A 116776-nucleotide genomic window follows, 5' to 3' on the forward strand; every position below is an offset into this window, starting at 1 on the left:
CCCTGCCAGTGTGACAGACAGCAGCGCTGCAATTTAGTATATCACTTTTGATAATTCAACCTTCTATCAGACTATTACGGTATGTTGGCATTAAAGGACTTCAGGAACATTAAATTAATCTCAGTAGCACTTGTTTGAATCATATAAGTACCAATATTTCTAAACTGTGAAAATACATTTTTGATTGCCTGTATTTTGTAATATGGAACCTGTACTGTACTGTGTAGGTTATGATTAATTACAATGTATAACATAGTTGTCTTTTACAGGTCACCAAACATCAATTGTTGTTGTTGTTGTTGTTGGTTTGTTTGATGTATCAGCTTCCTCCCTGTATAGAAACCAGAGCTTTGGCTTCCTCTGTTCTACAACCTGACTCCATGCTCACGTTCAGGCACACTAACACACACACACACACACACACACACACACACGCACACACAGAGAGACACATATACGGATGCACAGGGTCACTGCATTACCTTTTCAGCATCTTGGCCATGAAACATTCAGCAGCAGTTTTGTCTGATCAGCAGTAGCTGCTGTCGGGTCATGGGGCCCCCTGGTCTCCGATCTCTCTCCACAAAAAACACGCCGAACACACGCACACACACATGGTCAGCGCTCTGTTTTCTGTGTGCAAAAGTACATGTGAGCTGTAGTTTCCATAGTATTTAGTCAGCAGATGAATAATTCTGGGCAGTAAACCAGGCTGGTAACTTCTGGACCTTGTGATCTTTTTTCAATCAGTACTTTTCCATCTGACTACCTTTCCTTCAGTTCACGTGATACTCATTCACATGTGCAGTATTACAGTGTTTCATCTGCATTTCAATGACAAGAAGTTCTTAAAATCCACAAATTTTTAGTTGTATTCAGAGGACAAAATGAGATCTTGAAGCAAGACCGTACATCGTATCCAGATCTTCTTAAGTCAAAAGAAGAGCATTAGCTCGAAAGACTTGGCGGCACAGTGGTGCAGTAGTTAGTACTGTCACCTCACAGCAAGAGGGTTCTAGGTTTGGACCTGCTGGCCGGCTTGGGGCCTTTCTTTGTAGAGTTTGCACGATCTCCCTGTGTTAGCGTGCTTTCTCTGGGCTCTCTGGCTTCCTCCCACAGTCCAAAGACATGCAGGTTAATTGTTGGCTCTATTCTAAGACTTTTGGTTTCTGAGATATAGACTGCTGTAGGGCATGCAGAATAAGAATCTGTATCCTTACAGAAACAACTGGGCTCCAGTATCTGTGGTGCGTTAAATCCTCCAGAAGAAATCAGTATGTTTGGTCTGAAGACAACATTTAAAGGCCCTAAAAATGTATGTTCTCAATCAGCTTCCTACTGTAAGTAATGGTGTCCTAGACAATTACATTATTTTCTACCAAACAGAACAGTTTGGTATTATACAGTCTGTATTAGTGTTTCTGTCAGGGCTCTTGGCTTGTGGCTCAGTTGGAGAAAGGTGATGTCATGTACTTCTGTGCACCAATCAGGTTTCAGCAACATTTGAATCAGAATCTGATGATGTTCGTCATCACTTTCAGGTTAATACTTGTATTTTGGGTTTCTACTGCAACATGTCTACAAGCTTTAATGTTAAAATAACATTATTTTTCTCATACTGTCTGTCTGAATATACCTGTATTCACCCTCTGTCTGAAACACAGTTTTAGTGCCTGTCTCTTTAAGACCCCTTCCTGCAATAGCCCAGTCTGCTCTGATTGGCTTGTGAGAAAAATATGGCGCACCTTTGCAAAGTTAGTTCTCAAGCCACGGGTGGAGATACTCAGATGGGGGTGGTGGTATATTCTAATGATAATAATAGTTCTAATTCGCTTTTTTATTCATGAATATTTAATGTTCAGATTTGAGTGTGCGGTCACAACAATCGGATTTCTTAAAACTTTATTGCACATTTAAGAAACAAATTCACAAAAACAACACTGCATGCAAAGAACAGAGGGAACAGCTGCCATTTCATTAATTTAGACATTAATGTTACTTGAATAGCTTAGTGCTTGTTAATAGATTTTCAGTATGTTACTGGGTGTCACTTTTTTTTATTCATTAAGCAAACAAATGAATTTATCACATAAAATTTGTCTTGGGTTAATCGATAAAAGACATTAAAACACAACAAACAAGATGCATTAAAAAACAAAGTCTTGTGAAGAGGAGGAGGATAAGAGGAGGAGAATAAGAGGAGCAGGCAGCCCGATAGAATTTTACTCCTCAATTCCCTGAGGGAAAAGTGATGTCAGTCCTGGATTTGGACCAAAAAATGAAAAACAAAGAATGACAGCGATCAATAAAAGTTCCACTTTAGTGAAAAACCACAAAAGAACACACAGGGAGCCCCTTAAAAATGGTAGCTTAAGTAATTTTTGTCTTTAAGAAACTCTCATGTCATCCTCTGCTGATGGGCCGCACGTCAAGCCAACATCGTCCTCCAACATCCTCAGTCACACGGCTACCTGTCCAAATTGGAATAATCTGACTGAACTTTTCCACTGGAGGGGTGATGATCTCCCATGTCGCTGTGAAAATTGTAACTGGGTGGGTAGTTTGTGGTCGGCCAGGGCTCTTGGGTCATCCGACGCGCTTTATACTGCGTTTGTGTCTGAGAGAGCTCGGGGCGCATTTGGCGGGCAACGTGGGGGCCGGAGCTGCTGACCCCTGCTTCCTGTGCAGAGAGAGAAACCAGACACAGAGGCAGAGAAATGAGAGGAGGAAGTGTGATTGAGTGTTTGCTCTGGCAGTGACACGAAAGTATTCAATTATTAACCGCAGACTCCTGTGGCCTCTACTGATAGAACCACTGGTGTGATCACAGTCCAGTCTGGGGCAGCCAGGAAGACCAGCACAAACTATTATCCTCCCTCAACGCATCAATAATGTAATAACAGCAATCAGCTTGATGGATGGATACATAACTCTACACGCGCGTCATTACCCCTGAAGAATCCATGCTTGTTAAAACATTAGTATACTGAAATAAACATTACGAGCCAGCTCCCACATCTATACTGATCTCTACTGTGTTTGTTCTATATATAGAAGATATATTAAAGGGGAACTACGCCCATTTTCAAAAATCATACATGTTATTCCTATGGTCTAAGACAGACCAAAAAATATTAGTAAACATGAACAACTCTCTCCCAAATCAAAAACTAAAGTGCTAAAACTCAAACTTGAGCTGATGTCATAGGGTATATAGTCTGGAGCTGCTCCATAGACAATGAATAGGAGAGATGTTCTAGATGACACTGAGAGCAGCCAGGGGAATGATCTGAGTATATGGGAACATTTTCTGTTTCACTACTGAGAACACTACAATAGAATAAAGCTCATTTGGGTATAATACCCCTTTCACACCGAGGACTCAACCAGGTTTGAACCAGGGTTGAATGTGTGTATGAAAGGGTTAACTGACTAAAGGCGTTGGCTGACTTGCCTTTGCGACCCAGGTCGAGAGGTATGAATGGCACGGACCAGGGTCGCTAACAAACGGGGTGGGACGAACTTATTCGGTTGCAAATGAGGAAAGATTATTTACAGACACCGGTAGCGCGCTTTCTCTCTCGCTCTCTACTACCGGTCCTCAGACAAGGAAGTGCAGCAGGGTATCAGACACAGCACGTGTGGACGCCAAACACTATATATTAACATTTGTATGAACTTATAAAAGTACCAGTGTTAATTAGTTATTGGCTACAAGTTGCAGGTTACTGCAGTAGAGTCGTTCCTCACCTGGCGGCAGCAGCAGCAGCAGCAGCAGCAGCAGCCTCTCTGTTCCTGACCTGCTTCATCACCTTCAGCATGCGACAGATCTGTCTCAGGGTCATCTTGGGAGCGTGGCATGCCAGGCGGGGCCGCGGGGTGCAGCGAGGGCCCCGGTATGTGAGGAGCGACAGGTAGTTGCCCCCTCTGGGACTTTTGCCAAACAGCTGCAGGGGTGGAACACTGCCATAGCAGGATGCAAACTGGGAGTCAAGGAGGGAGGAGAGAGAAGTGAAACGTTTGTCACAGTGATCTGCTGCATTGATAGATTAGATATGTACATATATACATACACAGATATATAGTATACTGTACATACATGCATGTACACACACATAGTGTACATAATGTAAATAGGCGATAATAAATGAGGGAGTTGTTTCCATGTGCTTTGTCTTACAGACTGAATTCCCATTCTGTGGAAATGGAAATAGGGTCATGCAAAAATGGCTATTTAATTTTTAGATTAATCTCAATATTTTCAGTAAAAAGTCAAATTTCTGAGATTTTAGTACTAATTTAAATTTTCTTATGACGTTTATTCCCGAATTCTATTTTCTAAAAATTCTAACTTTAAAAGTATCATGCTGTAATTATTTTTCCATGTGGTCCTAACAAACAGTCTCACGGCAGTTCGTAAAATAGTCACGAAATTTAATCTACTTGATTCGTGTATATTTGATTTTGTGTCGCTCAGCACAATTTTAAACAACATATTTTTCGTGCGTTTTCCTACGAATGTCCGGCAACATGTGACGCACGTGTCAATTTCCGCTCAAGGCATAGATCAAATTGGTTAGGTTTAGGCAACAAAGCAACTTAGTTAGGTTTAGGAAAAGATTGCGGTTTGGGGTGAAATAACACCGGATGTAGCATAACTTAAGTAGGGATGCAACATGACAAAATGAGTTGGGTTTAAGAAAAGATCGGGGTTTGGGTTAAAATAACACTGGAAGTGCAGTAACTTAAGTACGCAAGTTACGTGACAAATCAACTTGTGGAGTTGTGGTTTCAAACAGGACAACAATGCCAGTCTTCTGGGTGAAAGTCCTGTGTTTTTTGACCCACCCATCCACCCCAAACTCCTCTCTACTCGGCGTTTGCCACTCTCTCTACTTCCTAGTTCACAATTACGTGGATTACATACGAATTGATTTTGTGCTGACCATCACCAAAAAAAAAATTGAAATTGGTGTCTATGTACTTGAATCAATACATTCAATTTCATGACTATTCACAAACTGCTGTGCGACTGGGCTGAAATAGCACATACTGTATGCATTATATTGTATGTATTATCAATAATGTTCTTACAGTATAAATGCAGTTTGTAATGGTGCACTGAAATAACCCTAAATGCGTACAGTGATTAATGTCTGCCTCTTTACACCAAATGTAAAGTTCTGTTTTAACGCTACACATTTGTTACTTATGAAATCATTTGACAACTGGTGCATCATGGGAAGTACTGACAACTATTTAATTACCGATGACTATTATTGGCCTTCCAACAGTCTCAGCTGTGTGCTGCTGTGTCATTCACACTTCACACATACACACGTTACACAACCATTTTAATTAGTGTATGAGCCACTGTCTTCCTCTTTCAGACTTAATCACCCCCTCCATCAGACACCAAAGACACACACACACACACACACACACACACTCGAAGGAGCGATCACACAAAGACAATTCAGTTGTGCAGATTCATTTACAGGACCGAAACTTGATCATTTGCCTACCAACAGTTGTGTACTCATGCACACACACATTTTTTCACACACTTGGACACAATAGCTGACCCAGTATGTTGAAGTGTCAAGCAAAGAGAAAACAATGCCTTTGATCATATCTACAAATGTATGCACACATAAGCACATTTTTTGGAGTACAACGATGGAAACATGTCATACAGGTGTGTGGAAGTGTTAAAGGTTACACTTTAAGCACTGTAGGTCATCCTAACCCTTACCTTAACCATAACCATGACAACTAAATGCCTTACCCCAACCCTTACCCTAACGCTAACCTTAACCATCACAACAAAATGCTTTAACCCAACCCTTACCCAAACCTTAACCATCACAACTAAATGCTTTAACCTAACCCTTACCCAAACCGTAACCATCACAACTAAATGCCTTACCCCAACCCTTACCCTAACGCTAACCGTAACCATCACAACTAAATGCCTTACCCCAACCCTTATCCTAACCTTAACCATCACAACGAAATGCTTTAACCCAATCCTTACCCTAACCTTAACCATAACCATGACAGCTAAATGCCTTACCCCAACCATTACCCAAACCTTAACCATCACAACTAAATGCTTTAACCTAACCCTTACCCAAATCTTAACCATCACAACTAAATGCTTTAACCTAACCCTTACCCTAACCGTAACCATCACAACTAAATGCTTTAACCTAACCCTTACCCAAACCTTAACCATCACAACTAAATGCTTTAACCTAACCCTTACCCAAACCGTAACCATCACAACTAAATGCCTTACCCCAACCCTTACCCTAACGCTAACCGTAACCATCACAACTAAATGCCTTACCCCAACCCTTATCCTAACCTTAACCATCACAACGAAATGCTTTAACCCAATCCTTACCCTAACCTTAACCATAACCATGACAGCTAAATGCCTTACCCCAACCATTACCCAAACCTTAACCATCACAACTAAATGCTTTAACCTAACCCTTACCCAAATCTTAACCATCACAACTAAATGCTTTAACCTAACCCTTATCCTAACCTTAACCATCACAACGAAATGCTTTAACCCAATCCTTACCCTAACCTTAACCATAACCATGACAGCTAAATGCCTTACCCCAACCATTACCCAAACCTTAACCATCACAACTAAATGCTTTAACCTGACCCTTACCCAAACCTTAACCATCACAACTAAATGCTTTACCCTAACCCTCTTACCCTTCGCCTAACCAAAACACAATTAAAATCTGAACTTTAAAACCAAGTCTGAACCCTCAAACAGGCCTTTGAAGATCTGTCCGAAAATGAGGACCGGCCAAAACGTCCTCATTTTCCAAAAATGTCCTCACTCTCAAGGTCTAAAACTCTAAATGGTTCTCACAAAGACAAATGTACACACACACACACACACACACACACACCACATAAATACTTACAGGGACGACAGTAGCCATGGCGGAGTGTATGTGCCTTGTGGTAAAGAAATAATCATCGGAATAGGAACCGTTGCCTTCTTATACATGCCGACAAGAACAGGCCAGATGATGGGCCAATCATTTTTCAGAAGACAAAATAACCCCGCCTACTTCTGACATCACCACAGTGAGCCTTCCTCCCCACACACATGTTGCTTCAGGTTACACAGACACTGACACGCAGTGTATTATTGAGGACTCTTTTGTTATGCAGGGTATATTTAGAAGCAGCTGTAATTCTGTGAATGAGGGGGAAAAGTAGGGTAGCATGATAACTGAGAGAGGAAGACTTGGCGGAGATACAGATGTCGAGAAAGAAGAGAGAGACGATGAAAGGGTGGAGGAGAAAAAGACAGTGATGGAGAGAGAAAACAGGTAGACAACAAAAGACAGGGCGAGCATTGGAAGCAGGCGTCACACAGTGTAAGGTGACATTTCAGAACAATGTGATGCATCGGTGCGTTACATATCGTCAGTCGGTACAATATTACTCATCAGTGATGGGAAGAGACAATAAAGGTGAGACGCAAACTCTCTGTGATGTGTTTTCTAGTTTGTAAAGAAAAAAAACAGGAGAAGGGTTTAACTGTTGTCACAACACATTATTCAAATACACTGAACTTGGTTTTAAGATGTAATAGAGATACTACACGACAGGCAGGCAAGTATAAAATGATGCACAAGAGTTTTCGACTATAAGACTATTCTTTTAATTTTATATTATATATAAGTTTCCTAGTGAGAACAAGGTCATTTGGTACTAAGTATAGAGGAAATGCTGTATTTCTTGACCCGTAGTAACCAAACTTGTTAGCTCGTAACTTAAAACAAAGCAGTGTCTACTTGTGGTCCCTCAGCCCAGATTAATATGGCTTCAGTGCCGTGAGCAGTTCAAACAGAGTGACTTTTTATTTGAAGACTTTTTAGAGGCCTGAAGAGGTAAAAGTACCCAGTGTTGAACAAGAAAAAAGCTAAAATAAAGAAAAAAATTGTCCTTTCTTATCCCTTTAATCATCCTGTGACCCCTCAAATTAATCTTGGGACCCCTTGATGGGTCCCAAGCCCCATATTGTGAACCACTACTTAAGATCTGTGACAACTGAGTTTGATTAGTTGTGTTGAGTTTAAACATGGTTGTTGATTTCCAAATTAATTTCTTTGAAGGAAAAGCTCCAATTAAACCCAAGTAAATATCTGTAGGGACCTGCCATTTTTGGTGGCAGACACAGTGAACTGTCTCAGGATCCTTACCATTGGTCAGTGGACCAAACTCAGCTCCTCATTGGCTACAGTAACATTTCACCCAGAGGTGTGAAATTTACACAGAACAAAACCAGAGGAATGTCCTTTGTTCCTTCTCTTTCGACTCTTTGCTCTTCACCTCCTGACACAAGCTGACCAGCTGCTGGAGGTGACCCACAGCTCTTTCTTCTCATCTGCTCATCTCTCCTGACGTGTGAGAGGTGAGCTGCTGCGCTCTCTCTGCTCTTCATCTCCTCAACCCAGGCTGACCTGGTTGAGGTGAACGGCTCTCAAGTCCAGAACTTGCAAAACAGTTCTGGTTCTGATCAATGGCCTGTTAGGAAACAGCCATTGCAACCAAGGAACCAAACGGCAGACGACGCGAGTGCTCTGCCCTTTCCACCAGCTAACTTCAAGCTATCAAGCAAAGAAGTTAGCACCAAGCTAACAGCAAAGACGACCTCTTTGACTTGGAACCACAACTTCAACACATGGAATCACAAACCCTTTTCTTCCATGGATTGGTAACGTACTGGGCCTTAGCATTAGCAATCGCACACGGCTGAGCAAGACTGTCCAACTTTGATTTCTAGAAAGTACTTGTATTGATTTGGTTTAATGTTATTCATTGAGTTTGACTGTGTTGATTTATCTGTATTTGATATCTGGGTAACTGGCTTCGCCACATCTGATGTGTTTAGTTTATGCTTCACATAGACAAGGTCTTGCATGCAACTAACCATCTTTTCTAACCCACTGCATATCTAACACACATAAAGATCACATACAGAAACTGTGAATTAGTTAAACATAAACATACAGCTTCAGATAATCTTAACCCCACATCACCCCCCTCTCTGTCCTTCTTCTCAGAAGAACAAAGAGGTCATGTGGTGACATGCTGATGGCCATCTTTGATTCCGCCATCTTTGATTCAGCCATCTTTGTAGTTTTACAGTGCCCGCCATTTTGTTTGTAGGCCATACAGACATTTTGAGACAAGAACCCATCTTGTTTCCCCCCCCCTCTCTCTCTCTCACACACACACACACACACACACACACTGTGTTTGGTTTGTTTAGTTTAGTTATTTAGTTAGATTAATATTGTGTTTTGAACCTTTATTATCTTGTAAATAAATGATTGTGGAATATACATGCTGGTCTCTTTAATGTTGCACAAGAGTGAATAATGCCAACCTCTGCTATGTCAAGAATTCCGATATCCTTCAACCTTTACTATCTATTTTGGTTATAGTTATTAATTTAATTATTAATCAACGTTCCAAACTGATAGTTTAGCATATATAATGAGACTATATTAACGTTTTGGTCATTGGTCCCTGATTCCAGGGTGGTGCCCCGTTTATTATTGATGTTTATTGATAATCTTTATTAATATTAATAATTATATTATTATTTATTAATTATTTTGCTAATAACCAAAACCTACCAAAGTAGAACCCCTACATAATGGTGCCCCGTGTGAGGCATAGTATTCTTGTTGGCAAATGTTCATAATTGTGCAATATTAATTTTCAGCATAATTTTTGGTCAAAAACAAAAATTTCATATTCCACTTCTAAACAAACCAAAAGTGTTTACATTCTACACCACTAGTCTTCCACAGGAGTAGAAGTCCAGTTGTACTTTTAAACAAGTACATGGTGGTTAGAATTGTTTATTTGAGAGATTTTGAGTATTAACACTTTAAACCTTTATGGTGTTCATTTTAAGATTTGCTTTTGCTGCTAATTCAAGTTAACCTATGCTGTAGAACTTGAGAGAATTTTGGTTCAGCATTTGAATACCGAGTATTCAATGCAATCTAGTCTAGTCGTCATATTTTGCTGTTAATCTAAGTGTTCCTTTAATGACACAGCGTGCCACCGGCCCTGTGTAACATAGAGAGCTTGTACCCTGCTGTGTAACTGCCAAGCATTCCACAGCCTGAGTTAAGATAAGAGCCACAGTGTGCTAAACAGCCCTGTGATATAAGTTTGCAACCTAGCTGTTACTTCCACGTGTCCAGCTTGAGTCACCTTTAAGAAACATCATCACAACTGTTACTGCCGTGCATTTCAGTTAGTGCATGTTGTGTGTAAGCAAACTTCTTTTGTAAACCTTGTTTACTTTACTGGCCTTTTGTTTGATGCCCACTAGAGTCACTAGTTGGTCCCCTCCTCCACAGGAGCTACTCCACAGGGAGCTACCCCCCATAGTGTATGCCAGTGTATTGTTGTTAGGCTAGTGTACCTCCCAAACTACACCACAAGGTGTCTGCCAACGCAACACCATAGCCAACAACATTGTTTTGTTTTGTATTAGACATCCTGTTTAGTTTCACCCTCCATTCCAGGTTTAACAATGGAGAACCCCTGTGTTGAGTTTTTTATTTCTTCCCTAGCACAGAGCCTAAACCCTGGCTGCCCTGAACTCATCAGCAGGTTGAGTTTCAGTGAGTGCAGGAAAGAAGTGGAATCGCTCCTCACAGACAGGTGTGATGCGCAGACCGCATCCAAAGATTCATTGTTAAAATGCTTGCTTCTGATTTTCCACAGGCAGACCAGTCTTGCCATTCAGAGTAAAACAGCCCTGGAAAAAGAGGTAGATAACCTAAGAACGCAAAGTGCTAGTCTCCTCCATGAAGTTCAGACAGCTGATAAGAAAGCCATGCGTTACTTAGAAGACCTGCATTCAGCAGAGTTAGCTCTTTTTCAGTACAAAGAAAAATTGTTAGGGCTTAGACTAGAATGTCTTTCCCCACCACAGTCTGTCAGTCACTGTGATTCTGGCTACTCAGATTCACTCTCCTCACGTGATGAGAGTTTAACTCCCTCTCCACTCAGAAGTGAAAGATTTCCAACCGACTCAAAGTCTTTGGGAATAAAGTCAGATCCTCAACCTCCGCTGAGAGAAAGAGTGAACAGCTACCTGACTACTTATTGTTCTGAAACGGACAGTGAAGACACATGTAGTTTATCTTCAAGAAGATATCCTGCCTCATGTTCTTCTCAGCCACAGAGAAATGACACCTTCCTCTGTGCTCCTCCCTCCAAAAGTTCAGCCTGCTTCCCACTCTGTCACAAGGGTGATGACAGCTGTCCAGCCTCTGCCTCTCAGCCAGAGAGGACCCTACAGGGTCCACGCCATGAAGTGCTGGAATTCATAGCTAAGGACATTGAATGTTTTGATCCAGGCAACTGTGATCAACACATTGATGACTATTTTAAGGAATTAGATCACAATCTAATTGACTTAACACACGCCACCCAAAGGGAGAAGGTTAAACTTGTGTGGAAAACCAGCTCTAAAGCTGTGCACAAGTTTATACAGTCACAACCTCCCAGTGTCAGAAATGACTATTGTGAGCTTCGCCATGCACTGATAGAAGAATTCTCTTCCACAGCTGACAAGACCTCAGCGATGTTTGCAGCCCTTCAAATTAAACATTCACGTAGTGAGAATCCTAGAGATTACTACAAACGTTTAAGGCATGCATACTTCCAAGGTAAGAATGCGCCAGGCTTAGAAGAAAACTCTTTCTTCAAGTCCTTATTTCTGCAGAATCTGCATCCCTGTGTACGCACTCACGTCGTACTGAGGACGCATGAGGGTAACCCCTCACTGTGTGAGATAAGGAAGATGACACAGATAGCTTGGGAAACTCTGGTCATTTCCAAAAAGGGGGGTAAATTAACTGAGCCCACCAGCTCAAACACTGACGTGTCAAGCAGATCTGCCACCTCAAAAGACCACCTTCACAACAGGTCGAAGGGGGGTCAGAAGAGGTTGCATAGGGACACTGAGCGTAACCGCCATGTCCCCCATTTGCATAGAGATAGGCATTCACACAACAGAAGTGTTAGAAAGCCATACGCTGAAATTCTGTCCCAGAATTGGCGTGACCGGTCTGACGATGACCACAGCATCTCTGACCACATTTCAGACTCTGAACGAGGTTCAGAACATGGACATAATCTAGCATACAGTGATAGCTACTCTGAGTGCCTCTCTGCCTCTGGCTACCTGGAGCGTTACAGCCCTGAGCCACGAGGTAAGCATCAGAGATCCAGAGCTACCTTCCCACGGTACTAGCTAACACCTAGCTAACAGTGAGACTGACGCTAGATAACGGTGCCTTAATTTTCCTTTCCTCTTTTGCAGATACTAGGGAAAACTTGAGTTTGTTAGCAACAGCAAAAACTCAACTCAGACACCACTGTCCAACTTTACAAGTACACTTGGACCAACTCCTTAGTAGTATCTTGTTTAGAGATCACTAGTACACACTAGCTTAGGACACCACATTATGACTGTACAAAAACAGTCATACACCTGTCCGCATTGTTTTAGGTGACACTCCGCCTCTCACCTTAACAACTTAACACCTCTAACATTCCTGTTCTTCACTAACCTTATAAATAACAGAGAAACATAGTTAGGTATTTTATACAATGCTATTGTTTTTGTTCATCTGGTTTTATTTGTAACTTAGGGACTGTTCTTGCTTAGCCAGGATAGATAGTCTTAACCAATGCCCAATTGGTTAATGAACTGCCCAGACGTTACAAAATGGAATGAACTGTTGAATGAACTTTTTCAATCATGGATTTAACAACTTTTCAGTTGTCCCCAGGGATTGGACTGTACAACCTCCAGGTTGTTTCCAAGGATCTGTGAACTGTTCAACCTTCTGATTTGCTCTTGAAGGATGTTACACATCTTAAAGACCAAATGGGGGGATGTAGGGACCTGCCATTTTTGGTGGCAGACACAGTGAACTGTCTCAGGATCCTTACCATTGGTCAGTGGACCAAACTCAGCTCCTCATTGGCTACAGTAACATTTCACCCAGAGGTGTGAAATTTACACAGAACAAAACCAGAGGAATGTCCTTTGTTCCTTCTCTTTCGACTCTTTGCTCTTCACCTCCTGACACAAGCTGACCAGCTGCTGGAGGTGACCCACAGCTCTTTCTTCTCATCTGCTCATCTCTCCTGACGTGTGAGAGGTGAGCTGCTGCGCTCTCTCTGCTCTTCATCTCCTCAACCCAGGCTGACCTGGTTGAGGTGAACGGCTCTCAAGTCCAGAACTTGCAAAACAGTTCTGGTTCTGATCAATGGCCTGTTAGGAAACAGCCATTGCAACCAAGGAACCAAACGGCAGACGACGCGAGTGCTCTGCCCTTTCCACCAGCTAACTTCAAGCTATCAAGCAAAGAAGTTAGCACCAAGCTAACAGCAAAGACGACCTCTTTGACTTGGAACCACAACTTCAACACATGGAATCACAAACCCTTTTCTTCCATGGATTGGTAACGTACTGGGCCTTAGCATTAGCAATCGCACACGGCTGAGCAAGACTGTCCAACTTTGATTTCTAGAAAGTACTTGTATTGATTTGGTTTAATGTTATTCATTGAGTTTGACTGTGTTGATTTATCTGTATTTGATATCTGGGTAACTGGCTTCGCCACATCTGATGTGTTTAGTTTATGCTTCACATAGACAAGGTCTTGCATGCAACTAACCATCTTTTCTAACCCACTGCATATCTAACACACATAAAGATCACATACAGAAACTGTGAATTAGTTAAACATAAACATACAGCTTCAGATAATCTTAACCCCACATCACCCCCCTCTCTGTCCTTCTTCTCAGAAGAACAAAGAGGTCATGTGGTGACATGCTGATGGCCATCTTTGATTCCGCCATCTTTGATTCAGCCATCTTTGTAGTTTTACAGTGCCCGCCATTTTGTTTGTAGGCCATACAGACATTTTGAGACAAGAACCCATCTTGTTTCCCCCCCCCTCTCTCTCTCTCACACACACACACACACACACACACACTGTGTTTGGTTTGTTTAGTTTAGTTATTTAGTTAGATTAATATTGTGTTTTGAACCTTTATTATCTTGTAAATAAATGATTGTGGAATATACATGCTGGTCTCTTTAATGTTGCACAAGAGTGAATAATGCCAACCTCTGCTATGTCAAGAATTCCGATATCCTTCAACCTTTACTATCTATTTTGGTTATAGTTATTAATTTAATTATTAATCAACGTTCCAAACTGATAGTTTAGCATATATAATGAGACTATATTAACGTTTTGGTCATTGGTCCCTGATTCCAGGGTGGTGCCCCGTTTATTATTGATGTTTATTGATAATCTTTATTAATATTAATAATTATATTATTATTTATTAATTATTTTGCTAATAACCAAAACCTACCAAAGTAGAACCCCTACATATCCATTCATTATTAATTCACAAACACCATTATTTTCCACATATGTTGAATTGTATTGTGACGCTCTCCGTGCTACACAAGCAGTCAATTGGAATGAGGTACTTGGAAGTGTAATTGAACACTATCTTCATTTCCTCTGTACATATAGTACCAAATTCCACTACACAGCAGCCCCTTTCTAAGAAGTGGAAGGAAACAAGGGACCAGCAAAATAAAGTTACATTCTGTAACTTTTGTTCAATAATGCAGCCATATAAATAGCACCTGTTTCACATGGTATAAATGTGATACAACATTATGTGCTAAAACTTTCCTGACTTTCCCTAAACTGGCGAAAATCTAGGACCCTGTTTGTCACCTCATCATGCATCTTGGGTGGATTGGACAGCTATTCAAATCTAAATGCATCTAAGAAGCATTCAAGGAGTATTGATATCCGAATGCTCAAACCACCTCTAAGGTTAACAGCGCATTTATATTGTAACCAAACAAAACAGAAATATGTGTTTCTAGCGTACTGGTAATAATACAAATTACTTTTCTGGTGAAACTGGTTTCTTTTTATTCGTAATTCTCAAGTTAATTATCATACAACAAATCAATAACCTTTCCCTACAAATGTATTGTCCAACTCGAGGACAGTACTCACACAGTACAATGCAATACAATACAAACGTGTACTCATTCTCTGTCTTTGTTTATATAAACTGAGACTCAAAAGTGCTTCGATGTCAAAAATATTTCGTATTGAATAATCTAGATTTTGTCTTCAACTTTTTTGTCCGTTAGCAGCCTAACTTATTAAAATATGACAAGTTACACATGTGATTATCCATGTCTATCTATATCCAGAATCTAGAAATTAATAAGTTGATTTAGTTTTGTTTTCAACATAGTGATGTTTTTTTTTCATTAGTAGCTAATCATAATTTACAATGTGATTAGGCATTTCAAATATATGCATGTTAATTGATATTTTTCAACTGCATGTGTATTTTATTTCTAATTACTTTTTTTCTGTCTGACTTTTCTTTTTTTTTAAATGTGCAAATAAAACATAAAACAGCGGCATTCTCTGCAGGTGTTGTGTTGTTCATGCTGGCTTTCTGATAGGCCTAAATGAAACAGAGCCATCTTTATTTGCTCCACCTGAGTCATAATGCTTGCTATTATTCCAAGGTCTGGATTAGTGTATCAGGGAACGGTGAGACTTTATGACTCACCTGTCTCTACAAATGCAAAGCTAAAATGAGAGGTGCTGTCTTTCATCCTGCCACCTTTCAATCATCAGCTCGTTAGGTTTCATCACCACTTAGGTGTTGAATCAAGTCACTTCATTGTGATACTATGTTGAAAAAAACTTCCAAGATTTGAAATTATGTGATTTGTTTCATGTAATGTTTCAGCAGCTCTCTGCTGCTACTGTCTCTTTCACTTCATCCAACAACCCCATCACCCATTTACCACATGTAGCCTGTACTTTGGTCCTCTTCTGCCCTCTGCTGGTTTCTACACCACCCTACCGCAAACAGATGAAGAAATAATGCATTGTGTTTTATTCACTTGTAAGGTAGTGCTGTTTTATATGCATTCAACTGTTATTTTATTTTCTTATAGCTAGTGATATTATACTTTTTGTTGTGTACTATATATTTAATTATATTCATTATTGAAAGCCTAGTATTTTACTGTTTAAGTATGCAGAGATGTGACAGCATGAATGTCGCTGGCGTTACAGGCTGATGCCGATAGTGTGAGCAGGGCAGTGAATGAGTATAGTGCTTCCTCACTTTCTTTGTTGAGAAGCCCTTGACCACTGAGGCACTTAAAGCCCATAGCACTATCTATGACGCCCATATCTATAATGTATTTTAAACATACTTATGATGCCTTATAATCTGCTTGTGGCACTGTATAATTATAGTTATAATTAGGGCTGCCAATCAATTCATATATTTAATCGCGATTAATCGCATGACTGTACATAGTTAAACATCATTAATCGTAAATCAATCATACATTTTTTATCTGTTCAAAATGTACCTTAAATGGAGATTTGTCGAGTATTTAATACTCTTATCAACATGGGAGTGGGTAGATATGCAAACTTTATGCAAATATATGTATATATTTTTTATTGGAAATCAATTAACAACACAAAACAATGACAAATATTGTCCAGAAACCCTCACAGGTACTGTATTTAGCATAATAAATATGCTTAAATCACAACATGGCAAACTGCAGCAACAACAGCTGTCAGTGTGTCAGTGTGCTGACTTTACTGTGACTTGCCCCAAACTGCATGTGATTATCATAAAGTGGGCATGTCTGTAAAGGGGAGACTCGTGGGTACCCATAGAACCCATTTTCATTCACATATCTGGAGGTCAGAGGTCAAGGGACACCTTTGAAAATGGCCATGCCAGTTTTTCCTTGCCAAATTTTAGTGTAAGTTTGGAGCATTATTTAGCGTCCTTTGAAAAGCTAGTATGACATGGTTGGTACCAATGGACTCATTGGGTTTTTTAGTTTTATATGATACCAGTGTCTTCACTCTAGCTTGGAAACTGAGCCTGCTGCAACTTAAAAACCGCAAGTTGCATTTATGAGTTAAAGAAATTAGTGGTGTTAAAATGAATTTGCATTAATGCGTTATTATCGCGTTCACTTTGACAGCCCTAATTATAAGCATTCATAAAGATTCAAGCATTATAGATATGTATGAGTGCTTATAACTACAATTATACAGTGCTATAAGTAGATTAAACACATTACAAATGTGTTTATAATGCATTATAGACATGGGCATCATAGAAAGTGCTAATCTGTTTGGTATCTAAAAAGACACTGTGTTAGACAGCCATGTGCTGTTGATATTAATGTGTTTAACTGTGTGAGAGTGCATCAATGTGTTGTTGTTTATCGCTAAATAAAGGTCAAATAATATATTATTTAATATATATATATATATTTTTTTTTTTATTGTGTTATAAAGTGATTACAAAGAGAAAGACAAATGACAAAGTACAAAAACAAAACAAAACAAAACAAAAACAACAAAAGGGGATAAAAGCAGGTTGAAGAATGTGTGTGTGTGTGTGTGTGTGTGTGTGTGTGTGTGTGTGTGTAAGTGTATGTGTGATGTGGATAATGTGTGTGTGTTTGGCATTGAATGAGGCTAGATGGTCATATATGACATATATCTACTCTTAAACACATATACTATACACATGCACACATATCTATACACACACATACAGATATCCTTCCTTTTATGAGTAGAGCATAGGGGGAACAAAAACAAAACAAAAAGAAAATAAATGAGTAAAATATATATATTATTCAGTATATATACATACACATATATATTAATAATGTGAATAATAATAAAGATGATGATGATGTCATGATAATAATATCAATAACAATAATAATACCAACACTAACAATAATAAATGAGATAAATAAATAAATAAATAAATAAATAAGTAAATAATAACAATAATAAAGAAAAAAACAATTATTTTAAGAATATGGAAATTAGATGGTAAACTCTTTATATAACTGCAGAGCAACTACAAACTTCTCACTGATATTCTGCTGTTTATTTTTCCAATAGCACCGTTTTACACGTCAGGTCTGTAGTTAATATCTTATTTATGGTAATTTAACTAAACATTTATAATATCCTAATATTACTTTAGCTGCAGACAAAGCTTATACCACCTCGCAAACTTGGGTAATATCGGGTAAAAATCGGCACATTATTGCTATTATTTTCTTTTTTACCGTTTCAGTGTGCTTTATTCTGGGCTCACCTGTTGAAAGGGCGTATTTCCGACATCACTTGAATGCAGCAGCTGAGCTCATCTGTCTGGTCAAGATAAAGCTGAGAGAGATGGTAAACAAACACATGCCCTCTGTTTCAAGAGAACATACAGACACAACTATAGGCTACATTTGATCGAATATCTTCAAAATGTCACCAATTAAGTAGTTTAAAGAGTCAATAAATGAACATTTTGGTTGTGGAGATGATACTTGAACCCCTCATCTAATAAGCGACCAAATATTTCTGGTATTATCTCAAGTGTTGAGTAACGCCTATACAGATGTCAGGTTTACCTTAAGAGCATTTAGATGTATCTGGCTTTCTATTGTAGACGTTAAATGCACACACAGCAGACTGGAGATATTGTGTTTTCACAAACAACAGGTGCGTCTGTATGTAATGCTGCGTTCATGTAACCTGGTATTTATGAAAGTCTTACATAAAAACTCGTCTTCTCTCCAGCTTTAAACCGGATAATAGTGACAGGAGACAACAAGCATTTGTGTATAAAACAAGAACAAGAACATACGATACGATAATACGATAATACTTTATTGTCAGAAGGTCTGAAATTATTTTTGCATCACAGCAGCTCCATTTGCAACATCACAAAAAGGACAAAGACAAGAAACAAAGGATACATACATTTAAACATTACAATCACAGAAGACAATATTCAGGGCCCTTCAACGTACATTTGATCTGGGATTAGGCTCCATATTTAGTTTTAGGACTGACTGGTGTACAAAAGAGTGCTTCAGTCTAACCTTATTACAGTTTTTCTCAATTGTTTACACACAAATACTGGTACTTGACACACAATGACCACAACATGTAACTCATGCACCAACCCCCTGAACCAATTCTGCTAAACTACAAGCACAATTCCTGCTTTACACTCAAATTGCAGTTCTAAAACACACTTTTTTCAAAAGACTACACACAATTCTCTGCATTTGGCACAATTTTCATGAAGAAAATCTCGTTTTCACAAGAAACACACTGTCATTCAAAATTCTAAAGTCAATTGCCCTACTATGCACACTGACTCATCACATGGGCAAACACCTGTCACACAGTGTTACAATTAGCAATCAGAGCTTTAGCATAAAAGGGCAAACATTGCTTGTGATGTGGATGAGGTGCTGTGGCCAGACCGAAACAGAAGAGAGGATGCAGCATAGTTTTTTTTTTGTTTTTTTTTTACTGTAACTGTATACAGTAAATTCTTCTGTTGTTTTGTATGTAGACCACTGTATGTGCAACTTTGTGTTGGTTGGGATGTACACTGTGTACATTGTTTTTGTGGGGAAAATAAAATATATTTGTTACCGTGTATTTGTGTGTTCTGAGTATAAAAACAATATTCTAAAATATTTTACAACACACTTATGTATGTACTGTCTGTAGTAAGTGTAACACTGAACAAAAAAAAGGCCTAAGTCATTATGATGAATGGAGAAGAAGTGTTTTCCATTCATCATAGTGTTTTACATTGAGCACATCAGTGTTCAACTGGTTCTTATAAATGTCTATTCATATGATGGTTTGTGTGTGTCATTTGAAAACAAAATACCATTTTGAGAAGAAATAACATTGTTTTGAATGTAAAGTTTCATTTTGCAGGAGAATTGAGGGGTTTTGCCCATTGTGTGTGTGTTTTTTGATTTGTGTGTAGAGTTCTGAGAGTATGAGGCATGCTTTCAGAAAATGTGTGTAAACAATCGAGAAAAACTGTAAATCGTGGAACCCTGTATCTCCGATTTGATGGTAACAGTTCTTATTCCCTGTTCAAAACATGGTTGGGGTCCATTTAAACCAATGTCACAAAAAGAAAAAAACACATTTAATAAATAAAATTGTGAATGCTTGTGTGTGAGTTGCCAATGCACTGCAGACTTAATTTATGAAAACAATTCATGGCAAGAATGTTAATGATTTCTGTGAAAGAACAGGTAAAAAACACATTTCAGACATCATCATTCAAAAACTGAGAGCATACAGATTGAGATTTGGATAGTGGTGTTTAAAATGTCAGCTCATTTTGGCCACATTGTCAGATCAGGTGAGACATAAGATAGTGTAACAGTTCTATTCATAAGATTATCAAAATGTTGATTATGCAGTAAGTATGGGCTGAACCATTGGGGTCCCTGCAGTGAGGCACATGTAAGATGCTGTAACTGTGCGTAATTACGATGTTTTTTCCGAGTGCTTGAACGCCTCACAGACCCCGCCTCACAGCTGGGTGTCAACAGAGCAGCCTAACTTTCAGTCCAGTAGTGAAACCAGTAGTCAGGTCCAAGTCCTCCGAGGAGGACTCACTCTGCTCCCCCTCCGTGTTGTTCAGCTTTCAGGTCCAGGTGGACACCTCTAGTCTCCACTGTCTCCAGTATGTCTCCATCCACGTCCCCCCGGTTCTTCACGGAGAGGGAGGTGTTGCTGCACCGCTCCAAGGACTCCTGCTGGGTGTTGCTGGACAACAGGGTTTACGACGTGACCTCCTTCTTGCGGATGCACCCGGGCGGTGAGGCGCTCCTCCTCCGGCGGGCAGGCAAGGACGTGAGCCGGGAGATGGAGGGACCTCCACACCGGCACTCTGAGAACGCCCGGCGGTGGATGGAGCAGTACTACATTGGGGAGCTGGACACAGACAGAGACACCGACCAGGCTCAGGTAGAGTAGCACTTCAGTGTGTTTGGCATTCAATGAGGCTCACTGTAAACAATTGCTGTTAATTTACAGCAGGATTTCAACAGTATTAACCTGTTATTGCTAAAAACAGTGCTTTACTGTTAATACAAAAGAAAACCTTTTTTTAACTGAACTATAATGCATTCTTAAAAAACATCACTTTACTGCTGATCAGCTGTCTAAAGTATCATCAGTAACAGTTTCATGCTGTATTGTTTTAATTCTGGGACCTGATCTGCACATGTGAGGCTTGTACATTGTACATGATTGTAAAATCAGTGAATTAGCTTTATTGTTCTTCACTCACATGTTGTTATGGTTTGCATTCTGTGTTTGTAGCCAGCTAGAGACAGACATTTTTGGGAAAAGTGTCAACAAGTCTATTATATCCTTTTTCCTAACAAGTGCCTTTAATTGTATTTAGTGTGACTATTCCTATGTCTGTAACCTGCTAAGTCTATTCATCTAGGAAAAAAATAAAGTTTATTAAAATGTATTTAAAAAATACAACCTAAATAGTGCATTAAAACAAATCAGTAAGATAATGTAAAAGAAAGGTGAAAAACAGCTATATAATGTATCTTTAAACAGTAAATTTACTGTAAAATACTGTGAAATCTACCAGGCTCAGGTAGAGTAGCACTTCAATGGGTTTGGCATTCAATGAGGCTCACTGTAAACAATTGCTGTTAATTTACAGCAGGATTTCAACAGTATTAACATGTTATTGCTAAAAACAGTGCTTTACTGTTAATAAAAAAGAAAACCTGTTGAATTACGCTCATAGGCCGTTTTTTAACTGAACTATAATGCATTCTTAAAAAACAGCACTTTACTGCTGATCAGCTGTCTAAAGTATCATCAGTAACAGTTTCATGCAGTATTGTTTTAATTCTGGGACCTGATGTGCACATGTGAGGCTTGTACATTGTAAATGATTGTAAAATCAGTGAATTAGCTTTATTGTTCTTCACTCACATGTTGTTATGGTTTGCATTCTGTGTTTGTAGCCAGCTAGAGACACACATTTTTGGGAAAAGTGTCAACAAATCTATTATAGCCTTTTTCCTAACAAGTGCCTTTAATTGTATTTAGTGGGACTATTCCTATGTCTGTAACCTGTTAAGTCTATTCATCTAGGAAAAAAATAAAGTTTATTAAAATGTATTTAAAAAATACAACCTAAATAGTGCATTAAAACAAATCAGTAAGATAATGTAAAAGAAAGGTGAAAAACAGCTATATAATGTATCTTTAAACAGTAAATTTACTGTAAAATACTGTGAAATCTACCAGGCTCAGGTAGAGTAGCACTTCAATGGGTTTGGCATTCAATGAGACTCACTGTAAACAATTGCTGTTAATTTACAGCAGGATTTCAACAGTATTAACCTGTTATTGCTAAAAACAGTGCTTTACTGTTAATAAAAAAGAAAACCTGTTGAATTACGCTCATAGGCCGTTTTTTAACTGAACTATAATGCATTCTTAAAAAACAGCACTTTACTGCTGATCAGCTGTCTAAAGTATCATCAGTAACAGTTTCATGCAGTATTGTTTTAATTCTGGGACCTGATGTGCACATGTGAGGCTTGTACATTGTAAATGATTGTAAAATCAGTGAATTAGCTTTATTGTTCTTCACTCACATGTTGTTATGGTTTGCATTCTGTGTTTGTAGCCAGCTATAGACAGACATTTTTGGGAAAAGTGTCAACAAATCTATTATAGCCTTTTTCCTAACAAGTGCCTTTAATTGTATTTAGTGGGACTATTCCTATGTCTGTAACCTGTTAAGTCTATTCATCTAGGAAAAAAATAAAGTTTATTAAAATGTATTTAAAAAATACAACCTAAATAGTGCATTAAAACAAATCAGTAAGATAATGTAAAAGAAAGGTGAAAAACAGCTATATAATGTATCTTTAAACAGTAAATTTACTGTAAAATACTGTGAAATCTACCAGGCTCAGGTAGAGTAGGCTGACATCACTGAACCTCACAGCTACAAACTAGACCAGAGAGGGACCAAAAACCTTTTTGCTATAGGGCTCCACTGCAGGGTGTATAGCCTATGAGTGATTCTATAATTAGGGGTACATGTCATGTCCATGGGCTGTATTTATCAATTTTACTAAATATTCACTTCAAGCAATGGTCAATTTTATATCAGGGAACATTTCTCTTTCATTTAATACAAAAAAAGTCAACAGGTCCCATCATTTATTTTGCAGAAAATGCATATTCTGTACTGGAATTTGCTGTTTTTGTGCGGTCTGATTTGCTAAATGTCAGGGTTTGCTCTTCAGATTAACATTAAAATACATGTTTTTGTATTTAATTTTCATTAGTATTTGTTCAAAATAATCATTCAATCAAACTTTCAACCAAGATAATAAAATGTGTTTAACGTATAGATACTTTAAACACATTTTATTATCTTGGTTGAAAGTTTATCATTGTTTGAATCTTTCCCCTCAGGCTCCAGAGGTAACGTTATAGAAACAAAGGCCTGCAGGCAAGGCTGTTGCGGTTGTTTGTTTTTTTAATATTTTTTATTGAATTTTACATATAAACTTATATACATATATACACATACAGACAGACTAACAATATTAATAAATAAATTATACAATGAAATGTTTAGTCAGAATGTCCACAGTAATCAAAGAAAGAGAGACATGACATTTCATGTATTTCAATTTCAATTCAATACTTTTATTGCCATGTCAACCCACAGTTGATTGGAATTTGTTTCGGTGCAGTGCTCATTAAAAACAGACAAAAGACAAAAGCACACACATATAAAAAAAACATAGTGTACATAGGAGACAACCACCTACATTTATACAATCATTCAGACCAATAAAATCCTAAAATGCTAAAATACTGTGAAGAGCCTTGTGCTATTGCAATTTCCCCTAAAGTGTCTAGTGCAAAACATTCCTAAGTGCGTGTTGGCTGGAGCTCAATTTCCCCTATTTCACATATCTAACAAAGAAAATAAAAGATAAGACAAAACAAAGAAATACCTCAAAGAAGAAGAACAAAAAGAAAACACACAACAATTTCAACAACAGCAGTTTCGATTTGACTGTGCTTCCTTGACGTCCAAGAAACTCCAACAAAGCTTTCCACACTTTTTCAAATTCTGCTGCTTTTCCTCTGATTATGTATGTAAGTCTCTCCAGTACAACACAAGAGTCCACAGACCTGGCTTATTAATGGATAATCATCACACTCTACTAACATCTCTTAAATAGTCAAACCAGAGGAAAAAGCCCTCTGACCTGTGCCTGCATGGGGAACTAAATATTCCTGCACTGAGCCAACATCCCGACAGCCATGACATGCTCTAAGCAGGGTTTGTAAATGTTTATTGGATGCATGTGATGCCAGATAACAACACTAACAGGCCTGTTTGGCTCTATGGGTAACAACAGGTGTATAGTTGTCTCTCACTTGACTTTACTGGGTGTTTCTGTGGGGCAGAGAGAAGAAGAGGAACTCCCTCCTCCTCCTCCTCCTCCTCTTCCTCCTGGAGTATTGATTGTAGGGGAGGGAATGAGGAGTTAGTGGAAAAAGACATACAGGGAGGGATTTGGCTCGATGTTTGTGTAATTTCTGCGGGGAGGAGATGAACAGAGCAGGGAGGGGCGTGCAGGTGATATGATAGAGTAGAGTAGGGTGGGGGGGTCAGTGGTGTTAATGAATGATTCAAGAGGTGTGTGTGTGTGTGTGGGAGATAGAGAGAGAGAAACTGGTTTGTCTTGTCCCAGTAAGGATAGAGGGGAGAACAAACACGGCAATTTTGAGAGAAACCGGAAACTTCCCATCACTTGTTGTTAGATGAATCCACACCCAATTGAGCTCCCTCTATCCCTGTATTTGTCTGTGTGTGAGGAGGGAGAAACGGACAGTATTTGCATAAGTCTCTTGCCGACAGAGTTGACATTTACTCTACATGGCTTTCCCGCGGTCATGTATGTCAGTGTGTGTGTGTGTTCCTGCTTGTTGGTTGCATCTTAGTATGCAAAGTTTACACAATTACAGTAACAAAAAGCCATTTTTCTTCGCTTCTTCTTTTTTCCTTCTGGAGCTTTCAGGGTTTCTGACAGAAAAGTTGTTTTGACCAGCGGTGGGGTAATAGTTCTGGTCCACCTTTAAGGTCAGCCCACCTTAAGCGACGGCGCCTGAGTCGCTGTTGTCGCTAACTTCGAGCATGGATGTATTAAAGTGGCAGTAGGCAGTATATTTTAGGCATCATTGTGCAAAAAATCCATAATAACCTCTCAGCATATTGTAATTCAAGTGTTCTGAGAGATAACTAGACTTCTGCACCTCCTCACGGCTCTGTTTTCAGGCTTTCAAAAAATCTAGCCCGTGACGGGAGACTTTGACCAATCACAGGTCATTTCAGAGAGAGAGCATTCCTATTGGCTGTGCTCCGGTCATGTGACCAGAACTTGGCATTCCTTCACCGGATTTCACAATGATGGCAGCGTCTCAAACATTCTCATTTTACAGCTAAACCGTGCACTACAAGATGATTCTGAAAACATTTGAGAAGAGAAATAGGCATTAACGTATCATAATATTGATTCATATTTGATCAGCGCTGCCTAGTTTGACCGATGACCGTCTGATCGGAGTTCGCGAGTGATTGACAGCCGGCTCTCATCAACAGCAGACCTCAGGTCAGCTCTTACTGCTTGTTTTCCTCCGCTCTGTGAAATCTTGCAGATGCCGTTAGGAGCACCGGAGGACACAGAGGCACATGATTTTTTTCAGGTTACCTGTTTCATGTACTACTGTTACGATATAGCGACCGTTTTATAAAAATAACTTTTTTTAATCATATTTGCTCCAATCTCGCCTACTTCAGCTTTAAAAGAACTGGATACAGTGTTGGAGGCGGGGCCCCGTTCATTCCTATGAAAGTTGCTCAGTGGCATGACGCCAAAATGGCTCAACTTTCGACGGGAAAAGTACCCGAATCTTCCGGCAATCTCTGCATCCATTGGTCCCATGGAACATGCGAAGTAGCGTCCGCTCGGTCACGGGGTCCCAATGTCGCGCTGTCGTCACGGCTTGTGCTGTCATCACGGCTTGTGCTGTCGTCACGGTCTGGGTCTCATTCACATGAACGGAGGAAGGGAAATAACTCTGGATTCAGCTATTAGTGCGTTTTACAACTTTTAGGACCTAATGATTTGAATAAGGACTATTAGTGTTCGTACTAGGAAGTTGATTCACTCGAGCAAAACTGTCTCTCTCCCTCTGTCTCTCTCTCTCTCTTCCGACCGCACATCGGCACTCGCTAACATTAAGCACACAACCTACGCACTGATTTATTCCTGAAAGGAGTTCACTACTTGTATAACACATTTTAGTTTAAAAAACATTTTAAAAATACATAATTCCCGAATGCTTAGGCCGGGCGAGGAGTCAGCTTAGATCTGAATGCTTCAGTCACTGATAAGTCATAAATATAAAAAAGATGGACTTTTGGACTCCTTTTTTGTCTGTCAGCTATTATATTTGAGCACAGCACACAGCACATAGTGTGTCTGTATGGGCTGGATGGAGGATGTGTGTGGCAGTCATGCTGGTAATGTTGTAAAGAAGGATGCCGGAAGTAGGGAGTCCAAGGGGCCATTACAAATTACATATATGGAAATAAGATTGATTGAATTATTTTGCATTCACCAGAAGTATAAAACATGTCCCTTATAAATGAAAAAGAAAATACCACTAATTTGTGAGGGAAATGTCTTTATTCTTTGATTTTTGGGTTGCTGGATAAAAACTAACTGAATAATTCCTGACAATGACTGATATATTTGACCTTGGGGACACTTGAAACTGAAACATTTGTATTGTATTTAGATATTTTCCAAAGTAAAAGTCCATAGAAGTGTATGATTCAACTTTCCCCCACGATCTAGTGTTAAAAAAGTTAACATAAATCACAATAAATCGTAATATTGAATCACAATACTTAAAAATTGCACCCATGTATCGTGATAGTATCGAATCGGGAGACAGATGTATCGTCCCAGCCCTAAAATTAAAGCAGGCCAACATAAAACAGCAAGAATATTCACATTTTAATCCAATCAAAGAGGACATTGTCACACCAATCGAATGCATACTGGCCACAATTGCGTACATGCTGTCAGCACGGAGACGAGGCACACAATCCCTCCACAAAGGTTAATCACACATTTTCATTTTTTTTATTTCAACTGCAACTTGTTTGGGCATGATTCAGCACTGAGGTCAGTGTTTTGCACAAGTCCAACTCAGGGTGTATAGACTCAGGGTGTATAGACTCAGGGTGTATGGAGAGAGCTTCGAGGCAAAAATATGTGGAAAAAATTGCCATTGACATCCTAACGTCACTCTGTGATTCTGTTGAATGCCTGGTCAAATGTGACTATGGAGGTCATGAGACAGATTTCTGCCCACTGACTGAGTCACAAGGACATTCCAGTTGTTAATGAAATATCGCCCCTACATGACTTGTCCTTCAGGTATGGCTGGTGAACAAATAGTGCTCACTTTCTCCGCTCCTTCTGCAGTCACTTAGGCACCTTGGTTTAACTGCAAATGTTAAACCTGCCCAACATTTTTGTTCTTTAATGATTGGCTTGATGGCTTTAAAGAAACGGGATGGATTAACTTTCGGTCTCACAGTGTGCCTTGAAAAGGGTTTGAATTGTGTTTGGATTGCATCCAACAGAAAGGTCAATAGCCGAGGTGATATCATCATGTTAAATATTGTAGAAATAATTGGGCTGGGACAATACACCTATTTCCGGATTCGATACTATCATGATATTTAGATGCTGATTCAATATGTATTGCGATTTTTAAGTATTGCGATTCAACAAGTATTGCGATTCAATGTTATGATTTTTGTTAACTTTTTTTTAACCCTAGACCATGGGAAAAAGATGAATCATACACTTCTAGGGACATTTAATCTGGAAAAGCAGTCAGGCATTGTTTATTGCATTTTTTCCAGCAACCCAAAAATCAAAGAATAAAGACATTTCCCTAACAAATTAGTGGTATTTACTTTTTGATTTATAAGGGACATATTGTTTTATACTTCTTGTGAATATAATCAAATCAACCTTATTCCCATATATGTATTTTGTATATACAGTTCCTTTTGTTAACACCTTATTTTTTATTTAACATAAATGTCAGTATATGGGTGCTCTACAGTTGTAGCGTTGGCCCATTTGACCACGGAGATGAGAGTGACGGCTTGCTTGACCGCATGTTACCCCAATACGATAACGTTACCTATACATGACAGAGTTAGCATGCAGCTTCAGCCGTGATGTCTAGCTCTACTTTTCTTGCCAATGTAAGCGTTTTTGCTTGAAAAATCACTGAAGCGATTCATTGATTATCAAAATAGTTGATCCTTGCGTTGCAACTAATGATTTGGCCTCCTTAGCAGTATGTTTTCCTCTTCAGTTACAGATATCGCAGATACCATTGTTAAAATGGGTTAATAAAGTTGTAGTGTCATATTATATATATATTATATATACCTTGAGATTCTCAGCCCTAGACATTGCTCCTAATTGCCACAACAAATCATTTTTAAATGGGCAATACACTTGCATCCTAATTTGACTTTATTCAGTCTCCATTTTGGCACAATCGAGCAAAGTCTGATGTTGTCTTCTGCAGACAGCAGGTGCCAGAGTATTCTATAATGATGAAGCGCCCGACCTACTCCCGTTCTTTAAGGGAAGACCTGTCCCCCAAAGGGTTAAGCCCTGCTAAGCAGTGGGGATACAGCCAGCACTTGTCTGTGTTTCAGGGCAGACTTCTCTGCTTGCACCCTGCCTCAGAGGACAAAGTGTTTGAACAGACTATAAGCTAATGATCCAACTTGGTAGACATTGTATTGGACTTGTATAACATTCTGTTTGAGGTTGCTCATAGTACAAACAGAAGGAGATTAAAGGGGAGATTAGATGAGATGGTATCATTCTTGTTTGTGTAAATAGTCAGCATAACCATATTCTTTGGTAAGTAGGGGCATTTTCATGTCCATTATATCCTTGTTTGAAAGTTTGTTCTGGCTTCTGATTTGCCTGATCTCCTGAACTGGATCTCAGAATCAAAGACCCCAAATGCATCAGTCCAGAGACGTCACAAAGCTTTCCACCGATGCTCAACAATTTATTTACAATTTGTAATGTCTTTTTGGACTACATTTGAGGTGCTATTTCAATCTATCAATGCCTCAGATTTTGTATGTATTCTCATTGTGCTGCATTATAGTCATAGCATCCGGACCCCTGAACATTGTGTTTTCTTAAAGTGGACATACAGTATCATAAAAAAACTGTCTTTTTCAGTGATTGTCACATACATTTGGGTATCTGCAATCAACCCACAAATTTTTCTCGCAAGCCAAGCAGAGCAGACTGGGCTTTTTTGCGAGGGGTTCTTAAAGAGACAGGTGCTAAAATGGAACATTTCAGACAGAGGGTTAAAAAGGTATATTCAGATAGACAGTATGAGAAAAATAATGCAATGCATATTGTCCAGTTGCCCTCACACCTGTGATAATGAAGTGCATTGAATGACTGGTCCTCTCACTCATCAAAGCCACCATCCCCGCCTCTCTGGACCCACACCAGTTTGCCTATAGGCCTAACAAATCCACAGAGGATGCCATCTCTCTGACCCTTCACACGGCCCTGACTCACCTGGAGAAACCAGGCACATACGTGAGGATATTGTTTATCGATTACAGCTCCGCCTTCAATACTGTTATCCCCAGCAAGCTCACATCCAAACTCCAGCGGCTAGGCTTCAGCTCTCCACGTTGCAACTGGATTCTGAACGTTCTCTCATAGCGACCTCAGGCGGCGAGACTGGGCCCCCATCTGTCCTCCACCATATCCACAGTGATTAGGTTGATCTCCAAGAACGATGAAACTGCCTACAGAGCTGAAGTGACACATCTGGTGAGTTGGTGCTCAGAGAGCAACCTGCACCTCAACAGTGCAAAGACCAAAGAGCTGATTGTGGGTTTCAGGAGGTCCCAAGCTGACGAGTACCCTCCAATCTACATCAACGGAGACAGAGTGGAAAGAGTGTCGAGCTTCAGGTTCCTCGGTATTCACATCTCAGAAGACCTCACTTGGTCCATTAACACCACTGCACTTGTTAAGAAAGCACAACAAAGACTGTTTTTCTTGAGGACGCTGAGGAAAGCTGGTCTGCCCAACAACTGCTAGTCCCTTTCTATCATTGCACCATGGAGAGCATCATCACAAACTGTATCTCTGTGTGGTATATCAGCTACACAGCAGCCGACAGGAAAGCGGGACACAGCTCCCAGCCCTGGAGGATGTCTACAACTCACGCTGCCAAAAGAAAGCGGTCAACATCTGCAAGGACGTCACACAACCACACCATCATCTGTTTGAGCCTCTACCATCCGGCGGCCTTCTCCGCCCGCACCTCCGGGTTGAGGAACAGCTTCATCCCCAGAGCCATAGCTGCTCTGAACCAGTCCTCTAAAGGCATCAGTTATGGAGTTGTGGCAGCTTAGAAAGGCCCCCCCTTCCATAACTACATGGACTAGATGCACTTTATTTTACCATTCACTTTAACCTGCATAATTGCACTTTGAACTACATTATTTGTTTTATGATATTATGATATTGACTGTATCTATTTATTATGTATTTAATTATTATTTATTATAATGATTGTCTTTATATTATTTGATGTGGTCTACTTACTTTTTACTGCCCTTTATGACAGTTTGCATAATACAACACTCGTCACTAACCTAATAGCTTTCGCTTTGTATATTACCCTACATTTATAGACTGTTTTATTAATGTATCGTGTATGTGATGGGGAGTTGCAAACTCAATTTCGTTTTACCTGTACAATGACAATAAAGGAAATCTAAAATAATCTAATGTTCTAGACAGGGGACTGTAGCTTCTAGTGTGTGTGTGTGTGTGTGTGTGTGTGTGTGTGTGTGCGTGTGTGTGTGTGTGCGTGTGTGCGTGTGTGTGTGTGTTTGTGTGTGTGTTTGATTTTGTGCGTGTGCGTTTGCATGTTTGGGAGTAGGTTTACAATCAAACAGAGGTGCTGTTTATATGTCAACAAATTAAACTGGTTTGTTATAGAAGCTGATTTCCATTCAGAATCTGTGTCACCGTGTCAACTGTGGAGTTGTTGGAACTACAGAAACACTCGTGACTGTAGAGCGGTGTTACAGAGTGATGCTTCTATTACCTCATAAACAATCTTTGGCAGAGTACACCGACTTTGACGCTGACTGAAGAGGAAAAAACTCTGATATTCTCTGAGATTAAAGCAGTAATTTATGAAAAAAAAACTCACAAATTTATGACCAAAAAAAACAAAATCAGTAGCCCATGTTGTTTTTTTCTGAATAGGCCCAATTCACGGCAATGTCTCTTCAAAGTCCTTATGATAATATGGTGATTCTGGGCTAAAATCGCGAGTATTTCCTTATTGCTTAATTTGAATGCACAGTATAATTTTGATTCAAGTTTTTTTTCTTTTATGATAGAGAATTTCAGATTTCTTTCTCGCAAATTTATGATTTAATAATCTCTGGGAATATTTTACTTTTTTTCTTGTAATTGTTTGAGGTTTTTTCTCGTAAATTTACCACTTTAATCTCAGAGAATATCCAAGTTATGTTTCTTGAAAATTAACCACTTTAATCTTAGAAATTCTGAGTTTTTAGGGTTAGGCTAAAATCATGAATATTTCCTTTTTGCTAAATACAATTGCAAAGTATAATTTGATCCACTGCAGGCTTAATACGGCAAGCGACAGTGTCTGTGGTGTGATGAGGTTGATCCAACCTTGCAAAGGGAAGCGATGTGGTTCCTTGACAGAAAACACAATTTTTCCAATTTGTTTTCTCCTAAATTTGTGACTTAATATTAAAGTTTTTTTCTCGGAATATAACCTCCTTCCCCGGCTCCGTATTTTTTTTTCTGCCCTAATTTGCCACCGTACATTACAATACCTGAGCTATTGAGTTATTTTGGCGAGATGGGCCCCAAAGAATAAATTTGTGTAGCAGCAATTTGTGTTGCAGCAATTTGTATAGCAGCGATCCCCCGCAAGTCCAAGCACCAGTGTAGTGGTATGTTGCATTGTGTGCATTTTTCATTACAGGCTGAGCAAAGACAGACCTGCTTATCCCCTTAATCAGTGTGTCAGTCACAGGTACACCTTTGTTTGCTCTGTGCTCCTGTCGCTTTGTCTTGAAGGAATCGAGCCAGCAAGGCCTATCTACCTCTGGACAGGATGTGGAAATACACGGCTCAATAACCCATGACCCATTCTTTCAATTTAGTTTCACTTGGTCTGTTTGTCTCACTGCCTCTTTCTATACATGGAAATGTAAAAAAAATTGAAAGGGGTCAAAGAGTCAGAGGTCGTATTTAAGCCTTATGTACGGGAGAATGTAGCTCTGTGGCCATGAACTTGGGAGGATAGTACACGTATTGTTAAATGAGTGGAATCACAAATGAGTGTGTGAATGAATGATTGAATGAACAACGGAGCTCCTATGGAAGAGCTCAGCAGAATGAGAACATATGCGGAGAATGAGACTGGAAGTGAGTCGAATTGAATAGAGTTAATGCCGGGTATACACTATACGAGAAGCCGATTTTGGGCCCGATTAACCCCTCCCGACAATCGCCAGCAAAGCCCCGATTTTTTGATGGTTCTAAATATTATCTTTACCTGTCGTGTGTGCGTTTCATAATCTGTTAAGATTTGAAAAATCGTTTAATGTGGGCCAGCCTTAAGTGAAACTCTGAGAGGAAAGGCCAAAATTAAGATGAAAATGAAGCCCAGCAGAGATAGAGAATAGAACAGAGATAGAGAAATAGAGAATAACAGTGCGTAATCAGGTAGAAACTATGAGGTTACAGTGCAGAGTCGAGCATCGAGGTCTTGATGGTGGGTGTTGATAAGTTTTGTGGATGGAATGCTGGAGGGCGACAGGGTCGGACTGGTGCAGCGCTGGTATGCAGACTTTCATCTACATGGATCTTTTTTTGCTCAATGATGTGATTGTCTTTCATCAGAGAGCAAGCGGAGGAAGGCGGGGTTGGGGAGGGACTTAGTACAATGTTAACGTTTAGCTCAATATTAACACCTGCTAAGTGCCAAGTGTTGGTGCAATATATTTTTGGCAGCGTACTCGATTAATAGACTTTGTCCCTGCAGGCCATTATAGACTTTCACTTAATATGAGCCAAAGCAAATCAATAACAGTATGAACTAGTATCCTGGTTTGTTGTTACATTCAGCTCTACTCTAGTCTACAGTTTTTCCACTTCCCCAATGAGATAAACTCTTTTACAACTCTTAATAGCTGCTCTGAGTTTATTACCATGGTGATACATTACCCGGCACATTGTTTACCTTTGCTACCATAGAGACTGCCGACACGGCAATTAGCACTCAGGTACACACCTCAGGTGGCTCGCGTCATCGCTACGGTAACACCTGGAAAAGAGAGAGAGAGAGAGGATGAGGGAAGCTGGATGGACGGTCAGATGGGATGGAGATGAACATATGCTTGAAATTGATTTGGGCAAAGGTCTCACAGGAGTGACACTGAAGCCGTTTATACTGAGCTGAGTTTTTACCTATAAATAATTTTCCTGATGGTATTGTTCATTCTCATTGGTCTTTTGTGATCCCACGATGGGATCTGATTGGCTTGAGAGGGTATTAGGCCCTGCTAATGTTTGCCAGTTTACATAAAGAAAAGGACAGGGGAGGATATGCAACACTGGAGCTGAATTTCAGCTTTACTTTCCTAAAATATTATGATGTATTTTGTATATCCCGCATCACTATAACAACATTTTATGACTCATTTTGTGAATTTTATTTTCCCATTACATTTTGATTTTTAATGCTTTTATACCAAACAGGGAGAGAGGGAGCATTTGTTGTGTACAAAATGAATACTAAAACTAAATGGAAAAGAAGAAAATAGTGTTTAGATTAAAACTATGTGTAAAAGAAGCATATTGTAAATTGAGTGGTTGAGGGCTGTTTACTAGGGATGTCACGAGAACCGATTCTTTGGCACCAAGTTGATGCCAAAATTCTGAAAACGTGAAGGTACTTGTTTTTCTACAGTACTGCAGGTACCGGGGATCAGGCCTCAAGACTAACGGCGTCCCGTCATCCCGGGGACGAAAGAAAAATTCCCTGGTAATGCTGAATTGTGAATAACAAATCTGTGTTGAAATCAGCAGGAGGGGAGCTCGTTAACGTTAGCTGTTAGCAGCTGGTCGGCAGCAAAGTCCTGCTTGGCTAAATAACGGACCTAATGTACAGAAGTTGCATTGAGTTACATTATGATGCTTTATGATGCGTTCAAGCTCTATTCCGTAAAAAGGAGTATTGAGCAAAGGTAAATTATAACGCTATCATGATGTGTCATCTTGTAAAATGTAGTTTTTGGCGAGAAACCTGAGGCGGATCATCGGGAATTAATATTAAATTAAGAAAACAAAAACAGTATGCAAATGGTAATAAAGGAGTTTATGTTGAGGTACATGGGATTTATTGTTTTGTTTTTGTTTTTTTCCGTGGTATCAAATTGGGTATCAAGAATCGTGGAATTTTACTGGTATTGGTATCGACTGTGTACAACTGATGATGTAGTATTAGTTTGGAAATTCCTCCCTTCTTTCATTTGTTCCTTCCCCCTCAACTCTTTCTTTATCCTGCTATGCATCTGTCCATCTTGACAACTCAACATAATGATAGAAAAGTGCTCTTTGCAGCAGGCAGGCCTTGGCGGGGCTGTGTGTGTATACAGTATTTGTGAATGGGACTGGTTGGCCCATAGGCCTGGGGAGGGAAAGCAAACGGTAGGAAGGTGTGGGAGAAACAGACAGTGGAGTCTACTGGTGGAGAGGATAGGGTCGGTGTTTCTGCCATGGATAGTTTGCATAGAGTACTGGTCAGACTGGCAGTTGGTAAGAGTCAGATTAAAGTCTTTGGATTAACTGTTGTCACTGTGGAACAGAATGAGCTCTTCTGGTGAAACACCTCAGTGTCAGGTGGAAAGAGTCAGCTGACAGCGGTACACAGTGGGAATAAGAAATAAATTAGTGTGTCTGCTACCTTTTGCTCCGTGCCGGCCCTGCTCTTTCCTGTTAGGGGTGGGAAAAAATATCGATTCACCTATGTGTCGTCTGGTTTTCAATATAAGATGTTAACAAAGGAACTGTATGTACAAAATACATTTATGGAAATAAGATTGATTGATTTATCTCCACCAGAAGTATAAAATATTTCATGTCCCTTATAAATTAAAAAGAAAATACCACTAATTTGCAAGGGAAATGTCTTTATTCTTTGATTTTTGGGTTGCTTGAAAAAAAAAAAAAAAATCCTGACAATGACTGATATATTTGACTTCAGGACATCTCTGACTACATACATGCTGAATATCAAACATTTGTACTATATCAATTAGTCCCCAGAAGTGTTTGATTCAACTTTTTTCCCATGGTCTAGTGTCAGAATTACATGTCTGTATTGGATTGTATGGTATTCATTTTGACATCACATCAATATTTGCTGTGATAAATGCCTAAAGTCACTTTCGATTGCGAGAGATTTCACAAGATTACCGGTTTTGATAGTCAGGTATCTTGTTGTTCATGAATGAAATCTGTTAGTGTGTGTTGTGGTGTTTTAGCCAAATTGTTCACCACACACTATAGGAACAAAACTGTTTAACACAACATGTCATTATGTGTGGGGTCTCTCACATTTGAAAAAATCTTTTAGTGAGGGCCAGCCGTAATGTGGGCATGTGTCACGGTGTGATTTGTATTGATTACCAAAGACGTCACCACAGTTCTCTCATGATTGTTAACTTTCGTCCGGGACACCCCAATATCACACAGTTCATGTATTTGTGTATGTCACTTACTGGCCACCGTACCTAAAGGGGACATGGGCAAGCTGTTGAGCAGACCTATGTACATAGATGAAACAGTTTTGTCTGTGTTGGATCCCTACTGGTGTACAAGGAGTTCAATAAGGTTGATTAATTATTTATTGCCCCATTACATTAAGACTTGATTGATATCTTTAAAATGAAAGGTCAATTTGCTGCAAATCTTGCTTTATGCCAGTTATTCTTAAAACTACAACATGTTATATACACAGAACAGGGCAGCATGGTGAGGCTGGTTGCAGTGTTTATATGGCGTTTAGCTCACTAGTTACTGTCTGTATGGTAACATGACACCTTCTGCACAAACTGGCTGGCTACACAGAGCCTCTGATTATGGCACACACACACACACACACACGCATGCACACACACACACACGCACACAACAGGTACACAAAGCGAGCAAGGATGGAATCTTGAGTCCTGGTCATTCAGGTCTGACTGGTTCTTTTAGTTTGAGGGAGACGAGTGATCTTGTTAGCAACACACACACACACACACACACACACACATACATGCGTCAACACCCTCACTGTAATAACTTACGCACACCTAAGTCGGATGTAAGTTTGCCCTGGAAATAATCCTGCATAAATGTATAAAACGTTACTGAAAAGGAGAACATTACGGAGGCTTTCTTCATCCTGCTTCATGCTGCTGTCTTCACTTTCAACAGCCTCTAGCTTTTTACCAGCCAAAAATAATAAATTTCTTTTGCAATTTGCAATTATTACTATTTAGCATGTCATCTTGGTGTCATATGCGGTTCTCAATCAATATTATAGTTGTGTGCAGTAATAATAACAGTATCCATAACTGTATGCGGACATATTATTTAAACTGTTTCAACTGTGAGAAGTGTAACACATTTGAATTTATAAATTCAGTCGTATTCGCCTTTAAGTGCAAGAAGGTTTATTTATTAAGGAGTTTGAGAATATGGTAAATGGATTTGCATTTATATAGCGCTTTTCTTCACCTCCTTCTTGTCTCCCGCGATGAAGTGACGCTCAAAACACGTTGTCCATGGTTTTACAGCCGCAACAGAGCCCTGTCCTGGATCACGCAAGCTCTACACCTCGAATGACAGACTCACTGAAAGGGTCGGTAGAGAGACAGACAGGGCTGGACGGCCGATAAAAGCCGGCCCATCGATGCGGTGGCCCACCGAGATTTGTCCCGGTCAAACAGATGGCCAGTAGGCTACGGCGGAGCCCAGTCCCGGAGCACGCATGCTCTCATGTGCACCCCGAATGACAGGCACACAGAGAGGGTCGGTAGAGAGACAGACAGGGCCCGGATGACCAGTAAAAACGTAATAGATTTTTTGACGGTTCACCGGCCCATCGATGCGTTTCGTCGTATGCCAGATGGACTGTAGGCTACACCATTTTACTGAAGTGACAGCAAACCAGCAGCTAGGTAGGAAATTCATGTGGTGGTCTCCATAGTCTTACTCGCCAAAGACTAAATCTACACACACTCCTCAGAGCGGCCCGTACATTAGGCCATATTTATCCTAATCCAGATGTGTGGTTGTCAAATTTGGGAGCGGTGAAATATTTCAGCATTGGACGAATGCTGTTTTGTAACGATATGACTAATAGGTGAAGGTGTGATTGTGTCTGAGGCTGATAACAGGTGAGGTGTGTGTTACTATCTCTCCCTCATCAGGCCAAGTGTGAGCCACGAGAGGGTTCAACTATGGCACAGTCTTGTGATCTTTCTGCTGATGTCATTGTTATAAATCTGAATAGCAGAGCAAGGCACTGGCACTGACTGTAAACAACGTGATCCCATTTTTTAAAGCTTGTGCTACAATTGATTTTTTCACACCCTGTAATTGATACCTGGAACTGCTTAATGAAGTAAATCTTGATGTCCGTCACCACTGTGTTTTAGTAAGATGTTTTAAAAGACTGAACACAGACAGGTGTAGAGACTGGTTACAGGTTTTACCCTGGTTCCCTGATCATGAATAAGACTTAGATGAGATAATGAAGCCTTCTTTGTGTATTGAGTCATGGTTTAAGGATTTGATAATGTGTGAAATAGAGTTATAAAGGACAACAGTCTTTGGTTAGTCACTACTGTTGGATTTGTAAATATACCGTCTTCTCTTACATTTGCTGTAATCTGTTTGACCGATCGATGAACCACACAAGTGGTCAGTGTTATCGAACTTTCCACAGTGTTACTGAACTTCAACCCTGCTCTTTCCACATGCGTCCTAGCAGGGAACTGCTGTTGACACACCCTCAGAAACACACACACTCACAGTTGTCACAACGCCCAGTCCCAGGTAGGATGCAATGTGCAGGATAACACGTTTCACACCCCTGTCCTCTCCTTACACATTTCATCCCATGTTGGCCATGTAAAGTCAATCATCCATCTGTCAAATACCCTCTAATCACACAACAAAGAAAAATACTCACATTTGATTGTGGATGTTTTTGGCACACATGAAACAAGAGCAGCAAATAAGAAACTTGAAACAAGTGAAAGTAAAGCCAGGATCCACCTGCTGATTGCACATGTTTTGAATACCTGACCTCGAATCAGGTAAGGGCAAAGTAAGAGTGAATGAATATGAAATATTTTGTGTGTGAGACCAAATGTTGAGCTCTGGGTGTTACCAGTATGTAACCACACTCATCTGCTATGTAACCGGAGACCGGGAGTTATGAAAGCTGTTTCTAGCACTAAGGTCACCTGCAGAGCTGCTGCCTTTGATGCTCTGCTGTATCTTTGCTGTTATTTATTTACTAAAATCCAGGAGAGATCCTCAACTATGTGGTGTGTGTTATTGATATACAAAAGGTAGCAAAGAGTCACACTTCAGGGGGAAGTAGATAGGTAACATTGCCTTCAGGAAGGAACTGAATTCACAACTATGCCAAAATCAGTATCAATATTTGAGATGTTGAGATGAGATTATCACAAACAGCATTTCACCGTTTGGCCTAAGGGAAGTAAAGACCAAAGTGAAAGGGTAACTTCGGTATTTTTCAACCTGGACCCTATGTTGTCAAGTTTTTGTTAAAGATGTTTTGATACCATTTTTTCGTGGCGAAGAAGAATTGATTTCCGGTTAAAAAGTTGATTTTTTTCTGGGTTAATAAATTATGGTATCTGATTGGTGCAGAGACTGGTGTACTTGTCTATACCCGATACCGAATTTTGGGCAGTATAGGACACATTTCCGATACTGGTATCGATATCGGAACAACTGTAGTATTTTTCATGCGTTTTCCTATGAATGTCCAGCAACACGTGACACACGTGTCAATTTCTGATCCAGTCTTTTCAAAATAAAACGACTTAGTTAGGCTTAGGAAAAGATCAACTTGGTTAGGCTTAGTCAACAGAACTACTTAGTTAGGTTTAGGAAGAGATCGCGGATTGGGTTAAAATAACTCCGGAAGTACTGTAACTTAAATAACACCGGTCTTCTGAGCAAAACTCTAGTCTTTTTTGACCCACCCATCCAACCCGACCTCCTCCCTACGCGGCGTTCGCTGCTCTCTTTACTCCCAGTTCATAATTACGTGGATTACCATCACAAAACACATGTGAAATTGGTGTCTATGTACACAAATCAATACATTCAATTTTGTGACTATTTCACAAACTGCTGTGCGACTGGGCTGAAATAATATTCAACCGTTTGACCTTCGGGAAATAAAGACCAGAGTGAAAGGGCAACTTTGGTATTTTTCAACCTGGAACTTTCAACCTAACCGTATTTTCCCATGTTTATGTGTGTAACTGACTAATAGCAACAACAGTTTTCGGCAATTGGCAAAATCAAGCACTTATAGTGGACGTAACGTTACATTGACGCCGCTCACTTGCCCTCACAGCGGCTGCCGGTTACAGCGTTCTCCCTCAATAATGGACCAGTTTCAAAAAAATGGTTGTCCCCATTAGTCACTTAAACACAAAAACATGAGGAAATAGGATCCAGGTTGAAAAATACCAAAGTTACCCTTTAGGTAACTGCCTGGCTTCAGAGTGCTGCCTACGTGTCGCTGTCATCATCCTTTGATCACAAAATCTGGACTTCACAAACCAACCATGACCAAGTGTGCTTACATAGTGGCTGCCCAGAGGGCAACACCAACTCGGCCTTTGCCCTACAAATAACTCCTCCACCTTTAGTCCCAACACTATCCCTATCACAGGTCATAAAACATATAGTGATAAAATGCAAAGATAGAAACCCACACCCACTCTGAAGAAATTAATACAAATAGGCTTCATGCACAAAGTGAAATTGGACAGACACCTAAATCCACATTATACTTCACATTGTTCAGGGAAGAGATTGATTTACACTGTAGTTAGATATTATCAGTGTGTGATGTTGTCAGTAAGATAAATGCTAGTTGTGTTCTTGATAATATTATACAATTGCTTTATTTTTAGATTGTTTTGCCATGACAATGGTGAAATATTAATTTTGCCGTTGAAAAAGTTCATTGGTGTTTTTATTTGGTTTATTGGTTTAATCTTTAAGCCTTGAGGGACAAGGGAAGGGATTCTGGATGATGAGCAAGCTTAGAAATGAAAATTAGGGCTCTCAAAGTTAACGTTATAATAACATGTTAACTCAAATTTGTTTTAACGCCACTAATTTCTTTAACACATTAACGCAACTTGTGATTTTCAAGTTGTAGCGGGCTCAGTTTTAAAGCTAGAGTGAAGATACTGGTATCATATGAAACTAGAAAACCTAAAGAATTCATCGGTACAAACCATGTCATACTAGCTTGTTGTGAAGGAGGCTAAATAATGCTCCAAATTGCTAAATTATGTCGAAGAAAAACTGTCATGGCCATTTTCAAAGGGGTCCCTTGACCACTGACCTCAAGATACGTGAATGAAAATGGGTTCTCTGGGTACCCACGAGTCTCCCGTTTACAGACATGCCCACTTTATGATAATCACATGCAGTTTCAAGTCATAGTCAAGTCAGCACACTGACACACTGACAGCTGTTGTTGCCTGTTGGGCTGCAGTTTGCTATTTTTTATGCTAAATGCAGTACCTGTGAGGGTTTCTGGACAATATTTGTCATTGTTTATTGTTGTTAATTAATTTCTAATAATAAATATATACATATATTTGCATAAAGCAAGCATATTTGCCCACTCCCATGTTGCTATTAAATATTTAACAAATCTTCCTTTAAGGTACATTTTGAACAGATAAGAGATGTGTGATTAATTTGTGATCAATCACAATTAACTGTGAACACTTATGCAATTAATCATGATTAAATAATTCAATCGATTGACAGCCCTACTTAAAATAGCTTATCTGACATGTCCTCTGTGTTATATGTAAGCAGTGTTGTGTCAGTGTGGCACACCCATCCAGCCCCTCTATCCTTCACCTTTGCCTCACCCCACCCACTAGTTATTTCCATATCTGTCCTGCTCAGCCCTTCAACCCTGGGTTTAACCCTCTTTTACATCAGATCAGCCCACAACCCCATGATGCCATAAAATGTCAACCCAATTCCAGCTTTTGGTTTTCTTCCTCCCCACCAGCTTAACTTTGGGATCACAACAAATAGTAACAAAATGCAACAGGCTCAAACTGCAGTCTGGTCTACTGTACTATTGTTCAGTATTGTGTTTTTAATTGTTGAAGCATCCTGGTAACTGGTTATCCATCATGCCAACTTCAATTGTCACAGATTTGAGACAAATTTTCTCTTACAGTAATCACAACCAAACTCAGTCCCCCTGTTGCCCTCAAAATCTATTTTATTCCTCTTCACCACATTCATTTAAATCATCCACCCACATTGTCCTCCCTCCTCCTCCTCTACCAGCGGAGACTGACTATAGTTTCTGTGTTGTGATGGTACCAGGCCACATCGCCACCCCACTCTAAACATCTCCTTTGTTTATTTTTTTGTGTCTCATTCTTTTGTTTTTCGTCCTAGTGGGACAGAACACTCCTTATGTTTTCCTCCTTGACCCTGATCTCCTCTGTAAAACAGGATCAAAGGATTAAAAAAAATCGGCATGTATATAAAATTAGGTTTTAAAATGGTGAAAAAATTAAGCAGTATTTTCTGGAAAGCTGCGGGCGTGTCCTGCTGAAGGCGCTGAAACCACGGCCAATCACGTGTGAGGGCTGATTACATTATGTACAGTTACTATATATACAACACTTGTTGTTGGCCATCTCACTGCTTCGTGCTACTTTTGCAGATGAGAGTTGAGACTTCAGCCGGCTAACCGGTTTAGCCCTATGCTAACTTGAATGGGGAGGCGTGTCCTATGTGAAAGGCCCTTTAGGGTTCTAGATGAAACCTTTGGAATATGAAAGGGGTTCTTGTTAGCACCTTGAGAAGGTGGAAAGGTTCTGGGTGAAACCATTACACCATAGAAGAGTTCTTTATACAACCTTGCATAGGGGGGTTCTGGGTGGAACCTTTCACAGATGGTTATGGGTATAACCCTTTACGTTGGGTTCTAGGTAGAACCCTCTTAAAGGGTTCCAGGTGGAACCGTTATAAAAGGATCTACCAGGAACCAAAAATGGGTTTTCCTATGAGGATAAGCCAAAGGACCCTATATGGTTCTAGTTATCCCTTTTATTTCTAAGAGTGTAGCTGTAACTGGCGTTTGAGTGGGAGAACCACTGACGCTATGCGCTGTAGTTTGTATATAGTCTTAGGGGAGGGGCAATGTAAGGATGGCTCCAGTGCGTCATCGAGTCAGACTTTAAGATGTTGTGAATGAATGTTGTGTAAGCTCGTTGAATGCTTTTAATCACACTATACTGTCAGCTGGAGCAGTATAACAAAAAGTCTTTATCATTATCCCTCCTCATACTGCTGTCAATAGGTGTCATTCCCGACATGACAATGGCTCGACGTAAGGTGAGAGTAATGTCCACAGCACAGGCATACCACCCATTGTCTCGGCTTAGGCCTGAAGTGTGTACACAGGCACTCCTAAATCAACAGAAACACAGATGAAAGCCAACAATTAGTTACCGAACTCCCTGCGTTCAGTGTTTACTTAACAACTAGAAAATTACCCTGCTAGTCATTTATTCTTTAGCTTTCTGGCTTTTACATTCAGGCTATAACGTAATGTGTCAAAGCAGGTGACTGATCTGAAAGAAAAAGATGGTGAGATGGAGAGGAGTGTGAGTCAGAGAGGAAAGGAGTATGTGGGTTTAACTAAGACCTCACCTCCCTTGGATGCTGTTGATTGTTGCCATGGCAAAGAGGAACTCCCATAGTGTACCTGTGACTGCTGTTCCTCTGTCATGTTTAGCAAATGTCATCAAGAGTGTTGTTAGATGTTTTGATACGATGGCTCAGTGCAGCAGGTTTTTATATGTAGCTGTTATTCTGCTACGTAAGGTGTATGTTCTGTAGTAAACTGTTTGTCTACATCCTGAAGATTACAGTTGAATACATCTGCACAGATAACACAAGTTGCTTTTGCTATATCAGTGCGCATGTTTTCAAATATGCGACAGAATATGTGACATTCACTCTGGTTCATTTACCTCCATATAAGATGCTGGCTGGGTGAAACGTTAATACTAAAAGAAGAAAATTGTTTTCTTCAATTACCACAACATTTTTCAGAAATTCACAATTTTTATCCATCAATAATCCTTTGTTGCAAAGGAAGCTAAATAACGCTCCAAACGTATGCAAAATTTTAAATGCAGTACCTATGATGGTTTGCGATTAATCGCAATTAAATATTTTAATCGATTGACAGCCCTAATTCAAACCTACATCAAACTGAGGTGAGAATAAGTGTTGTGGTGTCAGTGTGCTACTTCTATGGTGTTTCACACCAGAAACAAGCTGGTCACCCATCAGGAGGATGTGGTTTTGTTTGTTTGTTTCAGGTAAATAACATATATATGGTTCCATACCAATAAAACCCCATTGCCCGTTGGGGTTTTGTGGACAGGTTATAAACCACTAGATCTGGCAGCGTGACACGTTTCTAGTGCCTTCCTCAGATGTAGAAAATTAACTGTGATCTTTGTCAACCTGCCACATTAAATAATGGATAAACATGTTGTGTTCGCTGCAACTGTGTCAATGTAGGAAAGGATACATTTCTCTCCGTAGTTTGTATTTTAATTAATCTCCACTGGCACAATATACATGTTTTAGAGGGTGAGAGGGGCAATATTATTATAATATATTATATATATATATTAAGTAATCTGTCTTTTTATTCTCTGAAACCAAACAGTGCCCTTCATTGTTTTTGTTCGAAGGTCATAAAGTAATATAACTATAAAAGAAAGCACACCAAGGCCATTGCTGACCTACTACCTGTCTTGGTTATTCCTAGTCAGGTATGTGAGTACAACAAAACTTTGCTGTCCCACTGGATGAACAGGTGGAGGAACACCGCCTACCCATGGTGCTGTGGCTTTGAATTTCCCTAATGAGCTTTGTTTCTTTTTCAGCCACTTGCCTTTCCTGCTCCACTACAAGCTGAAATGAATCCCTGTCTACATAATATGTAAAACCTTACAAGTTGCTCCAAGTTCACCAGCAGCTCCTTGTTTTACCTTTCCTTTTATATGCAGAGATATATTTCATCTCCTGTACTTTTGCATATGCTACAGAGATGGCCTCTGTCAGCTGCCATGTGATACATTCAAAGGTGACTGCTGACACATTTTTAGTGTCTGTTATCTTAGAATGTGAATATTACAACCGCTTCAGTTAACATGTAGTTAACATTTAGCCCCATTTAAACCCTTAAGCAGTCACATTTTTACAGAACTAGAAAACTCGAGACTCGAGACGGCAAACAAGATATCTTTAGGTTCGCGAAGCAAAAGTTTCCCTTAGGCTCTGAAGGGTGGTTCAATAGCAGAAACCACCTTGTTTGAATATCTCATACATCTAACTGTAAAGCGAGGAATCTCTGTCTGACGCGACACGTGCAATAAATGTTAAATAAACAATCACACGGCGCTCTGTGCAGCAGCGTGGGGCAGGGCTTCAGGGCTCTGACTTGCGGCTCTGCAGTTCACTTTTGCTGCTGGATCCTTGATATAGCCTGCTAACGCTACATGGATGCTGGATAACGTTACGACCGAACTTTTCTTCACTACCCTGGAGTCAATGTGCACGAGCGGATAGCCAACACGTTGTCATCCCAATTCGTCACATACTGACGCTTTGTCAGACGGCTCGGCGTCGCTTTTTGATCACAGAAAACGCATGCTTAATGTGGTGAATTAAACAAAAACACTTGCTTAGGTTTAGGCAAAAAAAAACACTTAGTTAGGAAGTTAGTTTAGGAAAAAACATCATGGTTGGGCTCGAAATTACTACGTTTGTACAGTGAAAATGTGACTTGACCTTGTGAACGCGGGACACGAACGATCAGCTGATTGTAAAGTGAAAGTGAAACTTAACGCACGGGACACAAACAGCGACCTTCTGGATGAAAGCTGTGATGCCGGACCCATATTTATGTAACACCGTCAAAGCCTCGTAGAGTCAGCAGATTACTTTGGTAAAACAGATGTTTCCTAGTTAAGTTCTGCTTTCAAAATTACATTTTAAGTAACTTTACCTCCATTTCTAAGAATTGCAACGAAAGAACTTGTGCCCTCAAATCTCTGATCTGGCTCAATAATCCACATGACAGACATCTGATCAACCCTTTCTGTTTCTGCTTGCACTTAATGTTCCTCTTCTCAGAACCTGCTGACACCTTGTTCCCTTTAGCTAAATCACACAATGTTACTAACAAACAAACAAAATCACAAACACACATGCACAGGCAAATATCTGTAGATGTACTTGATAAATTATCAACTATAATCAACTAATTGTTTCACCACTACCAACTATTACCGTTAATAAGGCATACACAGATTGATGCAAAGCAGGCAATATTCATTACAGATGACGTGACTGGAACAGAGAAACCAACAGTGAAATGGGCGAGGCAAATTAACAAACACCAGTCAGTGTTTTCACTGCTTGATCCATCATGGCTGCCAGGTCTTCACCACACCACAGATGGACTATGATGGCATTTTATAAGCTAACGGAGAATTCAAGTTTTTTTTTTTATGTAAATGGGCTTTTGGAGAAAACCTATTTGGAAATATGAGACTAACATGTGCACTCAGTGTAATCCAGTGTATTAGAATCTGATTTTATCTACCTATGTTTTCTATGTGTTTGAAAGACTTTTAAAAATAGCAACTCTGAGCTGTGTATAATTACATGTCATGAATAAAAAAAGGAACAAGAACCGATCGTTGATCAGTATTGGTCCTACACTATTCATATTACAACTAACCTATAACTTAGGTTAATAATAGGTAATAGGTACTAAATTAACAAGACTGATACTGATTTTTTTCGTAGTTTTATTGTAAAATTAACCCTAGCACTGTACCACATTTACTCTTCTTACATATAAGGTCAGAAAAAGCTCATTTTAAGGACTGAAGAAACTAAAATAGTGTGTTCTGATGGGTTGATGTATGTGGAGCCCCCCTTATTTGCATAATGAGGCAGAAATGCATAAAGAAATGTAAAAAGAAATGTGAAAAGAAATGTATAAAGAAAATAATACAGAAATAAATAAGTCTGGGGAAGTAAATAAGAGGTGAAATGCAAAGAAAAAATTGTAAATAAATACATACATTTAAAATATATATAAAATAAATAAAAAATAAAAAATAAATGCAAAAATAAATAAAAGGGAAAATTTACAAAGAGTAAATAAATAAGGGAATTAATACAAAGATAAATAAATAAAGAAGCAAATAAAAATATATATTTATATTACATTTGATCAATTATTAATGGCTACATTTTTTTAAATATTATTCTTGCCACAGTTAATGACATATTTATTTATTTATCGAGTCATTTATTTTAGATTTTGGCAGGTTCCGTCCTCCATGGATGTGAGCCATGTGATTGCAGTTTCCTTTTTAAATGTTTGTTTCTTGCCAATGTTTGAGCTTGTCAGCTCCTTGGAGAGTAAGCCTCTGTGTTGTGTGTTGTGTATCAGAGCGTTATGCAGTAGAGGGTGCTTATGTGGGGCGTGTGTACTGTCTGCATTCAAGAAAATGTACTTCAAAGTGGTGCGTTGAGATTTGCACATATTTACAGATGCAGAATTGTGAGGTGTGTGTTTGCAACACCTGTGAATAAAGGTGTGAATATATGTCGGCAGATATTGACACATTTATAGCGAAGCTTTGCTGTGTAATCACAGTGAGTGAAACTGAGGTGGAGGATATTCACATTCCCAATACTGGCCACACCCCCCGAACGCACCACACCTGCAGAGTTCCTTGATGGCTCAGAGGTCCAGTGACCTTTTGTTAAGCCAGTACAGTATGTATATAGTGGGACGAGCTTATTAAATATCAGAATCACACAATAGTCACAGCCTCACTCACGTAGCCCATGGCTGCTGCTGCTGCTGCTACTGATACAGAGGGTGTGTCAGCGTATTACTTTCACCACCACAAAGCTATCACACTGCTTGTTTTGGTGTGTGTGTGTGTGTGTGTGTGTGTGTGTGTGTGTGAGTACTTGCGTGAGTATGTGAGATGCAGAGAAACAGGAAGTGTGTGTGTGTGTGTATGTGCTGGTAGCTTTTGCTGTGCTGCCCTGTGTGATTGTTTGGTATCAGTTCTGTATCACCATGTGCAGTATCACCTATAACAACACTAAACAAATGACTGAATGTACACTGTGCTCATAACCTTTGTGATACTGGTATTGATTTATTCTGCTCTTAAGCTACATTTGTTGTAGTTTGTTAATAGGTAATGTTATTGTAGCTTTAGGTCCTTTATTGAACTTGATGAACATTTTCCCAAAGATTTTGTAAAGTCAAATTTAGGGGTGTCATGATTTCAATTTTAAATAGAAAATCGATCAAAATGAGCTTTTGATTTCAACCTTCAAAGTCAAAAACAGGATTGGCTATTCTCCCTTTTTTTCCGAAGGAAAACAAAAAAAGCAACACTTCAAAGACGACGCAGCGTAGTTCACCGGGAGCCTGCAGCTCAGCACTTTGAGAGACACTCTGTCGGAGTTGGAGATGACAGGGCAACAACAGAAGTTATGTAAACAACAAACGCATTGTTGCCAAAAAAACTAGTTTGTTGGCTGCAGAAGATTTAGAGACTGCAGCAACCAGTGGAGCCCTACTTAAATCGAAAATCAAATCGAATCATGAGCTTAAAATCTAAAGTCAAAGTGAAGCGTGGATTGGAGAATTGTGACACCCCTAATCAAATTTATACTAGGGCTGTCAATCAATTAAAATATTTAATCGTGATTCAATTTTTTATCTGTTCAAAATGTACCTTAAAGGGAGTATTTCATACTCTTATCAACATGGGAGTGGGTAAATATGCTTGCTTTATGTAAATGTCTGTATATATTTATTATTGGAAATCAATTAACAACATAAAACTATGACAAATATTGTCCAGAAACCCTCACAGGTACTGCATTTAGCATAAAACATATGCTCAAATCATAACATGGCAAACTGCAGCCCAACAGGCAACAACAGCTGTCAGTGTGTCAGTGTGCTGACTTGACTATGACTTGCCCCAAGCTGCATGTGATTATCATAAAGTGGGCATGTCTGTAAAGGGGAGACTCGTGGGTACCCATAGAACCCATTTTCATTCACATATCTTGAGGTCAGAGGTCAAGGGACCTTTTTCCTCACCAAAATTGAGCGTAAGTTTGGAGCGTTATTTAACCTCCTTCATAACAAGCTATAGCCCATTACAACCTAAAAATAGCAAGTTGCATTAATGCGTTAAAGAAATCAGTGCCATTAAATTGAATTGGCGTTAAGGCGTCATTATCACGTTAACTTTGACAGCCTATATTATTATTATTATTATTATTATTACTATTATTAATATTATTAATATTATTAATATTATTATTATTACTATTTTTAATATTGTTAATATTATTATTATTATTATTATCTGTATAGACAATGTTCTACTGTCGATACCATAGAGAAAGAAGAAGATTAAAGTAAAGTATCGATCTCATATTACTAGACAGAGTGAGTTTCAACGTATTCTTCTTCCAAGAAGGACGAGACAGTTTAATGGTCCCTTTGTTTATTTCTTTTGTTTTTAGTGCAGTGTGATAATGGGGGGGGGGGGTGTAACGTTGCCTCTGTAGGTGTTAAATTGCCCAGGTGATGTTAGAAACAAACCATAGGGGAACTATGAATGTGTGTAAGTGTGTGTGTTGCGTTTCATGTTCGTGTGTGCTTGTGCATGTGTCTGAAAGCAACCAGCTGATAAATATTTCACTTGACTGACGGGAACTGACAGCCAGTGGCAGAGACAAAGGATGAACAGAGGCAGCCGATTGCAGATGAGAGAAGGGAGATGATAATGTTTCATTGTCACAGATGAGAGAGAAACAGATATAGAAATATTTCACTGTTTCCTGTACCGCAGTGTGAATCTAGTTTCTCTGTGTGGTCATTAGCATAATGAGGTAGAAATGTGTAAAGAAATGTATAAAGAAAAGAATACAGAAATAAATAAGTTTGGGGAAATAAATGCAAAGGGAAAGTCGTGCATAAATAAATAAATAAATACACATATTTAAAAATAAATATTAAATAAAGGCAAAAAAATTAATAAAAATACATGCAAAAATAAATAAACAAATTAAAAAATTCGTGAAAATAAATACATACAGTAAATACATAAAAGGGAAAATTGAACAGAAGAGTAAATAAATAAGGAAACTAATACAAAGATAAATAAGCAAATTAAAACAGAAATATCAATTTATGTCAAATTTTATCAATTAATTAATTGTTACACTTATTTTTAATATTATTTTAGCTGAAGTTAATGACATATTCACTTATCGAGTCATTTATTTTTATTTTGGCAGGTTCCGTCCTACTATTCATATTAGTTTCATGGCAAAAAGTACCTAAATGTCCACTTTTCAAACTTTTCCTGCAGTATAATCCACTCCTCCGCTGTCTGTCTGCCCATACAGTATGCTCATTATATTTCGTTATGTATCTATAACAATCATATCTTCTCCAACATATGGTTAGATTCACTGCTTCCATTTGTAACTGGAGCATTGAGCTGCTTATATCTTGCCTGACCAGTGTAAACAGTTAACCACAAATGGACAACAGGAAACTGTGTCATAGCCATATATTGGTGAACTGCTGAGTGGAATAGGCGTGTTTTCTGGGTGAAACTGGGTAAACCACAGGTAACCATTGTCATTAACACGCTTTGCTTCAAATTGTAAAATGCAACTCAACAGAAATGCTTTGGTTTTGGCTAATTTAATTTGGAGATTGTCAGTTCAACAAAGTTCAGGTAGTCTGTTATCTATAATTTTTGTTCTTTTTTTCTTTACATGAATACAGATCTGCTTTCCAGAAGCATTTACATCCTCTTATAACTAATTATTTGCATCAAGATTTTGAGATCTGTGAGGCTGTGCCCTTATAAATCTACAGCAGGGTGTGTGTGAGGCAGCCACAGTTGCCACTTCCTTTAGTTGTCAGGGTAAGTGACTGTGTAAAAGCCACTAATGATTCATTCAAATAGACCCACAGCACCCTTCCAGTCAGTGGAAAGATTTGATTAGGAAAACAGTCTCAATAAAGCACCTGTTGCATTTTCCCACATAGTGATGGAGAGGCGATGGACGGCACATTTTTTTCGTCAGCTGTTACATCGCGGCCCACATGGCCTTCTTTCCAGCTGCAGCCCATGTTGCTGAGTGCCTTTTTAATGAGGATCATGAAGAACTAGTGTATGGGTCACCGTTGCAGTGTGGACCAAGTGTATTCTGTCACTTCTTCTCTAAACCAATCAGAGACTCATTATATAGTGGACTATAAAGTGAGTTTGCCATTTTGTAGTGCTGTCCGAATGTATAGTGAGATTTATTATACCCTATAGAGTTGACTCAGAGTATCCCACAATGCATCATGAAAGGTAGTGGACAACAATGGCCACTAACCGAGCACTATATACCATCATGCATTGCGCTGAAGGAAAAATGGCAGACGGACGTGAGATGAAAGAGCAGCACGATTGAAAGATTGAGTTGCAGAGTAAAAATGTTATATTTAATGTGAGCAGAGCAGCACACATGACCACAAAGTACTTTGTATTTATTAATTTGTGAAAATATGCTTATTGCCCCCACATTCACAACGGCCGTTAATTCTTACCTTTCACAATAAAAGCCCTAGACATATACGCTGCGTTACTGCTTACCAAGGGGAACTTAAATTCACTCAGAGCATTTCGCTAAGAGACAACTCAACAAAATAGCTTACAATATGTATTTATCACACACAAAAATACATGTCGGTACCCAGTATTTATTATGGATGGTCTACCAGCAATGACGTAATGAGAAAATGACCTGAGTAGTGTCCGAAAGTGTTTTTGCATTTTGCAGCTGAGCTCACTATATAGTCCTCTACATAGAACTCCCTAGATAGTGAGTAGGGAGTAGGGCATGTGTGAATGATTTCAGACATAGGCATAGATTGGGTTATTTAGATGTATTCTAGACACTAACTAACATGCACACACACACGTGCACACATACACACATCTGCACACACACACACTAAGGTCTCATTTGGGCCCTCACTGCATTATAAAATTAAAGCACAACATAATAAAAGCACAACATCAACATAATCACTTCCTGTATTAGATTGTTTTGTCCATCTTTACACCGTCACTGTGTGTGCTCCCTCCACCTTGAGTGATGGAGATGCTTTCCAGCTCTCTCACAGTCACTTGTTGACCTGGTAAACTCACCTGAACCTGTCTGCAGAATGTGGATAGCCGTCCTCCACATTTATAGGCTTATTGAATGAACTAATGTATGAGTTCTCTTTACACTTAAAAACACACGTCCCCTTAAAATAACCTCATTTATTGTCATTGAATAAGAGTGCATTTATGTTTCTAGTAAAACAATACACCATCATTGTGATATGTCTTGATACACCTTACAGTGAAGGTGTCAGTAAATAAATATATAAACATGATAAATAAGGTTTAATGATCTTTAATTACAACAGTTCTGATCGGTCAGGAATAGACGTGGTTTTAAATATTAATAGCTATTTCCAGCTTTTTTTGAGCTAATACAGACAAGAAACCTGATTCTCCTTTACAATAATTCTCTACATGTTTACAGTCAGGCAGGTAAACTCATTAAAATTAGCAATAATTAAGATCAGTGTAGATGATGGAAGAGAGAGCGCAAAACACACTTTTCTTTATACTTTATTTTTGCACTTTATAAAAATTCACTGTATCAGCAGAACTTCAGTCTGAGTTGAATATTTACAGCAAATGATGAAAGAAATAAGAAGAAATGAATGAATATTATTTATTTATATTATTATTTATTGTATTTGTATATTGCATAATGTTCATTATTATGCACTGATTGTGGGAGAACTGGATCACCCAGATCGAACCCGTGCATTCCACAACAGTAGACAACACTGACTACTGAGGTGGCGCTGAGAGCTCAAGCTCTCGCATTCATTCAGAAGGAAAAAGTCAATTTTTCCATCAAGATGAATGACACATTGAAGACGTTTTTTATCTATAGAATAAGTCCAATTATTCACTATATGTGGGATAAACCGGAGCTCCCGGAGAAAACCCATAAACCACTTTACCACCTCGTCATGGCGGTGAGCATAGAAGAGAAGCACCTGCATACCATGCAGCACCTCTGTCTCGGTGGTGCCATCAGGTGACCTTTGACGGCGTAGGCGATACGCTCTCCGACTGCCGTTTGACCCCCTTTCAAGGACACCAGCACCCACATCGCATTGCCCCACGTCTTAATCAGGTCCCGGTAAATGGCCTTTTCAATGTTTTCCAATGCTTCTGGGCTGGAATCGAAATCGAGACCCTCGACTTCGCCCCACGTTTGATCAAAAAGGCGCTGGATGATGTCCTGGACGTTTGAAAGGGTCCAGGTCACTTTTGCCTTCTTGAAGAACCGCGTGACCAGCCTCTCCAAGATCACCTCGACGCAGTTTTTCTTTTGTTCGTTCTGCGCTCGCCGTGCAGAGTCATCACGACTCTTCGTCACGGATACCAGGGCAGACGGAGAAGCGATTGCCAAAGGTTTCTTGGCCCTGGGCTTAGTCCCCAGTATGGCGTGTCTCATGTTGTCGACGAGGTCGTCGGACTGAAAGATCTGCCACCATCTGGCCAGACACAGGAAACCGAGCACCTTCCGCTGCAAGTCGGCGCGCATGTTGGCACGTATCACCGGCTCGGGGATGATCTCTGGCCCATGTGTGATGTGTGTGTAGAGGAGATCACTTAAGACCTTTGTGAACTTCAAGACTCGACCGGGGGGAATGTTTATGAGTGGAGCGCCGAGTCCCAGAAGATCGCGGTTCTCTGGTTGTTTCATCAGATCGGTAATCTTCTTTGTGAGAGACTTTGCCGACTCTCAGCTGTGAACTTTGGAGCCCCGGTGGAATCTTTTCCTCATCTGTGCCACAATGCGATGGAGGCACGTTTTGGCAAAGCACTTTGCCAAAAGCTTCTTAATTTTGCTTCTGATGCTTTTCTTGGAGCGTTTGCTCTTCTGCGCCGACGGAGTCTGTCTTACAGCATCTTCGGCGATACTCCGAGCGATTTCTTCCGCGACGTCTTCAATCTCCCGAGAGTTTTGAGACTGCAGCAACGTGTACTCGGAGTCCGGCACGTCAACCAAGAGAGGTTCGGTGATGTCGTTCAACTGCTTTTTGATGATGATTGTGACATTCATGATGTCTTTCATCGAAATCACGACGTCCGACGAAGGCGTCGCCGCATGGCGGTCTTCGGCGTCTGAGGGTTCCGGTTCCACATCTGATTGTTCGCAGATGGTCCTCTGCTTGCGCGGTCGAGCCAAGAACATCGATTTCATCTTGCCGATGAACGCCTGGCACATTTTGCAGGCGTGCAGAATCATGTTGTTGAGTCTGCTGGGAGGAGTGAGGCGCTGGACTATGCCCTCGGTGCTGGAGAGGGCACTTCGGACGTTCTCCGAAACCTCTTCAGAGATCAATGTCGTCAAGCTTTTGGAGCTCGGACACTGAACCGAGACGTCGACGCCCAGAGCTTCGGCAAAACCCTGAGAGATTGCGTTTCCCAGATTGATTTGGACGTCGTCCTCAGACGCCAGGTTCCTGCTCCCGAGAGATTTCAGGAAAGCTTTTGTCAAGGCCGCTGTCATGTCCAACAGCAGCTCTCCCATCATGGTCATAGTGGCGTCGTCGGGGCTGCCGGATTTCAAAAGTCCCCACTGATCCGCCGTCATCCCCTTAAAGAAGGAGTTGAGCAGCTTGGAAACAACGCGCCGGACGTTGAACTCGGGCATGATGGCTTCTGGCTGGGAAGTTCTTGATGATACCATAATGCTGATTTATGGTCAATTCTTGTCGATGCTTCGTGGTTTTTGGAGAGAAATTCACTGCTTCTCTCAGTAGGTAGTCTGATGAGTGAAAATAATCGTTAGTTGCAGCCCTAATTATTATTAACTAACATGTAAGCTGCATTTAAATGTTGAGGCTCATTTTAACTGCTTCATATACTGTTGGGAGGTTTAATCTAAAGCAATGCATTCATAAAATTCATTTTAGCACTTCCGGTTCCCTCGTCTGGAAGTCAGTGGGTTTTTAGTTAGATGCCTGAAATAAGGTCTGTGGTTAAAACAAGCTGAAGAGATTTTAACGTTTTGTTGTATGACATAAAATACATCAATAAATATCCCACTCGTGAATTTTGAAGCCTTTATGTGTCTTAAAAAAGGCGGTTGCTAACAAGTGGCTAAATAAGACTACTAAACGTCATCACACCGACTCATCCGCCTTTACAGCCTTGTTGTGTATACTCACGTTTATGCGACTGTGGTGTAGTTCGTTTATAGCCTAACGTTAGCTTTTTACTTCTGGTGATTGCATTCACTCTTCTAAAAGTGGTGTTCATTTGTGGAGATTATCTTGCTGAACAAAAAGTGTAAGTATCAAAAATGTGTGTTTGCCACAGAGTTTATTTTCTGCAACAATCCAAAATCCAATGAAACAATCCCATTGGCTCTTTGTCGAGGGAACCAGGGCCATGCCAACTTCCTGGTTGCCCTACAAAAATACGTCATCTCTGCACCACTCTGTATAACCGGTCGTCGACCTGTCTATCTATGACTTTTCTAAAATGACATGAAATTGGAAAAGGCTCAAGAGTCTCGATACCTCTTTAACCACCTGTCAGTCTAGGAGAAACAAAAGAGACAGCCCACTTGTCCATTTTGTCACAGCTCTGATCACAAGTCTCTGTTTCTGTCTTGCTTGTCTTTAGACTCTGAGAGAGAGGAGGAAGGCCAGCGAGCAGACAGAAGGACAGATGGCAGAAAAGACGACAGACAATAAGGTGAAAGAGGAGGACGAGGAGGACGAGAATGATGCGTATAACCGCTGCAGCTCTGTGGACCTGGACAAGGTATGTGTGTGTGTGTGTGTGTGTGTGTGTGGGTGTGTTCACTGATCACATGGAGAGAGTGCGTTCCTTCATACAGTATCTCTTTTTGTGTATCAGGGCTGCAGACAAAACGTGACCATTTTTGGAGACAGTGCTCCTAAATTTTGTAACAAGGAGTACCAGTGCGACTTGCAAATATTATTAGTTATTATTATTAGTGTGTCCCGTCCACACTGACACGCCCCTTGGCGTCACTTTATTTTCGGCATTAGAACCACTCTAGTTACCCTTGGCGTCACTTTTGGATTAGGCAACAAAACCACTATAGTTAGGTTTAGCAAAGAACTACATGGTTGGGCTTAAAACTACTACGTTTGTACAGTGAAAATTAAACTGAACGTTGTGAACACGTGACACGAACAGCGGTCTCCTGGATAAAAGCCTTGTGTTTGTTGGACCCATCCCCTTCCCCTCCCGCCCGCCCGGTGTCTCTCTTTTGGCTCTTTAAACTACGTCATCACACTCCCGACGTACTTTCTCAGAGCGTTTACCGTTGCCGCAGACGGGTTTACATTGTAACGCCTGGTGCGTTTCTTACTGACGCTAAAGGGTGCGTTGTGTGGTGGTAACATACGCCAACGTCCGTGACAAAGCCTCAGTAGTTGAAGTGCTGGGAATGAAGTACCTTTAAAGGAGTAGCCCACAAGACTCATGCGCACAATTTATCATGTGGTGTCTATATTTAAAAAGCACTATTTCACTTAATGATTTTTTTTTTCGCTAAAAGCACTGATTTAATAATAAATAATAAAACTTCCCTTTGTGACTGTTATTTTAAATAAAACAGCACATTATTTCTGTAAATTGTAACTAGTAATACAGTCAAGATGGAAAAAATATGGATGTGTTGCATGCCGATTGAGTGCTCCTGGTGGGAAAAGTTAGTGTGGAGCGGCGCCCTGTTTATGTGTGTTTGTTGAAATTGTTCACAGTTACATCATGGTCTTGACTGGAATGAGAGTGACCAAACAAGAGAAGACCGAGCATGTGTGTGTGCTGGTGATGTGGGGGGGGGAGAAGAAGAGTGAACAGTCATCAGGTTAATCACCCTGCCTCGTTCCAAAACTGTCCCTGTTTGTTAGCAGACTCTAAAGCTCCCACACTGCCAGACAAGAGCATGTACAAACACCTAACCATAACTTAAACCTTAAAGGGAGTCAATGGAAGAATCATAAATTGCTCGTTAACAGTGACACCTCTGGCCGCTAAGTCGACAGTCAGCGTCCTGTTGCTCGCACTCGTGCTTGTGTTCGCACTACATAGATGTGAGCGAGCATCAGTCAAAACAGTGAGGCGACGTTTGTTGGGGTTAGCGGACTCCATTTCTATCCATTAGCTGTGGTTGCACACTGTTAGCCCTGTAGCAGAGCTGAAAATAAAGGCACTCGCGAACGCGCGCAACGTCAGATCCATTGGATTTCCCCGCATTCTTCACATTAAAAGCAGGCTACAGGCTGAGAGAGGAAACCCAGAAAGTCGTGGAAGGTCTCATCTTTTTGGTTTGGTTACACCCTAATCACACATTGGCAATAAAAAACAAATAAAACATGTATATGCATGTAAAAACTTACATACAGTCCCTTTATTACTAAACCCATTACCACCCTAAAGTCATTTCCCCTTATATGAATGTTTCCTGTCTATTCTTGTGTGAACAGTTCATCTTTGTTAGTATAAAACCCACATAATAGTCATGCACATATTCATGTGATTGAGCATTTTGACAAGCATTGTTCTACTCTGCAGCTGTATCAGCATACCAGGTCCACAGCACATTGTGATGACAGATTCAACCAGTCCGTCTTGCTCACTCTGTTGCCAGGCATCAGTGTGTTGAGTAAAACGCACCTCTCTTGCCCGTAAACAAGACATTGACTGGTCCTTGTAAACGCTTCACAGTGTTTCTGTCTTTACAGCTACGCCGAATCGTTCAGTTGTTCCAATAACACTGACGATCATATCCCCAGTCTGAGTGTTATGCTGTAAAATAAATGATGCGCCTCCGACACTCCCATCACAAGGCTCCACTGTGGTTTGATTTCAAATAAATCGATGTGTCAGATACATGAGGCGTTTGTTTTAGTCTGGCTGCAGTGCTGGGAGTGTCACTACTCCTGTCATGTGCTGTCCTGCCTGGTAATTAAAAAAAACAGACATGAACTACTGCACATCATAAAAATGTTTTGATAAACTTATATAATGTGATGTATGTGTGTATAGTATATATATATATTTATATTCACACCAACTGTTTGGATGTGATCCGGCTCTCACTGAAGTAGTTGCCTTGTTCAGTTACACCTTAAGGTTTTATAACACTGTCTTGTTGACACAGTCCACTTGGTGTAGACACACAGTGCAGAGATGAACTGGTAAAGCAGGAATCTCACATTATTTAGATACTCACCTGTCCTTTTGAATCGAGCATCAGGCCAGTTGAGTGTGTGTGTGTGTGTCTTAACCACATTTTCTTGGAGCCGTCTAACACTCAGGAATGTGAGGCACGGGTCATAAATGCATGTGGCCCAGTTTCTTTTGTATATTCAGTCAACTGTTCATTTTAGATGCAAGCATTCTTATCTTTGTTCTAATGAGCAAACTTCACCTGTTACGATACGATACAACTTTATTATCAGTTTGCTATGAAATTCATTTTGCATCCATAGGCAGCTCAATTTGAGAAAAAGTACACATACAATAGACATGCTGTTACCATAAACAAACAGACAAGTAAGACCCATCAGATAAAAAACAAAACACATCACAATTATTCATTCATAACCCATTACAAAATTACCATCTGTCCTCTGGATTTACATCTCCTTAGCAGCACATTTATTATTATTTAGTAACAAGATGGACTGATGAACAAAAGCGTTCTTTAGCCGTTGGCCACCAGCCTGCTGGCCACACAGCTGGTTACTTAGCTAGCTTGTTAATTCCGCCATGCCGTCATACAACACTGGTTACAGGATTTTCCACAATGTTTTCTTCAACATAGCTAACAGTGTGAATTAATACAGAATTAGTTAACACTTCATAATAACCATCATTTATAACTGGTAAATCGATAGTTAAACTCAGTCAAAAGTTATTTTACTGTTAACAAACAAGGAAATGATAATTAATAATGTTTACTTATTATTAGTAATGCTATAATTAATTAATTAGATGATTATAATGTTATTTTAACAGTTTATTTTTGCACACATTATAACATTTTATACACTAAGTATTTGTTAATGATTACTAAATGATTTGTAAACCTTAAAGAAATTGTTTATAAGCATTATATAGATAGATGGACCAGATATTTGTAACACTTCGTTAATGTTTCATAATTGGTTTGTAAACCGTCTATAAACATTATTTGGATGGCTATTATAAAGTTGTAACTGGGGATTATAATATCTTGTTAAATGGTTAATAGATACTTTGTAAAGCATCTATAAACATTATTTAGATAGATGGTTAACAGTTTATCAATGGATAATATTTGGTTTCTGGTCCATCTATTTATGTAATGTTTATAGATGTTTTACAAACAATTTCTTAAATGTTTACAAATCATTTGGTAATTATTAACAAATTCTTAATGTGGTATATAAAATGTTATAATGTGTGCAACAAAAAAACTGATAATAAATATTTTTCTAATTTAATCAGAATATAATTGTTTATCGTCTCTTATCAGCTATTATATAATATAATTTATAAACTAATTATTTCATATTACACTAACTAATGATAAATAATAACATTACTAATAATTACTAAGCAATATTAATTATCATTTCATTGTTTGTTAACAGTAAAATAATTATTAACTAAGTTTAATTAACTATCAATTTACCATTTATAAATGATGGTTATTAGAAAGTGTTACTTAGAAATAATAATAGAATATTTAGTAAGCTACAGTATAAATGACATTATATCCATGTGGTGTTTGTCATGTGACCTGCCAGTGAGTTTCAATTTAAGAGTCATTTTCTTGATGATGGTGGAATTAACTTACTTCTTCCACCTTGTTTCAAACTACTTGTTTGTGGGAAGTAACCTTGTCACAAGTCTGCTTATCGTCACCATGTGACAGGCGGTTTCACTTCTTCTTCTTTTTTTGGAATATACCAGACGTCTTGTAAAGATGAACGTTTTCTCTCAGTCCAATAACAGATGGAGTACAGACAAGTTATCTAGCAGCTAATAAACATAGATTTCCCTCTCGACAAATTTTGACATGAAACCCAGAGTTCCCCAGCATGAACATCTGGCAGCTTACAGCTTGTAAGGTACCAACAACAAAATTTTAGCTCAGGGAGTAGCAGTGATTTACATTACACCACCATACTACACCTACAGGTATTAGTCTCAAATACTCATCACTAAAAATGAGTCAATGTACTTTATTTAACGTGACCTCTGACCTCAAGATATGTGAATGAAAATGGGTTCTATGGGTACCCACAAGTCTCCCCTTTACAGACATGCCCACTTTATGATAATCACATGCAGTTTGCGGTAAGTCATAGTCAAGTCAGCAGACTGACACACTGACAGCTGTTGTTGCCTGTTGGGCTGCAGTTTGCCATGTTATGATTTGAGCATATTTTTTATGCTAAATGCAGTACCTGTGAGGGTTTCTGGAGAATATTTGTCATTGTTTTTGTGTTGTTAATTGATTTCCAGTAATAAATATATACAGACATTTGCTTAAAGCAGCATATTTACACGCTTGCATTTTTGATAAGAGTATTAAATACTTGACAAATCTCCCTTTAAGGTACATTTTGAACAGATAAAAAAATGTGAAATTAATTTGCGATTTATTGCAATTAAATATTTTAATCGATTGACAGCCCTAATTACAATATGACTTTGATTGTACAGACAACAAAGCTTTAGCTCAGGGAGTAGCAGTGCTACATATTACGCTACCATACAACACCTGCAGCTATTAGTGTCAAATTCTCATCACTTAAAATGAAAATCAGTGTACTTTATTTATGATGATACATACTATATACACATTCACTGAGCTCTGTACTTACGCATAAAATTTGAGAAAGTAGTTTTGTGTGCAAAGCTGCAAAATACGTTTGTTTATTTTAGCTTTTGTGCAAAATATGAATTAAGTTTATTTCACATTTTAAGTATTTTTTTTTATTTATTTATTTAGTTTTTTTGCAGACTGGTTATTTTTGTTCTAGCCTTATATGTGTACTGCAATGCATTACTTACCATCCACACAAAAACACAATAAGATCCATTTATGATATGATTTTGTCCTGAGTGAACGGAGGTAATAAAGGACAGAGGTGGGTGTTACGAGGCAATTCTCTGATGTTGATAACTTGTAAACCTTAAAGTGATGTGACGGGTGGCTGACCAGTCAGTGCCAGCAAAAGGGCCACCGCATGCTAAACTGTCAGTCTGAGTGAATGTATTTATGATTGGTGTGGAAGTGAAGATGTCAGATACAGTCGTGTGGTAGATTTCACAGCTGAGGAGAGTACATCTTTGGATTTGTTTATGTCTAAATGAGGGTATGAGATAAACACGTTATCATTTAGGAGCCGGCGGTAACCTGCAATTACTTTTAATGAACCTGATACTAGGTAATTAAACTGAGGTAACTGTGTCAGTCCGTGCCTGATATGAATTTTTATTATCTTATGTGTCATAAGAGGGACAACATCACCTCTGCAACAATCATCATTTCCCAAATAATAAATAATAAACACTATTTAGAAGGGCAAGAGTTGGAATCATATGATGCTTCAGAGGTTTAAAGTGTCGACTGTCTGCTTTAATGTGATCTCTTCTACCCTGGTCATGGTTTTACTGTACTCCACTATCCTATGGATGTTACAAAACTGACCACAGATCAGTGTGGAACTTTACTCTACTACAGTATCTTCATTGTTCATCCACACCAGAGCTGCATGTCTCTCACATGTGGCTGTAAGCACGAGGAGCTTGTAAAAAGCTTATGAAGGTAGCTCACTCTCTGGTCTTTGGACTCAGAACCTTCCATCATTACTGATACAAACACCAAACATACAAGCAGTCACTTCCTGGTTTGACAAGTCTTCCAGCAGGTCATCAGCTTTTAACTCTCTGCTGCCAGCTGCTGGAGGCAACGGCGTTTCTGTTAAAACACACTGGTCTGGGAGCTTTCTCCAGCACAGTCACATTTACCTGTATAGAACATGTTTGACTCATTTCTCATTGGTTGTATCTCTGCAGGATTTGGTGGACTGGCGGAAGCCCCTTGCATGGCAGGTTGGCCACCTCGGAGAGAAATATGATGCGTGGGTTCACCAGCCGGTCGACAGACCGATCAGACTGTTTGGAAACCCCTTCATGGAGGCCAGCACCAAGACTTCCTGGTAAGAAACCCTCACAGGTACTGCATTTAGCATAAAGAATATGCTCAAACCATAACATGACAAACTGCAGCCCAACAGGCAACAACAGCTGTCAGTGTGTCAGTGTGCTGACTTGACTATGACTTGCCCAAAACTGCATGTGATTATCATAAAGTGGACAAGTCTGTAAAAACTTTTGCACAAGTTTTGAGCATTATTTAGCCTCCTTCCTTTTCTAGTTTCATATGATGCCAGTATCTTCACTCTAGCTTTAAAACTGAGCCTGCTTCAACCTAAAAATTGCAAGTTGCATATAAGAGTATTGTACTGATATCCACTCCTAGATAATTAACAGTGTACATGAAGGGTGGTCTCAAAGAAGGGGTACTTGAGCTCATCTGAATGGGCTGTGGGGGGTACGTCTGATAAAAAAGTTTGGGTACAAACGGTTGTCGTCAGTGATTCCTAAGCCTGTTTTAAGTTCAACAAGCAGCTACACTGGAGCAGCTAGTGGTTTCAAGAGCAGCTTCAGATAGACGTTCCTGCTCCTCTGATCATTAGGCTGCATGTCCCTCAATATGGACTATGGACTTGCATTTATATAGCTCTTTTCTAGTCTTACGATCATTCAAAGCGCTTTAAATATGATATGATATATGATAGAAAATAGAAAACAAATGTGGCAGAAAGGACATTTCTTCATTAAAAAGGATTGAGAGTACAACCATAATGCTATATGCTCTCTTGCTACAGGTACTGGGTACCAGTGGTGTGGCTTCCTATCGTCTTCTATTACAGTTGGTACTGCTACACCACCCTGGCAAAGGGCACCACCAGGCTAGACCTCACTTCAGGTAACACACACACACACATGCTTGCCTGCACACACAGCCATATCATGCATGCTGACATTATGAACACATAGGCACCAAAGACTTTTGCATACTTTCATTTTCATTTGCAAGTCCACATTCAACCATACAATACAACATGTTTGTCGTCATCATTTTCATGTCCAGTTAATGTGTGTATGTCTATGTCAATATCTGTGTGTGTTCCCAGACTTCTCTATCCCGATCCATAAGTACATTTTCCCACTGCTCTTTCTGACGGGCTGGTTCTTGTGGTCGTTCATCGAGTACTGCATCCATCGCTTTGTCTTTCACATGAAACCACCAGCCCATAACTACTACCTCATCATGATACACTTCCTCCTGCACGGACAGCACCACAAGGTACACACACACTGCCACCGACGGACGGGGCAGATCTCAGGATCATAAAACTGGTTTAATCATAAACTGTTGTTTGTTTATTATGTCTACTTTATGGCATAATTAATAAATAATTCTTTATTGCTGGTAATGAATACCTTTCTCTCTTTTCCACATAGTTTTCGAGTGTTATCAATTTTTATAATTGACATTGATCATTTATGATTCCCTTAAAGAGGACCTATTGTGCTTATTTTTAGATACATACAGGTTTCTACTAGAACATGTTTAAATGCTTTAATGTTAAAGAAACAACAACTTTACTTTCCTCATAGCGGCTGTGCTACAGCCCCTCTTTTCACCCTCTGTCTGAAACGCTCTGTTTGAGCTCCTTTGACATGCGCAAAAAAACGATATAATGCACTAAAGGAAAGGGAAAAAACATAATAAGTTCTCTTTAAAATAAACATGCTTTTTTGCTTTTGAAAAACTACATACAGTATTGTCAACTTCTGTTAATGAATTCCTCCTTTTAACCTTTTTTTCTTTGCTAGTTTCTATCTGTTGCTTCTACAGCATCATGTCTGAGTGTATGATGTCTGTCTCCACAGTCTCCGTTTGACGGCTCTCGGCTGGTCTTCCCCCCCGGCTTGGCCTCCTTAGTGGTGGGAAGTTTCTACCTGACCCTCTGCAGCACGCTCCCAGAGATCCTCGGGACATCCGTGTTTGTCGGAGGACTGTGCGGCTACGTCGTGTATGACATGATCCACTACTACCTTCACTACGGTTCGCCAAAGAGAGGCTCGTATATGTACAGCCTGAAGGCCTACCACGTGAAACACCACTTTGAGCACCAGAGAGCAGGTGAGCACTGGAAACCTGACATTTGATATACTAAAGCCTTGTTTCCACCGCAGGAACGTTAACCCGGAACTAAGAACCTTTTTAGGAACTCATTGCGTTTCGACCGTAGGGACCAGGGTCTAAGTTAAGTACCGGGGACATTTTATGAGGCCTTTTTACCCCCCAAAAAGGCCCTGCTTGGGGGAACCTTTTAGTTCCTGGAAAAGTAGTTCTAGGGACTAAAAGTCCTGGGAACTTTTGGTGGAAACCCGGCTATACAGGGTGTAGACCAATCAATCAATCAACATTTATTTGTATAGCCCTTTACAATAGCCAAAAGGTACCCATAGTGCTTCACATTAACATAAAAAAATAACAGGAATAAAAAACAACATATCGTAAAATCATAAAAAGGTACATAAAAAGCACAGGGAAAATGTCACAGCGCTACTAGGTATTAAAAGCCAATCTAAATAAAAAAGGCTTGAGCTTAGATTTAAAAAGTACTAGGTCAGTGATAATGCATATATCAGGGGGTAACTTGTTCCATAGTTTAGGAGCAGCGAGAGCAAAAGCACGATCACCCCACAGCTTATACCTCGACGTCGGGACTTCTAAAAAAAGTTGACCCGATGACCGCAAAGCCCTGTTCTGCTCGCGGAGAGTTAACATCTCTGACAAATAAGGTGGGGCAAGGCCGTTAACGGCTTTAAAAACAAACATCAAGAGCTTAAAACCAATTCTAAAGCAAACTGGAAGCCACTGGAGGGAGTAAAGTACGGGGGTAATGGGTTCTCGTCTGGAAGTGTTAGTTAAAAAGCGAGCAGCAGCATTTTGCACAAGTTGGAGGCGCGCGAGGGAAGACTGGTTGAGACCAACATACAGTGCATTACAATAGTTAAGTCTCCAGCTAATAAAGGTGTGAATTCCCTTCTCAAGATCGTGCCGATTGAGGAAGGGCTTAACTTTAGTCAGAAGACAAAGCTGGAAAAAGCTCATTCGAACAACAGAGTTAATCTGTTTATCAAATTTCAAACAGCTGTGAAATGTCACCCCCAGGTTTTTTACAGTTGGTTTGAAATAAGAAGCCAGAGCATGAAAGCTTGAGACTGCAACATTAGTCATGCACGAAGTACCAAACATAATGCATTCAGTTTTACCTTCATTTAAATGAAGGAAATGTTGTGACAGCCACTGCTTTATATCACTTATACAGTTCAACAGACAGTTCAGTGCATCACTTCCATTAGGCTTCAGAGGTAGATAGATGAAGACCCAGAAAGATCCTATTAGATTTTTAGGTTTGAGTCTCCTTGCTTCTGTTTTTGTCTGATCTATCTAATGTAATATTTATTTCTCCTTCCAGGTTTTGGAATCACCTCCACGTTCTGGGATCACCCCTTCAACACAGTCATCCCTGATGAGAAGTTCTAACACAAAAACGGCTCTCCTGAAGGGCCACAGGACTAATCAACCACCCTCCCTAGCAACCAGCCCACATGCTATAACCACCCTGACACCCGTAGTTCAATCTCTGCAGCCATAGCTTTCACAGCCAAGGAGGAAGTTCCACTTCTGAGGTCTCCTGGGCCACTGCAACTAATCCATACTCTATCAGCCATGCTTTTTGATTCCAGCCAGCAACACAGTCTTTGCCTGACCTCAGTCATGTGGGTGTGTGCGTGTGTGTGCGTGTGTGTGTGTGTATGTGTGTGTGTGTGTGTTGACCAGTCCACACTGTAATCATTCCTGCACTGTTATTAGCCATTTTTTAAATAACCAACATCTACTACTACGGTCCACTTTACCGCACTGACATCCCCAGCCAAGTCATCGGAGGTGGGCCACGGAGAGAAAGAGACACACGCATATGAACAGACACACATACAGTACAAGCATGTGCACAGTATATATTTTGATTGATGTGGTTTAATTCAATTTGAAGGAATTACAGAATTCTTCTATAGCTGTATAATACTGTAGAGCACATTCAAAATTACACTGAAGAAACTCAAAAAATACAAACGAAAATACGAAATGCACGCTCTTTTCCTGGTTTCTGGTACTAGGACTACCGACTGAATGAACTATAAGAAACAACATCATAGGAAAATGTAAACATATTAATACTTTTCAAAACATTATTAGTTATATACTTAATGTCACCTGAAGAAAAACAACAGATTATTATTATTTTAGGAAAGTTACAGTTAATATGCGTATAAGTTTGAGAACCACTGATTTAGACCCACATTGACCAATGGAATTGTGCACACACTAGGGCTGACCCGAATGCTTCGAAGCTTCAACTGTTGCCATGGTATTCAACCTCCAAATCACTATTCGAATGCTTCGTTTTTTAAATTTAAAAAAAAAAAAAAAAAAAAAAAAAATGATATATAAGTATGTAATAATAATGTATGCTTCCCGAAAAACAGTATTCTGGACAGCCCTAGCACACACACACACACACACACACACACACACACACACACACATATTTTGTCCCAGCTTCCCTCAGAGGATGACAGAGGGAAAAGGAAGTGATAGGTGGTCAGTGAATGCGGAAGACAGAGAAGGACGGGGATGTGATGTGTGATGGAGAGAGAGAGTGTGTGTAGAGACTGAGTGAGAGAGAGAGAGAGCCCACAAACTGACCAGGAAAGAAACTTTACCTTTATCCTCCCTCCGCACTATCTGAAGCTTGAACATTCCTCATCACTACTTCTTTTTTTGCCGTCGGCCACTAAGCTACCCTGCTATGCTGCTACCCTTTCTTACACTGCAGGTTTGTAACAGTCAACACGAGTTCCCTCCACCATGTTTGGCCTCACATTGTAGTTTTTGGAAACAGCTGTGAACAGAGAGCGTTCGGTTTCAGATATTTGAACATGCTGAGATCCATTTGGCAGTTTAGATCTAATTTATTAATTATCAGCAAAGCTGCAGAAGTGAAATCATACTGTAGGGCACTAATGCAATGTATTGTTAATGTCCTAAATGTTTGAAACCACTGTGGAGATATATTTTTGCAAGTCGTTTGTAATATTTCCTCCGTTTTCTTTTCGCCATTATTGATACAACATAGATGTAGAAAACATATTTTGTAAGATGTTTTGTACAGAAGAGGAAACTCTTTAATCGCGGCAGCTTTATGTTGTCAGAGTGAGCAGATGTTTTCTTATTGGTCAGACATTAAGGAAACATTTGGATGTAAAGATAGATGGATGTAGAGTGTTGTCATGGTTTCAGAGGGACAGAGCTGAAGGCATGAGGCCAGCCTGTCAGACTTCCTGCTGTGGGAATCTCGGGGTTAAAGGTCACAGGAGGGACAAGAGTGGGTTTATTTTCTCCAAGAAAAAATATTTTCAAAATGTATTTCAACAAAGACGAAGCAGATCTCGAAGTCTTTGGAAGACGAAGGTGAAAAATGTTTCACTCCATCCATTTAAAGCCACTGTTTTTAGTTTTTAGTGGCCCTGCAGATCCCAGCAGGATGACGATGGATGATCCATCTGACTGGACAGCAGCAGGTCTTGATAGCGACTGGCGGATCCTCAAAATGTCTCCTCTGAACAACAACACTGACAACTAAAGCAGAACAAACTTAATTATGATTAAAACCCTTTACATAAATAGGTAGTGAGAATTTACTACAACTGCAGAAAATCATTTTTTATCCACTTTTCTAGTTTGAAGAAAGACTCCCACTTACATAATAAATATGTACATATTCTTACTTGTGTAAAATAACATGCAAAATCTATTTCAGACTATTCTAATATTTTTTGAAGAAGAGTAAAATGATAATAATGAAGTGAAATAATTCCATTTGCATTGCTTTTTTTCTTAATACTCAGTGCAGCAATAATAATTAAATCTTCAGGTAAACCTTGACCTTGGCTGTGTCACCAAAACCATTTATATAAAACCATAACACTGTCTGTCTCACGCTGCACACAGTCCACTTGATAATGAATGTTAACGGCATCATGAAGGAAGAATTCTGACTTTGATATAATGACTATGTATCACAAAAACATTGCTTCAGAGAGAACCAAAGATTATTTTTCATCTCGTTATGATGGAGAAAGTGACGTCAATAATATTAATGATGATGATGATGAGCGTAATAATGCATACTGATTGTGACGTCTGCTCGGCAAAGTGAAACGATTGCACCTGTTGGAATGAAGTACATACAGATCTTATTTATGTATATTTATATGATAGAGATGAAAGACAACAGCTCGTACGCCTTGATTCTGACAAGTGAACTTTTTCCTTGTGCTAAATTATGCAGCATAAAATAATATTTCCTAAATCTGTTTACTATAATATCTTATAACTTTTATTTTGGAATTTTAAATTGTCTATGCAAATGCAAACGTATTTGTAAATAAATGTCTGTATATTTCTGACGTTGGTCTGTCTTGTACTTTTTGTTTGAACACTGTTTATTATTCATTTAAGGAGCACTCTAACTGGTTTACATTGATTTGGTTTCAAGGGGAAGTTCTACTCAACATCTGAAAGCAGTTATATAATGTCTTCTGTGGGTCTGGAGGAAGAAATGTGATGATGTCAGAGTGACGCTACCTCCATCTCAGCTTGGGCTTTTAGAGACTTTTTTTTAATTTTTTTTTACAGAAAGCCTGTTCTACACACTGGGCATGGAGTTACTGCTACAGCAGGGCCATCTAGTGGCTGTTGTCAAAAAAAAACACAGGAGTTTCGCCTCTTTGCTTCTACGCTTTGAGTAGGAGCCAGCATTTTTGGGTCTTGATACACATGGGAGAAGTTAGGGGTCTCGATAAGAAAAGGCCCTTTGGCCTGCTGACTTATTTTTCCCTCTGGGGACAGACAGGAGCCCTCTACTCTGAGAGCAGAATCCTGATTGCAGTAGAAGGTTTCAGACAAGTAGAAAGGAGCATGTCCATTTACAATTTTATAGGTCATCAGACATACACATGTGTGTGTATATACATATATATGTGTGTGTGTGTGTGTGTGTGTGTGTGTGTGTGGTGTGTGTATATATATACTGTATATATATATATATATATATATATATATACAGTATATACTGTATATACTGTATATGTGTGTGTGTGTGTGTGTGTGTATATATATATATATATATTGTATATATTGTATATATATATATAATACTTTCCTACAAAAGTTTAATACAGTAGATTAATATACATGTTCAGATTTTTCATTACAATTTTGAAAATATATTTTACAGTATAAAAATAATATAAAAAATAAAATAAATTATACAACAAATAAAATGTAAGGAAAGGAAAAGATGAAAAACTGTTTATCATTATGGAGGCATGAGGTGTGTCGTTCCTGATAGATCTGATCTGATCATGTCTATAATGCACAGCTACACATCAACATTGGACACAAAACTTGGACAACAGACATCATCTGTTGGTCTACTTGATCTCTCCTGAACTCTCTCTCTTTCTTTCTATGTCCTTTTCAATATAAAATTCAGATTTGTTGCATTACCATGAGTAGGATATTATAGAAACAGGTTTACAAACCCAGGATTTAAGAAAAAATTTAAATAAAATAGTGAAATAAGATAAAACTAGAAAAGCAATTTCTGAAGAAATTGCGGTGTGAATGCTGGTTGCTGAAGATCTGACGCTACACTGTAATGCTGGCTTTAATATGTATGAAGAAGGAAACAGGTTTACAACCCAGGATTTAAGAAAAAATGAAAATAAAATAGTAAAATAAGATAAAATGAATAAAAACTTCCTGTCTGTGAGTCTTGTGTGTCACTGATTGCCATGGCAACAGAGTGATGAGCTGTCAGGTATAAAAGGGCTGCAGATCATTCTGACCGTCTCTTTGCATTTGGACTTTGGCACTTTGGAGTTGAAAACCTTTTGTGAAGAAAACTCTTGGAGTTTGAAGATGGCCCTCAGCAGACCACTGATGGAGGAGCAGCAGCTGATGGGAGTCGCCTGTGAGTTGGACAACAACAGGCCAGGTAAGACAACTTTTACATCCATTTGATCCTTTTATTTATTGATTCACCCACTTAAAACCCCTTAAAAGCTTTCTCAGTGTAGAAATCAGTGTAACTTTGTGAGTTTATGGGTGAACAGTTCACACCATGTTATTAGGCCTGTTAGAAAAAAACATTTGGTTATTATTATTTGGTGAAAACAGACACTCATTGGACGATTTCTCTGAGTAAAATGATTATTTTAATGGACAGAATATGTTAAATAGCTGTGGAATGGGTTAATAATCAGTATAGTGGTTTGAAAACACTGTTATTTAGGTTTGAGGGCATCAAATCTTCCTCAAATTACAGAAAATACAGAAAAAAAAGATGGCCAAATTTCATAAAATGCTAAAAATCCATTTTAGTTGCTCACCATGGAAACGATGGAACTATTAGGAGCTGACGTCATGACGTCCAGGTGTGATCAAACTAGGCACGTTCTTCTGTGTGGATGCAGCCTGAGTCAGTTTGTTTTGACTTGTTGTAGAAAAGATCTGCTCCTTTTAGTTCATCACATTAACTCATAAAGTGGGACAATAATAAACTAAAGAGGTTACTGTGCTCATTTTGGATGCATGTACTGTACAGCCATGGTTCACTGTGCGTAATGACGCATGCAGCTTGCTGTTTTGGTCTAAAGAAGGCTGGAATATGAATCCAGATCAGAAAAGTGGAAAGAGACGTGCGTAAAAGCGCTCAGCGAGCTCCTCCTCTCCTCCTCCAACAATTATGAAGCCTTGTTCATGTTCACCCTATGATTAAAAGCTTTTTATTATCAACCCTACACTGTTTCTGACATATATAGAAATAGTAGTAATAATATTATTAATATAATAACAAAAACTGGGTAATGGAGTTACTAGTTGTTATTATTATTATTATTATTATTATTATTATCATTATTATTATTGTCATTATTATTAGTATTATTAGTATTATTATTAATAAGATAAGATAAGATAAGATAAGATGAACCTTTATTAATCCTCGGAGGGAAATTCAGGTGTCAAAGCAGCAACATCAGCAAACAAAGTGAAACATAGGAGAGGTAAAGGTATACAAACATTATAAAAACAATAATAGAGATATAAAAGATACAGAGTGAATGGGTGAACATAGTGTGTACAGTCCGTCAATAAATAAATGTAGTATGTACAATAAATAAATGTAATATGTACATATGTGCAGTCTATAAAGTTAAATTATTATCATTATTATTATTGGCATTATTGTTGTTATAATAATATTAATAATAATAATAATAATGTCGCTGTTGATTTATGTGTTCTCTGTTTATATTTCCAATCACAAAATAGTTGCTTTTAATCTCCAGAATGAGTCAAACTCTTCAACTACATATTTGAATATACTTAGAATATATATCGTCAAAATGTTCTTCTTTGTGAAAAAGGACTTTTTTTCCAACATTAACAAATAATAATAAAGATAATGTTGATCATGAAGTGTCGCATGATGGCAGCATTAACTGACTCTCTCTTCCTCAGCTGTTCAGACTAACAGAGGCAGAGCTGCACAGTGTTTGATATTACTGTTAAAAGGCGGAGCCCCGTGTGTGTTGGTGGCTTCGTCTTTTTTCTAATTTTCTTTTTATTTGATTATTGCGAACTTAATCAATATTGTTTCATGTTATTTTTAATTTTTCCCCTCAGGTGGTGTGAACTACATCATCGAGCGTCCTGCACAAGATGGCCTCCCTGAAGTCATCAGGAACGTCGACGACGATGACGGTAATCTCCCTATCCTCATCTCTCCTTATGAGGAAGAGGTAGGTGAGGTTGAGATTGCTGTTGATGAAGGTGAGGTTGAGCTTTCTGCTTTTCTTGAGGACGTAGCTCAGTTACTGCTCCTCGCTGACAGTGAGGGCGACAAGGAGGAGGAAGAGGAAGGTCAAGTTGAGGTTGATGTTCTGGATGAAGGTGAGTTCATTTCCCAATTCCCCTTTGAGGATTCGGATTCGGATTCGGATTCGGATTCGGATGATGATGAGGATGAGGATGAGGATGAGGATGAGGATGAGGACGAGGATGAGGATGAGGACGAGGATGAGGACGAGGATGAGGACGACGAAGACGAAGACGCCTGGTCTAACTGGGAGAGCAGCGATTCCGGGTACAGCTCCATGTGCGAGGAAGATGAGGAAGATGAGGAAGAAGAGGAAGAAGAGGAAGTAGAGGAAGAAGAGGAAGAAGAGGATGAAGAGGACTCTGAAGATGATGATGATGATGGCAACATCAGACCTCGCTCCCCTCTCGCCCAGCAGCTCCCACCTCAGAGCGCTTGGCAGGGATTTCGACAGAGATTGGATTTCTCCCTCTCTCCTCTTCCTTTCGGTATTCTTCCTGCGCAGCAAGTGGAACGTCCCGAAGAAGGTCGACCCTCCGTCTGTCCAAGGTCACAAGAGTCTGCTTCCTCGACCTCAGGCCTCAGCTGCTCCACAAAGAGGAGCTGGGAAGAGGGCTGCACAGAGAAGGGAGATGTGAAGAGGCAGCGCCAGTGTGAGGACACTTCAGGCCTCGGAACCTCTACTACCCGGAGCAGGGAAGAGGACTACAGGTACGGCTTCAGGAGATACTGGCAGCCCTCGCCTGATGACAGCGACTCAGATTCAGACTGAGTCCTGTTTGCTGCAGGATGTTAAAACCTTTGCCTCTGGCAGGACTGATAAAGCCCCAAGGCAGCCTTCCCACATGTCTGGCGGGGTTGGCCATAGGTTGCATCTTGCAGAGCTTTTTTATATTGATTTTCATTTTGAGTAACAGTTGGTGATGCTGGATACTGATACCAGAGGTGAGTTAACTTCTGGTTAATGGTTGTTATTCTGTTATGTATTTTTCTTTTTAACGTATAAGTGGCTGTACCAGACAAAGGTAAGTCAACACTTAATGACAGCATTAACACAAGTCTCCTGAAAGTCTCAGCAGTAATTCAAAGATTGTTTATTTTACTAACTCTCTATCTTTTTGTTTTTTAATTAGGTGTCAGGTGGCGGTACCAGACAGACGTAAAGTAGTAACTACTAACAATGAGTAAAGTCTTCAAGTCTCTTTCAGGACCAGATGAGAAGGATGGAGGACTACAGGACCAGATGAGAAGGATGGAAGACTACAGGACCAGATGAGAAGGATGGAGGAAAACAGGACCAGATGAGAAGGAAGGAAGACTACAGGACCAGATGAGAAGGATGGAGGAATACAGGACCAGATGGAGAGCGGCGTCGCCTTTATTTCAGTGAACTCAGTAAGTAATCCCCTCACTGAGATTACAGAGGTACCAGTAGAGACATCAAGTTAACTTTATGTGTGTGGATTCTTGAATATTATCCATTGTTTATAATACCGCTCCATCATTGGAGGCCACATTCGACACAACAATGTAAAGGTTGTATAGTTGAGTTCAGAAGAATTCATGACTTGTGTTTGCGTTTCAGAGGGCAGGACTCCTCTGTGTTTTTGGCCTCCTGGGGCAGCTGAGAGTGGACGACAACCAACCAATCAGACCCCAGGAAGACCGAGCAGCACCACAGCGGACCACTGAACCACTCTCAGCACCCTAATGAGTCCCCCCCCCCGCCCAACCGCCGACACCACCCGCTCCACCCACCAGCCAGGACGATGAGGACCGTCCCCTCCCGACCAGCACAGAGGACGTGTTGTTTCTATATGCTTCTTCTGTGCTGATGGGCTGGGGGAGCTCCTCACAAGCGTGCAACCTAAATCAGAAATCTGACAATGTATGACATCTTAAAAAACAAAAAAAAATATTATAATCAGTATGATTTAGTGTGTTTTGGATTTTAACCTCATTTGACTCATAGGCATTACTGTTATTAATAATGTTGTTAGTAATACTCATATGTATATGTACATATTACATGTTGATTTAAATAAAAAGGAGCGCTATCGCAGGTCCTTCCTTCCTGCAGCTGTCAGACTCCACAACCAGCACTGCTCCCAGTAGACCACTTACACCACATACACACCAAAAACTGACAATAACTGCACTTTACTGTACACTGACTGTGCAATATCATTACTACTCAGGTGTAATTCATTCATACTGTGCAATATTTTCAGGTGGAATTTCATTTCATTCTCACTGTGCAATATCATTTTTCCACTTGTGCAATTTTGTTAATAGTCTGTTTATTGTCATACTGTATATACTGCTCCTATTTTTATATGTCCTTATAGTTAATTGTCCATATTTTGTTTCACTTTGTTTAGCTCTTTTTTACTGTGTTAGCTGATGCATCTTGTTTTTTGCACTATCCCCTTTGCTGCTGTACACTGCAAATTCCCCCACTGCGGGACTAATAGGAAGTCCCAGAGGGTCTTTAAGGACAACACACCCCCACAACAGCCTGTTCTCCCTCCTGCCCTCTGGTAGAAGATACCAAGCAGGACTCTCACCAGCAGACTGAGGAACAGTTTTTCCCCCAGGCCATCAGACTTTTAAATAGATAATTCATACGACACCTTCTCACACAAAAATATCTTATACTGTATATACTGTATATGTTCTTAATATACCCTTGTACAAGGTATTTCCTTTTATAATTGTAATATAACTTATTATTTAAATGGAGCTTCCCAGCAAAAAGCATTTCACACGATTGTACTTGTATAACCGGCGTGACAATAAACATCTGGAATCTTGAATCTTGAATCTTGAATAAAGGAATATCTTATCTTATCTTATCTTATCTTATCTTGCTGTGTTGTTGGGTGCCAGAATCCAGATATCATATACAAGGTATGCCAATAACATTTATGTGTGTTCCTGTGAGGAAAACTCCACCAAAGTAGGTTCAAGCAACACACCTCGACGTCCAGCAGAGGGCCCTAATGCGACAGAGAAGCGCCTCCGAGTCCTCCAGTAGAAGAAGAAGAGTAAGCCGGACGTAGGCGGAACCTGGGTTCCGTAGAAGACGAAGAAGAAGAAGCTAGCCGCTAGCCTCTCGGTGCTGCAGGTTCTGTCTCTGGTTCTGGTTGTGTGTCTCTAGCCGTCAAACATGGTCCAGTTGGTGGGTCCCCTCCGTAAAGAGCTGTCTGCCTCGCTCTCCAGCTGCTCGGTGCTGGTGGTCGGAGCTGGAGGGATCGGCTGCGAGCTGCTGAAGAACCTCGTCCTCACCGGCTTCCACAACATCCAACTGGTCCGGCATTACTCTCCTCTCTCCTCTCTGTTAGCTGCAGCTAGCTCTATGATGCTAGGGCTTTGTGCTGCCCGGCGCAGGCTAATTCCTGGGACGAGGCATTCAATGAAGTAAACTAGTGTTGGTGGTTTCCTCACACCCTCCTCCGTCCTCTGGTGTATAGTTAGGAGCACAGGCCCGGACATTAAGATGTAATAATATGAACTCTGTCATAGCAACTGGAGCTGGAGCGTTTGGCGCCATTAACACTGCTCAGTTAGCCAGACTACTTGTTGTGTGATGAACATAACTAGACGGTCTGTTGGCTAAATACCAACACAGACACACTTACACACCCCTTTGTTTAGCTGTGTCAGGTTGTAAATGTTTAACATATGTGTCTGTTTGTGCAGCACTTGTGCACATGTTATTAACTTGTGCACATGTTACTAACTTGTGCACATGTTACTAACTTGTGCACATGTTACTAACTTGTGCACATGTTATTAACTTGTACACATGTTATTAACTTGTACACATGTTATTAACTGTTACTAACTTGTGCACATGTTATTAACTTGTACACATGTTATTAACTTGTACACATGTTATTAACTTGTACACATGTTACTAACATGTTATTAACTTGTGCACATGTTATTAACTTGTACACATGTTACTAACTTGTGCACATGTTATTAACTTGTACACATGTTACTAACATGTTATTAATTTGTACACATGTTAACTTGTGCACATGTTATTAACTTGTACACATGTTACTAACGTGTTATTAATTTGTACACATGTTATTAACTTGTGCACATGTTATTAACTTGTACACATGTTATTAACTTGTACACATGTTACTAACATGTTATTAATTTGTGCACATGTTACTAACTTGTGCACATGTTATTAACTTGTGCACATGTTATTAACTTGTACACATGTTACTAACTTGTGCACATGTTATTAACTTGTACACATGTTACTAACTTGTGCACATGTTATTAACTTGTACACATGTTACTAACATGTTATTAATTTGTACACATGTTATTAACTTGTACACATGTTACTAACTTGTGCACATGTTATTAACTTGTACACATGTTACTAACATGTTATTAACTTGTGCACATGTTATTAACTTGTACACATGTTATTAACTTGTACACATGTTACTAACATGTTATTAATTTGTACACATGTTATTAACTTGTACACATGTTACTAACATGTTATTAATTTGTACACATGTTATTAACTTGTGCACATGTTATTAACTTGTACACATGTTACTAACTTGTGCACATGTTATTAACTTGTACACATGTTACTAACATGTTATTAACCTGTGCACATGTTATTAACCTGTGCACATGTTATTAACTTGTGCACATGTTATTAACTTGTACACTTGTTATTAGTTGTGGCTGTCTGTGTTTGGGGGGTCAACCCAGATGTTTGTAGCTGAGTGTTTATGATAACCACCACTGAATCCCAGTGAATGCTTTTTTTCATTTTGGATATCTGAAATGAAAATGATGACTAGTAACAGTTAGATTGTAGATATCTGAAATGTGAGTTCTTCCTATTAATAATTATATTGCAGATATTCAGATTGTTCATTCTAGATGTGCAAAGTGCAACTGTGGATATATCAAACTGAAAGTCCTATAAGATAAGATAAGCTATTCTTTTATTAGTCCCGCAGTGGGGACATTTGCAGTGGACAGCAGCAAAGGGGATAGTGCAAAAAACGAGATGCATCAGCTAACACAGTAAAAAAAGAGCTAAACAAAGTGTAACAAAATATGAACCATTTAAATAGAAGGAAGTATAAAAATAGGAGCAGTATATACAGTATTGACAATAAACAGACTATTAACAAAATTGCACAAGTGGAAAATGATATTGCACAGTGTGAATGAGATGAAATTCCACCAGAAAATATCAGTTTATGACAAAAGTGATGTAATTTGTCCTAGAAAGAATGTCATTGTGGATATCTCAAAGGAAGAATTGAATTACAGATATCTGCAATACATATCCAGTCTAGCTATTAAATGTTAAAAGAGCTTTGCCATAGTAGCTGGAGGGTGGTTTTAAGAGCACAGGCCCGGGCATAAAGATGTAATAATATAAACTCTGTCATACTGTTGTAGCTGGAGCGTTTGGCGCCAATAACACTGCTCAGTTAGCCAGACAACTTCTGGTGTGATGAACTAAACTAGACGGTCGGTTGGATAAATACCAACACAGACACACTTGGACACTCCTTTGTTTGAACATCAGAGTTTATTTCACCAGGTTGTAAATTAAACATTTACAACCTGGTGAAATAAACTCTGATGTTTATTTCACCAGGTTGTAAATGTTTAAACATATGTGTCTGTTTATGCAGCACTTGTTGGTACATGTTTGGAGCTGAGTATTCATCATAGATAGATAGAATAGAAAGCTTTATTGTCATTGTATTAAATACAACGAGATTCACAGTTGCCACTTCTGGTCAGTGCTTCAAAACAAATACTTGTCAAAACATATAACAGGTAAAACACACACAGTTATAAAGCAAATATATATATAAAAAAGTTAGTAGTGCAAAGTACAAAAAAAAATATACCAGATATAAAAATACAAGGAGATGAAGAAAAGTGAATATAGTGCAGGGTAACAGCTGTGATAAAAAGTGAATATAGTGCAGAAGAGATTGTTAAAAATTAATATAGTGCAGGGTAACTCCAGGAGCTTAGTCTATGAAAGTGCGCTGAGTGCATTATTATCTGTCCTGCAGACCGTCCTCCTCTGTCCTTTGTCCCCCCCCCCCTCCCTAGAGAGGTGTTGTACAGTTTGATGGCTTGGGGGACAAAGGATTTCCTGAGTCTGTCTGTGGAGCATCATGACTATCACTGGATCCCAGATTTTCATTTTGGAAATCTTAAATGAAAATTATGACTAGTAACAATTTGATTGTAGATTCAGTCTTGTGAAGGGCTCATCGCATGGGTGGAAAAAAAGTACAAAATGCAAGTCTCCCTCAAAAATAATCCAAAGCACACTGTAGTGTTTGAACAAAATTAAAATGCCTACATGGCAATAACTGTTTAAAATGACCAACATAGGTCTTCATCAGGGTCACTGTGAGCATTCAGCAGTAGCTTGCACACCTATATTGTGTTATAGGTTATAGGTGTTTTCCTCCGGTCTGTGAAATCTTGCAGATGCCATTAGGAGCACTGGAGGCACATTTCCAGATTACTTGTCTCATGCCCACCCCAGCTTTAATCCTTAAAGATTCAATGGTGAAGAATGTAGGTTACAGTAAAGGAAGGCCTGTTACCACAGAAGCTTTTACAAGTACAACTGAGGGAGATCCTATCAGTATTTGTACGGAGAATACCCTACTTATGTAGTGGATTTGTTCCTAATGTCGTCATGCATACAGGCAGATGTTTTTATCCAAATTGTAATATAAGCTTAACAAATTGCTATGTCAAAAGTTGCTTGTGTGAGCGGTTGATTATAGTTAGCTGTCATATCACGTCTCATGTATACATGACTGACATTACAACTCTATTGATTTCGGCAGATTGACTTGGACACAATTGATGTGAGCAACCTGAACCGCCAGTTCCTCTTTCAGAAGAAGCATGTTGGCAAGTCTAAAGCACAGGTATGTAAACATCAGGGAATCAACCTCTGTCACTGTAGTGGTGTTGTTAATCTAGTTTGAGCTGACCATTTGTTATGTTGAACACCCTGCAATATGCATGCTTTCTGTAACACCGTAGACTGAATCATTTTCCGTGTGCTGTTTGTACATTTCTGGCTCAGTCGGTTGCTTTGTTCCTGTTGTCTTGCAGGTGGCCAAGGAGAGCGCCTTGCAGTTTTGTCCCACTGCAAATATCACTGCCTACCATGACAGCATCATGAAGTGAGTTTCTTTCTGTTTATTGTTCCTTTGATTCGTTAGGTAAATGAGTGTTTTATCAGACTGAGATGCAGACTTTGTCAGTAGGGTAAGTAAAGGAAAAAACTGACTGCTTGGTTGATGTTTGTACTTTTGATTTGGAACTGATGGTGTATTTCTTTTTCAACAGCCCCGACTATAACGTGGAGTTCTTCAGAAAGTTCATGCTGGTGATGAATGCGCTGGATAACCGAGGTATTCTCACGTGACCTCACTATTCAGACATTTTGTGTGAGGGCACGGTCACACATGCGCAAAATTAATATTCACCTCACGTTCATTTCCATTCTATGCTGGCGAAGGGGCAAATAAACAATTGCTTCCGGTTGTGAAGCAAATTCGCATCTTGGTATTTGCCTGGAGTTCAACTTTGATGAACATTCACGCATGTGTGACCGTGCCTTTACTCCTAACCACCAACACATTCAAATGATGAGGAAACTGAAACCCTTTCTGTCTCCGTAGCGGCCCGTAACCATGTGAACAGGATGTGTTTGGCAGCAGACATCCCTCTGATAGAGAGTGGCACTGCTGGATACCTGGGACAAGTCACAGTGATCAAGAAGGTAGAACATGCACATCATTGTATTACACGTTATAACATCCATTGCATAGATTTCCAGTGACTATACCGTCTCTCACTGTGTCTCTGGCGCCCTTTTGTCCTTCTTTTATTCCTTCCTTTCCCCTCTCTCCTCAATCCCCAGGGAATGACTGAGTGCTACGAGTGCCAACCTAAGCCCACCCAGAAGACCTTCCCAGGATGCACCATCAGAAACACACCGTCCGAGCCCATTCACTGCATTGTCTGGGCCAAGTATCTCTTCAAGTAAGGCTCATTATCGTTAGGGGGGGGGGAAATGGATTCACCAATGTTTTTTTTTTCTACGATTTTGAAATAGATTTTTAATGCCAGAATCGATATATTTGCTTCATTTGAGTCTATGTGGAGGTAGAAGGAAATTACCACTTTTATTGTTGTAGTCTGAGTAACGTGACGCAAAGTTAGCGGAAGTATACACTTGTAACGACGTCTGGTTTTCAAAATAAGGTGTTAACAAAGGGAACTGTATAAACAAAACACTTATATGGAAATAAGATAGATTGGATTATATTCACCAGAAGAATAAAACATTACCTGTCCCTTATAAATTAAAAAGAAAATATCACTAATTTGTGAGGGAAATTACTTCAATCTTAGATTTTTCGGTTGCTATAAAAAATGGAATAAATAATGCCTGACAATGACTGATATATTTGACTTCAAGACATCTCAGACTACATAAATGCTGAAAATCAACAATTTTACTGTATCAATTTAGATATTTTCCAAAGTATTCAACTTTTTCCCATGATCTAGTGTTAAAAAAGTTAACAAAAATCTTAGTAAATCGTAATTTTGAACCACAATACTGAATACATATTGAATCGGAATCCAAGTATCGTAATAGTATCGAATCGGGAGATAGGCGTATCGTCCCAGCCCTAATTATCATCATAACTAAGTAAGAGCAACATTCAAGTTGACTACAATTCAAACATAGGCATAGGCCCTGAACAATATGCTGTGTTCTAATGGTCATCTTTCATTGTCTGTCTGTTGCCACTATAGTCAACTATTTGGAGAAGAGGATGCAGATCAGGAGGTGTCACCCGACACAGCGGACCCAGAGGCTGCATGTGAGTGAGAGCGTGCCATTGCATTTGTTTCACAATATCTCATGAGTTTATTTTTCTTTGGCTCTTATAATTTCTCCATTTGGGGCAGCAGTTTGTAATTGCTAGTTTGTTTGTTCACACAACAGAATGGAAAATGTGTATATGTTCTGTAAACAGGGAAACCCGAAGACACAGCAACTCGCGCCACGGCCTCAGAAAAGGACGGGGACATAAAGCGAGTCTCCACTAAAGAATGGGCCCGCTCCACCGGATACGACTCTGTCAAACTATTCAACAAGGTACCAGTCAGACAAATCGAACTTGTAGGACTGTTGCATTCAAATGCAGACTTTGTAAGTGGTGTTGTCACAATACCAACATTCTGACTAATAGATGGCAGAACATGGAACTTTAAATTATTATTGGCTGGACCGCAGAGGACCAGTCCTACAAACGCAAAAGTCTGTCACTGAGTGACTGACTGAGTGATGAAGTTACAGGATTGTTCGGCCAAGTGTTGGACTTTCCTCATTGGCCGTTCAAACCGGAACCAACATGAGTGATCTAATCAGTACCATGTTAGTATGTTATCACCATAAGACATACAGTAACAAGCTCTGTTCTGATTGGCTCTTCTCTCCAGCTTTTCAAAGATGACATCATGTACCTGCTGACCATGGACAAGCTGTGGAAGAAGAGGAAAGCTCCCACACCTCTGGACTGGCAGCAGCTAGAGAACATTGGTATGTCTCTTTCTTTAAATATTCATGACAGAGACAACTTTAGCTTTTCATTAAATGAGTGGGGACTCGTTGCTTGTTTGCTGCTTGCTCATCCTACCTTAAGAAATGTGGAATGGCATTGCAGCTATAGGTGTGACCATTTTTGCGTTACAATAGCCAAAAATGCAATACAATTTAGCTTTAGGACGAGCCGAAGGTGTAGTCCCTTTATGTCCTCACAAACAGGTGTGAACCAGGTGTGTAACTACATTTATAAGCACAGAAAAAAGATGAGTACGACATGACATGGGAGACGAGATGTGAGAGAAAATGTAATCTTCTGAATTAATTCACAAATGATGTTAGCATTGCTATGATGGTGAAGAAGATCAGCTCTGTTGCAAGAACACAAAGAAATCAAGTGTAACACAACATATTTTAGCAAGTTGGATTTTCAATGAAGTGCTTGGATACATTTTGGATTTAATAATCTCCAGGGTAAGACATAGCTTCACATGACTCCTACAATAAATAGCAGGTTGTAGAGCAGCTGTTTTCAGCTGGTTACTGCAGTGAACGGCATGCTATCAATGTGGTTTGGAGTTTAGTTTCACTCCTGTGTTCCTGTTTGTACTTTCAGATATTACCCACCTTATTTTACTGTTAACTGATCGGGGAGCTGTGTTAAAGGTATAATATGCAAGAATTAATTTGAAAAACAATGTATAGGCTGATACAAAAAGAATCCCTCTCACTCATCACTATGCCTCACTAGAAGTGTGTGGTGGTGTCTGTTTCTGCAGAGACCCTGCAGCCCTCTGCCTGGATTTTGTCTTTTCTTCTTATTTTGCTTTACTCTTGATGATTCTGGGTGTCTGCAAACAGCCCTTAGGCCACACATGGGGGTGTAACCCCCAGCCAATAACAGCGCACAGGTTGTGCAGCCCGTTCAGGTGGTCATATGCCGCTGCTTTTTCACGCCCCTCGGCTTCTGATACCGAGGCAGAAGTCTCCATATACAAAGCGGCCATATTTCAGGAATGAGAACGGGTTGTATTATGTGTACCAGTGATCCCCTTCTCCTCTCTGTGCTGTGGGTGAAGCTACGATCGGTGTGTGTGTCTGTAGTTTGACTAGAGCAGTGCTGAGCCACAGTCAGCAGACAGGAAGTCTGCATTCATTCAAAATCCGGCAACTCGCTTTTATTGTAGAGATGCTCCGATACAATTTTTTCCTTCCCGATACCGATTCCGATACCTGAACTTGTGGTATCGGCCAATACCGAGAACCGATCTGACACCAGTGTGATTTTTAAAAAAATAAATTATTATTTAACCGCTGTTTACTACTGACCATGTATGGATGTGATATGATTGCTGTCTTTGTTGTATGGCCTGGTTCAGGTTAAACCCTTTGTAAAACGTGAACAAATACATACAGAGAATAAATGCAATAGTACTTCTTTTTTTAAATTCAGTTTGTCAATGAGAAACAAGAACATAAATAAATGAAGCTAGGAATAAATAACAATTCTGTATTCTCTTAGCTGTCTCCTCAGTGGACAGCCTGAGTGCTAAATTGTCCTGCAGGGTGCAATATTCACTTAACCTACTGGGGTACTGCCACCCCTCCAAACAGAAAGCTTACATACTGTACATATCGCCATTTTCCATCGTGACATTTTCCTCGCTCTGACTACCGTTACACTCTCCACTAGCACCGCACTGTTGTTGTTTGCTATCGTCATGTGACAAACTACCTGCAATCAGTTCTTCTTCGCTGCTCTAGAACAGTAGTTGCCAGTGGCAACCATGATACATCCAGGGTGACTGCACAGTGAAGGCTATTGTTTTGGAGCGGCAAAGAAGAATTGATTTCCGGTTAAAGAAGTTGACTTTTTTTCTGAGTTAATAAATCATTGTATCGGATTAGTGCAGACTGGCGTACTCGCTGATACCCGATCCCAGATTTTGGGCAGTATTGGACGCATTTCCGATACTGGTATCGGAACAACTCTATTTTATTGTAAAAAAGTTATAGGAAATGCAGTGAGTTTGGCACAAAGTTAGCAGAGCTTTATTAGGTGCTGTTTATCAATAAGAACAAGTCTAATCAACCAGATATAGACATTTTCTGCGCTATTTGGTCGGCGGAAATATAGCAGGGAGGAATAGTACAAACAGCAACAGCCACAGTTAGCTGAAAAACGGCAGGCGACAGGCTCTTACTGTGGTTTGTGTTTATTTGTTTGTCTTTATGTTCATCCATACTTGTTTGTGTGTCCCAGCATGTCCTCAGGAGGAGTCTGTGGGTTCAGGTTTGAAGGACCAGCAGGTTCTGGGTGTTTGGGGTCTCTGCAAGCTGTTCCAGCACAGCGTGGAGACTCTCCGCTCACAGCTGCAGGAGAAGGGAGAAGGAGCCGAGCTGGTGTGGGACAAGGTAACCCACAAACTAAGGGAGGGAATGTTTCACACTTGCCATAAAAGTCTGAGAAGAATAAAAATATCTTCCAGGAAAACACTGAGAGATACATACTGAATATGTTTTTAACTGTAAAAACTCAAAGCTTCAAGTCTGAGTTTGTTGACCATCTTGTTAGAGAATGCACAGCCATAGTGAAATGTTAGTGACACACAGATGCATGCACTGTGTATTTAATGCCTTCACCGCCTCCTCTTGTTCTCAGGATGACACCCCAGCCATGGACTTCGTTACTGCAGCATCCAACCTACGTATGCACATCTTTAGCATGAACATGAAGAGTCGCTTTGATGTAAAATGTAAGTTGGATGTCTCACATCTTTTCAACAGGAAAATGGTTACACAGGAAACCAGCTATCATGTCGAGTTTGCTGCGTTTCGTTTAATGAACATATTGTACATGATGTAAATTAGTTCTGGATATCTTAATTTCATTATACAGTTGTAGTGCACATTCAGATTAATGCCCCGTAATTAAGATTCTAAACTGGTCCATTTGTTTTGTTTGTTTCAGCCATGGCTGGTAACATCATTCCAGCTATCGCTACAACCAATGCTGTCATCGCTGGACTCATTGTGCTGGAGGGGTTGAAGATCCTGTCTGGGGAAATGGAATCCTGTCGCACGGTTAGTAGGGCTGTGTGTTGGCAAGAATCTGGCAATACGATACGTATCATGATACAGGGGGTAACGATTCAATATGTCACGATACTGTGAACAAGGTGATATATTGCAATGTCTCTCAAATCTAATTTTAGGAAAACTGTCATCATATAAAGACACACCACCGTATGTATAAAATCAGAGTTAAAAAAAAGTCACAGCGTGAAATGACTACTATGAGGACTGACATCATCACACGTGAATACAATTGGGCTCATTTGATCCACAGTCTCAGCTTGACAGTCGTACCCAATTCATGTCATTCCAAGACATAATGTTTAGGGACCCCAGTATGCAGAAATATTCAAATACACCATTTCAGAATAAGCAAAAATAACACATTTGTACTGCATGCAAAAAAAACCTGCATGGTTTTTGCCACAAACTGCACGGGATTATCATAAAGTGGGCATGTCTGTAAAGGGGAGACTCCTGGGTACCCATAGAACCCATTTTCATTCATATATCTTGAGATCAGAGGTCAAGGGACACCTTTGAAAATAACCATGGCAGTTTTACCTCACCAAAATTTAGCATAACTTTGGAGCGTTATTTAGCCTCCTTCTCAAGCTAACATGACATGGTTGGTACCAAAGGATTCCTTAGGTTATCTAGTTTCAAATGATAGTCAGTACCTTGACTCTGGCTTTAAAACTGATCCCATTACAACATCCGAAAGACAGACTAGCGGATGGGTCTGCTGGTGGACATACAAACTTGTCAAAATTACAATCCAAACACAAGTCAAACTGCATTGATATCTATGGGATCTCCGGTTTCCTATCCCCCAAAAGGAGGGTGCAGCCTTGACGTTTTGTGAAGTACCTGTACGTGCCGGTCTGATGTATGTTGTTTGCTGACACAGTATGGCCCCATGTTGTTTCTGGTTTGTGCAAAGGATTTAAAGATTTTGATATATTTTGCTATTCTCAGTTGGGAATAAACCAAGCTTCTGAATTGGGCTTGTTAATATTGTTGCTTACATGCTTTGACCCAAAACCAGCATCACATGAGAAACTGGAATCCTTTCTGCCACCTCTGCCTGTTTTTCCACATTTCATGTTGATCTGTGTTTGCCTCTTCTCCAGATCTTCCTGAACAAGTGTCCCAACGTCAGGAAGAAGCTGCTGGTCCCATGTATCCTGGACCCGCCCAGCGCCAACTGCTACGTCTGCGTCAGCAAACCTGAAGTCACGGTCAAACTCAACGTCCACAAAACCACGGTCCTCACTCTGCAGGACAGGGTAATATGACAAGCTTGTTTTTCGCACATACACCAACCTGCCTTAATGAAAGTGATGTTGGTGTCATTCATTCACAAACATTTTGAACACCATTATTAAAACTGTCCTAATGAGCCTCCATCGCTTCAGTTAAAACAGAACATTTTTCCTGGTCATAGCTCCCACACTGCATGTTTGTTCAATCTGAAAATATGGTTTGCACCCAGATACTGTATTGTTAGATGGTAGTCCATTTCATCCGTCTTTCACCTGGCAACACCGAATATGATGCATAGCCTAATCAGCTTGAGAAAAGCCTGTATTTCATGTGCCACAGGGGTGTCACGATTTCAATTCTAAATCGTAAATTGATTGAAATCAAAAGCAGGATCGGCGATTATTTTTCATCACCCCTGCAACTTGTGTGCTTCTAAAGGTCAAATACAGCTGGACTCAAGAAATGTAACCGCCACCTCACTCATGGTTGAATTGTAAATGTTGCTGTGGACTCGAATCATGTCATGTGGGGGTGAGATGTTTACGACTTTCTTACTTACTTGTTGTTGACCTGATGTTCTTGTATGTTGTGATCAGATCCTGAAGGAGAGATTTGGCATGGTGGCTCCAGATGTTCAGATAGAGGATGGAAAAGGGACCATCCTCATCTCCTCAGAGGAAGGAGAGACAGAAAGTAAGGAGGAAGGGGAAAATGGAAAGCAATGCATCACACGCAGTGATTCTTCATTCAGACAGAGGAGGACGCTGTGGCAGCATCTGTCAGTTAGTCCTAAAACTAAAACACATTCTGGGCAGGCAGGAGGAGATTATAAATGAATGGATTGTCTATTGACTAGAGCAGTGCTTTACACACATACTTGTTATTAGGTGTATGTAACTTCTATCCTGTCTGTCGTCCCTCCACAGCTAACAACAGCAAATTCCTTGCTGATTTTGGGATCCGTAACGGCAGCCGTCTCCAAGTTGATGACTTCCTCCAAGACTACACACTCCTCGTTAATGTCCTGCACACGTACGTACCTCTGTGCATATGATTGTATATAAAATGCATTGTGCACAGTTGAATGCGCTTATGTTTTAATTTCTCGTGTTTTGTTTTTATGGTGACTCTCAAGTGAACAAAACAGGTGTGTGTGTGTGTGTGTGTGTGTGTGTGTGTGTGTGTGTGTGTGTGTGTGTGTGTGTGTGTGTGTGTGTGTGTGTGTGTGTGTGTGTGTGTGTGTGTGTGTGTGTGTGTGTGTGTGTGTGTGTGTGTGTGTGTGTGTGTGTGTGTGTGTGTGTGTGTGTGTGTGTGTGTGTGTGTGTGTGTGTGTGTGTGTGTGTGTGTGTGTGTGTGTGTGTGTGTGTGTGTGTGTGTGTGTGTGTGTGTGTGTGTGTGTGTCTTTATTGGCAGTGAGGAACTAGAGCGGGATGTGGAGTTTGAGGTAGTAGGCGAGGCCCCAGACAAAGCTCCGCCCCCTCAGGCTAACCAGGAAGAGGCTAACAGCATCACCAACGGCAACAAGGACTCCGCCCAGCCATCCACCTCTTCTAAAGGTCAGCAGGAGAGCAAACTTTTTTCTTTTTTCTTAGTTCACATCACAGTTAGTTTTGCACGGTATACCGATACTAGAAAGGTATCGTGATACCCTGCTGTTAAAAATGGTGCGATACCCAGTTTTATTAGTACCGATACTTTAAGAATGACAGTGTTTTAATACCAGCCGTGAGTTGCGTCAATGTGCGACATCAGGGCCGTGTGTGTGTGCAGCGCTCTGCTTCAGAGGACGCCATTAGGACTGGGACCCTGCAGGAGCAGGCACTTATAACTTTGCTGCTGTTGGGAGCAAGCGGACAAAAAGAAGGATGGAGTCAATATCAAAATATCGGTACTTGCTCTGGATGAAGGGAAAGCTGAAGCACGTAGGGAGAGAGGACGGACCCGCCGGTCTATGAGTTTTCATTTCTCAGATCTAGACTGACCCTTTGAACTTTATAAAGACTGCAATCATTTGTTTGTTTTGAGTGTTAGTGTTCTTGTATTTTGTGGAAACAAATTTGTATCTGCTTCTTTTTCATCTGTTAACGGTGTTGTCCGCCACCTTTCAGCTGCAGCAGGGGACGATGACGTCATGATCGTTGACTCTGATGAGGAGGAAGGGGCGTCGTCTGGCTCTGCAACAGCAGCAGCAGCGACCAGCGGCAGCAAGAGGAAGCACCCAGACGCAGAAACTGGCGAGACCTCCACCAAGCGCCCACGGACGGACCAATCAAGCGCTTCAGCTGACGATGACAATGATGACGATGACATCATCGCTCTGGACTAACCCCTCCTCCCTGGTTTCCCGAAGGACGCTTTGAACGATTATCATTTTGACTCAAGACTGACAGTAGGTTTGAATAAAACGCCTCTTTTATGAAGAACAATTTACTGCCCCGGTTCGTCTATCGTCACTTCCTCCCCCCAACTCCGTGTTTGTGCTTTCATACTCCCTCTGCTCCGACATGATGCTGTAAATAGATTCTACATTTTAAAAAGTTTTGAAAAATACACACAACTTTTTTTTGTTATTGTTATTCATTTCTGGTCCCTATAAGATGCTTCTCTTCATGGTAAAAAAAAAAAAAAAAAAATGTTTTTTTTTGTATTTTTTATAATGTATTTCTCATGCTACACAAGTCAGGGTGTTTTTGTGCTTTGTGGTCAGGTAACAAAAGATTTAAAAACCAAAACATTTTCTTTGGGTTGTAATATAGATCTCAGTCGTTGTGACGGTAACTGACAGACCCAGGAGTCTGCAGCTTGTGGTACTCTAACCAGCGTGTCTGTTGATGTCTGTGATCGGGTTGGTAAAGCACAGAGGAACTGATGGAGAGTCTGGCCACGTTGTGCCACGGGGGGGGGATGTTAGTTTGCTACCTCTTTTCTAGAACTAATTGCTTATTGGTAACCATGCCCTCCATAACACCGCCACAGCGAGGCATCCAGCTCTTAGAGGATGGAAAAAAGTGAATCAGAAACAGCCATGGAGCAGCACAGTGACGCTAATATACATCAGACCGGCACGTATGGGTACTTCGCAAACCGTCATGGCCAGCCCCCTTTTGGGGGATAAAAACCCAAAGATCCCATAGACTTCAATGCAATTTGACATGTTTGGATGTAATTTTGATAAGTTTGTACGCATTAATCTCTTTATACAAACGTTTGTTTTATACACGTCTAATAATTATTTTGCAATAGACAACTGTTTGATCTATGGGCTGAGATTTAGTTCACAACAACTCTTCGGCATTAACTAGGGATGTCCTGAATACCATTTGTTTGGGCTTCAAAGCTTCCGTGAGAAATATTCGAAGGTATTCGAAGCTTCGCAGAGCAGCGCGGAGTGGCAGACTGACATGTTCTTCTGTCTCCATCTCCCCTGTTTCAGTGCAGCTGCTGCACTACTGCACACACACACACCTCTACACGCAACAAACAGCGATATCCATCTGAGATTAACTGATGATAATTAATGTTGTATATGAATAATGTTGGATTATTCCTTATTTCATGGGCTATTTGGGGATTTATACATTACTATTAAATACTTAAATATATATAAAAAACAAATAAAAAAACAAAGCATTCGAATACTGATTTTGAACTTGAATACCATGGCAACAATCAAAGCTTCGAAGCATTCGAGTCAGCCCTAGACATAACGTTATTACTATTACTAGTTTGTTTAAAGGGAAAGTTTGGATACATGTTTCAATTTCTTCTGTTCGGTCATGCGAGCCTACTCTGGATGACATATTGCCGGTCTGATGTATGACTCCCTGTGAAACTGCCCTGTATCCTAAAGGCTCTGGCTAAGCACAAGCGGCTTAGATCCAGGGTGGTAGTAGTTTAATGTTAACATGTTACAGTCGTCTTTTATTAGCATGACTTGGTTGTGTTTGAAGTTAATTTGTTTAGACGACTAAAGACAGAACCAGAGATGGAGTAGAGGTTTGACCAGAACCAGTCATTGTTTTTCGTACTGCAGAGGTTAATCTGATGGCAGTGGAGTCCTGCACTGAAATAACGTAAGAGCCTCTTGCACAAAGTGTACTGTAGCGGTTGAGCTCCTGCTGTCTTCTCCGGTGTAACTCCTGTGTCAGTGTCCATAGTTTCATATTTCATTGTGATCTGACTTGTAGTTGAGAGGCTATGGGAGCCCTTTGGACCAATTTGGTGAAGACAATAAACTCAACAAATGCTGAGCTTCTTGCGTTGTCCTGTTTATTTGTCTGTTGTTGATACAAATAAAAATACAAATAAATACAATCATTTTGCATGTTTGTAATATTACATATCCATCCCATTTTGATAAAGACTGTAGAGGGGAGATGTTTTCTGTATATGGCCAGTTTATATAGATTTTGACATTTATGGTCTTGTTTATCTCAACTATCTGAAGGTTCAGCAGCTTATCTAAAGTAAACACTAAAATCGCACACAGACGTCTGTGAGTGTCTGTTTTTGCCAGTGTGACGTCATCAGCACATGAAACTGTGTCAGTTCAGGGATTAAAGTCTGACAGTCATGTGTTCAGCTCTGTACGCAGTGTGACATTCTTGAGAAGAGTAACCATGATGCAACACTACACCCCACCACTCATACACTCACAAACACAAACACACAGACAGACAGACAGCACTTTACTATAAACAAGCTTGATGTCAAAATGTTTTTGATCAGATGAAACATACAGGCTAAACATGGGCGATGGAAACAAAAAATGAATATAATGAAAACAAACTAGGGCTGTCAAAGTTAACGTGATAATTAAAGCATTAACGCAAATTGGTTTTAAAATTGGAAGAAAAACTGACATGGCCATTTTCAAAGGGGTCCTTTGACCTCCGACCTCAGTATATATAGTAATCGAGCACATGTACCAAAGTACAGTAAAAAAAAATAAGTATTTTTAATGTGCATTATTCTTTTTTATGTTTTAAAGAAGATCTTAATCTATAATTATAAATATTTGACACATTTTAAAGAAAATATGAGGAAGTAATTCATGGGTACAGAAATGTTGCTGTATAACAAGAATGACCTGGCTACGATTGTAGAGTATATAGCTATATACAAATATGATTTAAAAAATAGCCCACCTGTCTGTCAGTACTGTATTTTTTTATAATGCTTTCTTTATTGAACTCATGCGCATTAACAGAGGGAAAAGATACATAGACAGTTGAACAACAACAAAAAACAAGACAAAAAGAAGACAAAACAAAAATAATTACATATACATTTCATAATGCCAGAGTTTGTGTTTATGTTATATACATCATATTATAATCAATAAATAATTTAAAAGTCTTAATGGTGTTTTTGTTTTCAATATTGGGTACGATGGGTTTTATAATTACTATGATTTTATAGTATTTTTAGTTGCTTTTAACTTCAGGAAGTAATTTGTCTTTAATTTTGTATTGTGATTTCGTTGTATTGTGATTATTTTGCCCGTGTTGTGAAGCACCTTGAGATTTCGCTGTATTTTAAAGTGTGCTATATAAATTAAATTAAATTATTATTATTATTATAATTATTATTATGGTGCTATACTGTTTGAATTCATTAATAAAGTGCATGAAAGTTGACTTGGTTCTTGACATCTTATGAATATGAAATTTTCCAAAAATAATTAATAATTGCATTATATACAGCATGTGATTTCCAATCTTATCTTGACTAAAATATATCATTACATTAAACATATTTATTTCAACACTTATCTTAAAGGTCCCATATTATAAATTGTTTTTATTATAAAGCAGGTTTAAGTCTTATAGAAATACTCTGAAAGTATCAAAACACTCAATCCACAGGGACACTCCGCCTGTATTCAGAACCTGTGAATTTGAAACAAGCTGTCAGGTTTTCTTCCCATTTGTGATGTCACAAATCTGAAATATTTAGACAATTTCTCAGTTTTAAACATAAACATTCTAAATGTGTCCCAGTTTATTTCCTGTTGCAGTGTGTGTGAACGACATCAGCTGACAGGAAGTAAACATGGACCCAAGCTGTTGCCTAGCAACGCAATTCCGTTGAAATGCACTAAAACGGAGCGTTTCAGACAGAGGAACGATACAGGTATATTCAGGCAGACAATATGAGGAAAATAAAGTGAATTTTTTATAACATTACAGCATGTAAACATTTTCTAGTAGAAACACAAAATAAAAGTATGAACCTGAAAATGTGCATGATATGGGACCTTTAAGTTTCTTGGGTAGAAAGTTGGCAACATCCATCCAGAACATTCTTGTATATATACAGTGATAGAATAGTTGGGAAATAGTTTATTTTTCAAGTCCACATAAATCACACGTGTAATCAATATCCAGCTTGAATTGTACCCTGGTAAATTCTTTATGTAATATCTTGTTATTGTTCTGTATTTAATCTGTCTCCATCATCACCATCCTCATCATCACTAACGCCCCTCAGTGGAGCCCTCTGATTGGTCAACACTGCAGCCCCCCCTACTCCCCCTCTGTGCTGCCGAGCTATGGTTCTCCTACATCGGGCTCTATCTTATCGTTTACCGGGAGTTTGGGCCGTGGTAAAGGCTCCATTTAACTGGGTTAAATCGACGCTACCGCCTTAGGGGAAACGGCTGTTGTTTTTGCGGTCTCACTTTGAATGTGTGTAAAGCTAAAGCCAGCCTCTTCTCCGCCTCCAGGCCAACGGTAGGAGAGGAGGGCACTAGTGATGGGAATTCCGGCTCTTTTTAGTGAGCCAGATCATTTGGCTCAGCTCACCAAGAAGAGTCGACTCTTTCGGCTCCCAAACGGCTCTTCATTTTACCACTTCTGCCTTTTATAATTCAGCCAAATTTAGCTTGAGCTAGTTTGACCTATGATTAGTATGTGTGCAGATATATCACTTTAATTATTCAATATAATTATACTAAATCTTCAAATTTCCAGAATATCATAATATTACATTCTGCTTCGTTTCCGACTGTCACTCATCTTGTCTGCTATTCGCGCACCGCACTCCTTTCTCTCCTCCTCTCCGTCCTGCTCTGTACCTGTAGACCGTCAGCGTGCCGCGCACCCCCGCCCTCCCTGCTTGATGGTATGATTCTTGTCTGTCATCACCTGATTGGTCGCACGGATGTCATTAACACAACATTCAGTTATGGTACCTGTCCACAGGGGCCTTCCACGCGCCGCTTCCCAACATTGGACGCTTGTTGGGCTGTCACTAGACACAGGCTGTCCCCACCTGTTTGGATGAGCGCTTTCCCTCCGCTGGCTGCTGCTCCCAGCTTTCAAACCGGAAACAGTATGGAGGCTCGTTTGGAAACTTTCTTATCTTATTTCCCAAAAATAGTTCAGCGAAATGTGTTTCTGAGAATATCTGAGGCGAGAAATAAGCCATGCAGTTGCTGAATCTGTCTTTATTTTGGATCGACAACATTTATTTTAAAAGATTCTCGGGAGTTTCGAGAGGCGGCGAGTTGCGTCGGACGCCCGTGATTTGCATAAAGTAGACGAGCCCTCAACTTTATGCAAATGAGTGACGCTCCGTTTCTCGAATCGCGACGCCATGCTAACAGAATGCATTGCGCGGCTGCTTACATAGACAGTGAATGGGGAGCTCGGAAAGCATGGAGCCTGTGGACACGTACCATGAGTCACAGTCAGTGCACGGAGTGCCCGTGGTGTGGAGAAGATTGTCCTATCATTCTGCCTTGAATTAATTAACGAAAGAAAAAAAAAACGGCTCTCGCATGGGAGCCGGCTCTTTATTGTTCACCTAAAAGAGCCGGCTCTTTGAACCGGTTCGTTCGCGACCAACACATCCCTGGTAGGAGGGCAGCAGCTAGCAGACAGTTTGTTGTGAGCAGACTCCGCGCTGACAGCTCACTTTAGAGGAGTTAAACACAGTTAGATAACCGATAGATCCAAGTTAAACACTGTTTAGACGCGTTAAAGTGCTTCTTGTAGCCTAAGCAAACGTTATCTTAATCAACATGGTGACTTTGTCCTCGTTAATCAGACCTCTCGCCTCGCAGCTCCACCGACAGCTCGTCAGACGAGCCAACCGTCACCGGATCACACCCGTCCGGAGATGCAACCTCTCGGCGTGCTCCAGCAAATATGTGCTGTCGCAGAGTGAGTACTTGTGTTAAAGCTGCTGCGTGTCCACACAGCTGCTCATTAACATGTACTGCTTCAAAGGGAACATTTTAATCTCAGACATTACTACCACCAGCAGCGTGTGTGTGTCAGCATGCTAGTGGTCTGGTTTTGGGGCTCATTAAAGGCTCAGAGGCCTCTGTCACTCTGTCATTGTGTCATTGTGTCATTGTGTCATTGTGGGTAACAACAGCATCACTTAATGGTCACTTTTGTTGTCATCCTAAAACGTGCACGGAGGAGCGTTGTAAAGCCCGGACTGGACTTCATCCTCATCACTGGACTGGACTGGGATCAAACCACTCTGTTGTTGACCCAGTGGTGTTTGAGACAGAGAGTCCAGGCTCCACGTTTTTACAAACTAGTATTGATGTCCCCCTGTAGGGACCATTTGAGGCCCTTTGGCCTACATATAGGAGCTTGCACTACATTATAGTGTGCCATCTCAAAATAATACCTTACTCTTTTATTATGATGTGCCATCACATATCCACTGTATATATCCTTATTGAGGTTTGTAAAATCCTTTGTCCCCTGAGCCATCAAACTGTACAACACCTCTCTAGGGAGGGAAGGGGGACGAAGGAGGACGGTCTGCAGGACAGATAATAATGCAGTGCACTTTCATAGACTAAGCTACTAGAGTTACCATACAGTCTCTTCTGCACTATATTCACTTTTAACAGTTTTCTTCCTCTCTTGGTATTTTTATATCTGGTATATTTTTTTGTACTTTGCACTACTAACTTTTTTACTGCCTTTTTACTAACATGTTTTGCACTATGGATCTGTGATGCTGGAAACTTGAATTTCCCTCGGGATCAATGAAGATAGTATCTATCTATCTATCTATCTATCTATCTATCTAATCAGGGTTGGAAATTAGCACCAGCCACCAGCCAAATAGTGATACAATATGCAGGTGGCTGCTAGATTTGCTTCATTTACCAGCCCAAAGCAATGGTAATCTATTGAGTGGCTGGTAGATTTTGGAATCCACCAGCCGCAGAGGCAGGTGGACAAAAACGTTAACGTTCAATCCTCTTTGTAATCCATATAGATAGATAGATAGATAGATAGATAGATAGATAGTGACTTTATTGATCCCGAGGGAAATTCAAGTTTCCAGCATCACAGTTCCATAGGGCAAAACATGTCAGTAAAAAGGCAGTAATAAAGTTAGTAGTGCAAATTACAAAAAAATATACCAGATATAAAAATACAAGGAGATGAAGAAAACTGTTAAAACTGAATATAGTGCAGGGTAACAGCTGTGATACAGGACTATTAAAAAAGTGAATATAGTGCAGAAGACACTGTTAAAAGTGAGAATAGTGCATTTATATGTCTTCAGCTATAGCAGCACCTAGACAGAGCATGTGATAGATGTAACATCAAATGTTAAAATAAAAAAATTAGGGCTGTCAATCGATTTAAAATATTTAATTGTGATTAGTCGCATGATTTTCTTTAGTTAATTGTGATTAATCGCAAATTATTTGCACATTTTTTATCCGTTCAAAATGTACCTTAAAGGGAGATTTGTTAAGTATTTAATACTCTTATCAACATGGGAGTGGGCAAATATGCTTGCTTTATGCAAGAATGTATGTAATTAATATTGGAAATCAATTAACAACCCAAAACAATGACAAATATTATTCACATATCTTGATGTCAGAGGTCAAGGGACCCATTTGACAATGGCCATGCCAGTTTTTCCTCACCCAAATTTAGTGCTAGTTTAGAGCGTTATATAGCCTCCTTCGCAAACTAGTATGACATGGTTGGTACCAATGGATGCATTAGGTTTTCTAGTTTCATATTACACTAGTCTTCACTCTAGCTTTAAAACTGAGCCTGCTATAACCTAAAAATCACAAGTTGCAGAAACCCTACTTTACGTAGTTCAGTACATTTCAAATAACTAACTTGATATATATAACGATGTATTAATACAGTTATGCTATAGGATGCAGAACATTTATGTCCTTTACATGTTAGACCTGTAGTATGAGTCATTTCCCTTACTTTAGATGTGACCACAGCATATTCAGAACAACCAGACTTGTCTGATGAGTCCCAACAACTTCCTCACCACCACACCCAAAAACATGAACATGAACATGAACATCTCATGCCAACTCCAACCTCAGAGTCAACGTGCAGGAAAAACAGTTGAAAGTGGAAAAATAGGCCGGTGCGGCAGAGCTTTTATGTTCAACCAAGATAATAAACAGAGTTCATATTTAACTTTAACAAGCTTGTTGTAATGGGCACTGTCTGTGCAAAGCTTTATGGACCTGCTCTTGGTTTGGCTTTGAGGTGGCCCGCTAGAAATTAGGTTTCTTGTCCATTGGCTTGACCTTTGATCTGTCCTCATGCTATTTCTCTTTGTAAAGAGACATTTCTGATTTACCCACTTCCCAGGTAAAAAAAATCAGTCTCACAGGAGAGTTACACAGTTTACAGTTGAACTGGGTGGTCCTTCAGTGGGTTTATCAGACCTCATCCTTAACCTTAATCGATAACTAGAAACTCTAAGTAGAACTTATCAACTTGTGGCACACACCCTGCAAGGAAGTGCTGCCAGAAAACCTTAACTCAGGGAACAAAAGTCCCTTAACCACTTATTTCCACTCTAACGCCTCGTTTCCACAGGATTTTATTTTGTGTCCATAAATCCATAAAGTATATGGGAGAGAAGTTACTACATAGATATGAAACAGTGTTTTTATATCTATGATTTACGTCTGTTTTTCGCCGTCCAGATTAACGTTTGACAAGTCACATTTATACGTTTTTTCTAAGTGAAAAGTTCAACAACATATTTAGCTAACATTGGTAGCTTGCTCTGTAAAGAGTGCATATACTTTTCACTTTGAAAAACTGTAAAAATCGAGCTGAATTGCATTCATAAATCAGTTTATGAATTCGCTGTTATGCTAACTTCCTGTGGCACACATTGCAGACGGTCTGTCTGGCGTTCACCCTAGACAGATCGCTAGTCTATCACAGGGCTGACGCATATTTCACATTCACACATACAAGCAATTTAGAGCCGCCAGTTAACCTAACCTGCCTGTCTTTGGTCTACTGGAGGAAATAAGAGCATCCAGACTATAAGGTACGCAAATGAACTGTGCAGTCTCACAGTGGACATCTTGTTTGCTTTTATTATACTAGTGCAGTGCCCGTTCAAAACATGCCTGTTCAGAACGGGCTGAATGCTCTTACTCAACACTGCGCTTCCAGGGGTCCTCAGCAGCAATACACCTGCCATGACATAGTTGCGTCACACACCCAAGTCGCGGCTACTCATGGTCAGCAATATCGGTGAAATACACTCTGGTTGTTCTGCTAGTTGATTTTCACACTATGCAGTATGACTGGGCAATATTATATTGATATCGTGTAATGAGACTATCGTCGGAGATTTTGGATATAGTAATATGGCATAAGAGTTGTGTTTTCCTGGTTTTAAAGGCTGCTTTACAGTGAAGTGATGTCAATTTCTGAATTTACCAGAATGTTCTAGCTGTTCTATTATTTGCCTTTACCCACTTAGTCATTATCTCCATATTGCTCATGATTAAATGTGATAAAAATCACATTGTGTAATTATTTTATGAATAGTCAACCCTTAAATATTGTTGCATTATTGATATTGAGGTATTTGATCAAAAATATTGTGATATTTAATTTTCTTCATAACGCCCAGCCAGACTATACAGATATTATTGGAAACCTGTGGCTGCCTGGAATGTAGAAAAAAACACATTTAGGAATTATAAAAAAAAAAAGGCTTTGGGAAACAGTGTAAAGTAATGGAATTACTCCTCTGTCAAACCAAAGCTGTGTCTTGTGCTAAACTAACTGGCTCAACAACATGTGTGGCTGTGCTTGCAGTGAGACAAAGAGATCTTTTTTTAAAAGTCTCTCTGTGTTTAACTCTCAGTACTGCTGTATCTTTTGAGTGAATCTCTGTGTTTTCACACAGTATGTTCATGCTCATAATTTCAGATATTATCCTTATTACCTCCGCTTTCCTACAGCCATACCAAAGCTGTGTTCATTTACTTCAAATGCAAACCAACATTTCCTGCTGATGTTGCTTCACATTAAAATTCTTCCACCTCAGAGGGTGTTTATTGTGAAGCAGTGAATGAACATTCAATGATGCTATTTAAAAAAAAAAAAAAAAAGGTCAACACAATAGCGAGGCGAAGTCCCGCCCCTTCCGGTGGACCACCATGGGACCTTATTTCAGAAGAAATATGAACAGTAGTCAACGGCGAGAGACAAATATTTTTTGATCCTGTTTGAATTGCGCCATGAATCACACGTATGTTTGTCAATTTAAAAGATAATTTTGCAAGTCAAGAAAGTCTCAGTTGGTCGTAGTATCATTTAGTTTTGTGTGAAACCGCTCACTGAACTACATCTCTCGTCTCGCACGCTAAACGTCATCAACACTAGCCAGCTAGCTAACCTAGCTATGTTCCACGCACAAATGTAACGTTATCTTACCTGATGTGTTTTATCCAGCCAGAAAGAACGAGAGAGACCCTTTGCTGGTGCGAGTACATCCCAGTACGCAACACACAGACATCGCAGCTTCGGCAAGACAGATGTCACTTATGCGCCTTTTGGCTGTGTAGTCTTTCAAATTAGACTTTTAGTCTTAGACTTTAACAGTTTTACAACAAACTGTGACTTTCTTGACTTGCAAAATGATCTTTTAAATTGACAAACATCATATGTGTGATTCATGTCGCAATTCAAACAGGATAAAAAAATGATATGTCCCTCCCTGATAACTACCGTTCATATTTTTTCAGAAATAAGGTCCCATGGTGGTCCACCGGACGGGGAGGGACTGTGGCTGTTTATTTTTTGTGCCACAGGCTCTTACAGTGGTTTGTGCTTACCAGCAGAGCTCCAACATGTCGTCAAGATCATCAAGGTCTTTCATCTTGCTTTGTTGTCCTGCGGAAAACAATTTGCACCTTGCCAACATAGCTTGAGTGGTTGTTGTTGCTCGTGTCTTTTAGTTTTTTTATCTGTCATCCTGACTAACAAGCATCTTGCTCCAGGGCACACCAGCAGGACTATTGTATATTGCAGGAATCCAACTTATTTCAGGTTCTTGTGGCTGTTGATGCAGAAGACTCAGTTGTCGTTTCAGAACTTTCATACACACTTGTCATTTTCTGATTCGAAACATCTGGCTAACACGTGACACTTTCAGGAGCACCACAGAGTGACACAGTGGCACTGACATGCCACGAATCAGAACAACTTCACAGCTGACAATTAACCAGTGAATGAGCATGAACGGCTGTGCAAGCAGTTATTTCGTGTCCGTGCGATAACAGGCTTCAGGCGGCCAACTCCCGCAGGAGGAGCCGCTGAAATCTGATGAAGATGAAGGTCATCTCCCAGTCAGACCTGTTCAGCTTGACTCTCAGTGGAAACCTTAAGCCCCGTGCTGGATGAATGGAGAGGAAAACAATAGACTGCGCTGCTTTTGTGCCCTTTGACAACAGCATTTGACAGATTTATTTTGCTGTAGATATAGGTCAGGAGAGGGAGAGAAACTTTATAAGTGGAGTTAATGTTTTTTGGATGGATTTCAAAGGTAAAGGAAAATAAGAAGGAGGGAGGTTGGGGAAAGTGAGCGGAGTTTCGGGTAATGAGAAGTCAGGTCCGTTGACAGACATTGGCCTGAGTTGGCGTGTTGACCTGCTTGAGGTCCTGGTCAGATTTCCCTGCTGTGGAGGGGAGCTGGGGGCGTGCCAGGACATTCCGTGTGTCACTTTCTGTACAGCCAGCCCACTTCTCTCTTATTTAGTAATATCCTTTCAGGAAAAAAAGAGTAAGAGGACTAGAAGGAAGTACTATTACTCACTTGCTCCTTTTTCATTCAGTTCCTTGTGACGGCTCAAGGAAGAAGAAGAAGGCTTGTGTGAGTCCTCTTTAGCCCTCACACTGTGTAGTTTTTGTATTCATTTTTTTTGAGGCAACTTTGGTTGTTTTTGTTTCAAAATGGACTGTCTTAAAATGCAGGAAGCAGCAGAGTACAACATGAAAAGTAGGTGTCAGCATTTTTGTGTCCAGTTTTTTTGTGTAATCAGCAGGAACTGTACGTTCTGTCTGTTTTAAATTTCTCTGACTTTTCTCTTTGATTTACTTCCACTCCTTCTTCTTCTTCTCCTCTTCCTCCTCCTCCCTTCTCTCCTCCAGTGCATCCCATGTGGCAGGGACCCCTCGCGGTACCAGGAGGCGATCGTCAGTCTCCTATCGACATCGTTGTGCGGAAGAGCGTCTTTGATTCGGAGCTGAAGCCTCTGGTCACTGATTACGACCCACAGACCTGCCAACAGATCTGGAACAACGGCTACTCCTTTCTGGTCGAGTATGATGACACTACAGACAAGTCCAGTAAGTACTCTTTCTATATCTATATTGTCTTTAAAAAAAAATTATTTGAATCTACTCAATTTTGCCTTTTATTGCGCTATAGAAATCTAGAAAGTAAAAAAAAAAGTATAAGTTCCTCATTATTAACTACTGGATCGGAAGCAAGTCAGTAGTTTCCCTTTAAAAATGAATGGATTTAAAGGAAATCTCAGCAAGAGGAATGTTTTGATCTACACAAGAGGATTATCTCCTTCTTCACCCCCCCTTAAGAGCCCTCTGTCTGTAGGAAAGTCCTGTAATCAATGCTACACTTAAAGCTGCTGATGAAAACCACAACCTTCACGTGGCTCTGATGACTGTCATGTGACTCGCGTGTCTCTCCTGACCTCAACAGCTACTATGTAGTTTAGTGTCCTTTAAGTCTTTAAAATTACAAATGTTTTAAAGCTGCAAAATGAGCCACTTTATAGGCGTCACATGCCCTCAGAGCTTAGTCTGATACTGAGAGAACAAAAACAGGTTTATAACAGTGAAATGCTGAGAACAGTATTTTGTTACGAGTAAAATAAACAAAGAAACAATGGAGAGATCCCGGCTGTGGAGGACTGAATCTGCCAAAATCAAAATAATAAATAAATAAATGACTCGATAAATAAATAAATAAGTCCTTAAATGTAGCAAAAATTATATTTAAAATAAATATAGCCATTAATTAATTGATAAAATGTGACAAATTTATATTTCTGTTTTTATTTGCTTCTTCATTTATTTATCTTTGTATTAATTCCCTTATTTATTTACTCTCCTGTTTTTCCCTTTTATTTATTTATGTATCTATTTTAATGAATTTTTATATTTATTTATTTAGTTAGTTAGTTAGTTATTTTTGATTTTGGCAGATTCTGTCCTCCATACTAGGCATGACTTCAGGTACTTTATCTACAGATTCTAGGTCTTCAAATTAAGGTTTTTGACTGCAACAACAAGTTGTGCAGCAGTATCTCCTTTTTATCTGTCGGTAGTGTTTCTGCCGTTGATTCACAGTTTACAGGCGTAGTAAAAAGTCATTGCTGCATAGGTGATTGTTGTCTCTGCTATACATTATTTCCTGGATGTTTCTAGGTCAGTGTCACTGCCTGAACAACCTGTTCCTTAGCATACGCTCTGCGTGGGATCATTTCCTCTTTCTGGAGGAGGAAACAAATACTAGACAGAGATATGGTCAGATTCTTTTGGAGGATTGTGAAATCTGTAAAGTCTTAGTATGATGCACTGAACTATACGTCCTTGTACTACAGCGCTGAAAGGAGGCCCCCTGCAAGACAAGTTCAGGTTGTGCCAGTTCCACTTCCACTGGGGGGAGAGCAATGCCTGGGGGTCAGAGCACACGGTGGACAGGAGGCTGTTCCCTGCTGAGGTACCGAGCTGTAACATGCATACACTAGACACACAGCAGGTAGTAAGCATGAAGCTTTAATCATTCCTGCAGGGACATTGGGAGGCTGCATATTTCTGTAATATTGTCAAGAACATTAATGAGGTAGAAAATACATTTTGTTGTAAAACATATTGATTTAAAAAAAAAAAAACAGACAGGAAGAAAGATACGTCTTTCTCTTTACAATATTATAATAATAATATCATATACCCTTTGGGCAATGCTTTTATCTGCCTCACAATATTATGAGCATGTAAAGGGGTTTTAAAAATGAATATGAATTCAATGGTCTTATTACTAGGGCTGTCAAAGATAACGCGTTAATGCAAATCTGTTTTAACGCCACTAATTTCTTTAAAGCATTAACGCAACTTGCGATTTTTAGGTTGTAGTGGGTTTTAAAGCTAGAGTGAAGATACTGGTATCATATGAAACTAGAAAACCTAATGAATCCATTGGTACCAACCATCATACTAGCTTGTTGTGAAGAAGGCTAAAAAACACTCAAAACGTTTAGCGAGGAAAAACTGTCATGGCCATCTTTAAAGGGGTCCCTTGACCTCTGACCTCAAGATATGTGAATGTAAATGGGTTCTATGGGTACCCACGAGTCTCCCCTTTACAGACATGCCCACTTTATGATAATCACATGCAGTTTGGGGCAAGTCTTAGTCAAGTCAGCACACTGACACACTGACAGCTGTTGTTGCCTGTTGGGCTGCATTTTGACATGTTATGATTTGAGCATATTTTTTAGGCTAAATGCAGTACCTGTGAGGGTTTCAGGACAATATTTGTCATTGTTTTGTGTTGTTAATTGATTTCCAATAATAAATATATACATACATTTGCATAAAGCAGCATATTTGCCGACTCCCATGTTGATAAGAGTATTAAATACTTTAATACAAATCTCCCTTTAAGGTACATTTTGAACAGATAAAAAATATGCGATTAATTTGTGATTAATCTTATTTACTTATTAATTAAATAAAGGAATTGGTTGTTCCTCGTCACATGACATGTGGTGCAGGGTTCCCAAAATTGAACTATTTTTATCTTGAGGCGAAGCCATTGCGGCCTGAAAAATAGGCACTTGAGAACGCTTGCGCGTCGCAACAGCGTCTCTCGCGCGTTTGAGCGTGCCTCTCGCACGTCTACATTGACAACAATGGATTTGAGCATGCAAACGATGCAGCATGTGTACGGCTTAATACAGTCCTATAAAACATCGCCCAAACATCCAGCCGACGTCACTCTGGTACATATAAAGCATTTTAAGCTTCACTTTTTTTACCTTTTATTTTTTTTGTGAGTAGTCCTCTCCCATGGCTTGACCTCTGCAGATAAAATCATTTCAATAAACACAAACCGTGTTCCTTTGGTCGATGATGTTAGATCCACTAGAGCCTGCTGGTCATCCTCGGTGACAACAGTCCTGTAAATTACAGTGTGTGTGCATAGACTGCTGTAGAGCTAGACCAATAAATGGGCCAGGCCAGTATATCAGCCGATATTAGCTTATTGCAGATATATCGTGTGTATATGACGGCCGATAAGTAACAAGAAATTGCAGTACAGAATTCCCAAACTAGGTTTGAAGTTATTTAAAAACATTGTGCTCCATTGTATAGTTTGTCCACCAGACAGCCTTGACAAAAACCAAAAGTTTGAATTCCTATGATTGTTTCGATATATTGCTGAGCTCAATCCAGGTAGTTATCCCTTCAATAAATCTGGTTGTAATACCTACAAATACAATACAACAAAAATATACATACAAATAAAGTATTGAAATAACATTTGCCATTCAAAAATATGTATCCATATTGCCCACACATATACAAGCAGGGTCACATAGGAACAACATTGTGCTAAGCCACACAAGCACCTCATCACATGTAACGGCCGTATCTTGGCATTTTTAGCTTTGCTGTACGCACTACACACCCTCTGTTGTTAATCTAAAACAAACCTGATGCTCCTGCTGCTGGGTTAATGTAGCATGTTAAGTACAGAGGCGCTGCAGTCACATGCATGGCAGGTATGTGTTTGTGACCATGTGACCAGGCCATTGAATGGAAAAAGTCAGATATGTAGTGCTCAAGAAAGCCGGTAATGATAAAATAGAGATAGAGAAAGAGAGAGATTAAATTCACAGTTAGTCTGCTGCAATTCATTTCCACATGACCAAAATGGTCTGTTAAGGGTTAAAAGAAGAAAGGAGACATGGAAGAAAGCTAATGTAACACTGCACTGTTTAAACATTGTAAATGTTGACTTACTTTGGAGTCCCATTTACTTTCTGATCACATGTCCTTCTTGAAACGCCTGGAAAAATACTGAGAGTATTGTATCCATGGCATATTTGGAGTAGAGCATTCTTTATCATGCTATGTCTATATTGTGCTGCTTGTATAGCTGGTATCAGGCGTGCTGCCAGGCTCTTTGATCCAGCAGTATTTCTCTTTATATCAGTAGAGCCAAATTCAAACACAGGCAGAGTATTTGTCTCTCAGCGGGTGGTACTTTGAAACTGGTACTGTTGTCCGGTCTCACGTTTGAATAGAGAACATCTATTTTCATGTTGTTCCATTAACTTATGTAACAGCAGGTTCCACTGACTGCATATGCATGGGTGTTTGTGTCCTCTGCCAAGCCCTTGTTGGTGGTGTTGGAAATGTGTCCATGTCATTGCTGTCATCACTCAGCAGTTGTTGTATGTATGTGTGTGTGTGTGTGTGTGTGTGTGTGTGTGTGTGTGTGTGTGTGTGTGTGTGTGCAGAGGATCAAGTTACAGACCCGGCTGACAACTTTGTCAGGGCTTTCCACAAGCATATGAAGTAGCCAGCCAGTGGAAAAAAGTAGCCAGCTAGCAAAATCAAAATGTCGGCCGTAAAAGCCTCTTCTGGCACATTTTAATGCCATTATTCCATCATATTTACTGATCTTAATTATTGCGTATTCTAAAGAGTTTGCCTGCTAGATTGTAAACATGTAGTGAATTATTGTAAGAGAGAATTAGGCCTGTTGTGCGTTTTAGCCCACACAGTCTATAACAATGATGTCACGCTCAGTCATGATAACCAGGACCTCAAAATATTCAGACCAAGTTTAAAATTCCAAATCTATATTTAAACTGGTCATATACAGTGTTTGGGTTATTATATCCCCTCTACAGTATTTATCATAATGGGAGGGATATGTAATATTAAAAACCTGCAAATTATTGTATTTATTTTAGGTCTGTCAAAGTTAATGTGATAATAACACGTCAAAGCAATTTCATTTTTAATTTCTTTAACGCATTAACTCAACTTGCAATTTTTAGTTTGTGGCAACACTTGCATCATATGAAACTACAAAACCTAAGGAATACATCGGTACGAACCATGTCATACTAGCTTGTTACGAAGGAGGATAAATAGCGCTCCAAACTTGCGCTAAATTTTGGCGGAGAAAAACTGGCATGACCATTTTCAAAGGGGTTCCTTGACCTCTGATCTCAAGATATGTGAATGAAAATGGGTTCTATGGGTACCCACGAGTCTCCCCTTTACAGACATGCCCACTTTATGATAATCACATGCAGTTTGCGAATTTCCAATAATTAATATTTACATACATTTGCATAAAGCAAGCATATTTGCCCACTCACATGTTGATAAGAGTATTAAATACTTGACAAATATCCCTTTAAGGTACATTTTGAACAGATAAAAAATGTAAGATTAATTTGCGATTAATCATGATTAACTATGGACAATCATGTGATTATTCGCGATTTAAATATTTGAATCGATTAACAGCCCTAAAATGGATATTTTCAGTTTTCCAGCCACAGTTGGCTGGTAGTATGGTGTAGGTGAGTTTGGGTCTGGGTCTAAAAATACAAGACTACAGATAAAGGTCAATTATCACCATGTAAAGCCCCACAAGTAATATACAATAGCTATCCGTTTCTTCATCTACAACACTGCCATTCTCCATTTATTTTTCTTTCTTAGTAAACAATACATTTTATGTCATATACAAAAGACAAAACACATTCAAAATTAGTCAGCCACAACAATAAACTCTTATTTTGAGGGGTTAAAAAGATCAAGGTTATGGATTATAATCACTCACATACACACTCACACACAGACTCTTGATGTGTTTGTATTATCAGCTCCACTTGGTCCACTGGAACTCTGACAAGTACAGTTTGTTCGAGGAGGCAGTGATGGAGGATAACGGACTGGCTGTTATCGGAGTCTTTCTTAAGGTACAACACACACGCGTGCACACACACACACACACACACACACACACTAACACTTTGAAATGCCTGCAGTAATTACAGAAGAAACAATGATTGATGTACACAGACATGTTTCAGTCTACATGTCTGTGTTGCCTTGTTGACACCAGACATATGCACATTCTGCAGTTGGTTGACCTGTGATTGTGAGGCAATGCTGTATACGTCACGTGTTATGTGTAAATTTAAACTGTGACTAATCCAGATTAATGTCTAATCCTTGTGTAGGTGGGAAAGAGACACGAGGGGCTGCAGAAACTGGTAGACGCTCTGCCTGCTATCAGACACAAGGTAAATCTACACACACTCTCACACTCACACAGACACACACACAAACACACACACACACGCACACACACAGACACCCACACCGACCACATTTTTGTTTATTTAAGATGACATGCTGATCTCTGAAATGTATTCAATAGTCCAGTGACCAAATACACTCACCGGCCACTTTATTAGGCACACATGTTCAATTGCTTGTTAACACAAATAGCTAATCAGCCAATCACATGACAGCAACTCAATGCATTTAGGCATCTAGAGGTGGTGAAGACGACTTGCTGAAGTTCAAACCGAGCATCAGAATGGGGAAGAAAGGGGATTTAAGTGACTTCGAACGTGGCATGGTTGTTGGTGCCAGACGGGCTGGTCTGAGTATTTAAAAAACTGCTGATCTACTGGGATTTTCACGCACAACCATCTCTAGGGTTTACAGAGAATGGTCCGAAAAAGAGAAAATATCCAGTGAGCGGCAGTTGTGTGGACGAAAATGCCTTGTTGTGATGTCAGAGGTCAGAGGAGAATGGGCAGAGTGGTTTGAGATGATAGAAAGGCAACAGTAACTCAAATAACCACTCGTTACAACCAAGGTATGCAGAATACCATCTCTGAACCCACAAAACGTCGAACCTTGAAACAGATGGGCTACAGCAGCAGAAGACCACCCGGTACTAGCACCGGCCACTTTATTAGGTACACCTTGTACCTAATAATTTTAGGACGAGGAGAGAGCATTTCTCTTTGTTTGATAACATTAAAAGTAAAGTCACTAGTTCTCCCGTCAGCTTCATTCTCTTTTTACATCCATGGTCAGCTCCATCGGGGCCGTTTGAATGCATTTGCTATAAATGTCAGTATATGGGTGCTCTACAGTTGTAGCGTCGACCGATTTGACCACGGAAATGAGAGTGACAGCTGGCTTGACGGCACGTTACCGCAATACGATATCATTACCTGTCCATGAGAAAGTTAGCATGCAGCTTTAGCCATCATGTCTAGCTCTGCTTTTCCTGCAATGTGTGAAACCCAAAGTGTTTCCATACTTTACTGTATGTGTAGTGTTTACCACTTTGGATTTAAAATGTGAGAGTGCAGGTCGTATCCGTGTAGACCCTCCGCCGTTTTCTACTTTCTGCTTATTGTTTTGGTTGATAGATACAGAACAGATATGACGTCACGTTACTCAGACTACAACAATAAAAGCGGTAATTTCCTTCTACCTCCACATAGACTCAAATGAAGCAAATATATCGATTCTGGCCTTAAAAAAACAATTTCAAAATATAAAAAAAAAATCATGATACATAGGTGAATAAATTTTTTTTTTCTCACCCCTAATTTTTATATACTGGTGGTTGTACATGTTTGCGGTGACTGACTGGAGGTCATAGTTTGTCCTTCTTTCAGTTCACTGCTACTACAATGCTTATCGCTAATAACGTCTGATAAGGTTGGTGTTTGTCCAATAAGAGGAAATGCAACAGTTGTATAACACTCATTGTGTTGTACTGATATGATGTTATATTGGATAATAATTAGATAACGATGATTGTAGTATTTAGATAATCGCTTCAGTCTTCTATCATTATGTTAGTTTGTGCTGTAATGATACTGACGTTTTTCACAGATTGTGATTTTAGCATATTTGTTATGATTTCATGAATATTTTAAATACCTTAATAATTGTATAATATTTTAAATATTAGAACCTTTTGTGTGAACAGTGTAAAACATTTCAGCTATGGTCGTGCTTGTCTGTTGACCTGAACATTAAAATGATTCAACATAATTGACCGTGTGTTCTCTTCCCTGTGTGTCTGTCTCTGTCTGTCTGTAGGACAGTGTAGTGGAGTTCAACAGGTTCGACCCTGCCTGTCTGCTACCCACCAACACTGACAACTACTGGACCTACCACGGCTCTCTGACAACACCCCCTCTGACAGAGTCCGTCAGCTGGATCATTATGAAGCAGCATATAGAAGTCAGCCATGACCAGGTATGTGTGTGTGTGTGTGTGTGTGTTTTCACCAAATATTTCTTCACATGGATTATAGAGTGCTCCAGGGATTAAATATCTTTGTAGGCCAACCAGGAAGTTAGCATCACCCTGGTTCCCTCAACAAAAAGCCATTGGGTTTTGGATTATTGCAGAAAATAACCTCTGTGGCAAACAAACGTTTCTGATACTAACACGTTTCGTTCAGCAAGATAATCTTCACAAATGAACACCACTTTTATGAGTTTTGAAGTGTGAACGCAATCGCCAGAAGTAAAAGCTAACGTTAGACTATAAACGAACTACACCACGGTCGCATGAACGTGAGTATACACAACGAGACTGTAAAGGCGGACGAGTCGGCGTGATGACGTTTAGTAGTCTCATCTAGCCACTTGTTAGCAACCGCTGTTTTTAAGACACATAAAGGCTTCAAAATTCACGAGTTGGATATTTATTGATTTATTTTATATCATAGAACAAAACGTTAAAATCTCTTCAGCTTGTGTTAACCGCAGACCTGATTTCAGGCATCTAACTAAAAACCCATTGACTTCCAGACGAGGGAACCGGAAGTGCTAAAATGCTAACTCATTTCCGGGTTTTAGGACGAATTCCTGTAGCGCTTTATTGTCAAGGTCAAGGAGCTACATCCTAAATCTGACTGGTTTAGTTCATCTTAAAAGTGGGGTCGGTAATCTTGAGTACACTCGATTTTAAAATTTATCCAACTGAAAAACGCAGCCCAGTGTTGCCATCTCTCTTCCTATGACACTAGCTCGCAGCACTAGCTCCAAAAGTCCCTAAATCTAGCGAGACGGTCGCCAAATCGGCAAAAAACCCTGATAAACAAGGAGGACGGCACATGGGTGTTCAGCCAGGTATATTTAAATTTACACAGAAACATTAAGGGATTTAAGATGGTACATAAAAAACACATGCAATCAGAGGAATGCAGCATTACACTATATTACACACCTGGTTTATTCATCAACCATTTCTTTCATTTCTGTTTGACAGATTTGACAGATTTATTTTTTGACAGTTACCTTAAGTCTCGTAAGGTAAGAGCCTGGAAGACGTTCAAATAAGCAGTAAAAAACCCACAATTGGTGTCGTCAAGGTAACGTGATCTGTCGCAGCAAAGTGCTGTCCCATTAATATTTATACCAGTTCAAGCCCTTGCAGCTTCTCACACTCAACCATTTATCAGGTGACATCAGTCAAGTCCCTGACGGTTCAGGGCTTAAGGCCTGAGGCCTGGGACACACGGGGACAACAGCAGCGCGCAGCGGCTGCGGAACCTGTTTTTAATTCGGCGCCCATGTTAACAGGTTAGAGCAGCCACACTGCCTGCGTGAGACGCGCTTGGCTGCATGTCAGCTGCGTCTCCTCCTAATCTTTTGACAGTATATTGTACATCATACCAGCAACATTACTACAGTTTCAATGTCTGTATCTGTAGAATATGTCACACACATGAAAAAGAGTACAGATTTATTTTTAACTCAATACTTCCTGCTTCTGTTTCAAAATCAAAGCCCTCAAGTATTTTTTTCTGTGGACAGAATTCCTTCATTTGTTAAAGGGACTATTTGTAACTTTCAGAAATGCTTGTTAACAGCGACACCTGTGTCCGTGAAGTCAACGAAAGTCATAGTCGGGCTCGCGCTTGCTCGCTCTAAATATACATTAACGAGCATCGCTCAAAATAGTGAGGCGACACACGTCAGCTAAAACCACAATATCACTCTATATTTCAGCTGCTTGGCAGTAATGTTAGCCGACCAGACGAAGGTCTCTCCATGAATCACTGCTGATCCTAGTGTTGGCTTTTCCTGCCTCAGCGCAGGCTGAGGCAGCGGGGCTGGGGTGACGGGGCTCTGCAGCGAGCATCTTTATCGCCTCTGCCCGCAGCCGGAGTGAGCAGGAAGACACCGGCACCCGGTCGGTAACCAGACGATATTGTGTCTCCCCTGCGGAACCCCGTCACTTCACAAGACACGGATAACCTCTGTTGGTCTGGAGGAGCTGCAGCAGTTATTTCTGCACAAACGTCCACTGTACATTCACTAGATATTCTCAGAGCTACGAAGTATTCTGTAGTGTGGAGTGAGCGCTCGTTCACGCCTAGAGGTGGAGCGAGTACGCAGGAACGCGCGCTCTGTCTGAGTGAAGGCCAGCAGGCAGAGGAGACAAGACAGTCCCTTTAACGGCTTTTATTCTGAAATATTTTGTAGAAAATACAGTGACTCGCAGGAATCCATGAATGAATAATATACTGGCTTTTAAATTGTGGATCACTACTATTAATTACAAATGAGCACACACTTCTTAACCTTTTTTCTGTCTAAAATAAATATAAATGACAGTTATAATGAAATTAAATGGTCATTATGAAAGGCAAACTCAACGTAGAAAGAAACAGCTGGCAGCAGCAGCGGTGTGGACACCACATGCGTGAGAGACGCAGCAGGGGTTTGGGGGGTCATTATGATTGGGCCCAGATGTTGTTCTGCTGCCTCCAAGTGGCCCAAAAAAATAGTTAATGTAGCTTTAAGCTGAGCTGAACTCACCAAACACTAGAGGGCTCCTGTTGTCTTTAAAGTAAAAGTCAGCCTATTTTTTAAGTGTTTCTTTGAGTAGCAATTATGCTTTCAAGGTGACAGTTCCAGGGTAATCCTTCTCAGTAAAACGGGCAAATTGCAACAATCCTAATCATGTTGGGGTGTGTCCAACTATTTGAACAATGAAGGACGTTACGCTGAACCGAACCAACCTGCATGTCAGCTTTTTGTGCCTCTATTAGTATTACACAGAGGAACAAATGAAGAAGTGAACAGGCCTGTGTGTGTTTTAGATAAGCCTGTTTAAGACTCTTTTTCCTGACTGTCTCCTTTGCCCCCTTTTAGCTGGCGGTCTTCCGGAGCCTTCTTTTCACCTCAGCTGAGGAGGAGGTACAGAAGGGCATGGTGAACAACTTCCGAGTGCAGCAATCTCTCTGCGGGCGCACCGTCCGCTCTTCCTTCACTCCTTTCCTACAGGAGCCAGCGCCGTCGGCCGAAGGCGACAAGCACACCCACTGACGCCGCTGAACCCTGTACACACAGTAACACACACACACACCATGACCACAGTTATACACAGTGACCATACCAAAAGTACCTTTATTCTTCGGACGTTTTCCTAAGTCACAACAAAATGTTTATCATCACATTTAAAGCAAAAAACTAATTTTTAAGTAAGTTTCCTCAGAGGATCTTCAGTTATACTTATAGCTGTTTTTCTTTCATGGGGTGAACAGAATTAATTTATTTTTTATTATTACAAACCATAACCCGTTTTACATGGAGGATGTAGGGATACTTCTGTTTCTGGGTAGTTGAGATTTTAATTTTCTTTGGAGTGTTGCAGACCAATAACCGACATTGGGTGGTTGCTGTGTGGGGAATATGTAGTTTTACTAACATTATTAACTGGAATTGTATTTATTGTACCTTTACAGTTCATTCAGTTACTGTTCATGGGGTTTATACCTGTAGCTCAGTGCAGAGAACAGCTGAGCTGAGGTAAAAACTCAACAGCACCGTGTGCTGGCCACAGTCGGTACTACAGCAGTCTGCCTGTCTGATGTTTTTATCCATATAAGGAGGCAGCTTCTAGTTTACAACAGAAAGCCCAGGAGATTTTAACAGACTAGATATACATATCTATATATATATATATACATACACACAATACATTATATATCATACATCTAATATCATCAAGGGCTTTTTTTAACCCCGGATGGTGGGTTGTTGGGTTTATCAATGATTTTGTCATTTAAAATGTGATTAGAATATATGTTTTCTTAATCTGTTACAAAGAGATTATACTGTATACAGTATATCTGACATTCAGAGGAGTTTTAAAGGAACTCCATGGAGCCTTGAGTCTTCTACTCAGAACTGTTAACATGTTACTAATACACACAAACATGCCAGATGACTGTAGCACAAACATGCATTTTAAGAATATTCTCATTGAAAGAAGCAGGACTCTTTTTTTAACCGTAGTTTCAAACACCATAACCACAGTGCCTTAAATATTCTCTGAGTGAACGTTTGAGTCAGACCGACACAAACGTCTGAAACGAGTCACAAACACACGTTTGACCATGAAAAGTATCCTCCGTTCCACAACTGTTCCCATAAGCTGTGGTTCAAGTACAGTGGTTGGTGGTTGCCCACGGTAACAGTCAAGGCTCAGCTGACACGTACTATTAGGGGTGGGGAAAAAATGGATTCATTGATTCACATTTGTATCGTGATTTTTATTTTTACTTTATTTTTTTAATGCCAGAATCAATATATTTGCTTCATTTGAGTCTATGCAGAGGTAGAAGGAAGTTACTGCTTTTATTGTTGTAGTCTGAGTAATGTGACTCCATATCCGTTTCAAACAAAACCAATACAAAACGAAACAACTAACGGCGGAGGGTCTGCTTGGATACGACCTGCACCCTCACATTTTTAATCCTACGTGGTAAACACTACACATACAGTAAAGTATGGAAACACTTTGGGTTTCACACATTACCAGGAAAAGCAGAGCTAGACATGATGGCTAAAGCTGCATGCTAACTCTGTCGTGGACAGGAAACGTTATCGTATTACGGTAACGTGTGGTCAAGCCAGACGTCACTCTCATCTCCGTGGTCAAATCGGCCGACGTTACAACTGAAGAGCACCCACATACTGACATTTATGTTAAATGCATTCAAACGCCCCCGATGGAGCTGACCATGGAGGTATAAAGAGAACGGAGCTGACGGGAGAGCTAGCGACGGACTTGGCGAAGTTAGCGGAAGTATACACATGTGACTATGTCCGGTTTTAAAAATAAGATGTTAACAAAGGGAACCGTATATACAAAATACTGTACATATATGGCGATAAGATTAATTGGATTATATTCACATTCCTAACAATGACTGATATATTTGACTTCAAGACATCTCTGACTACACACATGAAGCAAAATCAAACATTTTTACTGTTTCAATTTAGATATTTTCCAAAGTAAAAGTCCCTATAAGTGAAACATTCAACTTTTTCCCCATGGTCTAGTGTTAACAAAAGTTAACAAAAATTGCAATAAATCGTGAAATTGAATCGCAATACTTAAAAATCGCAATACATATCGAATCGGCACCCAAGTATGGTGATAGTATCGAATCGGGAGATAGGCGTATCATCCTAGCCCTACTTACTATGGTCCTCACCTCATTTATCTCTTTGAATGAAAGTCTGAGTCAGCAGAGCTTCCACATCATACCGCTGTAGTTCAGTCGAGTTCAGGAACATAGTAGAGGAAGTCGGTAAATCCGGTAAGTGACTAGACTTTCAGGTTGACTGATTGATTGAAATGTATATCTGGAGGGAACTGCTGTGTTCATTAGTCCGTCTGATTCAGTTTAGTTTTTAGTTTTCTGTTGTCTCACATTTGTCTTTTAATTGTTTGTGGCTGAAGGCTAAGATTAATCAAAGTAGCATGACAAGACAAATCGAGTTTTACTGCTTTGGGAAAGGGCTTAAAGACTTACAGATATTGTACTGTAATGTAGAATCTCTGAACTAAACTACTACTACTGTACTGTTTTAAACAAATTAAATCATTTCATAACACAAAGGATACTACCATGAATAACTGTGGCAGGCTCACATGATATTATGGACCAACTGCAACGGCCTTGTGATGCATCACCTCGCCAGTCTAGCTAGTTTCTAAAAATATATTTATATTATCTATCATTACAGAGAGCTGAAGTCATGACGTCATGCCCGGGCTAGCCTGATTTCCACTAGCTTCTGTAACTCGATGCAGTCTCTCATTCAGGATTTCTTTCCATATTCTGAGTCAAGTTGTCATCCTCTACAGCAGCTGCTATTAGAAACTGAAGCCTTGGTGATTTTAATAAAGCTAAACAACTTTGTTAGCACAGAAAAAACTACAGCTAGCTCAAGTCCTTACTTCATCGCAAGTAAACTTGGTTTCATCCATCTCAAAACGTTCTACTTAAAGTCATTTTTTCCCGATTTTATAGCTGTAATCTCTGCTGTCTTGTGCTACAGCGTTCACCCCTCTTCACTGGTATTACAGACATGTTTGAGCTACGGGCTAATTAAAGATAATTAACAGTGATATTAGGTTGTTTTTGAAAAAATAAATACTGTGCAGTACTATAGCGGCCAAGTCGCATAGCAGTTTGTGAAATAGTCACGAAATTTAATGTATTGATTTGTGTACATAGACACATATAATTCATAATTGCTTCGTGATGGTCAGCACAAAATCATTTCGTATGTAATCCACGTAATTGTGAACTGGGAAGTATAGAGAGCGCCGAACGCCACGTAGGGAGGAGGTCTGGGTGGGTCAAAAAACACAGGACTTTCGGTGTTTATGTGAAACCACAAGTCAAAGTTGATATATTTGTCACGTAACTTGCGTACTTAAATTACGGCACTTCCGGAGTTATTTTAACCCAAACACTATTAGTTATTTTAACCCAAAAACTACCTAAGTAGTTTTTTTCACTTAACTTATTTACTTAAATTACGGCACTTCCGGTGTTATTTGAACCCAAACAGTTCAGTGATCAGTTTCGTTGCTTAAGCCTAACCAAGTCGATCTATTCCTAAACCTAACTAAGTAGTTTTGTTTTGAAAAGACTGGAGCGGAAATTGACACGTGCGTCACTTGTTGCTGGAAATTCGTAGGAAAAAGCACGAAAAATGTGTTGTTGAAAGTCGTGTTGAGTTTCACGAAAAATTTGTGTGTATATCAAATAGATTAAATTTCGTGACTATTTCACGATCTACCGTGTGACTGTGTTGACTATAGAGAGAGGCTCGGTTCCAAAGCTGGATTTTTAGTTATTAGAACATTTACAAATGTCAATGGGACTGGAGCAGAAACCCGGAAGTTCTGCTTTCACTGCGGCTCTGTTTGATGTACCTTATCCAGAGCTTCAGCAGCTCTACACTAAAGTAAATCAAGCACTCCTCTGTGTGTTTCCACAAGCTCATGCAACCTTGCATCATATAAAGAAGTCTGGCAGTCCGGTTGCTTTGGCTCACGTCCAGTAGTTGCGGTGCGCTCGATGAGTTTTACTATGCAGCACTATAAGAAAGAGAAGGAGAGGTTTGAGGATAAGACGGGGAAGAGATAAAAAGTTAGGAGGAGGGAGAATGAAAGTTCTGATTCGTCTGATTAGTTTCTCAGACATGTCGGATTTCAAATCTTTTACTTTAGGACAGGAAACTATAATTGCACTACAAAGCTAAAAAGCACATGCATCTGGCTGCTTCTAAGAGGAATCATATGTGAGTGTTTCCTCGTTGAGGCAGGGGTGAGAGGTCACGGCTGTCTATATAATCCCAGAGGAACAATGCAACTGTCCAAACTGGTCCTCCACCTCCTTTAGAAATAGCCGTTCCTCCCCTCCTGCACGGACGCTCACATGAGGCATACACACCCTGCTCCATCTCCCCAGCAGCTCCCAGCATGACGCCACACTCTGAATAGACCAACTTAATATGTATTGAAAAGATGCGACGCCATGCGAAGACGTGCTCTGAGCGACGTTAACTCGTCGTGACGGCTGCAGATTTGCTAGATAGGCGCTGAAGGAGTGTACACGGTTGGAAGTTGACGATGTGCTATACTGCTTTTGGGAATGTTGCCCGGTTCCTTTTTCTTTTCTTTGCAGATGATGCAATACAGAATCTATGTTCAATGTATTCTACTAACATGGAGACAAGGGACCCAGTACGGCCTTCATCTTGTACAACCGTATGTTATTGATGTATTTGAATTGTGCACCATGATCTGCCTTCATGTTTCATGGCATTTTCCTCATGTCATCATACTTTTTGCCTTTCTTTTTTTTTCTTTTTTTTTTTAAAGAAACTGAATACAATGAATATCAATATGTTCCTATACAGCTGTTCAATCTGTGGAAAATGTTTGTCTAGGTTGCCTTTTCTGTCAAAGCTGGAGTCAGTGATATGGCATCAGAATCGATTTAAGATGATTTGTTCAAAGATGTGGTGTTTTTTGCA

General features: G+C 39.8%; 4 protein-coding genes across 10 annotated transcripts; all 4 read left to right on the forward strand.

Annotated features, from left to right (window-relative positions):
- The first annotated feature begins 20606 nt into the window (after nucleotides 1–20606).
- On the forward strand, nucleotides 20607–87265 carry fa2h (fatty acid 2-hydroxylase). Of its 2 annotated transcripts, XR_005206620.1 has the most exons (8): nucleotides 20607–21011; nucleotides 55513–55653; nucleotides 61942–62084; nucleotides 62817–62917; nucleotides 63126–63298; nucleotides 63889–64141; nucleotides 65487–65808; nucleotides 87179–87265. XR_005206620.1 is itself a non-coding variant. In XM_037767497.1 (7 exons), exons 1-7 carry the CDS (start codon nucleotides 20730–20732, stop codon nucleotides 65552–65554), a joined length of 1161 nt encoding a protein of 386 aa, XP_037623425.1. In that variant the 5' UTR covers nucleotides 20607–20729; the 3' UTR covers nucleotides 65555–66580. The 2 variants fall into 2 exon arrangements, 1 of the variants encoding a protein (XP_037623425.1); XM_037767497.1 differs by lacking the exon at nucleotides 87179–87265 and having other exon boundaries at nucleotides 65487–66580.
- On the forward strand, nucleotides 69979–74116 carry LOC119486940 (cilia- and flagella-associated protein 251-like). Of its 5 annotated transcripts, none has more exons than XM_037767500.1 (4): nucleotides 69979–70133; nucleotides 71825–73042; nucleotides 73151–73412; nucleotides 73603–74116. In XM_037767500.1, exons 1-2 carry the CDS (start codon nucleotides 70058–70060, stop codon nucleotides 72787–72789), a joined length of 1041 nt encoding a protein of 346 aa, XP_037623428.1. In that variant the 5' UTR covers nucleotides 69979–70057; the 3' UTR covers nucleotides 72790–73042; nucleotides 73151–73412; nucleotides 73603–74116. The 5 variants fall into 5 exon arrangements, with proteins under 5 accessions (XP_037623428.1, XP_037623430.1, XP_037623429.1 ...); XM_037767502.1 differs by having other exon boundaries at nucleotides 73226–73412; XM_037767501.1 differs by having other exon boundaries at nucleotides 71825–72962.
- On the forward strand, nucleotides 75002–90287 carry uba2 (ubiquitin-like modifier activating enzyme 2). Its single transcript, XM_037767496.1, has 17 exons — nucleotides 75002–75327; nucleotides 78905–78988; nucleotides 79179–79249; nucleotides 79416–79480; nucleotides 79751–79851; nucleotides 79993–80114; nucleotides 80898–80965; nucleotides 81122–81243; nucleotides 81588–81687; nucleotides 83954–84105; nucleotides 84353–84446; nucleotides 84662–84774; nucleotides 85899–86054; nucleotides 86628–86724; nucleotides 86958–87063; nucleotides 87445–87587; nucleotides 88140–90287. Exons 1-17 carry the CDS (start codon nucleotides 75187–75189, stop codon nucleotides 88355–88357), a joined length of 1953 nt encoding a protein of 650 aa, XP_037623424.1. The 5' UTR covers nucleotides 75002–75186; the 3' UTR covers nucleotides 88358–90287.
- Nucleotides 90288–93710: 3423 nt separating this feature from the next.
- Nucleotides 93711–112699, forward strand: ca5a (carbonic anhydrase Va). Of its 2 annotated transcripts, none has more exons than XM_037767504.1 (7): nucleotides 93711–94199; nucleotides 100470–100667; nucleotides 101945–102063; nucleotides 106256–106351; nucleotides 106616–106678; nucleotides 108510–108668; nucleotides 111581–112699. In XM_037767504.1, exons 1-7 carry the CDS (start codon nucleotides 94058–94060, stop codon nucleotides 111752–111754), a joined length of 951 nt encoding a protein of 316 aa, XP_037623432.1. In that variant the 5' UTR covers nucleotides 93711–94057; the 3' UTR covers nucleotides 111755–112699. The 2 variants fall into 2 exon arrangements, with proteins under 2 accessions (XP_037623432.1, XP_037623433.1); XM_037767505.1 differs by lacking the exon at nucleotides 93711–94199 and adding an exon at nucleotides 99668–100317.
- The last annotated feature ends 4077 nt before the right edge of the window (nucleotides 112700–116776 follow it).

Source organism: Sebastes umbrosus, chromosome 4 (assembly GCF_015220745.1).
Source record: "Sebastes umbrosus isolate fSebUmb1 chromosome 4, fSebUmb1.pri, whole genome shotgun sequence".
NCBI lineage: Eukaryota > Metazoa > Chordata > Actinopteri > Perciformes > Sebastidae > Sebastes > Sebastes umbrosus.

Coding starts and splice junctions, on each gene's coding strand:
- fa2h (XM_037767497.1), top strand. CDS start 20,730: ATGTCTCCATCCACGTCCCCCCGGTTCTTCACGGAGAGGGAGGTGTTG. Junction 55,654..61,941: donor GCTCTGTGGACCTGGACAAG/GTATGTGTGTGT, acceptor GTATCTCTGCAG/GATTTGGTGGACTGGCGGAA. Junction 64,142..65,486: donor CTTTGAGCACCAGAGAGCAG/GTGAGCACTGGA, acceptor TTCTCCTTCCAG/GTTTTGGAATCACCTCCACG.
- LOC119486940 (XM_037767499.1), top strand. CDS start 70,058: ATGGCCCTCAGCAGACCACTGATGGAGGAGCAGCAGCTGATGGGAGTC. Junction 70,134..71,824: donor GTTGGACAACAACAGGCCAG/GTAAGACAACTT, acceptor TTTTCCCCTCAG/GTGGTGTGAACTACATCATC.
- uba2 (XM_037767496.1), top strand. CDS start 75,187: ATGGTCCAGTTGGTGGGTCCCCTCCGTAAAGAGCTGTCTGCCTCGCTC. Junction 78,989..79,178: donor TTGGCAAGTCTAAAGCACAG/GTATGTAAACAT, acceptor GTTGTCTTGCAG/GTGGCCAAGGAGAGCGCCTT. Junction 84,775..85,898: donor AAATGGAATCCTGTCGCACG/GTTAGTAGGGCT, acceptor CCTCTTCTCCAG/ATCTTCCTGAACAAGTGTCC.
- ca5a (XM_037767504.1), top strand. CDS start 94,058: ATGGTGACTTTGTCCTCGTTAATCAGACCTCTCGCCTCGCAGCTCCAC. Junction 94,200..100,469: donor CAAATATGTGCTGTCGCAGA/GTGAGTACTTGT, acceptor TCTCTCCTCCAG/TGCATCCCATGTGGCAGGGA. Junction 108,669..111,580: donor TAGAAGTCAGCCATGACCAG/GTATGTGTGTGT, acceptor GCCCCCTTTTAG/CTGGCGGTCTTCCGGAGCCT.